The sequence below is a fragment of the Cervus canadensis genome, chromosome 5, assembly GCF_019320065.1.
Source record: "Cervus canadensis isolate Bull #8, Minnesota chromosome 5, ASM1932006v1, whole genome shotgun sequence".
Classification (NCBI taxonomy): domain Eukaryota; kingdom Metazoa; phylum Chordata; class Mammalia; order Artiodactyla; family Cervidae; genus Cervus; species Cervus canadensis.
In genome coordinates, this window is record NC_057390.1 from 48,033,588 (window position 1) to 48,171,896 (window position 138,309).

Sequence of the window (138,309 nt, forward strand, 5' to 3'; positions counted from 1 at the left end):
GTAATCAGTCAGTTCAGTTCAGTTCAGTTGCTCAGTCGTGTCTGACTCTTTGTGACCCCATGGACTGCAGCACGCCAGGCATTCCAGCCACTCATACAGGCAGTGATAATAGTAGTATAGCAGTAATTAGGACTGATCGTACAAATAATGGTGTTTGATACTGGGATATGGCAGGGGTTTCATATTAATGATTGTAGGAATAAAATTGATAGCACCTAAAATTAAGAAATGCCTCCTGGATATAGGTAAAAAGTGATAAGGTCTACTGAAGCTCCAGTGGAAACTACTAAGTTTCCAGCCAAAGGTGGGTAGACAGTTCAGCCTGTACCAGTACCTGCTTCAACTTTTGATGATGTAAGCAGAAATAAGAAAGAGGGTGGAAGTAATCAGAAGCTTAAATGTTATTTACACAGGGAAAGGCTAGATTAGAAGTTCCAGTTATTGGAAGAACTAGCCAGTTTCCAAAAAACCCCGTTATAATAGGCATTACTATAAAGAAAATGATTACAAATGCATATGCTTTTACAATCACATTATAGATCTGGCCATCTTCAAGTGTGGGTCCAGGTTGGCTTAACTCGGCACAGATTAATAAACTTAGGGCTATGTCTACTATTCTGGCTCAAGCTCCAAATAGTAAATAGAAAGTACCTACATCTTCATGATTAGTTGAGAATAATCAGTGGTTAATGAACATAGGTAGAATGACTGAGTAACCATTAGACTGTAAATCTAAAGACAGGGATCTCTTCCCCTTTATACCAAGTCCTATGGATTGCAAATTGAAAGAAGGAGCTTTGAATTTGAATTTCCTGTGGCTGGAGTAAATTGAATCCAGTTGACTAAAGTATTTAGCTGCTAACTAAAAATTTGCGGGAAAATTAGCCCACAGATCTAGAGAGGATTTAGCTTAATTAAAGTGTTTGATTTGCATTCAATTGATGTAAGATATAATCTTGCAATCCTTATTAATCGGAAATTAAGTATATTATTCTTGCTTAGGGCTTTGAAGGCTCTTGGTCTATTTAACCTAAATCCCTATTCCAGTACTGAGAGAACTGGTGTTAGGGGTAGGGTTATTGTAGATACTACAATTGTTGGTAGAAGAATTATTTGTTTTGTGAGATCAAATCATTTTATTTTTATGCTGTTTGTGGAAGGAAACCTGGTTAGTGCTGTGAAGTATGTAAGTCACATATAGAAATACAGGTTGAATAGTGTTGTAAATAAGTGTAGGTAATATAATGTTATTATTCTTTATTATTTCTTGAATGATTATTTACTTAGGTATGAATCCTGAGGGTGCAGGGAGACCTCCTGTTGATAGTAAAGTAATGAGAATGTGAGTTATAATGATGGATATTTTGTTTCATATGTGTGACAATGATAATGTGGTAGTGGTTGAGTTGCATACAAATATTGTGAATATGGGGATTCCTTGGTGGCTTAGATGGTAAAGAAACTGCCTGCAATGTAAGAGACTCAGGTTTGATCCCTGGGTCAGGAAGATCCCCTGGAGAAGGGAATAGCAACCCACTCCAGTATTCTTGCCTGGAGAATTCCTTGGACAGAGGGGCCTGGCAGGCTATAGCCCATCAGGTTGCAAATAGTCCGATATGACTGAGCCACGAACACTTACCCTTCTTCATCATGAATATAGTGAAAGTTAAAATATAAATGACTAGGTTTAGTAGTGTTATGGTGAGATTATGTGATAAGATAGCTGATATTCATCCTATGTGGGCAACTGATGAATAGGCTATGATTTTTCATAGCTGTGTTTGGTTTAGTCCTCCTCAGCCCCCGGTTAGGACAGATGGTTTGGATACAGTTAGTATGAGGCTTAAAAATGATGGTGAGATTTGATATAGTATGGATATGGGTGCAAGTTTTTGTCATGTTGATAAAATCCGGCCCGATGCTAATTGTGTTGTGCTAAGTTGCTTCAGTCGTTTGCGTCTGACTCTGTGTGATCTCCTGGACTGTAGCCCGCCGGACTCCTCTGTCCATGGGGTTCTCCACCAGGCAAGAATACTGGAGTGGGTTGCCATTTCCTTCTCCAGGGGATCTTCCTGACCCAGGGATCAAACCCAGGTCTTTTAAGTCTCCTGCATTGGCAGGCAGGTTCTTTACTGGGAAGCCCCAATGAGGCCTATTGCTGTTATTATTCATGCTATCGGATTAAACATTTTTGTAATAGTTCACTGACTGGAGAATAATAAGTTAATGATAGCAGCTATTATAAGTAATAGTGATTTGATCGATTGTGTTAAAAAAATATTTAGCTTCTATGACTTGTGTGTTAAAAATTTTTTATCACAATAGGAATAGTGGCCAATATATTTCAAAGTCAATTCAGATTAGTATTCAGTGGAAACTAATAATGATTATAGTTTCTGAAATAATGGTTAATAAAATGATAATAGAAATGATGAGGTTTATTAGTATAGGAAGAATATAAACCAACATTTTCGACAGGGGTATGGGCCCAAGAGCGTAATTAGCTGAAGTTACTTATAAGAGGTAGTGTAATGTGGTAGCACCAAGAATTCTGGATTCTTTGTGGTAGGTTCAATTCCTGTAACTCTAGAAATAAGAGGATTTAAACCACTATTATCTACTCTATCAAAGTAACTCCTCAGGAATCAGATATATTTCTTATGTTTGTGAGGGAATACTTGATAATACAATGGGTAATGAAACATGTCATATGCATAAGGCTAGTGTTAGGAGTAGAAAATTTTTTCAGAGTAAATGTATTAGTTGGTCATACCAGAGTTGGGGGTAAGATGCTCAAATTTATAGGAAGGAAAATTGTTGATAATAGTGACTTAACAACAAAATAAATTGTATACAGTGCTGGCATATGTGGGTTGCGGAATGCTCATAAGAATAAGACTGTTGTGAAAATACCTATTATAATAGTATCTGCATATTCTGCAGTAAATAATAAGGCAAATGGGCCTGTTGCGTATTCTACATTAAAGCCTGGTACAAGTTCGGATTCCCCCTCTGTTAGATCAAATGGGGCTCGGCTGGTTTCTGCTGAAGTGGAGATAGGTCATATTATGACTAGGGGTCATGATGGAAAAATTAGTCACAGTTGTTCTTGTGTGATGATGAGGGCATAAAGGGTCAAGGACCCATTTATTAGAAGGACTGACAGAATGATTGCTAGTGTTACTTCATATGAGACTGTCTGTGTTACTGCTCAGAAGGCTCCAGTTGGTGCACATCTGAGTTGGAGGCCTATCCAGATCATACAGTAGAATACACGCCTAAACTTGATGTGGCTGGTGTAAATAGGACTTATAAGTTTATGTTAGTGACAGAGTCAGGTATAGGTAGGTAGGGGATTCAGAGGTCTGGGCTAACTTAAGGCTAGAATTAGTGCTAAAATGAATATAGAGACTGAGGATGTGGCTGGTGATAATGGTTCTTTAATGAACTGCTTGACTGCATTGGCAATGAGTTAAAGTAAACCATGTAGTCCTATTGACATTTGGGCCTTTTCAAAACTGAATATAACCTAAAACTTTCCGTTCGATTAGTGTTAAGAATGCTACAGCTAAAAGGACAGGGACTGTAAGTATTAAAATATTAATTATGAACATTTTGTCAAGGAGAGGATTTGAATCTCTGGTTATAAAGGTTTAAGTTTTACACAGTTACCAGGCTCTGTCACCTTAATTAAACCCTGTTCTTGGGTAAGATTTTATGCTTATTAATTAAGATGAGAGCATTGATTATTTTAAAGGTGCTTGTTTGAAGTTGGCCTTATTTCTCTTGTCCTTTCCTACCTGGAAAAATGTATAATAGAAACCAACCTGTATTATACCAGTCTGAATTCAGATCACGTAGGACTTGAATCATCAAACAAACGAAACTTTAATAGTGGTCACACCATTGGGGTGCCCTTATACAACACAGGGGTCATAAAGCCTGTTGTCAGTATGGACTCTAGAATAGGACTGTGCTGTTACATCTAGGTAACCTGTTCTGCTCATCTATTTTTGAATCAATAAGGGATGATGTGGTTTGACAGGTAGGTCTAGTCTTTAAAATCACTTGGAGGATTTTTTGTTCTCCAAGGTCACCCCAACCAAAATTATTAACCCGTATAGTTTTATTCTGATCTGAATGGTGTTATTTCATCTGATCTGATCGGTGTGAGGTGATACCTCATTGTAGGATTGAATGCACTTCCCTAATATTTAGCATTGTTGACATCTTTTCATGTGATTTTTAAAAATGTGTGCATTAAAGGCACCTATTAAAATTGGTTTTGTGATGGTCTACCCAGTTATGAATTCTTTTTCAATGACCACCCCTGGGAAAGTCCAGGAGATCAGTTGTTTACGTAGAACCCCTTGGACCTTGTGAATGCCCTGTCCCTGTATTGTGAGTACCCTGTCAACACAGCTTTTATAGTTGTAGTTACTAAACATGGCCACAAGGCAGCAGCATTTCTTCATGCCCCACTTTTTTTTTTTTTTTAACCGTTTCCATTCTTCATTGTCATTTTATATTGGAGTGGGGCTTCCCAGGTAGCACTAGTGGTAAAGACCCTGACTGCCAATGCAGGAGACATAAGAGATGTGGGTTCGACCCCTGGGTCGGGAAGATGCTCTGGAGGAGGGCATGGTAACCCACTCCAGTATTCTTGCCTGGAGAATTCCACGGACAGAGGAAACTGGTGGGCTGCAGTCCATGGGGTCGCAAAGAGTCTGAACATGACTGAAGCAACTTACCACAGCGCCCATAGTTTTGTTATCCCTTGATGGCTTAATCTTGTATTTTTGGGTTAATGAATTATAGCTCCATAGGGTCTTCTCATCTTATTTGTTTATTCCCACATTTTCACAAAAAGATAAATTTCACAGATTAAAAGTAGGAGACAGTAAAACCTTTGTGTGGCCATTATATAAATGGCCACAATTTTTAGAGTCCTTATTTAGAGAACAAATGGTTTTGTTACCTTTGCACAGCCAGGATACTGTGGCCATTGAAGATTGTCACTGGGCAGGCAGTGTCTCTAATACTACTTATGCTATTAATAGAGGTCATGTTCTTGACAAATAGGTGGGGTTTGTGATTGCAGAGCTCCTTTTACTCTTTTTAACCTTTCCTTGGGTGCATACCTGTGTTAACAGTATGGTTCATAAATAATTTAATGCTGAAGTAGTAAAAGTGTTAAGTTGCTCATTCACGTCTGATTCTTTGCAACCCTGTGGACGGTAGCCCTGAATCTCCTCTGTCCATGGAAGTCTCCAGGCAAGAATACTGGTGTGGGTTACCATTCCCTTCTCCAGGGGAGCTTCCCGATGCAGGGATCGAACCTGGGTCTGCTGCATTGGCAAGGTGGATTCTTAACCATCTGAGACACCATGGAAGCCCAACGTAATGCTAAGTTACGTTTATTTACTGTTAAATAACAATAGTTGATGATATAAACTTATGCAAGGAGAAATACTTCTTGTTGCTCATTAACATTATTGCTTCTATTATTAAAAAGATTAGTCCAGTAATAGACCGATAGGTTGATTTATTTACTATTGGTATTAAGGAAATATTGTTGAGCTTTACTGCTTTCTTAATTGATGGTTGCTTTTAGGCCAACTGTGGTGGTGTTTATTTTTTACTCTCTAGTGAAGATTGTATCTGTTTCTAAAAGGCTCTGTCTTTTAAGATTAACTCCTAAAAATACATTATGATTTATGGGGATTTTTGGCTTTTTAAAAGTTGAACTAAAATTCATTTCCTGGACAATCAGCTATCAGCAGGCTCGTTAGGCTTGTCACCTCTACCTACAAGCTTCTCACTATTTTGCCACATAGATGAGCTTGTTCTGATAAACTGTAAGTAACTCATCTGGTTTCGGATAATTTAACTTCTCTGTTAAAGTTTTGCTAGTTGAATCATTATGCAGAACGAACAAGGGGTAATCTGTGCTTTTTGTTACTTGTAATTTTTCTTTCATCATTCCTTTGCGGTGCTTTCTCTATAGCACCAAATATTATTCAAATTTCTATCTCCTATACTTTGGATATTTAAGTAAGTGTTTTATCTAATTTGGTTGTGCTAGTATCATGGGGAAAGGAGTGAGATAGATTTGGTGCACGGCATTCACAAATCATGGTGCTTTATTTAAGCTATGCTGTGATTTATCCAAGCACACTTTCTGGTATGTGACCTTGTTATGACTTGTTTCCTCTCACACAGTTAGCACTTACAAATAATTTTAAGTATTTTGTTACATTATTTGAGGGAGATGACAGGCGGTGTGTGTGTGCTTCATGGCCTTACTCAATTAAGCACTCTTATCACTAAATCCTCCTTTAGTTCTTAGAGTTCATAAGAATTTTCCTATAGAGAGCATATTCTTAAAATAGAAAATGTAGCCCATTTCTTTCCATCCCAGAGGTTACACCTTGACCTAATTCTTTTATGGATAATGATTATGCTTACTTTTATTCCTTTCTAGGGTTTGTTGAAGAGGATGTTATATGTGTGTATATATATAGTAATATACACATTATATATTAATGTTTAACATATGCATTATATATTTAATATATTTAAATATATTTAACATATTTATATATGTGTATTGTATTATTAATATATAATTAAATAATGCATAATATATAATATTATATATAAATATAGACTTCCTTGGTGGCTCAGATGGTAAAGAATCTGCCTGCAATGCAGGAGACCCAGTTCAATCCCTAGGTCGGGAAGATCCCCTGGAAAAGAGAAGGGAATGGCAACCCACTCCAGTATTCTTGCCTGGAAATCCCATGGACAGAAGAGCCTACAGTCCATGGGGTCACAAAGAGCGACTAACATCATCACCATCATATATACATAATATACATGTATATATATTATACATATACATAATCTAAAAAGGCACGGAATGCACTCTGCTACCCACATTATGTGGTGAGCATCTGATGCCAACTCAGGGTTGGATTTTTATTGCTTTTAATGAAACTCTTTCATCCTATTTTCAGATTTCTAGTTCCTTTCCCTTTTTGCTGAGAAGCAGATTTTGTGAAACCAAGCCAGGAATTGTGGAAGGGAACACGTGGAGTGTCCATTAGTAAAGCCCAGATGCTGCCAGGAACACCACTGAGCTGTACTCCCGCACGACAACAGACAGACTCCACCTTCCGCCATTGGATCGAGGGAACTAGGGATGAAGAATGTGATGAATTGCCCCTCAGTGACCCTCCTACTAGTCAGCCAGGTGCCTCAGACACGGTTCTGTTCTGGGAATAAAGACTACCCTCACCATTTCCTCCTTACATCTGAATGTCACATCACTGCAACCTCATCTGGCTTCCCAGGTGGCGCTAGTGGTAAAGAATCCACCTGCCAGTGCAGAAGACACAGGAGACATGGGTTCAATCCCTGGGTTGGGAAGATCCCTCAAGGAGGAAATGGCAACACACACCAGTGTTCTTGACTGGGAAATTCCATGGACAGAGGAGCCTGGCAGGCTATAGCCCATGGGATTGCAAAGAGTCAGACACGACTGAATGAGCACAAGCTGTGAGAGTTTGTACTTGTCCAAGAGTTGGTCTATTTCATCCATGTTGTCAAATCTATGTAGAATCTTTTTGATGTTTGTGTATTCCCTGTTTCATTCCTAATCTTGATTATTCATGGCTTCTGTCATTTTGTAAGAAGTCTGAATTTCATATTTTCAAAGCCCTGTAGATAGCATAGTTGTGAAAGTGAAGTGAAAATCTGAGTTGCTCAGTCATGTCCAACTCTTTTCGACCCTATGGACTTGTAGCCCACCAGGGTCCTCTGTCCATGTAATTCTCCAGAGAATCTTCCCAACCCAGGTATCGAACCTGGGTCTCTTACCATCTGAGCTCACTTTCACATTTAAAAAAAATTTTAATTTATACTGTAGTTGACCCCACTCCAGTACTCTTGCCTGGAAAATCCCATGGACAGAGGAGGCTGGTAGGCTGCGGTCCATGGGGTCGCTAAGAGTCGGACACGACTGGGCGACTTCACTTTCATTTTTCACTTTCACACATTGGAGAAGGAAATGGCAATCCACTCCAGTGTTCTTGCCTGGAGAATCCCAGGGACGGGGGAGCCTGGTGGGCTGCCGTCTATGGGGTCGCACAGAGTCCGACACGATTGAAGTGACTTAGCAGCAGCAGCAGTTGATTAACAATATTGTTAGTTTCAGGTCTACAGCAAGGTGATTCTGTTGTACATATATATGTTTCTATTCTTTTTCAAATACTTTTGCCATTTAGTTTATTGCAGATTATTGAGCAAAGTTTCCTGTGCTATGCAGTAGGTCCTTGTTGTCTATTCTAAATATAGCAGTGTGTACATGTCGTTGGAAACCCCCAATCTATCCCTCCTGCCCACCATTTCCTCTTGGTAACTAAGTTTCTGTTTTGTAAATAATTTCATTTGTATCCTTTTTTTAAGTTCCCCATATAAGCAATAGTATATGATATTTGTCTTTAACTGGTTTCACTTAGCATGACAATCTAGGTCCATCCATATTGCTGCAGATGGCATTGTTTCATTCTTTTAATGGCTGAATAGTATTCCCATGTATATTTGTACCACGTCTTCTTTATCCATTCCTCTGTTGATGAATATTTAGGGTGCTTCCATGTCTTGACTATTGTAAACACTGCTGCAATGAACATAGGGTTGCATGTGTCCTTTTGAATCATGTTTTTCTCTGGGTATTTTCCCAGAAGTGGGATTTGCTGGGTGATATGGTAGCTCTATTTTTAATTTTTTAAGGAATCTCCTTACTGTTCTCCATAGTGGTTGCACCTATTTACATTACTAACAACAGTGTGGGAGGGTTCCCTTTTTCCCACATCCTCTCCATATTTATTATTTGTAGACTTTTTCTTTGTTCCAAACTTTAAATTTTTTATTTTATATTGGGGTATAGCTGATTAACAGTGTTGTGATAGCTTCAGGCAAACAGCGAAGGGACTCAGCCATACATAGACATGTATCCATTCTTCTGCAAACTCCCCCCAATCCAGGCTGCCACATAACACTAAGCTGAGTTCCCTGTGCTGTACAGTAGATCCTTGTTGGTTATCCATTTTAAATACAGCAATGTGCACATGTCTATCTCAAACTCCCTATCACTTCCCCCCACCCTTCCCTCATAGCGACCATAAATTCCAAGTCTGTGAGTCTTTCTGTTTCGTAAATAAGTTCATTTGTATCATCTCTTTTTAGATTCCAAATATAAGAGATGTCATATAATATTCCTCCTTCTCTGCTTACTTCACTCAGTAGGACTCTCTCTAGGTCCATCCATGTTGCTGCAAATAGCATTATTTCATTTTTTTAATGGCTGAGTAATAGTCCATTGTATATATGTACCACATCTTTATCCATTCCTCTGTTGATGGACGTTTAGGCTGCTTCCATGTCTTGGCTAATGTAAACAGTGCTGTAATGAACATTAGGGTGTGTGTATCCTTTCGGATCATGTTTTTATCTGGATATATCCCAGGAGTGGAATTGCAGGGTATGTTAGCTCTATTTTTAGTTTTCTACAGCACCGCCATCCTATTCTCCATAGTGGCTGTACCAATTTGCATTCTCATCAACAGTGTAGGAGGGTTCCCTTCTTCTCCAGCATTTGTTTGTGGATTTTTTTGATGATAGCACCTCACACCAGCCAGAATGGCTATCTTATTGCAGTTATATTTGCACTTCTCCAGTAATTAGCGATGTCAAACATCTTTTCTTGTGCTTCATGGCCATCTGTATGTCCTCTTTGGAGAAATGTCTCTTTTAGGTTTTCTGCCCATTTTTGAGTGGGTTGTTTTGATGATGTTAAGCATCATGAGCTGTTTGTAAAGTCTGGAGACTAGTCTTTTTTCAGTCACATCATTTGAAAATATTTTCTCCCAATCTGTAGACTTTTTATTTTCTTTGCTGGGTAAAAGCATTTAAGAAGGTCCCATTTGTTTATTTTTCTAGGAGATGGATCGAAAAAGATGTTGCTGTGATTAATGTCAAGAGTGTTCTGCCTGTATTTTCCTCTAGAAGTTTTATAGTGTTTGGTCTCACATTTAGGTCTTTAATAATTTTGAGCTTATTTTTGTGTATGGAGTTCATATTATTTGCAGACTTTTTCATGACAGCCTTTCTGACTGATGTGAGGTGATACATTATAGTTTTTATTCAGATTTCTCTAATAATTAGCAGTGTTGGGCATCTTTTCATGTGCCCCTTAGCCCTAAGTGTGTCTTCTTGGAAAAATGTCTCCTTAGGTCTTCTGCCTTTTTTGATGGGGCTTCTCTGGTGACACAGACAGTAAAGAATTCACCTACAGTGTGGGAGATCTAGGTTCAATCCCTGGGTTGGGAAGATCCCCTGGAGAAGGAAATGGCAACCCACTCCAGTATTCTGACCTGGAGAATACCATAGGCAGAGGAGGCTGGTGGCTACAGTCCATGGGGTTGCAAAGAGTTGGACATGACTGAGCAACTTTCAAGTCTTTTGCCTAAATTTTTATTTTTTTGAGCCACATAAGCTGTTTGTATATTTTGGAGATTAATCCTTTGTCAGTTACATCATTTGCAAATAGTTTCTGGCATTCTGTTGGATGTCTTTTCGTCTTGTTTATGGTTTCCTTTGCTGTGCGGAGCTTTTGAATTTAATTAGGTTCCATTTATTTAGTTTTGTTCTTATTTCCATTACTCTAGGAGAGGGATCAAAAAAGATACTGTTGCAATTTATGTTAGAGTGTTCTGCCTATGTTTTCCTCTAAGAGTTTCATCAATACCCAGTGTCACATTTAGATCTTTCATTTTATTTTTGAGTATTCTGGTTTCATTTTTTTACATGTAACTGTCCAGCTTTTCCAGCAGCATTTATTGAAGAGACTCTTCATTATATATTCTTGCCTCATTTGTCATAGATTAATTGACTATAGATGCATGGGTTTATTTCTGGGCTTTTTATCCTGTTCCATTGATTTATATTTCTGCTTTTGTGCCAGTACCATACTGTTTTGACTACTTTGTAAGCTTTGTAGTATAGTGTGAAGTCAGAGTGCCTGGTTCCTCCAATTTCATTTTTCTTTCTCAAGATTCTTCTGGCTATTTGGGGTCTTTTGTGTCTCCATACATTGAAAACGACAAAACTGTTACAATTTTTGCTTCAGCCATCAAAGGTAACTCAGAAAACTTGAGAAGAGAAAGAAAACCTATTTCATTTACTCATGTTTTCCCTTTCCATGCTCCTCCTTTCTGATGGCTCAAGGTTCCCTCTTATTGTTTCCTTCTTGTTTAGAGAGCTTTTCTTTAGTCATACTTCTCAGGGAGGTCTGCTAGAGAAAACTTCTCAGTTTTACTTCTGAGAATGTCTCAATTTCTCCTCCCTTTCTGAAGGGTATTTTCACTAGAATTCTGGAAAGACAGGTCTTTCAGTCCACGAGAAATGTGCCACTCGCTTCCAGGCCCCCTGGTTTCTGAGGAACTTGCTGCTGCTCTGTGTTAATACATCACCACTTGGAGGAAACGAGTCGTTTTTCTGGCCCATTTTTAGGTTATTTTCCTGTGGCTCTAGTTTTGAGTCTTACTGTGAGGTCTTGGTGTGGACTCCTTTGGTTTTATCCTATGCTCATCGGCATTTTGAATCTGAGCCTTTCCGTGGCTTTGCCAAAGTCAGGAAATGGTCAGCCCTTTTTCTTGGAAAATTTTTTTCAGCTCCCCCTTTGTGTCTCTTGTTCTTTGAACATATTCCATGGAAACCATGGGGAAGAAAGTTGAAGGAATTAATCTCCCAGAAGAATTCTAGATATTAGCAATAAACAAGGTAAGAGAATTCTGGAGCCTGGGGCTTTGGGGTTCTCCCAAACACACTACACAGCTGAGCACCATGGAGCTCCACGGCTGCGTGCTTTCCTTGGTGACCCCGGGCACCACCAGCGGTTCCCCAAAAATGGTGTATCACTCAGTTCAGGCCAAAATAATGACAACTAAATAGAAGAAGCTAGCCTCAGTCCTCTCCCTCTCACACTGTAACACTCCTACTCTGCACAACAAATACAACAAAACCACAGCTTCCTTGGTGTAAGCCCAGAGATTCTGATTGGAAAAACAGGTCTGATTAAAAGATACATCCCCAGGAGATTCTGAAGGACAGACAAGCCTAGGTCACCCTGGTAAGAATGTAAACGAGCACAGTGCCCCCTGCATCATGCTTTGATCCCTTTGGTGTCCATGCGGGATATGTCACCACCACGCAGCACCAACTGACTCAAAAATGTGTCGCTTTAACTCCCTACATGTTCTTCCATTTGTTATAACAGGAACTTAGAAAAACCTCACACTAAACTTTGAAGGAATTCTTAGTGAAAGTGGAAGTTCTCAGTTCCTACAGCACAGGTCGGTAATGGTACTTCCTTTTCTCCATCTGGTCTGTACTCCCAGAGAAGGATACACAATGATGCTAACCTTGGGTATACACAGCAGATAACAGTATGCATAGTTTCAGCCCACATCCATACATCAAGTAACATATTACACCAACCTGGATGTTTACAGAACTTTCTTTAAAATGAAATTCACCATTATTTTTTGTAGCCATTCAATCTTTAAAATTAAATTCTCTGATATTTTTCTTAACATTCAAAGATACACCATGCAAAGTAGAAAGCCAGTTGTTAAAGTGAGATTAAATTTCTTTTTTTAGCCTTGCAAGAGCAAGGCCTCAAAAAATTGGGTACAAACTCAGAATTGCTCCTCTTAGAAAAATTAGTACAAGGCAGAAGATTCATATGGTCTGAAGAGAAATCAGAGTATGAGTTTCAATATTTTATTAAAATAGCATATTTAACCACTGTTAACCAAGAATATTAATTTTGTCCCACCCACCCCAACCCCATATGCAGCACGACACAGTAGTGATTTCAAATATCCTTGATCGTGATAACCAACAGAAACATTTCAAAGTCAAGTTTGCAACTAAAAACTAGACCTTGGAAAAATTCTGCATTAGAAGAAACATCACAAAACTCTCGAGCAGAATTCTTTTCTCTGCCTGAGAATTAATACAGTATGCCACCCAGCTGACATTACTGCTGGTCTGTTCTTTCTCCTCTATGCATAGAATAACGTCTCGTTTATAAGTACCCACTTCATAAATAAATCGGCATTTTCACCTCATTTAATGTTCCTTTTCAGCTTCACAAAGAAACCAGTAAATAAAACTGTCGACGACAGTCACGACATAGGCTCTCACAGCAAGATAAAAAACTTGAAAATATGCAGAGATGCATCAACGCTATTTTACATAAAAAGATTTTAAAAAGTGCAAGGCAAAATCTGCAGTTTTTTTTAGGGGAGTTTTTAGGCACATCCATTTCTTAAAGCAAGCTTCAGTATGAATTCCAGTTTTTTTCTTCATGACACCTGTTTTAGTTAGTCTTTCTTTAAAAAAAAAAAATACATCCTGTCAAGTGTGAAATAGGGCATCTACGGTCCCAAAAGGCGAGGTTTTCAGTTATGGCGTGTCCGTCCTTTTTTTATCCTTGCCGGTTTTGGTTTGGGGATGTACTGGTTATTTGCCTGGTACTCGAGTTCCTTCCGGAAGTAGTGGATGGCTTTGTTTAACCCTTCCTCCAGCGGGACCTGTTTAAAGAGAGGGTGAGAATGAGGGGGCAGCTTCTGCCTGCATGGTGCGCTTTAACACCAGGGGCCCCCTTCTCCTCCTCTCAGAAGTCTCCATGGAGGAAGATGCTCAGGAAGGCAGCCAGATAAGATTCACACACCTGACTCTTCCTGGGGACACTCACCCTCTGGACCTTCACCCCTGGGGACCTGACACCCTCTGCTCTGTCACTCCCAGGGACTCGAAACCATCTGCACCTTCAACCCCGGGGACTCTTCACCCTCTGCACAGGGACCCGGGACAACGACTGAGCAGCCTCATAATGTGGAGGCCACCAGAGCAAACACGGAGCAGAAATCACAGCAGGTGCCCATGCCGTACAGACACAACGAAGGATAGGAAAGCAGCAGCCCGACGGCAGTCCACCTGGAGAACCTGGAGGACAGTCAGCCCGGGGAACGGGGGACCCTCGCCCAAGGAGGAGGGCAGTCTGTTCAAGGGGCAAGGGACCCACCCCCAGGGAGGGGGGCAACCAACCCGGGGGGGACAGATGAACCCACACGTGGGGTTGAACCTCACAAGTGGGGGCAGTGAGCCTGGGGAGAACCCAGGCTCCAAGGAGAGGACCAGTCAGCCCAGGGAGGACTTACAACCCAAGAGGGGGGCAATCAACTGGGGGGACAGGGGATGGGGAGACCGACCCAGGCCCAGAAAGGAGAGCAGTGAGCCCTGGTAGGACAGTCAGCCTTGGGGAGAAGGGGACCCACACCCCAGGGGGACTCAGTGAACCTGGGGAGATGAGTGGTCCATGCCCCAGGAGCGGGGCAGTCAGCGTGGGAGGACATAGGGACCTTCGCCCGAGGAGGGAGGCAGTCAGCCTGGGGGACCCTTACCCCAGGGGGGCAGTCATTCTGGTTGAGGGGGCCCCATGCCCTGGGGAGCGGGAGTCAGCCTCTGGAACCTGGGGACACCAGGTCCAGGGGATAGCATTCCCGCCTTGGGGAGCCACACTGGGAGGCGAAAGGCCTTTAAGAGGGCGGGGAAGGCCGGGAGGTCTGCAGTTTGCAGGCTTTGGCTTCTCACTCGCCCACCCTGCTTGGCCTGAGTGGGGGCCAGTTTGGATGAGGTCACATAGGTAATGGACACCAAGGTTGGCCCTCCTCACCCATGACACCCTGGCTGAATGGACAGCCAGACCCTGCAGGGCTACTCAGTTCTAAGCCTGCACTGTTGCCCCCTCAGTACGGCATTCCAAGTGAAGCCAGTGAAGGGAGACCCTCAATGGCAGATGCCCCAAGAGTCCAGGTTACAACCGTAACAGAGAAGAAAGGACGCAGGCCTGGAGAGGAGCGTGCCAGAGCTGCCCTACTCAGCAGTGCCCGTGAGGGATAAACACAGGGAAAGGCCTTCTCCAGCAGGTGGTGACAGCCCCGACCCCCTCTTACCACTGGCTCCCATCCCAGCATCAGCTTTGCTTTCTTGATGTCTGGTTTCCTTTTCTGGGGGTCGTCCTGGGCTTCAGAAAGAAACTGAATTTCACTCCCACTGCCTGAATTTAAGAAAAACAAAAACAGAATCAGGAACCTCTGAGGTGTGATTTTTATATGTGAACGTCAAGTCCCACCTGCAGAGGAATTCAGATGTAGACGGTGTGATGTGTCCAAGTGCCCTTGCTCTGGCTCTACAGGCCTGAGCCACCCTGAGGTGGGTGAGTGGGCAGGCCCCACGCTGACCACCACCCTCAGCCAACATGGCTGTGCGCCCACTGCCCACAATCCAGGCGAGCCATCCTCCAGGCATGAACACCCTACCAGAGCCCCTCGCCTACAGTCAGGCCGCCTAACGGGCAGCATGCAGGGGAGTGAATGTGGGCTAGCCCTGGCCAACACCTTACATGGGCCTGGCCACTGACACAAGAGCCACCCTCAGCCTACACAAAGATGTCCAGCCACCCTGGACAGACCACATGCAGAAAGAAGGACAGAAGCCTGGCCGGTCCAGCTTCCTTGTGGGCCCACACCCTGCCGGCCAGTAGAATGAAGCCACCCCAGTGACCGTTGGCCAGGCCTGCAGAGGGAGTCCCCACCCCAGAATCTGGAGTGAATAAACAGCTGCTGTCTGAAGCCACTGGTGTTTGGGGCCGTGCGTCACACAGCCGTCGTCCTGGGATTTAGACAAACTTTTCCACTTCAGCACGAGCATGACCCCGAAGATCTGGTCACACGCAGGCTCTGCTCCGGGACACGTGGGCAGGTCTGTGGGTCTGCATTTCTCACAAGATGGTGATGAAGCTGCTGGTCCAAGGGCCTCACTCGGGGTGCCAGGGCCTGGGGTCCAAGGTGAGCCTCCCCACTGGGGAAGGGTGGACAGACCCCCAGGGGAGACGCCAGGGAAGAATGTAAACAGAGGCTGCTGAGATTTCTGTCTTAGGAAGACTATCCCCTGTACTATCTGACTATTCCGGCTGGTAGCTGACAGCTCGGTGCCAGGACAGACCACCCCAGACACTGTAGCCGGCTAAAGTGGCGGTCTGGATGGGCCAACATCTTGCTCATGCAGTCTAGCCAAACCCATCCCAATCTGGTTGTGTCTGAAACTCTGATTTCTTGATCAACCGTGGGAAGCAGACACTCCCTGAGCCAGGCTCCTGGGAGCCCCAGGACACCTGTGACAAAGGGCACAGCCCGTGGGCGCCAGCAGCCCACGGATAGCTGGAAACACACAAACTGCTCGTGGCTTACGAGCACACCCTCTCTGGAGCCACTCCCAGTGTCCACACCACCTATCCCCGCGGCCAGGGCGGCCAGGACTGCACACGGAACCTAAAGCTGCCCACCAGACTCTGTCAGAGGCACACAGGCCAGCGTTGCCCTCCTGCTCCCTGAAGCTCTGTGCACGTCATGGCCAGCATGTGGCACCAGACAGCCGTCACCTGTGGAGAACTGCTGACCAAGTCACGTCTCAGGCACCGGGGACAAATGGACGTTCCCGCTACACAAAGACCTGCTGTCACCACAGGGACCCAAGTCAGCCCCTTCCCCTTCATCTTTCCATTACTTAAAGCATCTCAAAACAGTGGGGTGCTCCTGACCCAGCTCTGCTTCCCATCCAGTTCAGTCAGCGAGTGTTAACCATGCACTGTCCAGACGAGGTGTTACTAACCGATAGGCCAGCTTCACTCAGGGAGGCCCCTGTTCTACTCACCAACGAGGTTTTTGATGAGCTGAGCAAATTCTAGGATGGTGTGTTCTTCCGGGTTCCCCTGAGGAGGAGAGGGTCTCTGGTTAGCAGTGTCAACACAACAGGACGCCACCACCCACGTCCTCCAGGGTGCTTGCAGGCTCATGAAGTCACCGGACTCCCACCTTCATGAAGGTTCCGCAGGAGGCACAGCACGGCTGGGGGCTACACTATGCCTGTTCCCGCCTTGGCCTTGGTTGGGGGCATCTAACAGGGACACGTCCCCTGGCCCAGGTACAGGATGGTGTCCAGGTGCAAAGGTTCTGTAACCGCAGTGTTGCTGGGCAGGGAAGCCTGGTTCTGCCAGCGAGCTCCCCCAGGACACGCGATACCCCGATGGGGCACCACGCTCACCACCTCAGTAGTGAAGACCCCTGAGCTCAGACACGAAGCCTGACAGAAATGAAATGTATTCAGAGATGTGGGCTCCGGGCAGCCGGCAGGAGAGACAGGAACTGGTTGAAGAGGAGCTGACTTCTGGAGGGTTTGAGGAAAACCATTTTCTCCTTCTCTTCCTCCCCTCACACCTTCTAGCAGCCTCAGCCCCTTCCTTTCCCAGTCCTGCTGATCCCATCGTGAGAGACCACCACGGAGCCTGGCAACTAAATGTCCTAAGTACTCTTTGTTCTCAATCTCCTAGTTTCCTCTGAATCAAGATGACAGAGGCAGGCAGGGTTGTTGTTGTTTAACTGCTAACTCATGTCTGACTCTTTGCGACCCCTGGACTGCACCCCGCCAGGCTCCTCTGTCCACGGGATTCTGCAGGCAAGAATACTGGAATAGGTTGTCATTTCCTTCTCGAGGGGACCTTCCCAAATCAGGGATTGAACCAGCATATCCTGCATTAGCAGGCAGGTTCTTTACCATTGAGCTACCAGGGAAGCCCAAGGTTTTACCATAAATATACGGAAAATTTTCTGCCAGCAAGAACCAAAGACAACAAGCTGCTCTGCAGAGAAGCATGTCCTCCAGCACGAGGGGCGAAAGGCTGGATGAGACAGCAGGCTAAACTACCTCCCAACCCTGCCAGGAGTGGCTGGAGCTACAGGAAGCCAGACACAAAGCTGCCTCGGGCAGCCCTGGGTCATCCGCAGCCCTGGCAAGGCAGGGAAATCGTCCTAATCCTTCACTTTTTATGTCCCTGAAATGTGAGCTTTATAAAGACTAACTGCAGGAGGAGAAGGGGACGACAGAGGAGGAGACGGTTGGATGACATCACCAACTCAATGGACGTGAGTTTGAGCAAACTCTGGGAGACAGTGAACAACAGGGAAGCCTGATGTGCACAGCCCATGGGGTAACAGAGTCGGACATGACTAAGCAACTGGACACCAACAAAACTGCACAAGCCATGATGGGGAAAAGACATACACACAGCCCCACAACCAGCAGAGGCTTTTCGAGCTCTGAGACCTGGCCTCCAGGTGCTCGGAGTCAGGTTAGTGTCTATTATGCGGTTCATCTATCCGTTGCAGACGCCTTACATCTTGGCAGACTCCTGTTTCATTCTGTTCTGTGATTTTTCCTCTAGTGCTGGTTAAGTGGCAAACAGGCGCATGCGCTAAGCTTGCTGACAGCAAGTGAACCACAGCAGGAACCGGACTGCTAAGCAGGCAGTGGGCGGCAGGGATGGACTCACCAGGTTGACGGGGCTGCTGACGTTGCTGTTCATGAGTGCCACAAGGCCATTCACCAGGTCGCTGGAAAAGAGGGGAGGCCGCTCAGGTGCCTGCTGATGCCCACAGGTGTGGTGCATCAGACATGAGCCACCTCCTGGGAGGAGAGATGGGACATCAGAATAAAATCCTACATGTTAGAGGGCGTGGAGGATGTTCAAGTATTCTAGGAGACAGGGTGGTGTCAGGGAGCTGCCTTCTGTGCACAAGTGTAGGCAGACGACTGGACAGGATGGGAGCTGAGAGATGGGGCTGAGTTCCCTACATTGTGTATTTCTGAAATTGTTTAACAATTAAAAAGTAAAAGTAGACACATATCCAAAAGAGATGGTGTTTATGCAAGTTTCTGAGGAAAGATGATATTTAACACAAACCCAGGTAGTTGGCCCAGGACGGAAAAGCAGATGGTTTTTTAAAAAAAATAAGCTCCCCTGCAAAAAAAAAAAAAAACTCCAGTATGTGAGTCCTATACTGACAATTCAGATAAAGCAGACAACTCTGAGCATTAAAATGAGTTCCCTGGCCCTCCAAGCCTCACCTCCCACCGGAGCCCCTAGCTCCCAGAGGGAACAGTTGGGGTGTCTAGATGCTGCCAATGGACCATGAGCAACTGGGTCATGATGGTGATGGTGAGGAGGCAAACTTCTGCTTACCAAGGTTTGGTTCTTATTTATAGAACCATTAAAGGGTGGTTCTGTCAAAAAACAAAACAAAAAACAAAGTGACTTTGTAAAAATGACACCTCAGTGCTACATAAGCACGGGCTAAGGCACTTCCCCCAGCTGTGTTTCTGACGAGGTTGTAGGGGACTCTGCACATGCGGCCCCCTGGAACCTCTCCTTCCTCCTCCTTCACAACCAGCAAGGAGCAGGTTACTGTGCTCACCTCCAAAAAAAGACCTTAGTTTTCCCTCTCCTTTTCATTGAGGGGGGAAAAAAATGAGGGGGGTTTGCTACTTAGCAAACACAATTTTCTAGGATCTTGTTTACAACCAATGGGTGTTTTGGGAACATGCCTTGCTCTCGCAGATCAAGCACAAGTGCAGATAAACACTCGCTGACCCAGGATGTTTCCTCTCTCCTAGAAACGAACACAGGCCCCTCCATCACTATGGCGGCAATGACCACATCCCAACTCCCTCTCTGATGACACATGTCTCTGCCTGTTTGGAAAGACATTGAAAGCTGCCGTTCAGTAGCATCCATGAGTTTTTAATACTGAAATGGGGGGGGGGGGGAATCCCCATACTAAGCTGGAAGGTGATGGAATCATGTAATCATTCAGTGGAGGTGGAGATGGGGCATGCATCTTTTATGCAACAAACCATCCACTTCTAAGGTCAGAGTTGCATAGATCACACCCATTTAACCTGAAGTTCTTTTAAAGTGTCATTTTGACAAAGCTACTTTTTAAGACAACACTGCATTGCCTCTGTGATGGGGTGAGGATGCAATCTGCCTATGAGAGAACCAGGCACAGACAGGACAGGACATCAGTGCACAGGCCACCCTGAGACCCCAACAGTCACCCAGAGACTGCGCCATGCTGCTTCAGGGCAACCATGGATTTTGGAAATGGGTAACTTAGTTCAGCAACGCAAGGTCCCGACATTGTGCATTTTTATTAGTAACAGTGAAGTAGAAGAGTCTCAGTTTCTATAAACTAGCTTATTTAAAACAGCCTGGCCCTGGTGAGCTGACCATCTTGGCCAAGTCTTGAACAAGGTAGAGTGGAGGCCAGGAAAGCTCATTCCTCCAAGTTTGGGGAGGTCAGCGAAGCCTCGTGTGTCAGGGCCCAGTGACCCCAGAAGCAAGACCAGCAGACAGCACAGCCCCATGAAGAGACATTCTGCCCAGAGGGTCCCCAGCAACACTCCAGTGACCGCATCAAGGTCTCTCAGGCTGCACGCTGGTGTCTGGTCAGTGAGGGGCACACGGACTGTGCAGGGCAGGCAGCAAGGCGCATTCTGTCCTGGCTGGGATAGAACGCAACCAGTGCATCACGTGATGCTTAAAAGACTTTTAACCATCAGCAAAAAAAAAAACACCTGAGAGGCTACTTTAAATGATTTCATATCTGATGCCTTTGAAATAAGTGTGTTCTGACTGATGTCTTGTTTACTGCACAGACTCTGGAATATTCCACAAGGTGGTATGGCTGGAGGAGTCTGGGGGCCTTGATGAGGCTGTTAGAGGAGATTCAACGTGACTAAGATGCCAAGATCCCTGAGAAGTGTGAAGACGGGCCAGGGGAGTGGGATGGAGATGTGTCACTAAAGCAGGAGGTACCTGATGCAGACACGCCCCTCCCCCCAGCACAGTCCCCACACTGACACGGACCTTGTCCATCCCCTCATGGCTCTGGGGTCAAGTGCCCTGACCTGGAAACAGGCTGCCAGGTTGTGCTCAAATCCCTTCTTAGAATATTTGGGCAACAAAGTGGGCCAGTGACAAGACGGTCTCAGGCACTTTGCCCTCCTGGTCAACATACGAACAGGTGTGAGAAAAAAAACACTGCTCATTATATACATTTACTCACAACTTTCCTCTGGACTAAATGTGAAAATTCACAAACACTTGCAGGAAAAAAAAAAAAATCTACAGTAGTTACATGTTTAATTTTTTCTTTCTTTTAAGCCAGGCAAAAGTTAGGGTGACTGCCTGGGTCAGGGTGGGGCTGGGGGCCACCTGCCACCACTCCCCCTGACAGCACCCCTGGGGTGGCCACCAGGAGCACCAGGAATGGCGTTTCCTAGTGGACAAGGTACCAAAACAAACAACTAGCGTGTGCCCAGTGATTCAGGACACCACAGAACGATGCAGGATTCACCACCTCCTGGCACGCGGGAGAACAGTGGTAGATGTAACTGCTCACACAATGACTCTTAGAACCTAGACTGCACTGTAAAACTTGTCACCAACCAAACTGGTGACAAGCAGTTTGTCAACCAAACTGGCTGACAAAAAAGTTAGATTTAGGAGGATGACTGAGAAAATGGTAAATATTACCTGCGAGATAATTCAACAAAGTTATTAAAAATGCTTTTAACTGTGTGTAGTTTTGACACCGCATTCCCTGACAATACGACACTCAGCCTTATCTTTCCCTCAATGAGGACGATCTTGTCCACCCAGGAGACCATGTCCATAGGGTCTGATTCCAGCATCTGCAAGTCTGCTGGACGCAGAGGCCAGCACCTCACCGGCCTGACCTGGAGCCCCCGGGTGACCGTCAGGGCCAGTGGGTCTGCCGACCAGACACTAGGTGGCAGCAAGGGACCAGCATGTCTGACCTCGGCTCACAGATCCAAGGCACCCGCGAGGAGCAGAGCGGTCAGTCCCGCCTGAGGCTGACCAACTCAGATGGGAGCTGTGGTGAGCCCGGGGTCTTACCTGACGTACTGGAAGGCCCTTGTCTGCGATCCGGATCCGTACACCTGCGGGGAGACAACAGTGAGGGTGCTGAAACCGCAGACCGGGACCTCAACCTTGATGCCCTCGGGATCCAGAGGCTGCGGCTCCAGGCCCTGCCAGGTCACGTGGGTGAGGTTCCAGCTCACATGAATGACACCTCAGGGCCCCGCTGCAGGAGGGCCTCCACCAGACCTGCAGCTTCCCCCAGAGGCACCTCCTCAGGGCCCCTCCCTCTGGGAGGGAGATGCCCCAGGGCCAAGAGCACGTAGAGAGAGGTCTTCACAGGTAGACCCTGCACCCAAGGCACCAGGGTGTCTGTGGCTGGGGAGAGGGTGACCTGACCCCGTCCTCAGTCACAGCTCCCATGAGCTCCCTCCCTCCCTCCCTCCGAGGGCAGCGGGGACGTGGGATTCAGAGCGAGCTCCCCCGGATGGGACGCCCTTACCCTGAGCCCCCTGGAAGACATCCCTACACCCGCCTGCTGGCCACGCACCGTGAGCGGCTCCCCCTGCAGCGCCTGCAGGATGAAGTTGCTGACCACCCGGCCATCGTTCATGTGCATTCGGGGACCAAAGGTGTTGAAGATCCTGGCCACACGCACCTCCACACCCTCCTGCAACAGAGAGAAGTTGAGCCCCATGCCCACAGCCGCAGGATTCACCATTGCCGTGCCTCGTGGCTCCTCCTTCCAGACGCAGGGGCCTTGCCCTGCACACATGGGATGTGTGTGCTCTGTAATCAAGCCTGGAGTCTGCAGAGTCACCCCAAACTCAGAGGAGCCCCGGATCCCACGGCTAGGAGGCCCTGGTGTGAATACACTGCAGAAACCCAAGAGGCAGTTAATCGGGGCAAGAGGAAGTCATGGGTGTACATTTTTTGCCCCAGTAAATAAGTATCTATTTTCTCAACAAGCATCATGCTACGCATCTCTTTCCCAATCTCTTTCACATAATGTTTTGTGTAAATTGATCACTCAATAGAGATTTAAATGTCAGTGAATGTTTAACAGCTGATTTGAAGGAAAGTAAGACAGCACTTTGTCCTGGGGAAGGACCACATTGTACCTACATCCTCTTCTGTTCTGCTGAAAAACTCATCTATTTAGTGAAAAACCAGACCACCTAGCACCTGATATAGGCGACTGGCTCAATGCCTGAGAAGATACACACATAACACTGATCACAGCAACGGGAGTCCCACGTGGTGAGATCGCAGACCTTCACTCTCTTCTGCACGTGTTTCCAATGTTTCTATTTTCATTACAATAAACATCTATTACTTCTGTAATTGGGGAAAACATACTTTCAAACATGTGATCAGGAAAGTATGTATTTTTTAAACCCCAAAAGCCTTCTGCAACCTATTAATTTCACAGGCTGCTTTGTCAGTGATAACTGTTTCTATCACCTACTCTGAATCAGTGAACTCTTAGAGCAATCCATCATCCATCAGACAACAGACATGTGTCTCCTGGACTGAAAGGCCCCCCACAAGGAGCAGGTGAGGGCTGTGGAGAGCGGGGACCCACACATGCCCCCAAGCCCACAGCGCAGGCCTTGCGGGGGACATTTCCAGACAGCCGGGACGCACTGCTCACCTGGGCAGACATGAGTCCTGGGGCAGGTGTGCTGACAAGAACCCACAGGTTACTCGGCACTGTTGGCCCAGACCCCAGGGTCACAGAAATTGCTGAGCCTGTGTCCACGGGCAACTCTTAGACTGGACACCATGACAGGGATCAGTCTGTACACTGTCCTCAGGGGGATGCCCACTGTCACCCTGACTACCACGTGACTTCTGCACACAGGCAACATCATCTGCTGGGGTTCCCAGTGGGCAGCCCCGGCAGGCAGCACCTGCAGCAGACGCGCTGGGCAGTGAGTGACACCTCCTGAGGGCCACCACCCAAAGGACTCCCAGTGGGTACATTACAGATTTTCGAGAGAGTGTGACTCTCTCAAGACCTATGCGTGGGCCACAGGTCCTGGCATACAGTCAGTGCTCAATAAATGCTGGCTATGCTGCTACTAAATACCCTTAGTTATCATGAGCTCATACCTTAATATGTACACTTATGACATTAAGTTACACTCCTAGTTTTTTTAACAGAAACTGAAAGTTCAACAAAAATGTCCTGTTTGTGTACCATCTTTATTTAGCTCCGTAAAAGCCAAGAAATACGAGCACAAAAGAAGACAGCCTACAGTCTACAAACTTATCACACAATAAAGTGTAGTTATGACCCTCACGTGCTCGAGTTAGTGTTCTTAGGGACCAACATACACGGAGGCTGTTCCTGGGAGACCATTTTAACTTTTGCTGTCAAAATATTCTGGGCTCAAAAATGATACAGGTAGCACTGACATAACTAACCACACTCCCACGTGTAAAACGGACGGCTGGGGGGAAGCCCCCGCGCAGCCCGGGGAGCTTAGCCTGGTGCTCTGTGATGACCTGGAGGGGTGGGGTGGGGCGGTGAGGTGAGAGAGAGGCTCAAGAGGGAGGGGAGATGTGTATACATACGGCCGATTCACGTTACCGTACAGCAGAAACTAACACAACATTGTAAAGCAATTATACTCCAGTTTTAAAAAAGGATGACATAGGTATGTCTTTCCTAAAACTGATTAAAATAAATGAATAATAAAGTAAACTGGCCTAGATAAACTTTGAAAGCGATTAGTTCTGCCAAGAAATATGAAATATGCAGAAAAATGTAAATACCTACATCAGCATAACGTTGTTCTGTGGGTCTTCAACCTTGTAAACGTTAAGTATATAAGGAAAAAAAGTCTCTGGTAATTGCACCCCTCCCCCAAAAAGAAACAAAGTGTTCAGGGCCTCCGAGCCCAGCCCTGAGTTCTTGGCACTGGGTACCCAGGCAGCGCCCACCCCACCTTGCACAAAGCCCATGGCCAACTGAACTCTGACTGGGCCAGGATGATGAACACTCAATCCAAGGCTGCTCCCAGGATGGACACCTGCTAGCCTCTCAGTCTCAGAGATGTCTCTCAGTCCGAGAGAGAGAGGCCTCTGTCACAGAGGCCTGCCCAGAAAACACCTGGCCACAGTCATCTACCTACATGTCCCTCCAGTAAAGAGTATGTCAGTGAGGACCCCAGAACTGATCAAGAACAACAGATGGCCTAGCTGGGGCCCCATCTGGACATCTCATTGGTGTCTGCACAGCCTTCAGGCAGACGGGACAGGGCCTGTGAGCAACAGCTCACAGCCCAGGGCAGACAGCGGGAAGCCAGGTGGGAACCCAGACCCCACCCCTCAGCTGGGAGTGAGCAAATCCATAACACGGAAAGATCCATGGGCAGGCCACAGCACGGGGTGACTAAGGAGGCAGGGACTCAGAGGGTGAATAACAATCCCTGAAGACGCCCATGTGAAAGCAAAAATGAAGTATACCCACTAGATCACAGAAAGAGATGTTAAAAAAAAGAAGTGTCCACCCACCCGGAGGCTTTGAGAAAACAGAAGCACTTATTATTAACTGCTGGTGGGCGGTTAGTCATAAAGCTGATCCAGCCATGCCAGGGTCTTCAAAACCCAAGGCTTCATCCCCAGAAAACATTTTTTAAAAACGAGACATGGGAAAGGCTGTTGACAGCACCGTTAATTTATGACAGTGGGGAACCAGGGAACCCGTCCCTGGACAGGGTCAACCATGGTCAACTGTACTCGATCCAGCACAGTGACCTGTCTACACCGCCAGCCCCCGATACCTGCTTCATGTAGGCATAGCACATGGTCTCAGCGACTCGCTTCCCTTCGTCATAGCAGGCTCGGGGTCCTATGGGATTCACGTGGCCCCAGTAATCCTCGGTCTGTGGGTGGACTTCAGGGTCTGCAGGAGGGAGGGGGGCGGTGGTGGAAGAGGAAGAGCTTTCAGAACCTCCCTTTGTTCAAGTTCACATATTTTACAGACAATGGATAACGATGATGCAAAAGGGAGTTTGGGAAAGACCAGGATCAGCATCTCACCTGGAGAGACACCTATCAGAGGGGATTCGGGATTTCTGCTAAGGGCGGGGTAGGCTGGACACCCACAGAGAGGCCCTGAATGCCTCAGAGGACCAACAGAAAAGGGGGGGCACAGACACCTGCTCCTCAGCTGGCACTGATGGGGTAGAAATGCCAGAGGTTCACGACCCAGTTTCACCCCCTCACAAAGCCACTTTGCTACTACAGCAGTGAGGGTGCAGGGGACACATCATCTCAAACCCGTCCCCCCTTCAGCATCGGGGGGGCCGGCACACCAGATGGGGGTGCCTGCAGGCACCACTGTTGGAGCAGACCTGGGGACCTCTGAGAATCACCCCAACATCACTCACAAGCTGACATCAGAGGCAAGATGCTAAGTGAGGGTAGTAGGGGGTCGTGGAAAAGACATCCAGGGCAGGATAGGGACCATCAGGACACCGAGACAGGAACAAGGACATGGCCTCACTGCTTCTGGGACATATGCTTCTGGGACACATGATACAAAAGGCCTCCTGGTACCGCGTGGGGACTGCCAAGCACCTCTCAACGCCCCTTCCAGGAGCTGGCGGGAGGCAGGGCGCTGCCTGGACTTCAGAGTTGTGGGGGTGCTCTGCCTTGCCAGTGGAGGCAAAGAGCAGAGCCGCGTCATCAGAACTTCAGCTTCTGTGATTTTTTTCACTCGGTTCCCTTATTTATTTTTTTAAAAGGCATCTCTTCCCACATTGCCCTCTCACTCCCCGGCCGTGACAGCAACGCCTGGAGAAAATCACACTGCATTAGCATCCGGCCTCTGCTGCATCCACTAAGTGGTTCTCCAGCACCCTGCGTCTGCAGGCGGGGCTGGGCAGGAGCCCGAGTGGACGGAGCCCTCAGCTCCCTCTGAACGCTCGCTTCCTCAAGGTTTGGGGTGGGCAGGGCAAAGCAGGTGCCAGGGCTTTCTAGCTCCACCTACTTAAGGCTCTCTCAGAACCTACCCTAAAACAGCGGAGGCAACCAGCACACATTTGTTTCCCCACCATCTGTCTCCTGACCCCTGAGCTTCCGGGGTTTGGAGAGTGGAGGGGATGGGGGTGCTGGTTTCACTAAAGAGCAAACCCTCTGGCTAAACCAGCGAAGCCTCCATGATCTGACTCCTGAGGTGCCTCTGGAGCAAAGACACTTCTGTGGATTTTTAAGTGGCCGCTGATCGTTGGCAAGGTGACATAACCCAGTCCTGGTAGGGGGAGGTCCTTCAGCAGGAGAAAAAGGCTCATCCCACCCGGAGGAGGGAACCCCTTGGCTGCTGCCCACTGCAGAGGAACAGCCAGGCGGACCTTCTGGAAACAAGTCTAGACTCACTGGTCCTTCTCCCCCTGCTGTGACAGGAGCCAGCTGTCCAGGGGGCTGGAGTTATACCCACTCACCTCCGTACACCTCTGAGGTGGAGGCCAGGAGTAGACGGGCCCCAACGCGCTTTGCCAGCCCTGCGGAAACATGACAGGACACTGTCAGCTTCAAGGAACAAGGAAAACAAGCGTATAGCCAATTTAAGGAATGTTTTGGTATAAATGGTATCTGGCCATCCGGGCATTATAAGTTATCCACTCTTACTGCATCTATTTTGGAATCTAAATTTAAACTGTAAGAAAAGCACAAATGAACTCCCAGAAACACGGCAGTTAGCTGGACATGTGTGACTGTGAACAGGGCCAAACGCACAGCCTGTGGACTTTATTATAAGGTATGACGTGGGTAATTTTATAAAGATCCCTTTACCTGAACGTGGCAACCAGCACCCCATCAGGTAACTACCCCCACCCTCGCAGGCAGAGGGCAAGGTCCTTCGAACCCTGCCACTCTCTCCCTTGATGGTCAGCCTTCCCTCCTCTGCTCCCCACGTGCCCCGGGACCTCCAACTGTGCCCAAGACCGTCTCCTGTTCAGGTACCTCTGCCCCACTCCCTCTTTCCTTTGAGGTCCAGCTTCCGCAGTATCTTCTCCAAAGTAACTGGCCATGTCTGTGTCCAGCTCTGACCCCTTCTTGCCTTCACCCCTCCCAGCAAAAATGGACTAGAGTATTGTCACCTGCCAAGCTCTGGTCAAGCTCTAAGACAGCAGCCCCTAACCTTTTGGGCACCAGAGGCCGGTTTAATGGAAGACAATTATTCCAAAGACGCGGCAGGGGTAGGGGGATGGTCTGGGGACAGTTCGAGCATATTACATTTATTGTGCACTTTATTTCTATTATTATTACACTGTGATATATAGTAAAATAATTACACACTTTGCCAGATGCAGCTTAGCTGTCACTTGCCACTCACTGGCAGGGTTCAGACATGAGTCTGCAGCTGATTTATTCTGGTCTCTGCAGTCAGACCTCTCTGTCAGTGATACTCTGTAACTGCAGCTGCTCCCCAGCACTAGCATCATCGCCTCAGCTCCACCTGAGATCAACAGGCAGTGGAGTCTTATAAGGGGCTCTCAACCTAGGTTCCTTGCATGTGCAGTTCACAGTGGGGTTTGTGCTCCTATGAGAATCTAATGCTGCCCCTGACCTGATAGGAAGCAGAGCTCAGGCAGAAATGTGAGTGATGGGGAGTGGCTGTAAATACAGCGAAGCTTCACTCGCTGCTCACCTCCTGCTGTGTGGCCTGGTTCCTAACAGGTCATGGACCGGTACCTGGGGCCCCTGCTCTAAGGGCATTTCAGGGCATCAGCTGTGGGAACCTCTCCATCCCCCATGGTCACCAAGTACCCGAGTGTAACCTCATCTGACCTACCCCCTGTCAGTGGACAGGAGGGAGCATCCTGTAACAGGTGGGAGGAAGGTCCTCTTTCTAAATATCGTGAGCATGGTAGCTGTTTCTGCACTGCCTCCAGCTCCACGTGGAGGCGGGGTGGGGGGTTGGAGAGAGCTGGGGGCAGGTGCGTGCAGTGCTAAGAACAGGGCGTCTCCACCACATGCACCTGATGGTCAGGCACCAGTGCCCTCTCTGAGTTAGAGAAAGCGTCCTTCACTTCCCGCAGAGCCTGCTGCCCCGAAGGTTTTCTCTAAGAGACCGCGCTCCCCTCCCCGCTGCCCCTTTCTCAAATTGAAATGCAGGGCTGTTTCCCAAACCCAGTTACAAAATCTGCTTTAAATATTCCATAATTAAATCCACTTTTCACTTGACATTTAAAGAAGTGGTTCCTCTCTTCACTTCACACCTAATCAAAACCCTTGGTCTTTAAACCCATGGGAACGGAAGCGCCTCTGACCTCAACCACCCAAGTGCACGTGGTCCACGCTCTGGATTTGTCTGTGGGCTCAAACATGGCCACCTGGGGCGGTGCTCACGCTCACCTTCCACTTCCAGGGTGAGGCCTGCAGTCAGTCTGGAGCTTAGTTTCCTCAACCCCACGAGGAGGCTCTCCCATCCCCAATGCTGTGGGCCCAGCCCACGCCCCACCTCACATCAGAGACTACAGTGCCCCTTCCAGCCCCAAGGCACGCATGCCACAAGTAGGGGAAGTGCAGGAGGGGCAGGCGGCCACTTGGAAGGCAGGGGATGTCACTGAGGCAATGCAGACTGATTCCCACAGCGATGGACCCCCATGATGAGTTGTGACGGCAAATCCAGTCACCCTGAGAGCATGCATGGGGAAGGGGGCGCTGAAGAACAGAACTGACAGGATCCAACGCCTGGTCCCGACACCCTGATGGCCTGCAGGATGAGGGAATGACTCACCCAGCATGTTTAGTGTTCCGATGGTGTTGGTCTTCAGTGTCTTGATGGGATTGTACATGTAGTTGGGAGGTGAGGCAGGAGAGGCCAGGTGGTAGATCTGGTCCACTGTGAGGGGTGGTGGGAGGCAAAACACACCTGTTACTTTCAGGGAAAACACTGGAAAATGCAGACCTCTCAGAATTGGACTGTGTGAAAACAGTGCTCAGGTATCTTTCACCGAAATTCTACTCATCACCTTTCATTCTCCTTAGAAACTAGTTCACATATATGAGACTGGAAGAACTTTAAACAGAAACAAAGTCTGATCACCTGGAACAAGAGCATGCCAGGGCCCCTCATGTGCCCTGTTCCCCTCTACCTAGAATCGGTCTGATCGCCAAGTGGACTGCTCCCTGAGAAGATCTATCTGGATGAAGTGCTCAGACTGGAAGGCAGACTGAGTTCTCAGACACGGAGAGAAGCATGAATATCAAAATGAGCAATATTTTAAGTTTATAAAAACAAATCTGACACAAAGGGTAGGAAAGTGTGGGAGATGAGAGAGCTTTTGCTCTGTTTCTACTTATCCTGCATACAAACACCAGATCTAGAGGTGGTTTCAAAGCCATGAATAGCAAAAACGTCTGGATCCCACATGACTCCCCTGGCACAGAGGTAATGCTTTAATATCTGTGCCCTCGACCCCAGAAATGAATGAATAAATAAAAATTGAAAACAACATTCATATGGAAACTCTCAAGGGTGTCCAAATAGCCAAGATAACTTTGAAGAAGTGCAAAGTTGAAGGACTCGCATTTTCTGATTTCAAAACACAATACAAAGCTACAGTAACAAAAGGGTGTGTTACTGGTATAAAGACATAGAGACCAAAGGATTGGAGTAGACAGCTCACAAATAAACCCTGTGTGTACACACGATCTCTGACAAGGGTGCTGAGCCACACAGTGGAGAACGGATAGTCTCTTTGACAAATGGTGTTGGGAAAACTGCACATCCACGTGCAAAAGAATGACACTGGACCCTGATCTTACACCACACACAAAAACCAACTCGAAACAGACTAAGAGCCTAAATACAAGACTTAAAGGAATAAAACTCCCAGAAGAAAACACAGGGAAAAAGCTGCATGACACTGAATTTAGGAAAGATTTCTTGAATTTGACACCAAAAGTAAAGGAAACAGAGCAAAAATAGACAAATGAGACTAGGTCGAACATTCTGCCAGGATCAAAAGACACCATCAACAAAGTAAAGACAGCCTACAGAATGGGAGAAAATACTCGCAAATTATATGTGATAAGCTAATATTCAGAATACATAAAGAACTCTTAAAATGAACAACACAAAATCAACCAACTTAAAAGATGCAAACATTGAATATATTGATACATCTTCAAAGATGATACACAAATGGCTAATAAGTGTATGAAGAAACATTCAATGTCACTTAACAGAAACACGCAAATCAAGACCACACTGAGGTATTGCCTCACATGGATCAGGATGTCTACTACCAAACCCCCCCTCCCCACAAGTAACAAAAGCTGTCTTCAAGGATGTGGAGAAACTGGAGCCCTTGTGCACTGCTGGTGGGAATGCAAACCCTGCAGCCACCATGGGAACAGTGGGGCCTTCCCTCAGAATATTAGAAATGGAATCAACATAGGACGACATTTCACTCCTGGGACTAGAGCCAAGGGAATGAAAGAGCAGAGTCGCAGAGAGACACTCGCGCTCGCCCGTGCCCAGCAGCATTGCTTACAGTAACCAGAGGCGAGAGCCACGCAGGGTGCCCGCACAGACGGCCCAAGAGGCGAGAGACACGCAGGGTCCCCGCACAGACGGCCCAAGAGGCGAGAGACACGCAGGGTCCCCGCACAGACGGCCCAAGAGGCGAGAGCCGCGCAGGGTCCCCGCACAGACGGCCCAAGAGGCGACGGCCACGCAGGGTGCCCGCACAGACGGCCCAAGAGGCGAGAGCCGCGCAGGGTCCCCGCACAGACGGCCCAAGAGGCGAGAGACACGCAGGGTCCCCGCACAGACGGCCCAAGAGGCGAGAGACACGCAGGGTGCCCGCACAGACGGCCCAAGAGGCGAGAGACACGCAGGGTCCCCGCACAGACGGCCCAAGAGGTGAGAGCCACGCAGGGTCCCCGCACAGATGACCCAGTGAGCAAAGGACTGCCCCCCCGTCCCTCCTGGGAGGGCAAAGGCACGCTCTGTAACACGAGACCTCACGCTGCCTTAAGCAGTGTCTCCTTCCTATGGGGACACATCCTGCCTGTAACAGTAAGGCCCCAGTGCCCTCACCAGTCACTGACAGTCTCCCAGAAGGAATTACGGGCAGGACAGTGGGGGAAACTTCAGAACAAGCATAAAAAATCAGTCATGAGAGGTGCTAGGAAGATACCATGAAGCATTAATAACCAAGGTGAACTCTCACCACCCAGGAAAAATTGCTCAGAGCCTGCCCACTGCATGGCACACTGCACCCAAACAAGCATGATGTTCAAACCCCTGAGCCGGGGGAGGGCGACCGGCGTGGCAATCCATCCGTGCTGGCTGCCGGCCACCAAGCGACTCTCCCGCCACACTGTCCCATGAACAAGCCGGCACGCCGGAACGGCAGCTGGGAAAACAGGAGTCTTGAGAAATGAGCCCGAAAGAGCTCAGGTTAAAGCATGATTAAAACAGTAAAACCAACTTGAGTTCTCCTTTCTCGCATAATTTCCTTAAATAGGTTCAAAGTGGTGTTCTTGGCAGGCTGTGGGCATGTTATTTTTATGCTGGGAGGAAGACGGGCCCAGGGTGGGGTGGCCACAGCGCACTGGTCCTCCTGTGAATTCTGAAAACTCAGGCAGTCTAACCCCAAATGAATGAATTCTGCACATGTGAGACATAGATACAGAAAGAAAAAAGCACTCAAAACTAACTGCTCTTGAGATAATTCAAAATTACTGCTCAGAATCCATACCAAAAAAAAAATCAGGTGCTATCTCCTACCAAAGGGGAAATCCACAGAGACAGAATATTTACATCTTTCTGCAGTATTTTTCTTTTTACCATGTTTTTTTTAACCAAGTTCCCTGCGTGACCCGTGTCAAACCTCTGCTGTGTCACGGCCACTCATGGCCACGTGGCACACACAGCCTGACCACTGCTCCCCGACACCAGCATCTGTGGTGGAAAACAGGGCTTAAGAAGATACACAACTTTTCAAAGTGTAAAGACCAAATTTCTCTTGGCATGGAAAATTGAGAGTGGGATTGTGCCTTGACTTCGTATCAAATAATACTGACTTAATGCCAAGGGGAGGCTGCCTGCTTGAGGCCTGGCCCAGCCCCGGATCAGCCACCAGCTGGCATGCCCCTCGCCCCCCACAACGATAAAAGGCGGCACCCAACGTGCTGGCTTCCCTGGAGGAATTCCATGGTACACGGAGGGTCTCTGAGCTCCACAGCCTCTGCGTTCAATGCTTACACTTGCACCATCACTGTAAGTGGGAAAATTTCTAAACTACTGAATATAATTCTACAGAAACATTCCAATCTGAGGGGCACTCTTCAAAGGCCCACAGAAACACGGACCCAAAGCTCTCAGCAAATGCCGTTTTCAGTCCCACCTCTTACCGTCACCTGGCAGAGTTGCGGGGTCGGGGGGACGGTCAGGTGTTGACAACTCCCCCCGCCCAGGTCTCCCCTTGGATTCCTCCGCCTGGTACAAGGCACTAACAGAAAGGGCTCAGCACGCAGGGCTAACATCCCACCCGACACACATGTTCAGAGAACTAGCAGTGTCCACCACAAAGATGTGCCAACAGTGCCAGGACACAGCAGTGCACATCGGGGTCGCTACCGTCATCTGCCCGTGGCTCTGGGCCCCTGGATGTCCTCCCAGGGCGCCGTCAGGGCCAGGACCCAGCTCCCCAGCCACCAGGGCCTCTCTGCCTGCTTCCTTCTCTGCAGACACGCTGCCCATGAAGCGAGGGGACAAGCTCTCAGGGAAGCTCTGGGGAGTCACAGGCTACACACATCCCAGGTGATGACAGCAGTGACCTCACATCCGTACTGGGCACTTCCCGAGCCACGTCCACTTCCTGGACGGCCAGGTGCGGCAAACAAGCCCCGCCCCCAGCCGCATGGGGTCCGAAGCTGTGCTATGTCCACGCCATGGGGAGATGCGAACAGCACAGAGTAGGGGGGAGACAAGTCTCTGTAAAAAGACCTGGTGCAGCCGCACAACAGAACACGACTAAGTGCCAAAAAAATGAAAATAATAATAAACAAAATAATAATGAAGTGGCACTGCGTGAATGATACAGAAAGATCACCAGGATACAAAAAGCAAGGGGGAAAAAATTCAGAGCAACACAAAAAATGCTACTTTCTCTACCGTGGGGAAGAATCATGAATACCTGCTTGTTTTAACTGGGTCACAGAAGGAAATTGCAGATGAGTGAATGTTAAGAGCAGTCTCCTGGAGTGAGGTGGCAGGCAGAGGCAAGAGGAAGACTTTTTAAGGAATTTCTTTTTAATTTTTTTTTAAAAAATTGAACCATATAATTTATATTGCCTATTAACCATACATTTAATCTAAAAAGATCACATTTAAAGAAAAAATGATTAGATGTTAATAAAAACAGAGAGAGCATTTTTGGATAAGAGGATTAATTTTCTATTTTCTTTTTTATACTTTTCCAAATGTTCTGTAGCATCTGTGTATTACTTTTATCACTAGGAAAGAATCATCTTTTGAAAGGGGAGAAAAAATTAAGATTCTCTTCTATGTAACTTTTAAAAATTTTGTTTATTTTTAATTATTTCTTGCCTTTTAGTTATTTAATTATTTCTGGTCTTTGTGGATGGTCAGACTTAGCTGCTCTGCAGCATGTGGGAGCTCCCCAGATCAGGGATCAAACCTGTGTCCCCTGCATAGAAGGCCAGACTCTTAACCCCTTGACCATGACATTCTCTCTCTCAGCCCCTGTGACCCTCCCATCTCTGCCGACTCCACTTTACCCATCCGTGTCCTCTGCACATGGATCAGAGGTATTTAAACAGTCATTCTGGTAACTCCATGTCCCTGCTACGTCTGCTCCAGGTCTGATGCTGGCTTTGCCTCTTCAGACTGAGTCTGTACCGTGGACGTGCACCACGCACCAGGAACAGTGGGGATAAACAGGCTAGACACAAGCTGCGCTCGCTGCCCTGCAGCCCTCGGGGTCAGAGCTGACCCCCTGGGACCTTGGTGTGGTCTGATTGTCCCTGGGTTTCCCTAGAGACTCTTCCTTACCTAGGCCTGGGGCCCTGGGATTCCTCTGGTGCACCTGTTGTCCTTGGGGTCTCCACTGAGGGGCGTGGGGAGTGAGGCGGCGGGGAGGGGGTCCCAGGATGGGGTCTCCTCATTGTGAGCCTGGGCTGGCGGCATCCATCCATGTTGGGCAGGCTATGGGGGGAGGTCTCCCCTGAGGAGCCTTCAGGAGAGAACTGGGTTCTCTGGGTGGATTTTTAGGAGGGCTTGTCCCCCTGGCCCCTCGCTGGAAACCTGTCACTGAGAATCCCCCCTCATGGGGCTCCTGGAGGGGAAACTTAACACAAGGGCCCCCAACCCCCAGAGCTGAGGCTGGGACTTACATCCCGTCCACACTGTCCCAGCCCCTGGGCAGCTCCCACTCACTTCCACCCAGTCAGGGTTCTGTGTCCAGCACCATCTTGGGATCCCGGGGGCAGGGCTCTCTGTTCCCTGCAGGAGCAGAAAAGGCTGCCGGCCATCAATCTGCTCATCTCCCAGCTGTGAGGACAGGAGGGGCTACTCCAGGCTCCCAATCGGTCAGACCAGAAACCTGAAGTCCACCCGCCCACGAAGATAGTTCCTTCCTCTTCCAGCTCATCTTCCGAGGGGCTCCCCCTCCCTTTAGGATCACCGCCTACTGTCCTGTCCCTAGGGCCCTCTCCTGGGACAGACATCTGCCTGTGTCCAAGGTGACGTCCCCAGCCACAGCTCAGCGACCACCGTCCCGGCGGCCTGGCGTCCACCCCACAAACTGCACACACCCTCCACTGGGCCTGGCTTTTCAGAAACCTCCCATGTCCTGAATGGGTTGGGGGGTGGGGTAGGGGGAGAATAATTCACTTTACTGCTTCCAGAGCCAGTCTGCAGGGTAGATTCAACATCAAAAACTTAAACGCTGTGGTGGGTAAAATCCAGAATTCTTTTAAGGCCATAGACAATCTGATTAAGTTATTTCAGTGATTACAATTTCTTCCAAAGCAACAACTTTCTTTCCCAATCCTCTAACCCTGACAATGCAGAGGCCTCTGTTGCAACCCCTGTGACAAGAAGGCTTCCTGTTTGACCATTTCATAACTCATCACCACAAGGGGGCCCAGAGGCTACTGCGCCCGCCCAGACTCAAGCCACCCAGTTATAAGCTCCTCCTGCACATGGACCACCCCGTCCTGAGTCCAGACAAAAGCTACTTTCCCACTGGAAATAGGAAATCAGAATAAACCACAGTGGTCACACTTGAAAATAACAAGATGTGTGCTGAGAAGAAGCTGGTAGACCTCTGCTGGGGAGATGAAGATCAAGTGGTACCCCTGGGACCCTGTAAAAACCCACACAGCATGCCAGCCCGGGAGACAAACAGACCAAAACAGTCCCACAGAATGCTTGTCCCACAGAAGAACATTCCTGCCCTGCTGTAAATATCAGATCGATAGCCATGTAACAGGGAATCCAGACCGCTCCCCAATCCAGTCTCCATCACAGAGGCCAGGGTAGTGCCCGAGATGTGGTGAGACTTTCCAAAACCAGACAGGGACTCAACATGACCGAGTCAGCCACCCATCCGGGGGCCCCATCGAGCCCGCCCACCCACCAGGCACCAACCAGCACAGCAGCCCTCGCTCACCTTCGATGTACAGTGGCTCCACCACGTCGTGGTTGATCAGCTCAAAGTTCTCGTGGCCGATCCAGTGCTCCACGTTCCTCTTCCTGCCGGTGAAGAAGTTGTCCACCACGGTCACTTCGTGACCATCCATCATGAGTTTGTCTGTGAGGTGGGAACCCACAAAGCCTGCGCCCCCAGTTACCTGCATGGGGACAGGAGAGGAGAGGACGGTGATCACTCTGTACAAGGGATGTGTACCAGTGTAGCCCCTACTGAACAGGGGAGGGTGTGTGTGCGGGCAGGGGAGAGTGTGTGTGTGGGCAGGGGGGTGTGTGTGGCTAGGTGAGGGTGTGTGCGGGGAGGGGGTTGTGTGTGCGGGCAGGGGAGGGTGTGTGAGACCAAGGGGCTGTATGTGTGGGCAGAGGAGGGTGTGTGAGAGCAAGGGGCTGTATGTGTGGGCAAGGGAGGGGGTGTGAGAGCAAGGGGCTGTATGTGTGGGCAGGGGAGGGGGTGTGAAGGCAGGGAAGGTTGTGTGTGGGCAGGGGTGTGTGTGCGGGCAGGGGAGGGTGTGTGTGGGGGCAGGGGAGAGTGTGTGTGTGGGCAGGGGGGTGTGTGTGGCTAGGTGAGGGTGTGTGCGGGGAGGGGGTTGTGTGTGCGGGCAGGGGAGGGTGTGTGAGAGCAAGAGGCTGTATGTGTGGGCAGGGGAGGGTGTGTGAAGGCAGGCTGTGGAGGTTCGGGTCCTGTGGCGCCAGAGCAGGGAGTTGGACCTGTATAGGTCTAGGCAGCCTGGAAATCCAAACTGCCGCTAGTAAGTTATATGGAAAGTAGCAGTTATGAGTTCAAAGTGCACTCTTCGACGGAGAACCTGACATTACTAAAAGATCCTTGTTTTATATGGGTGGGACGCTTAGCATCACTGCTACTGCTAAGTCGCTTCAGTCGTGTCCGTCTCTGTGCGACCCCATAGACGGCAGCCTACCAGGCTCCTCTGTCCCTGGGATTCTTCAGGCAAGAATACTGGAGTGGGTTGCCATTTCCTTCTCCAATGCATGAAAGTGAAAACTGAAAGTGAAGTTGCTCAGTTGTATCCAACTTTTAGCGACCCCGTGGACTGCAGCCTACCAGGCTCCTCTGTCCATGGGATTTTCCAGGCAAGCGTACTGGAGTGGGGTGCCATTGCCTTCTCCGTTAGCATCACTGATGGGATTCTAATTCTTTTAGAATCACTTTTGTAAAAAGTGACCAGAACATGCGTCTATTTGGTGAACTACCAAAAAGAAGGATGTCATGTTTAAATTGGACTCAGAAACCTCATAAAAAGCTACGCCCTTTCAAGCTGTTCACAAGAACAAAATAAGAAGCAGTAGATAACGTGTGCAGACCAAGGCCCGACGTAAGTAAGTTGCACTGTTTGGTTATGCGCTGTCAGAGACCCAGCCGAACAGAAGTGGGGCAGCTTTGAATGACCACTGGAGGCCAGAGATCACCAGGAATGTGCTTCTAAAACAGACACCCAGCAAATGGGAAAAGGCAATTATGACTGAAAAAAAAATTTAACTGATAAAAAGACTTGATCCAGATAATGTAAGCAGAGGGGGCTAGGTAAAGCGCATTTTGTTTTTGGAGGGTAGGAGCGAAAATAATAAACTGATGGAAAATACATTCTCTACTCATCCTGGTGACCCATCTCACCTTCTCCTCCTTCAAAATTCACATTCCTGTCACCCTCCTGTTCCAAAGTGAAAGAATTAACAGTAGAGAGAACATGCACTTTTTACCTAAGGAGAAAGCATCTTAACCTCTAGGTCTGTGGTTGTAAAACATTTACTCTGCATGAAGTCCTCTGTTCATAGAAAACCTGATGTGTCTCTCCAGTGTTTATCCCAGGTGTGAGCAAAGTTGCCTGGGGAACAGGGGAGAAGGCTGACTGTGGCAGGGAACGACACACCAGCCCAAGAAGAACCACCTGCCCACCACCGGAGGATGTGCTCAGATGAAAATACAAATGTGAGGGTTTAAAACATGCACAACCAAGAAGCCTCTCAGTCTCCCATCAGCTGCACCTGTTCTCTGTCAGGAACCCTGTATTCTACTCCCCTTTGCTTCAGGAAGAGAACCGACATCTGGGGGCTGGGGTTTTGGGCCAGGATCCCTGGATCCCTGAGAAAGACAACATCAGCCTGTCCTCTTGATTCCACAGTCTGTCCACTTGTCTGGGGTGCATTTTACCTTCAGTGCTCCTACATTTTCATCTATACACCTGCACAGTGATTTGTAAGAACAATTTTCTGGAAAAATTACTAACTTCCAATCTGGCTCACCCTTAGAGCTTGACTCAGGTGAGACTTCATTGTGTCTTACCTCTGTTTAATCGCATTTTCCCACAGTTTCTACATTAGTAAAATTACATCTTTTCAGAAGAAATTTAACCCCTCTTAATGTAACTCTATATCGATATGCAAACACTTCCTAAAATAAGATGTCCCATGGCATGCCAACTTTATCTCTGCACCTAAAGTAACCGGGTGAGACCTGGGAGCCAGCAGAAAAGCAGGGTGTTAAGTCACACAGGACAGCCGCCAACATCGCACTAGGCTTAATGGCGAAGAAAAACTGCGTGAAGCACCTTTGTTACTGTTCAGTTGCTAAGTCATGTCCGACTCTTTGCAACCATATGGACTGTAGCCCACCAGACTCCTTTGTGCATGGGATTTCCCAGGTAAGAATACAGTTACAGTTCAGTTGCTCAGTCCCATCTGACTCTTTGAGATCCCATGGATTGCAGCAAGCCAGCAACCCTGTCCATCACCAACTCCAGGAGCCTGCTCAAACTCACATCCATTGGGTCAGGGACGCCATCCAACCATCTCATACTCTGTCGTCCCCTTCTCCTCCTGCCTTCAATCCTTCCCAGCATCAAGGTCTTTTCCAGCGAGTCAGTTCTTCACATCAGGTAGCTAAAGTATTGGAGCTTCAGCTTCAGTCCTTCCAATGAATATTCAGGACTGACTTCCTTTAGGACTGACTGGTGTGACTTCCTTGCTGTCCAAGGGACTCTCAAGAGTCTTCTCCAACACCACAGGTCAAAACAATTCTTTGGTGCTCAGCCTTCTTTATGGTCCAGCTCTCACATACATACACAACTACCGGAAAAGCCATAGCTTTGACTAGACGGACCTTTGTTGGTAATGTCTCTGCTTTTTAATATGCTGTCTAGGTTGGTCATAGCTTTTCTTCCAAGGAGCAAGCGATTTTAATTTCATGGCTTCAGAAGTGTTAAAGAAAACGCCTGCCAAAGCAGGAAATATGGGTTCAATCCCTGGATCAGGAAGATCCCCTAGAGAAGGAAGTACCTTAGCCTTTCTTAAAATAGATTAAAGATTTTTTCTGGAATAATTCCCTTCTATCTCAAGTACTTAGGTTTCTGTAACACAGCTACATGTGTGTGTGCTAGGTTGCTTCAGCCATGTCTGACATTTTGTGACCCCATGGACTGTATGTAGCCTGCCATGCTCCTCTGTCCATGGGATTCTCCAGGCAAGAATACTGTAGTGGGTTGCCATTTTGTTCTCCAGGGGATCTTCCCAACCCAGGGGCTAAGCCCACATCTCTTACATCTCCTGAGCTGGCAGGCAGATTCTTTACCACTAGTGCCACCATGTAACACAGCTGGGTGGTTATAAAATGTTTCATCATCCCCTCAGGCAAGCATTTCAAATGGAAACAGAAAGGGCAGAAGCTTGGCACTCAGATGGCTTCCTCAGGCCTCACAGATGGAACGGATCAGGCCCTGCACAGCTCTGCTTGCCTCTGCGGTCCGTGATCTCAGCCCCACACACTCCTGTGGGAGCCAGCAGGGTCTGGCTCAGGTCAGCACCCAAACTCAGGCCTCACAATTCATCAGCAAAAAGAAAAAAAAGTCTGTTGGAGCAAATCTCTTCTTTGTGCTGAGGCTTCAGCAATTACTCAGAAGGCTTTAAGTTTCAGTAGCCAGCCTTGGGCACCAAATGACTCTGAAATGTGGCTTAACCAATGAGGTGGTGAAGAGTGAAAAACACTAAGCCTATTGACTGTAATTGTACGGAAAATGAAATTAATTCCACAGGGCTTAGCGTTGACAGGAAAACCATCCCCCCTGGCAGTGACAGGAACCCACAAGAGTCTATGCAGGGCTCATATATCAGCACAGAGTGTCAGATTTTCTGATCACTCTGACGGGTGGTAGCAGGAAGATTAGGAAAATCAGCTTTTCACTGATGTGTGTGTGGCTAAGTCACTTCTGTTATGTCCGACTCTTTGCGACCCCATGGACTGTAGCCCGCCAGGCTCCTCTGTCCATGGGATTCTCCAGGCAAGAATACTGGAGTGGGTCGCCATGCCCTCCTCCAAGAGATCTTCCTGACCCAGGGACTGGACCCTCTTGTTGTCTTAGATCGAACATCTCTTATGTCTAACCTGCATTGGCAAGTGAGTTCTTTACCACCAGCTCCACCTGGGAAGCCCTCTTCACTGATGTCTCTCCCAATCTGTGCCTAAAGGCTTGCACGTTTTTGATATGATAGAAAATACCCAGAACACAAGTATACACAGGCTTCAGAGTCTGCTTGCAGTGAGATTTACGGAGCCACTTGAACAGGCAGGGACCTCCTGTAACTTCTAAAAAAAAAAAAGAGGTTGTGTGGGGGAAGCAGTTTAACTGCAAGTCACAAGTGTCAACTCTGGTGTCCGGGACACATGGTCCCTCAACAGAGATGTTGGCTATGAACAGACACCCCTGCATCCTAACCTTTCATACGTCAAGGTCACAGGTCAATCAGGTGCTCCACATACCTGATCAAACTAGACAACCACAACTGGTGAAAACTAATTCCAGAACCCAGTATTTAAGTCTTTGGATTTTGTCCTAAGGTAAATGGCAGATGAAGAAACCATTATCCAAGAAAATCCACTAAAGTTCAGTCTGGACACAGGAGCCCCAGCCGACTCACTGCCTCACCGTCCACCCCCACCCCCACGCCCCCACCCCGCCTCCACCAGTTCAGAGCAGGTGAGAAGGTGAGATTCTCAGGGATGGCCAAAAACAGGGGCTCCCAGTGACAAGATTCGGCATCTCACTGGGGAGGGCAAACCCTGCCTCCAGCATTTCTCATTTCTGGTCCCCTCTGGTCTGGATTGCTGACCCCTGAGCCTGGTGGTCAAGTGCCCCTTTCCCCACCCAGCTCCCACCTGCGCCCTAGAGCAGAAGCTCCTCCCCACGCCCACAAAAGGCTGTGGCTCTGGGGCCCTGGTCACCCCTGCTCAGCCCCTGTGTGGCCTAGGGGCGAGGCAAGAAGATCAGGGGCTACTCCTCCTGCCCCACTCCCCGCCTGCAAGCTGGGTTCACTCCCTCCTCCAGCTCCAGAGGTTTCCCATCAGGTGGCTCAGAGACTGTTCCCTGGGGACAGAAGGAGTCAATAAAAAAAGAGAACAAAGCTGTCCCTTAAGGAGCTGACTTTATTTGGAATAAAGGGGGAAAAGTTTAAGCGTAAGGGGGGACTGGGATGGAGAGCAGCGAGAGGGGCTGGAGCCCCACAAGGACAGCTGGTTCAGCAGGCAGACCCGGGAGAGACCCTGGAGCCCCCAGGCTCAGGACAAACCTCCACAGCTTGGCTCAAAGCGCCAAAGGGGCGAGAATTCAGCTGAGTAGGACCAAGGGACAATTTATTACGTAAGGTCCTGCTGAAAGGACAGACCACAGGCCAATTATAGGAGCCTAACAGTTGCTGCGACCCCGCACAAGGAGAACGGCTCAACAGGGCCATCAGGGAAAGAAACAGTGACAAAGCCTGTGCTGGGACCACCTTCCAGGGTGACCGTGTCCACGCCCGAGGCTGCAGCTCTGATGAGCAGCCACCAGACTCTCACACTCCAGGGGAAACATGGCAGCAACGTAGACCAGCCAGGCCACTGAACAAACACACCAACAAATCAAAATACAACAGGCCTGGTGGGGAGGGGTGACAGGATCCAGAGCTGCCACAGCTCCTACCCAAAGTGGCCAGTTTTCTACCAAAAATGTCGAGATGCACAAAGAAACAGCCATGTGGGACTCATGCACAGGACAGCAACCAGACAACAACCTGCCCGTGGGACCCAGACGTCAGATTCAGTGGTCCCAAGGTAGCCACCACAAGTATACGCAAAGAACTGGAGGAAGCCAGCTGAAGAAGTGGAGAGAGACTAAAGAGAAGAAAGCTGGAAGACAGAAATGGATGGAGATTCTGTCATCAAGTGCAGTAACCGAAGAGGAAAAGGCACCAGAGAGTCAACAATCTGGATCCAGAAGAAGAACAAACATGCAAATGGGAAGCCAGAACCAGAAGTGGTTTATGCAATATGCAGAACAGACAGAACTTGTACGGGAATGTGAGCAGAGCTTGTGACAAACATGAGGTGCCGATGACGACCCCAACATGCAGGTAATGGGAAAATACTAAGGAAAGAATAGCTGAAACTCCCCAAAACTGATGAAACATGGTAACCCACACGTTCAAGAGGTTCCACAAGCTCCAAGCAGGAAAACGTAAACATGGTAGACATGTCACGGGCAGACACGTCACACTAAAAATGATGACGACCAGAGACAAAGGTGAAGTCTGAAAGCAGCTGTGTTGGGCTGAACACTGTCCGGCGAAGTGTACGTCCTGTGAGCCTCAGAACGTGATGTGATTTGGAAACGGGGTCACTGCAGGTGTGACTGGTTAAGGTGAGGTCACTGTGGAGCAGGGTGGACCACGAGTCCAGCATGAGACACAGGGAGAGCAATACTTGGCGGTGGAGGCTGAGACTGGGGTGAAGCCCCACAGAGCAGGGGGCTCGGGGACTCCTAGCCAAAGTACACGGGAGAGGAAGGCCTGGGACAGTCCCCCCCAGAGCCACCAGAGAGGACAGCCCTGCCAACAACGTGGGTGTAGACATCCAGCTTCCAGAACTGGGAGTCTCTGCTGGTGTAAGTTACAGAGTCGGTGGAATTGTTACTGCGGCCACAGGAAACTGAACAGGAGGCAAAGAAAATGACCTCCGAAGTGCAGGGAACCCCGTGACTCACTGCTGACGTTTCCTAACAAATGACAGAGGAAGCAGCAGAGAGAAACTGCAGCCAAGAATTACAAACACCAAAGATGACTTCTAGAGATAAAAAACAAAAATAAGATAAGAAACGAGTGAATTCATTGCTAGCAGACCTGCCATACAAGAAACACTAAATTCTTCAGGCTGAAGGCAAATGATTCTAGAAGGCAGGGGGAGAACAAAGTAATTGAGTAACTAACTATAAAAGGCAATACAATCACATTTTTTTTCTTCTGTTCTGAAATGCTTTCAATTTAAAGACCAAACTACTTAGCACAGCACTGTGGACACACTTAAAGCCAAAGGACTATATACTTACTGATTAAAATAAAAATTTTATGTTATATGTAAGTTTCAGCACTACAAGAAAAAAGAAAAAGCCAGCTGAAAACAATATGTATATAACTGTATTATGTATCCCTATAAAAATGTACTATCCTTAAAAAACTGTGTTATTTATCCTTATAAAATGTAGAAACATATTTGACAACAATAAAACAAAGAAGGTAGGTGAGAGCAAAGTTGTTTGCAGTAAAGAAGTGACACCAAAGTTAATTCAAATCCACAGGAACAAAAAAAGGAAAGTAGACTTGCTGATAAAAAGATTAACATTCTATAAAGAAATGGCAACCCATGCCAGTATTCTTGCCTGGGAAATCCCAGGGACAGAGGAGCCTGGAGGACTCCAGCCCGTGGGATCACAAAGAGTGGGATACAGCTAGCAGCTGAGCAGACACGGCACACACGGTCTAAAGGGGTCACTGTCGACTCGAAGGTACGACACGCTGAACGTGAGAATCTAAAACACAGTGTCACAGAAATAGCAAGGAAGATGGAGCGGCTGTAATGCTACCAGACAAAACAAAGTTCAAACAAAAAATGTTCACAGACAAAGAGGGGGCCTTTTGTAAGGATAAGAGAGTCAATCTGTCAACATTTACACATCTAACAACAGAGATACAAAATATGTAAAGCAAAGCTGAAAGAACTGGAGAGAGAAACAGAGAATTCACCAAGAATAACCGGAAACATCAACATCTCATTCTCAACACTGCACAGAACTGCACAGCAGAAATAAAGGAAATAAACACTCAAAAAGCACAACAAGCCAGCTGGACCTACCAGATACCCCTGGAACACTCCATTCAACAGCAGTATAATACACAGTTCTTCTAACACATTATTGACCAGGGGATCTTTGTAGAAACCACCTGTGTCAGGTAATTTGTTATATAAGTGAATATTGATACATCTCAGATCAATACCATTTGGGTAACAAAAGACATATTAATACATCTCTGGTCAATAAGTTGTTAAGAGAACAGGAAATATTCTCCAGAACAGACCATATTCTAGGCCACTAAACAAGCCTCAAATTTAAAGGGATTCAAATCATACAAAGCATGTTCTCTGAGTAAAAGGGAATGAAGTTAGACCTCAGTGACAAATCTGAGAAATCCACAAGTGTTTAGGCTAATGGATCAAACAGTAAATTATAAGGTAAATTAGAAAATACTTTGACATGAATGACAAAGAAGAAACAGCACCGCCAAAACTTAAGAGTATGCAGCCAAAGCAGTGAATTCCTAGAAAGATAGAAACTACCAAAACTAACTCAAGAAGAAACAGAAAACTGCGTAGATTTATAACAAGAGATTGAATTAAGCCCAAGTGCAGATGGCTTCTCTGGTGAACTTCACCAAACATTTAAAGAAGAATTACATTTGACCCTCAAACAACTGAACAGTCAGGGGTGCCAAACCACCACACACTGGAAAATCCAAGGTAATTTTACAGTGGGCCATCCACATCTGTGGTTCCACATCTGCAGATTCAACTAACCACAGACCGTGTAGTAAGTACTGTTGTTGTTGTTCAGTCACTAAGTCAAGTCCAACTCTGTGACCCCACAGACAGCAGCCTGTAGAAGGAAATGGCAACCCACTCCAGTATTCTTGCTTGGAAAATCCCAAGGACAGAAGAGCCTGGTGGGCTAGTCTTGTATCTGTTGTTTAGTCACTACGTTGTGTCCAACTCTTTTGCAACCCCATGGACTGTAGCCCACCAGGCTCCTCTGTCCATGGGATTTCCCAAGCAAGAATACTGAAGTGGGTTGCCATTTCCTTCTCCAAGGGATCTTCCGACTCAGGAATCAAACCCACATCTCCTGCATTGGCTGACGGATTCTTTACCCCTGAGTCACCTGTAAGTCAAGTACTGTAGTGCATATACACTGAAAAGAAATCCACCAGTGCAGCTCAAACCCATGTTGTTCAAAGGTCAATTTAACATCAAATCTACACAAAGTTTTCCCAAAAAGTAGAAGAGGAAGAAACACTACCTCACTTATCATACAAGGCCATTATACCTCTGACACAAAAACTAGGAAGAGACATCACAAGAAAGGAAAGCTACAGACCAATAGCTCCTATAAACACAGACATAGGAATTATCAAAATACTAGCAAATCAAATCCAGCAAGATATGAAAAAGGATTATACATGGTAATCAGCTGAGATTTATCCTGGGTATGCAAGATGGGTTGCAAAATGAATAAACTAGGAAGAGAAGGGAAATTCCTTAGCCTGATAAAGGCACCTCTAAAAACCCACAGTAACACCATATTCAATGGTGAAAGGCTGAAACCTCTCCCCTGAGATCAGGAACAAGACAAGGAGGTCTGCTCCTCTCACTTCTATTCAGCATCAAGTGTTAGAGATTCCAGCAAGGACAATTCGGCAAGAAAGTGAAATACAATGCATCTATATTTAAAAGGTGGAAGCTAAACCACCCGTATTTACAGGTAACATGACCTACATGAAAATACTAAGGAATCTACTTAAAACTATTAGAACTCATCAGTGAATTCAGCATGGCTGCAAGACATTAAGAAAATACAAAAATCAACTGTGTTTCTATTTACCAAGAGAATTTCTATTTTGGTTTCTTTAGTCACTAAATTGTGTCTGACTCTTTGTAAACCAATGGACTGTAGCCCACCAGGCTCCCCTGTCCATGGGATTTCTGAGACAAGAATACTGGAGTGGGTTGCCATTTCCTTCTCCAGGGGATCTTTGCAATCAACCCAAGGATTGAACCTATGTCTCCTGCATTGGCAGGTGGAGTCTTTAAAACTGAGCCACCTTGGAAGCCCACTGCAACATGAATAAATCTTAAAAACACTAAGTGAAAGCAGTCAGTCACAAAAGGCCAAATTATGCATTATTCCATCTGTAGAAGCACCCAGAGTTGACAAATGTCCACAGGCAGAAAGTAACCCTACGGTTGCCTCGGGGTGGCAGGGCTGGGGGAATGGAGAATGACTGCTCATGGGCTTGGGGTGTCTTTGGGGACAAGATGTTCTGAAGCCAGTAATGGCTGCACAATTGTGGACATGCTAGAACTACTGAAATATACACCTCAGGGTGTATCACATCTCAACACAGCTGGCACTGGCTCAAACACAAAGGTGCCAGTCTTCTGGGACACACTTTCCTACACGATACCCACACTGGGGTTCTTTCACTGGTGAATTTGTGTTCATGTTTAACAAGGCAACCACTAGCCGAGAAAGCCCCCAGCATATTCATCAAGGTGGTCTGTGAACCTGAAAAGGTTTTTTAAGACCACTGTTCTGGGAACCGTTTCACATTTCTTCAAAAAGTTAAACACAGGGTAACCACACAACCCGGTAAGTCCTCTCCCAAGTGTATATATGCCTAGAGGAACAAGAAAGCTATGTCCACAGAGCCTTATAACTTATGTTCACAGTAACCTCAAAGTAAATGCCCATCAAATGATGTCTGGATAACCAAAACGTGACCCAGCCTCACGACAGAATACTATTCAGCCAGAAAAAGGGATGGAGACTGGATGTGTCTATAGCATGGATGAACCCCAGAAACATTACTCAGCTTAGGAAAAAGACCACATGTTGCAACATTTGAAATACACAAAACAGGCAAATCCACAGAGACAGAAAGTCATTCCCATGGTTGCCAGGAGCTCGGGGGACAGGGGGATAGGTTGGGAGGTGATTGCTTATGGGCGTGGGGTTTCTCTGGAATCAGGATGTGAACAAAGCATAAACCACTGAACTGTATACACTGTACCAGCAACTTTTACAGGTTGCAAATTACACTTCCACTTAAAAAGCAAATTACTTGATACCACAAACATGAATCAGATGTGTAAACTTACCAAAATTCTTTTACGGTCCTTTTCTGATAAAAATTTTACTGGCGGGTATTTCTGGGTGAAGCTGTAGAGCATAAAGAGATTATAAAAGAAAAAGTCAAAACATCTGTGTATTTTCTCTACTTGGCCCCAAAACAAATGCGGATGTGAGAACTGCTACTGTCGACTCCCCCTCCTCTCTAAATGAGCGCTGTAGGAACCAAGCCCTCACTGGCTAACTTGAGTTCAAGATGAACCTGCTTCTTGGCTAGGATCAAACAGGTGTGAAAGAGATGTTATCCCTGGGCGGGGAAAATTGAAGGATGACCCAACCACCGGCAGCCAGAGCTAAACACAAACCAGATATCACGGCATTGAGATGCTGGGCCTGGGCCGGGGAGGGAGACCCAGCCCAGCGGACTGTGCCTCTGAGAATAAGAGAGGAAGGTGCTGACCACAACTCTCCCTGCCTATGCACTGACTGGGCAGTTTCACGATTCCAGCCTCCCCTGCCCACAGGCCCCGGGACAAAGTGACTGGAAATCAGCCCTTCCTACCCACCGGGGTCCATCTGATCCTGTCTTGAGTCTCGTCTTAGCTTTCAATGTCTCCCACCCCCATGAAGGCACCACCGGTCCCCCAACCCACACGGATGTCCCAGGACCTGTGCAGCGCAAAGAACACAGAAAGTATCAAATGAGAGTCGATAAACGCAGATTTGAAATATCCCCTTAAAATGACTCGGTCAGAGACAAAAGTGCGTTTAAGAAACGTGGAGAGACCAGCTCTGGAGTCATTATTTTAATTGGAGAGATGCTGGGTGGGGGCCCAGCCTCCATCGCCTCCACCTCCCCAGCACACCCAAGATATGGAACACATCTTCTCTGTGCTGGTGGAACTGGACAGAGCAGGACAGGTCCTCGGACAGACACCGGAGCTGGGAGCTGGGCATGGAGGGGTGGGGGGACCTCTGACAGGGCATGTGATTTCCCCCACAAGCACTTCCAGACTCTCAAGACGTCAGTTCCCTTTGCAGACACCAAACACAGGCAGGCAGGTGGGAGATGCCCAAGGGGTGGATGAGAATTCCACACTCACAGTTAGTTCTGTGACCCCCACTCTCACCCCTGGAGAAAGACCCCCCAGGTACTCCAGGCACATGGGGGCTTCCTGCTCCGTGAAGCCAAGGGCAACCTACAGGCCACCTGAGCTCTGGCTGCCACACAAGTGCCTGATGCAGTGGAGTCGGGGAGGACAGCAAAGCAAAGCCCAGCACTGGCCAGGGTACCCTCACACCTGCCCGGCCCCCTTCTCCGAGGACCACACACCCCTTGCTCCAGTCCCAGTCTGAGCTCCCAGCAGCTTCAGGCACAGCTGACCCGGCTCTGTCCCACCTCCCAGGCCTGCCAGTCTGCGCCTTCTCCAGGTCCTCCTGACGCCTCCCTTCCCTCACCCATTGAGGTTCATCCCCTGCAGCGTTTATAGACAGTGTCACCGGGAGCGGACCAGGGCTGCCCTTGGGACAGAAGGGGCGGGAGGAACAGAGGGTAAGACAGGTGTGGGGGTGGGGTGTCAAATATGGACACTGAAATCAACGTTCATCCAAGTGATGAGCTTAGAACAGTACCTGAGTGAAAACTTAACATGAAATTAGATACGCTATGTGTACATGGGGCTTCCTTGGTGGCTCAGTGGTAAACAGATTTCAAATCCTGCCAGTGCAGGACACACAGAAGATGTGGGTTTGATCCCTGGACTTGGAAGACCCCCTAGAGGAGGAAACAGCAACCCACTCCAGTATTCTTGCCTGAGAATCCCATGGACAGATAAGCCTGGCGGGCTACAGTCCATGGGGTTACGAAGAGTCAGACACAACTGAGCAACAGTAATTTACACCAGGCAGAAACAGCAAACATTTTCCTGCAGGAAATACACTGAAAAGAAAACTGCTTCAAAGAGTGTGTGCTAAGCCTTTGGTTTACCAAACACGAAAACACGACACTGGCTGGGTTTCGTGCCTTGCTTCTCTCTTCCATGTGTAGCGACTGAGTTTCAGACTCCATATGTGTGACTGCTACTAAACTTTGAAAAAATGATCTCACAGCCCTCATTTCTTGCTTTGAGGACCCAGGGCACAGAGCTCCAGAAGCCAAGCAATGGCCCGCCCAGGCCACAGTGACAGAGCTCGGTGACCAAGGTGGCCAGGCCCGGAGCCCCGTGCTGGGTGGGCCGGGCAAGGGCAAGGCATGGGCTTCTTCTAAGCCTGGAGCCCCTTTAAAACTCTGCTCAGGTGCTGGCTCAGCCACGCATCTGTGTATTCAAGCACCTTCTCCTGGGCACCTATTCTAGGCCACGCCCTGTCCTGGGGACACAGTGGCAACACAGCAGACGTGGGAGGCCGCCCACCAGAGCCTACGTTTCTGAGTGACAAGCAGTGAGAAGACAGGAGGAGTTGTGAATTCAGTAATAATGGACCGTCCCTCACCCCCAAATCAATCCTGCTGTCATTATTTACCCCATTTCAGACTTGAACCTTCCTGTTTATTAGCACAGCCTCAGTACTTAAGAATTTTTTTTTTTAAAATCAAAGGTTTTATTTTTTTGGCTGTGCTGCCCAGCATGTGGGATCTTAGTTCTCCAACCAGGGATCAAACCTGTGCCTCCTGTAGCGGAAGCTCAGAGTCTTAACCACCGGACCACCAGGCAAGTTCCTAGAATTTTAATCAGCATTGAAAGTGAAAGTGTTAGTCGCTCCGCCTTTGTTTGACTCTTTACAACCTCACAGACTGTAGCCCACCAGGCTCCTCTGGCCATGGGATTTCCCAGGCAAGAATATTGGAGTGGGTTGCCATTTCCTTCTCCAGGGTACCTTACCGACCCAGGGACTGAACCCAGGTCTTCTGCACTATAGATGGATTCTCTATCATTTGAGCTACCAGGGAAGCCCTAAGTAGCTTTAATACCTGCTATCTATCCAAAGAATATTTAAAGATGGGGAGATGGAATCAAGCACATAATCAAGTTATTAGGGTGTGTGATCAGGAAGACAGAAAGACTGCAGAGTCACAACACTGTGGACCAACTATACTTTAGTAAAATTTAAAAAAGAAATCAAACTTGCCTGCATATGAGAACGACTCGGGGAAATTTGCAAACCCCCAAAGCCCAGCGTGCATGCCCAGTTACATCATAATTTCAGGGAGTAGGGGCCAGGGGGTCAGTACTCTTTTCTTAAAAAAAAAAAAAAAAGGTCCATAGAGTCCACAACCCAGGCTTCTGAGACAGCACTGATCCCTGAGTCTCCCTGTGTAAACTGGCCCTGACCTCTCAAATGTATCCTTTCTTCTCTTGGGCCCAGTGCCCCCACGTAATGAGCTCATGTTCCGTCCGGGGACGTTCTTATATTGCCACGCAGCAGGATGGCTACGTGGACATTCCTAACACAAAGTCGGGAAACATGAAACTAGACAGAGCTCTGCCGGTTTCCACCACAAGGTCACAACCACATCTGACTTTCTAACTCCAACAGTAACCTGGTCAGTCAGATGCCACCTGCCTGGCTCAACTACCTGGGGGACAGAGCCCTTCAGGATGAAATCAGCAGGGAAGCAGCCCCAAGTCACAGGGGACTCTCATGTTTGACAGGAACGAGTCACCAGAAAATTTGTTAGGATGACGGTCATACGTGTGGTACCGAAAGGAGTCATGCAATTCTCATATTTCAAGAGATCCTGTGTGCAAAGCCACTGTCTTAGAAAAGTTACCCAAATGATTCACTTTCTTTTCAAAAAAGTTAATGTGAAAATGATCACTGGTGGCAGATTTTTTTTCTCTTTCCGCCAACCTAAAACTTGTGGTGGGTTTCTTCTTAAACTATTTATTTCAAAGCTTCAATTAAAATTGCTCAAACTATGGCAGTCCTGTCAAAGGCAGAATTTCTGGATCCCACCCACTGAAATGTTATAGGCAGTATAACTTTAGCACAAAATGGTGGCAAGAAAGATTAAACCACAAATAACAGGTACACATACCTCTTTTCCAAATCTCTGATTTTCTCCCTTAGTGGTTCAATGATCTGAAACAAAAATAACCAGGATCAGTTTTGAAGCAGAAACACAGTCCTCCAGCACTTCCACCCACTCTGACATTCCAGGAGGATGGGACATGACACAAAACGGATTTCCAATTACTTCTACGATCCACCTCCAGCTTGAAATGAAGTCAGAGCCCCCAAGTCACAATTCCAGAGCCAAGATGCTGAACCGCATGCTGGGATCTCTGACTCCAGAGACACCTGAACCCTGAGGAAGTTCACCTTCCAGACCACACGGGCATCGTTCAAGGTGGCGCGGGCTCACAAAAGCAGGTGAATCTCCACCTCTGCCTCTCTTCACATGAGACAGAGAACTGCCAGGAGCTGCCTGTGTGCCACCTGCTGTCAGCCCAGCACACACGTCCAGCGCACCCACATGTCAGGGCCAGGGCTGCCCGGAACGACCAGCACACGGCTCCAAATCCCGGTGAGCGACCCCCCCACCAAATCCGTGTTACAACAGTCTGTCCTCACAGACACTGGACTAAAACACAAGCAACTGTTCTAAACAGAAGGTGTGGAGCAGGCCAGACACCCCGGCTCTCGTCGAGTCCCCCCCCTCCACCCGTGTGTCCCCGCTGCCCTGTGAGCTCCCAGGGTCCTGGCATCTGAGTCCAGCCGTGTTCCCATCTACACCAGCTCAGGTGAGCTGAGGCGGACCCCTGTCTCCATCCAGGTAAAGATCCTCACTGCCCTTTCTCTTCGGAAGCCTGGGAAGGCTCCCCTGAAAAGTCACATAAAAGCGTGAACCCATCTTGCCTGCGGGGCAGAATTTAACATGTCGCACCATTATAAACGGGCAAAGCTGACGCAGAGGTGCATCCACAGCCTCACAGACAGCAAATCTCCTCTTAAATAAGGTAGTGGATCGCGGTTGGCATGATGTGGCCACAATAAGGCACCAGCACAGACAAAGGCACTAAGTGGAGAGACAGCAGACAGGTGGGAACAAAACAGAGAGGAGACTCACCTCTTCAATCCTGCTCTCAATTCTCAGCTCCCCGTTTTCCTGGATGGACCTGTTGAGTAGAACACTGCAAGACTGAGATAGACTGAAAGGCTCTGTGACCGCGAGGTCTACTTCTGAACAAATCACCCCAACATGCAGCACCAGTGCAGACCACTGCCTCCTCCCAAGCAATCAGCCCAGCCCCACCCCCTGAGGGGAGGCCAGGGGACCAGACAACTGCGGGGTGGGTCTCCAGGGATCACAACCACCTCCGGGGTGTTTCTGCTAAACTAAGATCGCATCACTTTCCCGTGATGCCCAGTGTGTGATTTTTAAATCAGAGGCAGGAAGTGTGTCTACAGGAGCACAAGTTCCTGCTGGGCTGTCCTGGGATTTAAGGCAAAGTGGAATTTTTCCAACTGAAAAGACTGAGCTCCTTTAATGGGACCTGAGCAGCCCTCCAGCCACACACAGAGGCCTCTGTTGGCAGACACACACCAGCCAAGGGGGAGGAGTCGGTCCCCGCGGCCCCACCCGCCCTGCAAACCCCACTGGGCAAGCCGCGCGGGTGGGGCAGAGCTCCCCTCCCCACAGCCCTGCGGCCCCCGGTGTCACCACAATGTGACCGCTGTTCTCTACCATCACACAAGAAGTACGAGGTGGAGAGGGCTGTTCTTTAAATGTGAAATTGTACTCATGGCACCAAATCTGGTTTTACAGTGAACGCCTATTACTTTGACTGATCTTTTTTAAGAAGCAACAGTTGACACAGGATTCCACTTTTACAAGGGCCCCTCGTTCTCTGTTGAGCAGCACAAACGATGCCCACCCAGAGTGGAAGGTCCTCGGGCCTCCCCTCCCCTGTGACGGAAGGTGGTCTCAGCATCCATTGGTCTGCTCCTGGGGTGGTGGGCAGTCTCGGTTTCCCTAACAGGCTTAGGAAAGGCACCCCAGCACTCGCTCTAACCACCCAGAAATGCCGTTTACATCTCAGGAGCCTGAAAGCCAGGAAGGCGGGTGCAGACAACACCAAAGAGGCACCACTGCTGCCCAGAGACCCCTCTTCTCATCTGGGCTGACCTGGGGCAGCCTGAACACTAGCTGCACCCTCCGGAGCATCCAGGAGAGAGATGCACACGGGTGTGTGAGCAGTGAGGAGCTCAGTTCCACTTTTACACTGTCCTCAAATTGGCCTGTGCCGCCAAGGTATGTGTGTAACCGGTGTGTCATTTCAGCCCAAAAGTAACAGCCAAGTTATTAAAAATCAATTACCTCATGTTAACCAAGTTGCCCCAAACAGCTGTAAGAGAAAGAAAAAGGAAAAGTCAATATTTAAGTTTGCAACATTCAAGGACTCCAACTAGTACAACATTAATTTTTAACCTGTATCTTAAAGCACAGTAAGAACACTATAGCTCACGAAGACAGTAAAATACACACTTTTAAAATAACAAGCCCTACTAAACTTAAGTGGGAAGATGATCCTATATATCTCCTAATTTAGAGTAACATTTTGGGACCTGGAGTGCAATGGTGCACGTGCCTTTTTTTTTAAGGTTCTTTTCGGGGGTGGGGGCAGGGGGTATCTGGACCATTTTTAAAGTCTTTATTGAAATTTGAATGTTATAATACTGCTTCTGCTTTGTTTTTTTGGCCACAAGGCATGTGGGATCCTAGCTCCCTGACCAGGGATCGAACCCACGCTCCCTGCATTGGAAGGCAAAGTCCCAACCACTGGACCACCAGGGAAGTCCCGGGGCAGGCGTTGTGATACCTGTATGTCCAGCCTTTGGGGATGAGCCAGTCACAGAAATCAAAGAACCACGTGAACAAAAGAGATGCCAGGGCTCAGTCCCACTGCTTCCATCAAACGGCAATGAGACCCAGAGAAACTACAGGTGGCCTGACTCTGTGGTCAGCCCTCACTCATCTCCCCTACATCAGCTTCCCCTGCGGGGGTACCTCCTGGGTGACAGACACTTGAATAACTGTGAACCACTTATAATTATTTCACCAAGGGTGACCACTGACACAGGAGACCGTGACACCCACTTGAAGCTCCCGATCAGAGAGTTACTTCACAAAGAAACCTTCACAGAGAATGGTGTGTCCACATCCCAGCGCGGGCCCCACGTGGCCGCTCCTCCAATACTCTCACCTTCAGGGACCAGGTGCCCCTAGGTGCCGCCAGGTGCCGCGAGAGACACAGAGCAAACACACACACCCTGGAGTCCAGGGCTGGCGAGTCTGTGAGCTTGGGGCGGGGGGGGGGGCGGGCGGTGTGTGAGGCTGGTGGCGAGGTGAGGGGTGACCCCAGACACGTTCTCACTGCATCCTCAGGTACACAGCACGGATAACAAATGTTCACTGGATAACTCTCAGGGTCCAAAATCACACCCCCCAGATCACACCCCCCCAGAGGAAATTCCCATTGTTAACAAAGGGGTGTTGAAAGCATAAAAGCACAGCCCTTGTTCAAACACAAGAAACTATGATAGTAAAAGATAAGCAATAAATAACTAAAAAGTGGCAAGTAAGCAAGAAATGGGAGAATTTTAAAATAGAGCTGAACTATTCACTATTTGGGCTTCCCTGGTGGCTCAGATCTGGTAAAAATCCACCTGCAGTGCGGGAGACTTGGGTTTGATCTCTGAGTAAGGAAGATTCCCCTGGAAGAGGGCACGGCAACCCACTCCAGTATATTCTTGCCTGGAATATTCAATGGGCAGAGAAGCCTACAGCCCATGGTGTCACAAAGAGTCAGACATGACTGAGCGACTGAGCACACAGCATATATTCACTATTCACTAAAAATATATATTTTTATACTTTTGGACCATGGGACCTTACTTTTGAGTATTATCCTCAGGAAATAATTATACACACAAGAAAGCTATCTTCACAAATGACTGCCTTATTTATAATTTAAAAAATGGTATAAATCAAAGTATCTTACAATTGGAGAACTATCATATAAAGTACAATATCAGTTCATCTCAGTTCATTCACTCGGTCATGTACAACTCTTGTGACCTCATGACTGCAGCATGCCAGGATTCCCTGTCCACCACCAACTCCCGGAGCTTGCTCAGACTCAAGTCCATTGAGTCAGTGATGCCATCCAACCATCTCATTCTCTGTCGTTCCCCTTCTCCTCCCACCTTCAATCTTTCCCAGCATCAAGGTCTTTTCAAATAACTCAGTTCTTCACATCAGGTGGCCAAAGTATTGGAACTTCAGCTTCAGCATCAGTCCTTCCAAAGAATATCCAGGACTGATTTCATTTAGGACAGTCTGGTTGGATCTCCTTGCAGTCCAAGGGACTCTCAAGCGTCCTCTCCAGCACGACAGTTCAAAAGCATCAATTCTTCGGCACTCAGCTTTCTGTATAGTCCAACTCTCACATTCATACATGACTACTGGAAAAACCACACCTTTGACTAGACAGACCTTTGCTGGCAAAGTAATGTCTCTGCTTTTTAATATGGCATCTAGGTTGGTCTTCCAAGGAGTGTTTTCTAATTTCATGGCTGCAGTCACCATCTGCAGTGATTTTGGAACCCCAAAAAATAAAGTCTGTCACTGTTTCCATTGTTTCCCCATTTATTTGCCATGAAGTGATGGGACCAAATGCCATGATCTTAAGTTTTCTGAATGTGGAGTTTTAAGACAACTTTTTCATTCTTTTCTTTTACTTTAATCAAGAAAGCATCTTCTATGCTTTCTGCCATAAGGGTGTGCCATCTGCATATCGAGGTTATTGATATTTCTCCCAGCAATCTTGATTCCAGCTTGTGCTTTATCCAGTCCAGCATTTCACATGATGTACTCTGCATATAAGTTAAATAAGCACAGTGACAACATACAGCCTTGATGTACTCCTTTTTCTATTTGGAACCAGTCTGTTGTTCCATGTCCAGTTCTAACTGTTGCTTTTTGACCTGTACACAGATTTCTCAGGAGGCAGGTAAGGTGGTCTGGTATTCCCATCTCTTTCAGAATTTTCCATGGTTTGTGGTGATCCACACAGTCAAAGGCTTTGGCATAGTCAATAAAGCAGAAGTACATGCTTTTCTGGAACTCTCTTGCTTTTTTGATGATCCACCAGATGTTGGCAATTTGATCTCTGGTTCCTCTGCCTTTTCTAAATCCAGCTTGAACATCTGGAAGTTCACAGTTCACATACTGTTAAAGCCTGGCTTGGAGGATTTTGAGCATTACTTTGTTAGCGTGTGAGATGAGTGCAATTGTGCGGTAGTTTGAACATCCTTTGGCATTGCCTTTCTTTGGGATTGGGATGCAAGCTGATCTTTTCCAGTCCTGTGGCCACTGCCGAGTTTTCCAAAGTTGCTGGCATATTGAGTGCAGCACTTTCACAGCATCATCTTTTAGGATTTAAAATAATTCAACTGGAATTCCATCACCTCCACTAGCTTTGTTCATAGTGATGCTTCCTAAGGCCCACTTGACTTTGCATTCCAGGATGTCGGGCTCTAGGTGAGTGATGACACCATTGTGGTTATCTGGGTCATGAAGATCTTTTTTGTACAGTTCTTCTGTGTATTCTTGCCACCTCTTCTTAATATCTTCTGCTTCTGTTAGGTCCATACCATTTCTGTCCCTTATTGTGCTCATCTTTGCCCATGAAATGTTCCCTTAGTATTTCAGAATGAAATGAAGAATATGGAATAAAGCAGGGCAAAGGCTAACAGAGTTTTGCCAAGAGAATGCACTGGTCATAGCAAACACCCTATTCCAACAACACAAGACAAGACTCTACACATGGACATCACGAGATGGTCAATACTGAAATCAGACTGATTATATTCTTTGTAGCCAAAGATGGAGAAGCTCTATACTGTCAGCAAAAACAAGACCAGGAGCTGACTGTGGCTCAGATCATGAACTCCTTATTGCCAAATTGAGCCTGAAATCGAAGAAAGTAGGGAAAATCACTAGACCATTCAGGTATGACCTAAATCAAATCCCTTATGATTATACAGTGGAAGTGACTAATAGATTCAAGGCATTAGATCTGATAGACAGAGTGCCTGAACAACTATGGACAGAGGTTCATGACCCTGTACAGGAGGCAGTGATTAAGACCATCACCAAGAAAAAGAAACGCAAAAAGGCGAAATGGTTGTCTGAGGAGACCTTAGAAATAGCTGAGAATATGATATAGCCATTCATTTAATGAAATCATAAAGTCATTAAGTATGACTATAACTATTATCAAAAAGATAAGAGATAACAAGTGTTGGCAAGGATATAGAGAAAAGGGAACCCTAGTTCACTCACCATGGATGGGAATACAAAGTGGTGTACTATGGAAAATAGTATGGAGGTTCCTCAAAAAATTAAATACAGAACTACCATATGACCCAGTAATTCCAATTCTGGGCATTTATCCAAAGGCAATGAAAACACTAATTCAAAAGGATACATGCACCTCCGTGCTCTTAGCAGCACTATCCAACAGCCAGGACATGGAAGCAACCTATGTGTTCAAGAAATAAGGGTGGATAAAGAAGATGTGGTGAATATATGCAATGGAATAGGTTTCAGCTGTGACAAGAAGGAAATCCTGACAACTGCAGTAACATGGATGGATCTTCAGGACACCGTAAGTCAGGGAAAGACAAACGTACGATCTCACTTATGTGCGTGCATACTAAGTCGCACAGTCGTGTGCAACTCTTTGCAACCCCGTGGACTGTGGCCTGCCAGGCTCCTCTGTTCCTGGGATTCTCCAGGCAGTCATATTGGAGAGGGCTGCCATGCCCTCCTTCAGGGGGTCTCACTTACATGCAGAATCTAAAGACAAACAACAAAAACCCAAGCTCACAGATACAGAGAACAGACTACCAGTTGCCAGGGGTGGAGGTGGGTGAAGTGGGTGAAATGGGTGAATGCAGTTAAAATAAATTCTAGGAACTGACACACACACACTACTGTATTCAAAACAGAAAACTACTAAGGACTTAGTGCACAGCGCAGGGAAGTCTACTCAATACTTTGTAACGACCTGTGTGGGAAGAGAAGGTCAGGGCAGACCTGCTCTCACAGCCTCTGGAAGTGGACCCTCCGGTCCCGCTGAGTCCCAGCCATCATCCCAGATAACACCATAAAGAGAACAGACTCTTCACACTCCCACCCCACAGAGCCGTGAGCACGGTGAGCCACTGCCGCTCCGTCCCACCCGGTCCTGAGATTGTCACTTACGCAGCACAACCACCAGAACCAGAGCACGGATGGGAACCTGGCCTTTAATTCCCTGTCGACCCTGGATCTGGGCTACACTCCTCCCAGGGCCCAGCGCCCATGTCGCAGGCCCAAGATGCCCACCTGGGCAGAACACCTGGCTCCAGACTGAAGTTCTGGGGGACCCTGCACCCCAACCCCGCAGGCTGCCTGCCTCGTGTGATCAAAGCATTAAACACACCCAGGACGGTGGTGCCCGGCTCACCCCGTGAGCCCCGACAGCCCCGGCCAGAGAAGCAGACACCCGCCTGCGCTGGATAAACTCCACGGTGGCGCGAAGCACCATCAGTGTAACAAGAGAAGCATCGGAAGAGCTGTTTAAACAGAGCGGAAGGTTCAAATCAAAGATACTCTTCTGCTAAAATTCTCCAAATACAAAATGAGGTTGTCAGAGGAGGGAGCCTCCCCCTCAGCTCCCCTGAAAGAATCAGGCACTCAGGTTCAGACAGCATCCCACACAGAAGAGCGGGGAGCCTTTCTGCTCCTCGACCTGGAGAGAGCTGGCCCCAAACCCCACACCTGTGCCCAGCTGGCCGGGCCTGCGTTCACCCATGTGGTTACACAAGAGGAAGCTGCCCAGGTGAGAAGGTGACCTGGGGAGCCCAGCAGGCTGCCAGCTGGCATCCTTCACAGGCCACATGTGGGGGCACTGTGGGACCCTGTGCCAGCCCTGCACTATCCCCGCCCCCAGGCTGGCCTCCAGGATGAGCCCCAGAACAGGCTCCCCAGTTCTCTGCTCCGTAGCCCCAGCAGTCCCCACTGGCAGCCCCAAGCTCCGGCGATAAAACACCTTTGAGTGACTCACAGACTTTCCTAAGAAAACCACACTAACATTCCCATGGGAAAATTTTTTTTGCCCCAAGATGTTCCCTTTTTTTTAAAAAAACAAAATGCTTAAAAAATGCAAGAAGCCGTGGGCTTTGTAGATGACATTTGTTCCTTTAAAAAGTCTTCACGTGTAAAAATGTCACTAAGTGAGATGGGAAACCCAGAAGGGAAACCTCCTAGAAGCCATTTCTGCTGTCACATGAGACACATGTTTAAAATGCCGAGTGGGTATAGCTGCTCAGAGAAGGAGCTGGGGAACACAAGGAACTTTCTGGGCTCTGGCATTACTGCAATTCCCACAGCTCGCAGTGAGAGAGCTTGAAGGATGGTCCCTTGAGGTCTGCTGAGGAGCCGAGGGCTTCTGTCCATCCAGGTAGGGGACTGCCTCGCTTGCAAAGTACAGGGTGACCAATAAAACCCCCCAACTGGCCAGTTAGCAAAGAAACCCTAAACCCAACAGTCACTTTGAGGAATCCCACTGGACACCTGGACCCGTTTCTTAAGAACCATGTGGGAAAATAGGAAAACTGTGCTAAGGTCTGTTTCCACTCCCAGAACACAGCTGACTCCCGGAGTATGGGTTGTCCACACTACCGACCAGCCCTCCAGCCCTTTGGACACTAACGACCTGCCCTGAGCACAGACCCCATATGCGAGGGGCCCAGGCCCACAGGACACCCCAGTTCAGATGCCTGCTTCCAGGCCCAGGGCCACTTGTGCTTCTGACTAACCAACCACCTCTAAGTCAGGGCACCCACAACCACCTTCTTGGGTTTGATCGTTTGCTAGAAAGGACTCAGAGAAACAGCTTCCTTACAACGACCAGTTCATCGTGAAGGCTACAGCTCAGGAATAGAAGGTCTCGGACGGAACCCGAGCCTCACTTACTGGGAAGCCATCAGATCTCATTGTTGAGGAGTTTCTTTTATTTTCCACAAAGCTCCACCTCCAGCTCCAACCCCTTCCTGGAGGTGGGTGGGTAAGGCTGACAGTGAGCTGCTTCCATCCCAGGCCAACCTAGGGACCACGCTGAGTCACCCCCTAGGCAAAAATTCAGAGTGATCACAGGGGGCTTCTTAAGAACAACAGAAGATGCCCCTACAGCTTGGGAAACCCTGAGGGTTCTGGGAGCTCTGTGCCACGAAAGGACCGAGACCACAGACATTTTTCCTCTGTTCCACCCAAGACGTGAGAAAACAGTTGCAATTCACTTCACAGAGGCCAGCTAACATCCCCAGTAGATGAAGAGTTCTTAAAAAATGAGGGGAAAGGTGACCCAAAGTCCAACAGAAAAGTGGGCAAATGGAACAGTTTTCAGAAAAAGAGGTGTTAACAGCCCTTTAATACTTTGCAAAGATGCTCAACATCACTCGTATGAAGAAAGAGGCCCCTTGAAGCAGGAGGGACCATTTCTGCCTGGTATGCCATCCACAAGCTCTGATGATGTGTGTGGCTGGGGGCGGTGGGGGGAACGACAGCTGTTCTGGGACATGGCTGGGGGACAGCGGGCACAAGCTTGCTCACTGTGGTGGTTATTTCTAACAGCAGGGAATCTGAAATAAGGAAAGTGTCCTGCACAGGAGGTCGTCGGGAGAGCTCAGGGCACATACACATGAGTGACAGACAGAGCAAAGGTGCGCTCATACACTGATGCCAGAGCTTTCCAGGAAATACAATGCAAGTAAAAAAGAGAACAAAATGGTCCAGGTGGTGCGATACCTTCCGGGAATGATGAATAGCATGTGCTTGTACACACGCAGATGAATGCCTGCATTTGCAAAGAGAAACCTAAGATGCAAAAAACGGACTAGTAACAATGGGAAAGAGGGTGGGGGCCAGCAATTGCAGCAAGACACGTCTGCACAGAACTGTTCATTCAGTTTGACTTTTGAACCATGTAACTGGCTTATACATTTTAACAATTGGAAAGAAGAAAGCAAATCCTAAAATAAACGGAACACAAACAAACAAACAAAAAGGAACATGACTTGTATCAGGCACAGAAAAACACATTTCACAGAGCTTTTTCGACACAGTAACGGCACACCCTGAGCGAGACAGAGTCTAAGGACAAAAGGAATGACAGAGAAATTCTGAATTTTCTTGGTACTGGTAACGATGCAGTAATTCTGAAACTGTTTTGCCTGGTGGTACGCATCAAATGAGTTTGGACTGATGTCAGAAACAAGATTTTCACTGTGGGAAGAAGGAACTAGCAAGATGGGAAGGAGGAGGAAGAAGCTTGTCATAACTTAAATTGGGGGTAGCAGCATAAACTCATGGTGGGAAAAAATCTGCACCTGGCTCCATCCACTAAGGGCACCTCAGCCAGTGCAGAGACCCTGAGTTCCAGTCCACACTCTCCAATGAAAGGAAGCATGCACCTTGGAGGAGTGGCTGATTGCAGGTCTGGGCACAGAAAACACAGGTGAGCGCGGAGCATCTGGAGATCAGGGACGTGCTCAAAGATTGGGAGAGCCTTTGAGTCCTCAGTGATTTTAAAAAAAACAAGAGCGGTGTAAATTGATGGTGTCCTCAAAACATGTCCACAACCTAATTCCTAGAACCTGGGGATCTGATTTGGAAAAAGGGTCTTAGCAGGTGTAATGAAGCATCTTGAGACCAAAAGATAACCCTAAATTATCCTGTTGGGCCCTCCATCCCCTGACCAGTGTCCTTATAAGGGACAGGGGAGACAGACAGGCAAAAGGGGAGGAGCCCTGGGGCCAGCACAGAAGAGTGAAGCGCCTGCAGCCTGTGGAGGGTGAGGAAGGAGCCTGCCTGGTACACCTGGACATGGGGCATCTGCCAGCTGCAGCCCTGCCCAGTCCCATCTCTGCAGAGTGTAGGATGGAGGGTCTGCAGCAGGCGAGCCCCTGTCAGCTGGGGAGATGACTAGGGTACCACTCAGCCCCACAGCTCTCCCGTGGGGCCCCTGAGATGTCCAGGCAAGCTGGCACTGCCCCTCGGGGATGCTGAGTGATCCACCAGCAAGGGAGGCAGCTGAGGGTCTGGGGCAGTCAGCGGCCCTCCACTCACCTAGGATCCGCTCAAATGCAGCAGATGGCCCAGGGTCCCTCCCAGGAAAAAGGAACCCCCCAAAGGGAAGAGACCCTCCATGGGAAGAAAAGGGAGCAAAGGACCACCAAGCAGAAAACTCTGAAACAAAAACCACATGCTTTAGTTTTTTAAATTAAGAGAAAAAAAAAAAAAACAAGTCTCGAGCAAAAAATAATAGCAAAAACAAATGTTTTATATCACTGGAAGAGTTCGGTTATAAAGATGACAAAGTTCCCGAAAACTTGAGCAAAAGTCTAAAATGATAGACGTGAAGAAACAAAATGGATGAGACCTGGCAACCCCACACCTGTGGGAGAATGTTTCAGGGAGGGGGAAGGCCAAAGGGCAGTTCAAGTTTTCAGAACTGCAAAGCAAGGACCCTGGTGGCCAGGGCTTGGAGGTGCCTGGCACATGTCACCAGCATCCGTGGACTGGCAGGTGCCCCTGGCTTCGCCCCCGCCACCGCCCACCCCCCCCCCCGCCCCGGCACAGAGGCCTCACTCTGGGAGGGGCTCTGCGCGTGAGCACTGCGGTCCTGAAGGAGGCCAGTGATCCACCACAGGGATACTGTTCACAAGGACACACTCTGGGCACACGGGCCACAAGAGGCCCCCGGAGTGAGGAGTGACCAAGCCCAAGCCAAGCTGTGTGGCGGGAGGATGGCACCGGGGCAGAAGGAGCACCTAGGATCTCCCAGGAGAAATCAAGTCGCAGAGAGAGAGCGGGGTACCGGCTAGAGCCTGGACCCAGGAGGGATGGAAACTTGCCTGAGAGGCTTTGAGGGGCCTTTTCTAGAATTCTGCACCACCCGCCTATCACTTAAATGTGAAGACAGAGAAGGCATGGCCAACACCTGCCAATCCTCTTCCCTGACATCAGGTGAGGGAAGTCAGGGGACAGGTGATCTCCAGGCCAACATAGCCGGACAGCTGAGGCCAGGGGCCTCTCCTCGGGGACATCTTGGGGGAGATGACATGGGTGACAAGCGCTGGAGTCCAGTGAGTTAACAGAGCAGAGTCATCAGCTCCAGGAAGAGTAAGAGGTGACGGACGTACAACCTGGCGCATGTGGATTACATTTAGTCTGTAATGCCAAATGCTGCACTCGGTCCTTCAGTCGTGTCTGACTCTTTGCGAACCCGTGGATGTAGCCCGCCAGGCTCCTCTGTCCACAGGATTCTCCAGGCAAGAATACTGGAGTGGGCTGTCATTTCCTCCTCCAACACGTGTAAACATGAAATGCTGACCTCCTCAAGATCACACAAAGTCTATGTGGGGGTGAGCATGGGTGGGGGAAAGTAAAGAGAATAGTCACCTTCTAAAAGGGAAAGTCACGAGGTATACAACAGCATCTACAAACGAAAAACTAGGAAACAGGATGCTATGGCACAAACACTAAGATCATTAGTTCAGAGAAGAGAAGCGCCTGCCCATGGGCAGGGAAGAGATGCCCAGGGACACCAAGCAACCAGGCAAAGGCAATCTGACTTTTTAAACTGTACTCATGTCAAAAACACTACAAGTAATTCCAGCTGAGTCTCTGCCTATGGATTCCCCTAGCAGGTTGTATGACTCTCAGACAATCAGGCCTCTGAGCTCCTCCAACCAGTGACCAGCGCTGACCTGAGGGCTACAAGGACTGGAACCCCATAGGAGAAAACACGTGCAGGCAAAGAACCCAGGGCAGCACAAGCTGGCTGTGCTCAGGCCCTGGGCCCTGGACTGAAGAGTTACGTGACGGGAGGGAGGAGGATGGGCCCGCACAGGCTCAAGAGACAGAGGAAGATGGGAGAGAGCCTTGAGAGGACATGGGAGAGCCTTTCCAGAAGGGGCTGTGTGTCATCTGGGAGCAGGGACAGTTTTCTCAAACAAGGAGACAAGATTATTATATTAACAAGGAGCGCCAAGACTAGAAATCACCGCTCTTGGACACTGTCAGGAGTCGCCAACTCACTTTTCCTGTAAAGCATCTTGGAGTTACCATCCCATGCCCATTACTGACACTGCCTGCACACCTATCTTAAACCTCACAGCTAAATTCACCCACACAGTGAGCTGGCACAAGGCCCGCCTGCCCCAGCCCATCAGCCAGGGCAGCCTCATCGCTTCATGTTTATGCTCTAACCACACCCCCCCTTCTCTGCATTCCTAGAACACGCCCTGCTCCAGATGCCACAGGGCATTCCACTCTTTGCGACCCCATGGACTAAAGCCTGCCAGGCTCCTCTGTCCATGGGATTCTCCAGGCAAGAATATTGGAGTGGGTTGCCATGGCCTCCTCCAGGAAATCTTCCTGACCCAGGGATGGAAGCCAAGTCTCCAGCACCGGCAGGCGGGTTCTTTACCACTAGTGCCACCTCGGAAGCCCATTAACTCCCACACATGCCTCACTTCTCAGCCTAAGCCTCACTTCCATGGGAAAACATGCTGGTTGCCCCTGTCAGGAGCCCTCATGCATTCTTTTGCTTCCTTCCTACTAGTTTGTAATTTCACCCTCATTTAGGTGAGAGTCTAATTCATGGCCAACTCACCATCTAAGCCAGTGGTTCTCAAGTGGGGGTCCCCAGAACACACCAACAGCATGTGAGGTGAAACTACTAGCTGGGCCACAGCCCAGACCTACTGAATCAGAAGCTTGAGATGGGAGGCAACAGCCTCTGTTTGGAAAGCCCTCCAGGTCATTCCGATGCACATAGCAGGTTGAGAACCACTGCCCAGGCGTTCTGCACACCTTGGGGATCCCTGGGACCCAGCACAGGGACAAAGACAAGGGCTTTGCAGACAAAAGTAAGGACGGAGGGTTTCCTGATCTGCAGAATGGTGAATGACATTCCACGACCTCTGACCTGCAGAAGCCTCAGAATCAACATGCAGCCTGCCGGCAGACCTGAGTTCCAGTCGCAGGTCCCCAGCCCTCCTGGGCTCAAATTCTTGGTCTTTGTAGCTTCTCACCTGTGTGATCATTTGCCTAATTTCTCTTGGTCTTAACAGACTCACCTCTAGAAAGGGAATAATGATAGGAGCTATTTCCTAGGACTGCTGAGACACTTAAATGAGACAAGGAAACAGACTCACCACACATGGGGAAACTGGCAGCAAGTCTGAACCCTGTTACTGTAGTCCTAACAGTAATTACACAACTTGAAGCAGTCTTCCCCCTGGGGTCTCCGCTTCCTGATTCAAGACTGGCATACACTTCAGAAGCCATCTTCCTCCTCGGCAAACTACTTGCATCTAACAGCCCCCAGCTGGGCTGCAGACAGGCCAGGTCTCAATGACTGCGCATCTGCCTAGAGCTCAACTGAAGCCACGTCCGGAGGCCCCCTCAACTTGGGAGTCAGACCTCGGTAACTCAACCGGTGAGCAGGTGTTTCGTCTCAGCGTGGATCAGCCTCGTGGCTAGGATTCAAACGAGCTCACACTTGGTCCAATTTTGGTACTTGGGGAAATATTAATAGCATCAAGGAAAACACGTTCCCATCCAATAGGTTTTTTTTTTTTTTTTAAAGGGACGGTTTCCCCTTCTAAGACAGAGGGTGTACCACCTGCCAGCAAAGTGTCCCCTCCTGCTCTCCGTCCCGAAGCCTCCGGGAGTGATGACAGGGGAACCACACAAAACGGAGCGGCGCCGAGACCCGCCCCCCGCTCCCCGCGGTGCGCCTCGGCTCTGAGTCGACCCGCATCCTCAGAACACAGGCGCGGGGAACCCCTGGCGCGTGCGGACACCTGGGTTCGGGGACCCCCCTCTCTTGGCGCCAGTACCCCTGGAGTGGACAACTGGGCGCGGGGAACCCCTGGGCGCCAGGACCCCCCAGGTGCAGACACCTGGGGGCAAAGACACCCCCACCCGGGCGTACAGACACTTGGGCGCCAGGACCCTGGGGCGTCAGACCCGTGGGCTCCAGGACCCCTGGGTTCGGCCGCGGGCCGGCGGAGTCAGGCGACACTGGGCTCCCAGCAGCCAAACGCTCAGTAATTGTCCTGGGAGCAGACAGCCGCGATGGGGGCTCTGCCAGCAGACAGCCCTCGCAGCCCCGCGTCCCGCCCGGCGGCGCCGCACGCTCGGAAGCCGTGGACCGCAGCCCGGTGTGCGGCGGCGGGGCCGAGGGCCGAGGGTCCGCGGTTCGGCTGGCGGCCGCGCGCGGAGCGGGAGGGAGCAGGCCGCGGGCGGGAATGAATGGCCGAAGCACTCACAGGCCACGTAGGCGAGCAGCGCGATGCCCAGCAGTAGCTTCATCCTCCTGCGGCTGACGGCGGACGCTAGGCGAAGAAGCGGCTGGCTCAGCATCCCGGGCCGCGCGCTGCGGCCGCCCGACTCCGAGCGCGGCGGCGGGGGCGGCCCGGAGGCCCCGCCCCGCCCCGCGCGCGCTTCCTGCCGGCGGGGGCCGCGCGCATGCTCCGCGTTCGCCCCGCCCCACCCCGCAGGCGCAGTGCGGCGGCCCCAGCTGGCGGCGCGTGCGCACGCGCGAGCTAAAGCGTGGAAGCCGCGGCGGGCGGTGAGCCTCAGACCTGGGTACCAGCGCACCAGGCGGCCGCCGGGCTGGTTTGTTCTATATTTAGGCAGGTGTTTGGAGTTCTTTACCCGCTCACTCTGAGAGTTACCTGTTCTCCTGGCTTCTTTAGCTGAAACAGCGGCAACGATTAGTCCCTTACATATCACTGATGTCCAGATTCCGTGCGTTTCCCCCTCTGATCGGCTAGGACGTCATTCTTTTAAAAATAACTCGTTTATTATTATTATTTTTAAAAGTACTGCTAGTGATGTAGAGTGAGGATAGACTAGGAAGGAAAGGACCGCGCTGTCTGCCTGCAGCAAAACGGATGCCTCGTTGCAGGAGAGTGAATGCACTAGCCGTAGCTATGAGCCGAGAGCACACGGATGCACGCGCTGTCCTGGCTCATTTTTCCATAAGCGGGTATTGCATGCCTGCTCCCAGAGAAGAGCTCTGCCCAGGGACGCACAGATGCCGAAGGAGTCCTGAACCCGCGGGGAGCTGGGCCCCTGGCGGGGGAAGACAGGTGTGCGCGGACCTTAGCCAAACCAGGACTGGAGCGACCCGGAGGGAGACCGAAAGTGCGGGGGATGCAGGCTGACATTATAGACCTTGCACGGCGGCCCGCAGCGCCTCTAACCTCTGTGGACGCCGGGTTCTTTTGCTAAACAGTCGAATGCCCTTCTTCAACTTTGTTATAAACCTCCGAGAAAAATAAGCATCACAATTAGCAATAAATCAAAGCAGTAATTGGTTACATCTTTCTAGCTACTCAGCACAAATGCCATGACTCTGTGATTGTAAGACAGACTTCCCAGTTCCAGGCCTCCCCATTAACCTTGAGAACTGTGGAACAAGAGGAAAATCGTTAAGCCCTTTCCCAGAGGATGATACATCTGAAGCGGCCTCCTGTCAGGACGCCCACTGCCCAACACGCTCTCAACCCATTCCAGTATCCAAGAAGGCTGCCAGGTGACACTTCCTTTGGAGACAGACAGAGACCCCCCGGGGTGGGCTTCCAGGTGAGCACACCAGCCAAGGACAAGTTTCTTTTTGTCCGGGAGTCTTTTTTCCTTGGTGACTCCATAATAATGAATCCATCTGCCAAGCAGAAGACCCCAATTCCGTCCCTGAATGGGGAAGATCCCCGGGAGAAGGAAATAGCAACCCACTCCAGTGTTCTTGCCTGGGAAATCCCATGGACAGAGGAGCCTGGCAGGCTCCAGTCCCTGGGGTCAAAAGAGCACAACACAACTTAGTGGCTAAACAACAACAACAGCAACTTTATTTCCTCATCGTTAACATTTTAAGTTTGGGTTAAACCTCTAATTTTTCAAAAGATGTATCTAGAGCATGTAGTTGCCCTGAGCTCCTCTGATCCTATGATTTCATGATTTTTATTTTACTTTTTTATTTACCATGGTCACTTTATTCTTCTAATTTTTTATTTTATATTGGAGTATAGTTGACTTACAATGCTGTTTTGGTTTCAGGTGTACAGCCAAGATTTAGCTCTACATGTATATCTAGGGCTTCCTGGTGGCTCAGTGGGAAAGAATCCGCTTACAATGCAGGAGACATGGGTTCAATCCCTGGGTCAGGAGGATCTCCTGGAGGAGGAAATGGCAACCCATTCCAGTATTCTTGCCTGGAAAATCCCATAGACAGAGAAGCCTGGCAGGGTATAGTCTATGGGGTCGCAAAGAGTCAGACACAACTAAGTGACTAAACCACCACCAGACATATATCTATTCTTTTTCAGATTCTTTTCCCATTTAGGTTATTACAGAGTATTGAATAGAGTTCCCTGTCCTATGCAGTAGGAATTCCATGGTTTTTAGGTAAAAGATGAGCAGCAGAGATATGAGAAAAGATTAACATTTGCCCTAAGGCAAAATCAGATAGAAGCTATAAGTGGATTCCAAGCTTTTTGGGTGTAGGTGGTATTTCACTGATATATATTTATCTGTTCAACCAGGCAAGAAATTGTGAAACACATGTAACCAATGCACAAAAGTCCCTAAATCCAGCTTTCCTACCTGAGCCTCCTTTCCACCACCAGACACTGCTGCCAAGGTCTCCTGCCCCAAGGGGTGAAGTGTATGGGAACACCATCAACAGTTTCATGTAGGTTAGCTGCTGCTGTCGGAGAAGGCAATGGCACCCCACTCCAGTACTCTTGCCTGGAAAATCTCATGGGCGGAGGAGCCTGGTAGGCTGCAGTCCATGGGGTCGCTAAGAGTCAGACAGGACTGAGCGACTTCACTTTCACTTTTCACTTTCATGCATTGGAGAAGGAAATGGCAACTCACTCCAGTGTTCTTGTCTGGAGAATCCCAGGGACGGGGGAGCCTGGTGGGCTGCTGTCTATGGGGTCGCACAGAGTCAGACACGACTGAAGTGACTTAGCAGCAGCAGCAGCCACTGCTGTCCTTATGACCCCTCAGGGGGTTGTGGGTGGCCCTGACCCTGATTTTCAGCTCAACCAAAGCCAGAATTTGGGAGTAAGCAGCAGTAAGTGCTTGCCCAGCAGAGATGAGAAGACCCCAGGGAAGGAGGCGCCACCTTGGGCTCTTCAGGGAAACTGTGGGTTTGGGCAGGTCACTTCCCTGAGCTTCTCTTCCCTCTTCTGACTGCCCACGCCCTCTGCCCCAGTGAGTTCTGTGCTCAGGTCCCCTTCCTGCCTCAGCCTTGCTATCAGCTACTCCTTTTTTCAGTGGATACATCAATGAGAATATTTCAACAGTGACTACTTAGTTACAAGGCAGTGTTCTTGACACTTGGGATGATTAAAAAATGAATCATAACAGGACTCCTGTCCTAGTGTGTTAAAGGCCTAAGAAGAGGGGACTTCCCTGGTGGCTCAGTGGTAAAGTATCTGCCTGCCAAGGTGGGGGCATGCATTTGATTCCTTTTGCAGGAAGATTAAACATGCCTCAGAGCAACTCAGCCCATGAACCACAACTCCTGAGCCTATGTACCTAGAGCTGGTGATGCTCAAAATGAGAAGCCTGCACACTGCAACTAGAGAGTAACCCCCACTCACAGCAACCAGAGAAAGCAAGGAAGGTCCAAAGCAAGGAAGATCCAATGCAGCCAAAAAAAAAAAAACTAAGAAGAGTAGGGCTTCCCTGGTGGCTCAGATGGTAAAGAATCTGTCTGCAATGCAGGAGACCCAGGTTTGATCCCTGAGTCAGGAAGAAACCCTGGAGAAGGAAATGGCTACCCACTCTAGTATTCTTGCCTGGGAAATCCATGAACAGAGGAACCTGGCGGGCTACAGTTCATGGGATCACAAAGTCAGACATGACTGAGCAACTAACACTTTTCAAGAAGAGCAGAAAACCTCCATCTATTCAGTGTCCACCAGGAGCCAGGCAGGGACTGTGATGTGAGACACTCGCATGTGTCACCTCACCCAAGTTCTGTAACAGCCCCAAGAGGCAGGGTTGCTGATGGGACTGTGCTTAATAGACAGAAAACAGGCTCTGAAAGTTGTCAGTGTCCACACAGCTGGGGTGGGAGGGGGGTGGGGGGATGCTTTTGGGGAGGAGAGCAAAGGTGTGCAGAAGCCACCATACTTCATGGTAGAAAGTGGTCAGGACCAGGACAATGCAGATGGATGGCCAAGGCTTTCACAAGAAAGAGACATCACTCCCTGGGAGTACGGTTTGCCCAATTAGTTGGCTGAACAGCTTCCTGGCTCCAAAAGCTGAGTGTTCACAACTCTTCCTGTGGGGTGCCCATTCCCATGTGAATGAGCAATTGCTGCAGATCAGGGCTTTTTCTGTTTTTTGACCAGCACACCTCCCCTTCCAGGTGAGAACAGCAAGAGGGAGGCTGTGCAGAGCCAGGGCTACGTGGGCTGAATTTGAAATCACATGTAAGGTTTTTGCTCACACACATTGGGCAGGGGTGATGGGGAGGGAGAGGACCCAATAGGACATAGTGGAACCTGTATGGCTAGAGGAGCAGGAAAAAAAGGTGCAGATAATGTTGGATAAGAAAGCTTCCAGCAATGTATCCGAGAGTGCAGAAGGGAGGCCTCCAACCCCCGCGCACTTTATCTACTTTTCTTCCTGCTACTTTTCTTACTAAGCCAGTGCCTCCCTGATGGCCCAGTGAGTGGTGAAGAACCCGCCTGCCAATGCAGGAGGTGCAGGTTCCATCCCTGGGTTGGGAAGATCCCCTGGAGTAGGAAATGGCAACCCACTCCAGTCGGTTTTCCACTTACCTGGGAAATCCCATGGACAAAAGGGCCTGGCAGGCTACAGTCCATGGGGTCGCAGAGTCAGACACAACTGAGCAACTAACACTTTTTTTTTTTCCTTTTTATATCCAAAGGGTTGGTTGTTGCAAACAGATGCAAAGGTTAAGGTAAAAGGAACAGATCTGATAGGGAGTCAGGTGTGTTCTTCCTGTTACAATGTGACAGCTTTTCCCTCTGCACCTCCCTGGTCCACCTGGTTTATGTGCCCCAGAGCATCTGAGCAGAGGGTTTTACTGGCAATCAGCCAAGATCAGGTTGAGAAGTAGATCATGCTGCTGGGACTAGTCATTTTTAAAGTGCTTAATTCTAAACGTCTGTAGAACTCGAAGGATCTGCTGAAGGACCTATTGAGCTCTTGTTGCTGAGGAGTGGAGGGGAGAAAAAGATGCTGCCTTTGGGGTCTCCTTAAGGCTCTCCCTCTGCGTCCCTTTGGGAAGCATAAACTGATTTGTGGTAATATGGTCTGGTAATATGGTCTGGTAATATGGTCTCTCCGCTAGAGCCAGGTTTCTGATGAGCAAGTAATAAATTCTGGTTGTTAATGTGCGTGCCAGCTGTAGTGTGAATGCCCAGTGAATACCTACCAACCAACGGACTTGGGGGAAGTGCCAGATACAGGCAAATTACGTTTTCAACTTGTTATTTTCTGAAGTTTGCATTGGCTATTAAAGAAGATGATTTCTCTGGGGTGTGTTGAGTAATTAACTTCCCATCAGCGAAGATAAAAAGCAGTCATCAGACATACATCACAATTCACAAAGTCCGCTTTTGACAATTATTATGTGCAGTTGAGAGGCAGATGCCTTGCCTTTTCAACAGCTACCTTATCTACTGTGAATCTGTTCACTATTAGAAGTCCAATTAATTTTTAAGCACTCTAACTACATGGTTATATAGTGATACCAGATGATTTTGAGTGAAAACTCAAAAGCCTTGCAAAAAAAAAGGTGGGGTTTAATAACCCATCTTTGTTTTTCTCTTTCCCAGGAGAAGAGGCGAAACCTGTTTGAAATGGAAAGGAGATCTCCCTAACTGTTTGGAAAAGATGACCCATTCCCAACTGCTTAATTAGTACCTAAATTGCAAATTAGTATCATATATCACCCTTTACGGGGGAGGACAGCCTGTAAAATATGCTTGGTCAAGTGGGTTTGCGTAATATCTACCTCTCTTCATTCCTTTGGCCAAATACCAATGATGTTCTGAGTGGGCTGCTGAAAATGTACCACGGGAGGTCACTTTGGCTCACCTAGACCTAAGTTTGCTTTCTAAGTTATAAACACATTTTCAAACAGTAAAGCTGTTGGGAAGTTTACTGTGCATAGTGCAACACTTTCAATACTTCCCTCAGGAGTAGGTAAAAAGAAGACTGTGGTTTTTTTTAATGATCCTCTCAGCATTTTAAAACAAGACAGAGCACTTTGATGAGCCATCAGAGATCACACATCTGTAAGCAGACTGCTTAAAGTGGAAGATAAATGGTCCCCACTTGCCCATGATCGTGCAGGAACTGGCATCAGAATGGCCTTCCTGTTGTGTCCTACTTAACCCATCCTGGTCGCCCTGGGGTGATACAGAGAAAGCAGCCTCCTATCCAGGAAAACCTCCACTCACTGGGCAGGCCCACCTGGGAAAAGCACAAAACCTCAACACGAGGAAATGAATCCTGGAAAGTAGGCATCTGAGAACTGGAGGGGGTCATCCTCAAGTAGAGATTAACCTGGAAGGACCAATCCTATAAGGTTTCTTTAGGAGATGAGTTTTGAGTTGGAATTTTTAAAAAAATTACAGGACACAGTCTGACTGAAAGAACAAGGTGGGGGGGGGTGGGTGGAAGAAGAGGCACTTTAACTTTTTTGTTTGGTTGGTTAGTTCTTTTGGCTGAGTGGTGCTGCTTTCAGGATCCCAGTTCCCCAACCAGTGTTTGAACCTGGACCCTCGGCAATGAAAGTGTGCGGTCCTAACCACCGGACCACTAGGAAGTTCCATCGAGGGACTTTAGGGATACAGTGCATCCTATTTACGCACACATGTTAAGTTGCTTCAGTTGTGTCTGACTCTTGGCGACCCCATGGACTATAGCCCGCCAGGCTCCTCTGTCCATGGGATTCTCCAGGCAAGAATACTGGAGTGGGTTGCCATGGCCTCCTCCAGAGAATCTTCCTGACCCAGGGATCGAACCCTCTCGTCTCCAGCATTGACAGGAGGGTTCTATACCACTAGCACCACCTGGTAAGCCCAATACAAAGCTACACAGAGCCGGAATGCAGGCTGGCTTTTATTTGCCTAGGACCTCTGTTAAAGAAAATCTGCAAATAATGTTAGACCTTTAAACCAAATCCTTCAAAACAATTCTGATCAGGAGTCATCCATCAGCTCCCAGGAGGACCCCTTTACTTGTTCTGTCAGCTTCTCTCTCAGTTCTCCTGCGTGGATGTTTGTATCTTGGGGCACGCAGAGGTACCTTGTCTCCTAGTTTTGTTGTAAATGTTTTCTGTGGGTTTCTCATTTTGATGTCTAGTTGTTCTGTGTCTGGGAGCACCACTGATCTTCCCCCACCCTCCCTCCACTTAAGGGATCGGCTCACCACTGCACTGGTACTCCATTTAAGGGAGTAGGTAGGGTTAGGGTTAGTTGTTAACTTGTTACTTGTTTTTGCTCCCTCCTCCTGCTCCAGCACAAGTCCCAATAAAGCCTGAATTTCTCATCTGGCCTCAATTTTTATGGATTAAAGGGTCCAAGAACCCACATTGGTAATACTTGCTTTGTACTGAGAAATGTAAGTCCTCCTACTTTGTTCTTCTTTTAAAAGATTATTTTGACTATTCTGGATCCATTGCAATTTCGTAAGAATTTTAGAATCAGTTTATCAATTTCTACAAAGAAGTTGATTGTTGCTGTTCAGTTGCTTAGTCATGTCTGACCCTTTGTGACCCGGTGGACTGCAGCACGCCAGCCTTCCCTGTCCTTCACTTTCTCCCGGAATTAGCTCTAACTCATGTCCATTGAATCAGTGATGCCATCCAACCAATAGGAATTGATTTAATCTGTAAATCAGTCTGGGGAATATTGCCATCATAACAGTAAATCTTTAGATCCATGATCATGGGATCCTTCCCCAATTATGTAGATGAAATTATTTGTTTTGTGGTTTTGCAGTTTAAGTTTGTACTTCTTTTAAAAAATTTACTCCTAGGTATTCTTTCTGTTATTCTTTTTGATGTTATTGCAGATGAAAGTGTATTTTAAAATTTTATTTTTGGAGGAGCCAAGATGGTGGAGGAATAGGACGGGGAGACCACTTTCTCCCCTACAAATTCATCGAAAGAACAACTGAACGCTGAGCAAACTTCACAAAACAACTTCTGGTCGCTAGCTGAGGACATCAGGAAACCCTCGCACTGGTGGTTCTCGGGGAAGTTGTCGAATCTCGGAGGGCAACCTAACTGGGAGGAAAAATAAATAAAACCCACAGATTACATGCCTAATAGCAACTCCCAGCAGAGAAGTACGCCAGACACCCGCATCCGCCACCAGCAAGTGGGGGCAGAACGGAGAGGAGCGGGCGGCATTGCTTAGGGTAAGGACCGGGCCTGAGTGCCCTGAGGGCAATTGGAGGGAGCTTTTGTAAGATACCAACTTAAACTGTGGGATAGCAAAAGAGAGAGAGAGAAAATTAACCGGCCCAAATACACTGCCGGCCGTTCACAGAACAAAGGGACTGAGCAAGTCCAGAGGAGCTAGCCGGCTGCAGACTGGCCCATCCCCGCCGGAGGCAGGAGGCAGGGGGGAGGGGAAAGGGGCAAACTCGGCCCCAGAGATGATATCCCCTACCACACTGCAAACAGGCCTCCAGTTTCTAACCAAAGACTTCCTGAGATTCTGGATGGTCGACATCCGCCTAGAGGGTCACGGCTAAACACAAGGCGCATGCACCCGACTGGCGCCGGCGGAAACTGAGGCTGGGGCCGCGGAGGGGAGAAGGTGCACCGCCCCTGGGGAGAGTGCGCCTGTCAAGCTCCTGACTGCCTGAGCTGCTCCGGCCGGGGAAGGCACAAAACGCAGGTGCAACCAAGTCCGCACTTTTGTGGAATACCCAAAAACTGGAACTGCACGCAACGCAGGGCCCACTCCATATAGAGCAGCCAGGAACCTGAGCAGTGTAGATGGGGAGAGCACACACCCGTGAGCGGGGCAAACCCAGTGTGGCCGGAACACTGTGAGTGCTCCCCACACACAGCGATATCTGCCTGCAGCGCCCCTCCCTCCCCGCAGCAGGACTGAACTAGTGAACCTGAACAAGAGACCACCTCCGCCCGCCTGTGTCAGGGTGGAAATTAGACACTGAAGAGACCGGCAAACAGAAGCCAAATAAACAAAGGGAACCGCTTCAGAAGTGACCAGTGCAACAGATTAAAATCCCTGTAGGTAACACCGACTACACCGGAAGGGGCCTATAGATATCAAGAAGTGTAAGCTGGAATGAGGAGCTATCTAAAACTGAACCGAACCCACACTGACCACAACAGCTCCAGATAAATTCCTAGATATATTTTTACCTTTATTTTTTAATTAAAAATTTTTTTCTTTTCTTTTTTATTTTTTCTCTTTTATTTTCTTTTAAAATTCCCTATTACTCCCCCATTACTCCCCTATTTTTAAACCGAACTTCATATAGATTTCTAAAATTTTTTGTGTTTTTGTTTTTAGTATTGTATTTTTAAGAGTCTAACCTCTACTCTAGATTTTTAATCTTTGTTTTTCAGTATGTGATATAAATTTTGGACATTTAAGAATCCAATATTCAATTCCCATTTTTATTCAGGAGTGTGTTGATTACTCTCTCCCAATTTTGACTCTCCATTTTCTACCTCAGAACACCTCTATTTCCTCCTTTTCCCTTCTCTTCCCAATCCAATTCTGTAATCTTTGTGGGTGTCTGGGCTACAGAGAACACTTTGGGAACAGACAACTGCGTAGATCTGTCTCTCTCCTCTTGAGTCCCCCTTTTTCTCCTCCTGCTCATCTCTATCTCCCTCTTCCCTCTCCTCTTTTTCATGTAACTCTGTGAACCTCTCTGGGTGTCCCTCATGATGGAGAATCTTTTCACCATTAACCTAGAAGTTTTATTATCAGTGCTGTATAGTTGGAGAAGTCTTGAGACTACTGGAAGAATAAAATTGAAATCCAGAGACAGGAGACTTAAGCCCAAAACCTGAGAACACCAGAAAACTCCTGACTACACGGAACATTAAGTAATAAGAGACCATCCAAAGCCTTCATACCTACACTGAAACCAACCACCACCCAAGAGCCAATAAGTTTCAGAGCAAGGCATATTACGCAAATTCTCCAGCAACGCAGGAACATAGCCCTGAACGTCAATATACAGGCTGCCCAAAGTCACACCTAACACATAGACCCATCTCAAAACTCATTACTGGACACTCCATTGCACTCCAGAGAGAAGAAATCCAGTTCCATGCACCAGAACACTGACGCAAGCTTCCCTAACCAGGAAACCTTGACAAGCCAATCGTCCAACCCCACACACTGGGTGAAACCTCCACAATAAAAAGGAACCACAGACCTCCAGAATACAGAAAGGCCACTCCAGACACAGCAATCTAAACAAGATGAAAAGGCAGAGAAATACCCAACAGGTAGAGGAACATGAAAAATGCCCACCAAGTCAAACAAAAGCAGAGGAGATAGGGAATCTACCTGAAAAAGAATTTAGAATAATGATAATAAAAATGATCCAAAATCTTGAAAACAAAATGTCTCCAGATAAATAGCCTGGAGACAAAGATTGAGAAGATGCAAGAAATGTTAAATAAGGACCTAGAAGAAATAAAAAAGAGTCAATTAAAAATGAATAATGCAATAAATGAAATCAAAAACACTCTAGAGGGAACCAAGAGTAGAATAATGGAGACAGAAGATAGGATAAGTGAGGTAGAAGATAAAATGGTGGAAATAAATGAAGCAGAGAGGAAAAAAGAAAAAAGAATCAAAAGAAATGAGGACAACCTCAGCGACCTCTGGGACAATGTGAAACGCCCCAACATTCGAATCATAGGAGTCCCAGAATAAGAAGACAAAAAGAAAGGCCATGAGAAAATACTCAAGGAGATAATAGCTGAAAACTTCCCTAAAATGGGGAAGGAAATAGCCACCCAAGTCCAAGAAACCCAGAGAGTCCCAAACAGGATAAACCCAAGGCGAAACACCCCAAGACACATATTAATCAAATTAACAAAGATCAAACACAAAGAACAAATATAAAAAGCAGCAAGGGAGAAACAACAAATAACACACAAAGGGATTCCCATAAGGATAACAGCTGATCTATCAATAGAAACCCTCCAGGCCAGAAAGGAATGGCAGGACATACTTAAAGTAATGAAAGAGAATAATCTACAACCTCGATTACTGTACCCAGCAAGGATCTCATTCAGATATGAAGGAGAATTCAAAAGCTTTACAGACAAGCAAAAGCTGAGAGAATTCAGCACCACCAAACCAGCTCTTCAACAAATGCTAAAGGATCTTCTCTAGACAGGAAACACAGAAAGGTTGTATAAACGTGAACCCAAAACAACAAAGTAAATGGCAACGGGACCATACCTATCAATAATTACCTTAAATGTAAATGGGTTGAATGCCCCAACCAAAAGACAAAGACTGGCTGAATGGATACAAAAACAAGACCCCTATATATGCTGTCTACAAGAGACCCACCTCAAAACAAGAGACACATACAGACTAAAAGTGAAGGGCTGGAAAAAAATATTTCACACAAACGGAGACCAAAAGAAAGCAGGAGTCGCAATACTCATATCAGATAAAATAGACTTTCAAATAAAGGCTGTGAAAAGAGACAAAGAAGGACACTACATAATGATCAAAGGATCAATCCAAGAAGAAGATATAACAATTATAAATATATATGCACCCAACATAGGAGCACCGCAATATGTAAGGCAAACACTAGCGAGTATGAAAGAGGAAATTAATAGTAACACAATAATAGTGGGAGACTTTAATACCCCACTCACAACTATGGATAGATCAACTAAACAGAAAATTAACAAGGAAACACAAACTTTAAATGACACAATGGTCCAGCTAGACCTAATTGATATCTATAGGATGTTTCACCCCAAAACAATCAACTTCACCTTTTTCTCAAGTGCACACGGAACCTTCTCCAGAATAGATCACATCCTGGGCCATAAATCTAGTCTTGGTAAATTCAAAAAAATTGAAATCATTCCTGTCATCTTTTCTGACCACAGTGCAGTAAGATTAGATCTCAATTACAGGAAAAAAATTATTAAAAATTCAAACATATGGAGGCTAAACTTTTATTTTTGTATTGTCCTGAAAGTTTTCAAAAGTACTTTTTGTTACTGAACATTTCAAACATATGCAAAAGTTCATCGCCATCAGCTTCATTAATTATCAAGTCACAGCTGATCTGATTTCATTTTTATTCCACCTGCTGTTTCCACCCTCAATTTTAGAACAAATTTCAGACACTAGCATTTCACTTATAAATATTTCAGAAATTGTCTTCAAAAGATAAAGGTCTTAAAAAATCACTGCAATATTATTTTTGCATGCCTGCTAAGTCATGTCTGACTCTTTGTGATCCCATGGACTGTAGCCCGCCAGGCTGCTCTGTCCATGGGATTCTCCAGGCAAGAATCTAGAGTGGGGTGCCATGCCCTCCTCCCAATCCAGGGATTGAACCCGCATCTCCTTTGTCTCCTGCATTGACAGGTGGGTTCTTTACTACTAGAGCCAACGGGGAAGCCCCATTATTGTTATGCTTACCAGATTAACATGAATCTCTTTATATCGTCATAAATCTAACTTATTTCTCTCTGCTTAAGGAAAGTATTGTGTGATTAAATGTGTTGAAAGAAGCTTTAGAGTTTTCATCCACTTCTGAAGATGTCTTAGAATTAACCAACAACCAATCAACCAACGCTACTAACAGTGCTCATGCTTAGTTGCTCAGGCATGTCCAACTCTTTTGTGACTCTGGGGGATTGTAGCCCCCCAGACCCTTCTGTCCATGTGGTTTTTCAGGCAAGAATACTGGAGTGGGTTCCCATTTCCTTCTCCAGAGGATCTTTCCAACCCAGGGACTGAACCAGTGTCTCCTGCATTGCAGTCAGATTCTTTACTGCTGAGCCATCAGGTAAGCCCCCTATTAACAGGAGAAAGAATGAAAGAAGACAGTAATGTGATTGATAACATCTATTTCAGCTTGAAACATTTTGTGACAAATTCCATCAGGTTCACTGCCCAAAATATAAAAGAAAGCATGGCTGTTAATAAATCGGTCTAACCATTTCAAACAAAACTCACATATTTATTGCTGAAGCAGCCTATAATTGTAGAAGCATAAAAGCAAGAAAAATCAATAAAATCAATAAAAACTAATAAAATATGTTCATCTGTTCAAAAAGTAACCACTTTTCCAGCTTGCTCTGGGAAGATCCTAGTGACCCAAGCATTGTAAATGTGCCCCGCCAGTCATAAGATTCCTTATGGACCCAACGTGGCTGATTTCCTGATTTCATTACCGGCTTTTATTCAAATCCATTGAGGGTGGATTAAAGTTAGCAACTAGTCTTAATATGACAGAATGGAAATATCGGTTATCACGATGATCTAACTGAGGAACAGAGATGAGCTTATGAAGGGGGCAAGTCTAGATTTTAATGTGACCTCATGCTTCCGTTAAATTTCACTTCTGAGAAGAGGAAGGGACTTCCCTGGTGACCAGCAATAAAGAATCCACCTGCAATGCGGGAGATGCAGGAGGCGTGGATTCAGTCCTTGGATGGGGAAGATCCCCTGGAGGAGGGCATGGCAATGTACTCTGGTATTCTTGCCTGAAGAATCCCATGGACAGAGCAGCCTGGCAGCCTACAGTCACGGGGTCGCAAAGAGTTTTACACAACTGAAACAACTGAGCATGTGAGGAAACCCGGGGTTGTAATTAAGGATTCTAATAAGGGCAGTTGCTATCGAGTAAGACAGTTTGGGATGCAAATAATCCCAGGTCCATTCATGGAAAGCAGCAGACATCAAATGTCCACTGTCCTGTGAGTCCAGAGAAGGGGCAGGCACGGCACTCCACCCTAACTTTAGGCACCAGGAGCCTTGTCCCCCCTGTGCTGCGCTCAGCCTGGCCGCTTCCCACACTGCTTCACCGTGAAGATGGCTGTCTGGGTGCCACATCCAGGTAGGATGCGATCTGCTGAGAGGTGAGATGCTGTCTTGCCTGGCCCCTCGGATGACCGAGGGAAACCTTTCTGAGAGGAACCCACAACCTCCTTCAAGTCCCTCAAGGCTCCTTGGACCACCTGGAATGATTCCCGAAGAGAGAACACCTCAGATCAGTCAAATTCACCCAAGTCTCAGAGCAAAGCTGGGCTCTGCTATGAGACTTCCCTGGTGGTCCACTGGTTAAAGCTCCTGACTTCCAATGTTCAGTCCTTGGTTGGGGGACTGAGGTCCTACATGCTGCTCTTATGGCCAATAAACAAATAATTAAAAAAAAAAAAAAAAACTGTCTCTGCCATCCTGGGAGGGGGACGTGGCATTACAGGCAGTAAATCTGTCTGCCTCCATGTTCTGCCTCCATGTTCTGGTGCCTACTTCTGTTCTGCCAGAAGTAAGAGATAGCAAAGTGATGCATATGGTAACCTGAGGGTGAGCCCCTGTGCATCTTTCTTGGAGAGAAAATGGCGAACGAGGTGCTTTGCTTTTCTCCATCATAAATCTCTACAAGAGGCATTTATCATCACCTGTGAGCAGCTGTCAGTGGGCTTTTAATGACTCACTTGAATAGATGCCCATCACTTTGCTAGAAGCTATTTCTGTTCAAATGAAAATAAAGAGAGATTAATTAACAGGAACTGTGGTCACATTTTCAGTGGTTGTGTTAAAGGCAATTTCTCCGCAGTGGATGTGCTGTGTGGGGGATTGGATGAACTCCAGGAGTGATCAAGGTGGTAACAGGATTTACAAGGGGCCACACGTTCAGATTCTGACCTTATAGATGTACTTGGTAAAACTGGACAGGTGCCTGGCGGGGTTGTGGGCGGTCACTGACACTGTCACCCACCCATCTGAGGTCGGGATGCTGCCCTAGCTGTGTGACTCTGGGTTACAGTCAGAGAATGAGGGTATGCGTGAGGTTTGGGAGGGGAAGACCCCACTCTAGGAGGGCTGCTGGTAGGACGGGACTGGTCTGTGGGTCTCTCTCCCCGGGTGCCGATGCAGTGGGCACACAGCCCTGTAGGAGCTCCCCCCTGATGGAGGTAGTAGAATTCCGGTTCTCCCCCTGACACCTGCCTCTGACACCTCCACTGATGTTTTCACCTTTGGCTTCTCTGACCTTCACTGGCAGCCTCCTGACATGCTCTTCTCCAGCTCTTCCCAGAGTCAGGAAGCCCAGATGATGCTGTGAACACAGAATGCAGAGAGTGGAGACTGTTTCCTCATCAGACCCAGACAAGTCGGGCCCTCTGACATTTCTCTTTCCAAATCCACCTCTACACACACACACACACACACACACACCCCTACACACATAAGCACATATGTGCATACACATGTAAACATATATACACACACATAAACACATTCACACACAAACACTATACACACATCTATGCATGTATGTATACACACATTAACACACAAACACAAAATATATATACACACAGATCTACACAAATATACATACACACATAAACACACAATATACATATAGGTCTATACAAATATACATATACACTTAAACACACACATAAACACAATATACATACACATCTACATATATATACACAGGTAAACATACATAAACACACCATACACGTACACGTCTATACATCCAGGAAAAGTCTGCTGGCTGATGGGTTGGGATGATATTGAGTCTCTAGATCAATTCGGGAAGAATTTTCATTTGAATGGTACTAAGTCTTCCAGCCCCCGAGCATACTCTGTCTCTTTTTGGAAAGTAGCCTCTGTAGCATTTATGAGTTAAGAGGCAAGTGAGGGCTCTGGCATGTCCACCTTCCTACCCTGTTTTTGTTCAGTGCCGGCAACTCTCAGAACAAATGCTACAACCCAATCCATAATCGTCAGATAGCATAAAGCTATCCTGTCTGGTCTCTGAGTCTCTCCTTGTAGTTCATTGGTTACACCGCAGCCTTCTCTGTTGGTTAATTCCTGATTTCTCCCTGGTGATGGCATATAACTGCTACTTCACTCACTGTAGGCTTCCTTTTAAGGCTCTGGGCTTCAACTCCTGGCCTCCTCTAGCTTTTCTTTGATCCCATTTAAAATATGTTTCCTGCAGTCCCATTGTTTCCTCCCTGGCTATGTTTGATCTACCGTGCATGGTGGTATATTGTTACTGATGCAGCATTGAAATGTTTGTACCAGCAAGGGTCCTGCCGGGTGACTTCCCTTGGAAAATACTGCCTTTGTTGTTTTTGCTATAAATGAGATCTGTCTGCAGCCACTGGACTCAATTCATTGGGGTTGCACTTTTCCAAGCTGAACATTTCAAAGAAAAGGAAATGGTAGATAACTTAATCAAAACTTGTAACAGTCAAATTAATGATAACAGTACTGCTTGTAAACCAGTAAATTGAGTCACTTTGAAAAAACTCTTAATGATTGATTACTCATCTTTCTAAAAACTCCCAACAGTCAAAGATATTATAATGCAAGGGAATTTGTTTACTCTTGAAGTGGAAACCTATAATTTAGTCATCAACAGGTAAAGATTCAGTGTGATAGCATGATTATAACGTGTGTCAATTTGCTTGGCTAATCACTGAGTTTTCCTACAATCAGAATGCATTTTTAAGGGCAAAGCAGTTCATCTTAAAGTTGATTGCTAAGTGTAATCCTTCATGAATTCTTTTTTTTTTTTAATTTTTAAGTTTATTTTTGGCTGTGCTAGGTCTTCACTGCTGGGCAGGCTTTTCTCTAGTTGAGGCGAGAGCGGGCTACTCTAGTTGGTACGCTGGCTTCTCATTGCGGTGGCTTCTCTTCTTCAAAAGCATGGCTCTAGGCTGGGCAAGCTTCTGTAGCTGCAGGGCACAGGCTCGGTTGCTTGGCAGCATGTGGGATCTTCCCGGACCAGGGATCAAACCCCTGTCTCCTGGATTGGCAGGTGATTCTTTACCACTGAGCCACCAGAGAAGCCCTCAGTGAATTCTTAACACCTGTGAAGGGGAACAGACTATGCCACCCCAAATATGCCATTTTGGCATATTGATTATTTTGAATTAAAGTTAGTTAAGAAACAACTGATACACTCTGAACACCTCTTTCCCCCTGAACACAGAAGATAAATCTCCTGGGTGAAGGTATCCTCCCTAAACAGGAGGAAGAAGCCTCCTTACTTCCAAAGACCAGGCTTTAAGGGCTGAGATGGTTGTATGAACAGACCTTGTTACTTTCTCTCTAATTCACCAACCCAGCCCAAACCCTTTTCATCAGGTCAGTTCCTCAAAAATGTGCAGTTTCTTTGTCTGAAAAGTATCAAAGCTGTCTGCTTTGGTCACTTCTTTGAATCCCCTATTTTTATGAGATTCCCTGGAGTAAGAAATGGCAACCCACTCCAGTATTCTTGCCTGGAGAATTCCATGGACAGAAGAGCCTGAAGGACTACAGTCCATGGGGGTCACATAAGAGTCAGACATGGCTGAGTGACTGAGCATGCACGTATGGACAAAATTAAATTTATTTTTTGTTCTGTTAGTCTGTCTTCTGTCAATTTCATTATTAGACCAGCCAACGAACCAAGAAGGGAAGAGGGCAAAGTTTTCCTTCCCTCTACCTGTGATTAGGGGATCATGTGTTTCATCCTTGGGTTTCCCTGGTGGCTCAGACTGTAAAGAATCCGCCTGTAATGCAAGAGCTGCGGGAGATGTGGGTTTGATACCTGGATGGGGGAAGATTCCCTGGAGGAGGGCATGGCAACCTGCTTCAGTATTCTTGCCTGGAGAATTCCATGAACAGAGAAGCCTGGCATGCTACAGTCCATGGGGTCGCAAGGAGTCAGACACGACTGAAGTGACTTAGTACACCTATGCTTCATCCTTAAAGTCTTGGGTAGTGAAGCAAGTGTTTTCATTTGAAAGGTGGTTGGTTTTCCCTGGAAAGGACGTCAGAGCAGCTGCTCCTGGACAGGTGTTTGGTGAGAGGCAGGGGGAGGGTGTGGGGACAGCAGGGGAGGCTGAGGGGGAGGGCAAGTCATGTGGATCTGCTGTTATCTCGAGTTTCTGCTGAGGTGCTGGGTCAGCCCCAGTGGAATGACAGCGTTCTTGGTGACATTTGACAACAGCCAGCTTTTGGGTCGTTTAGTTTTTGACCCTTCAGGGTGGCTGATCAAGGACACTGGTTCTGGAGACATCTTCCTCTGGCAGAGTCAGGAGGGGTCAGCTGGCATCTGTGAGCAGACACCAGAGATGCTGCTGGGTCCTCTACAGAGCTCAGGATATCCCCACTCCCATCCCAACACAACAGAGAATTTCTGGTCCTGATGCTGGGAACTGAGTTGGATGCCGTGCGTTTTGCTTCCTTGGAGGCTGCACGGGCCGCTCAGGTCCACGCTGCCCAGCCTCCCAGAAGCCAGTGATGGCAGCACAGCAGCTGGTGTGTGGAAACGGCGGTTCCCACTGGGCTCTGCTTTGCTCCTCCACGCGGCCCCACCGGGGCATCCTTACTGGGCTGTGTTCCAGTCTCCAGAAAACCAGGTCAGAAAGCTAAATGCTTTAGGCTTGTTTGCTTCTGATGAGTTCTGAAAGGTCAAATATGTATGTAAACATGTATAATTTTATTAAAATATGTAAAATTAATTTGTATATTAAACTTTAAATAAATAAATATATGTAAATGTTATATACAAATATAAGTATATATTTAAGCTGATTTAAAGTCAAGGAAGTATTTCCTTTGGGAGTTTTAAAAAATTTCCTGTCCTGTTTTCCTTCTTTTTCTGTTTAAACAAGTTTCTCAGTGTCTGCCATTGTCCATTGTTTTATAGATAAAAGAAAGCAGGCTGGGACAGTGGGAAGTCTTTTTCGCAGTAGACAAACTCTTCACTGGGATAAGCCTTCAAAGGGAGTAATAGCCATAGAAATGAGCAAACTGGAGGCATAGAGAAACCCCGCCCCCCCCACCCACCCCAGCTCCTCGCTTGTTTGGAGGAAGATGTGAAGAGGGGCAGACCCACCGCCAGGGAGCAGCCCATCAAGGCTGGGCTGTGGGACACAGAGCTAGGTCTCTCATTGACTTTGAACAGGTTGGCTGGCTACTAACCTCTTCTGTCTGCTGCCTTCAAAACCCTGCATCAGAGACGTGAAAATCGATAAGAAGACATTTGCAAAGCACTTTGGGCTCCTCGGAGGAAGTCTAGAGGCAGAAGCTGTACCATTATCTGCATGAGGGTCGGCACAGCCATAAACCGGAGGGATGGACTGAGCCAGGCGCTCTGTGCTGACCTCATCTTTTTCAGAGCTTATTAGCAGCTCATATGGGTCCATATGGAGCACTTGTCATGCAGCTCATATTACCAGCCTGATGCTTTGTCTGGGCCCCTCTTTGTGAGGCTCCAACAGAAAAGACAGGCAAATAAATTTTTTAAAGGCAAGGCATGAGCCTCCAGTAAATGCCAGGCAAATTTTCAGCTTAATACATTTTGCTCAGGGTTCAGGGTTTGTTCAGGGTTTGTTTCGTCTTAGCATAGATGTCACTGGCGGTAAACAGGCATCAGAATACAAAAGGCAGATATAAACCTAGAATGGTACAGTTTGCCTCAGAAATAATTTAACATCTAATCTTATTTGACAATGTATTAGTTATTAGTAATTTATGAAACACTTTCTTTTGTATAGAAGGAATCAAAACAGGCTGTAAGATTCAAAACATACGTTAAACCCAAAAAAGACAAGAAAAGTACACAGAGATAGAATAAAGAGGTGCTGATCACATGGAGGAGTGTTAGAGCGAGGAAGGCATTGATTGTTTGCAATCCAGGGATGGTGCTGGGGGAAGTCTCCTTGAATAAAAATGATTTCTTTGTGGCAAAGAAACATACTTGCAAATGCCTCAAAGGGACACTGGGGCTTTGGTCAGAACAGCAGCAGCAGAGTAACTGCTAACTGGCAGGAGCCCGGCCGGAGGTCAGTCGAGGGCAGATGCTGGTCTAGATGGCTTTTGTGGGGCTGAGGATCACCCAGGTGTCTCAGCTAGCTGCTTCAGGAGTTACGTGAGCCAAGAAAGTCAAGGGAGATCACTGCAAATCACTGTCTTCCTCAAGAAACTGGGGGTATTCAGACAAAACTATTATTTTAAAAGACACATGCACCCCTATGTTCATAGCCAAGACATGGAAGTAACCTAAGTGTCCACTGACAGATGAATGGATAAAGAAGATGTGGCACATATATCCAATGGGATATTACTCAGCCATAAAAGCAATAAAATAATTCCATTTGCTGGAACACAGATGGTCCTAGAGATGATCATACTAGGAAAATGTATGTATATTTGTATTATCATACTAAGAGAAAAGCAAATATATAATATTACTTATATGTGGAATCCAAAAAAAAATGATACAAATGAACTTATCTTCAAAACAGAAACAGATTCACAGACACAGAGAACAGATCTGTGGTTGCCAAGGGAGAGGGGCATGGGGGGATAGAGTGGGAGTTGGGATTAGCAGATCCAAACTATTATATATATTAATAGAATGGTCCCACTGCATAACTCAGGGAACTATTATTATCCTGTGATAAGCCATAATAGGGAAGAATATGAAAAAGAATATATACGTATAGCTGAATCACTTTGCTGTACAACAGAAATTAATACAACATTGTAAATCAACTAAACTTCAGTAAAATTAAAAAAAAAGAAACTGTGGGTATTTATCAAGAAATGGGCATGGACTGATTAGTAATCCATCAACAGAGACTGTGACCATAGGCAGTGTGTGTGTGTAGGGGGGTGAAGTTTCCTTCCAGACTGGAAGTTACTTACTCTCATCATTGGATGCAATTCTCTTATTTCTTTTTTCTTTTTCTGTCAGGAAACCTATTGCATGTCAAATCTCTGATCTTTCATCACTAAATTAAGCATTTCTTACTTTTATAGACAAAGTGACTTGAAAGTTAATATATACTGAACTCACAGTCACCAGTAGTGGACTTCAGGGTCTGAGTTCCAGCCTCAGGGCATCAAGGTTGGTGCATAAATTCTGAGTGTGCCATGTAAACTTGATATTTGAATGACAGCTTGGCTGGAAATACAATGATTAGCTTGGGTGTGTCAGACAATAAAAAGGGGTAGCAGGATTTCATGTTTTACTTTGTATCTAAGAAACTCAATGTAGTTCAAGTCTGAGAAGACTTTATAAGTCACAAGATTTTCAGTCTCATTCTTGAAAACAGGGATGGACAGTCACTATAATGAATTAACGAAATGTTGAATCAGACATTTTTAATCTCTGTTCCATAAAAATCTTTTTTTGGTTGATATAGAGATCAATCAAGAGAACTATCATAAGAAGAGAATTGAAAAATTATGTTGTTATTCGATCCAGAAATTCCAATCCTGCTTTTATACCCTGGAGAAATGTTCACACATGTGCTAACAGAAGTGTATGGAAGAATGTTTATTTCGACACTGTTTATGAGAGCTTAACACGCGGAAATGACCTAAGTGGCCATCAGCAGGAGAATAAATAACTGTGGTTCATTCATATTGTGTGATGCTATACATCAGTGAAAATAACAAACGAAGGACAGAAGCAGCATAGATAAGTCCCAATTATGTGTTGAAGTAAGAAGAAAAGTTACAGAAGAAGACATGAAGTACACCATTCATATCAAAGACTAAAAACATGCAGAAGGATAATCTCCATTGTTGACCGACACACAGGAAAGTGCCGCAGGGTGAGAACATTCTGTTATAAACACCAGATCCCAGGGAGCATGAGTGGGAGCTGCAAGGGGCCGGGGCAGGAGGCGAAGGCAGCACGGATGGTCCAGATCCCACCGTGTTTGTGATGTTTTATTCCATAAACTCAGGGTGCAGGTTTATTCTTTTGGTCCTTTGTGTTTGTATATTGTGTAGAATAGAGATATTTAATATTAACTGAAGAAAGCTGTGTTGTTAAGAAAAATTTAACCTCTGATGATTGAAGTTGACCTCAGTGTTTTTGCTGAATCTGGCAGCTCAACAGTTCACAGGAACTGCTTCACACCCAGTGGTTTTCCACCTCCTCCTCACATTTCCCCAGTGCCTTCCACTCCCTTCCTTGCTCCTCCCCAGCCTGCGGTGATCTGAAGATTTACATGTATATCCTGTCTTGTCTATCTATCTATTTATCTATCATCTCTACATCGATGGATCGATCGATACATCCATCCATCCATCCTTCACCTGTCTAGATATCTGTCTATATTGAATGGTAAAAAATAAAATTCAACTAAGTGTTAGTGATCTTATTGGCTTTATTCAACTATTCATGTGTCAGGCAGCATTCCATCAACAGACAGAGAGGAGCCCCAGGAGCTGGATAGAATGAAGGACTTTATGGGTGAATGGGGGTGGGGAGAAGGAGGTTATGTTGGACAACACGGGCTGGTTATTAAGGTCACTTTTCTGTGATGGACAGAAGGGGTCTGCCAGGCAGGTGACCTCACCAGTGCTGGTCAGACGATGCCTGATGAACCAGCTTCAGATTCTATTTCTGGGAGAGTGGAAATAGTAGTGAAGTCTCAGTTTGATGATGTGGGTCTTAGGTAAGTTACCACATTTATGAGAAATGCTGCTTTCCTTTACTGATTTCAGGTTCTCTTACATCCCTCTAGTTGTTGGCACTGGTTCTAAAATGCTGTACACGCTGAACTTGGGAGAAGCTCCCCGGATGGGGTGGGGGAGGGAAGTATGAGCCCAGGAGAGTCCCCAAGGGGCTGAGCGCCAGTCACACCAGCTGCCCAGCGACTTCTGAGCAGGAGGAGCTGCCAGGCGCCCTGTGAGCTTCTCTGGTTGCCAAGCGAGTCACTGACCGGTCTTTTATGCTGATTTTCTTGGAAGACCTCAAACACTGTGCACTGTTCCAGCCTCACTCATCACCGCTTCCCTTAACTGCTGGGAGCTCTCCATCCATCTGACATCACTCACTGGATGCCTGGAGTGGGATAGAGTGGGACCTGGGGATCTGGGAGAAAAAGAAATCCTGCACATTGCACAAGTGTGCTGTTTTCAGGGTTTGTCCAGAGGGGAGCAACTCACATTAAACCCTGCGGTCTCTTTAAGACATTATTAAAGGCAGTTATCTGGCGGAGTGACTCTGCTGCTATTTTGAGAAGACTGAACAAGATATTGTGCTTTTCCCTGTATCTGAACCTATGATGCCATCGGGGTGATTCAGTGACTCTGCAGTTTAGGACACTTTGCAGACTTTGAAGATGGGGTTAGCAGGTTAGGGTGTGGTTGTTGCTAGATGAAAAGCAAGAAGGGTCAAATGGTAACTTTAATGTAGGGCTTCTCAAACTGCCTTCCCCTAGAGCATATGAGCAAAGGTGATACAGGGATATAATCCATGCTGGGGGAGATGGTCTGGGAACAACTGAGATTTCCCTGAGACCAGACTGAGAACTGGGTCCCGCCCCTGCCTCCACCACCTCACCTCACTTGGTGTGTGCTCTGACAGCTGCCCACAGCTGGAGTGGAGCCAGCTGGGTTACAGGAAACTCAGAGTTTCTAGAATATTTCATCTCAAAAAATCTTGCTCTGAAATTTGATTGGCAGTGACTTAGGGACAGCTGGCATCTTTGCACTATTAATTATTTCCACTAAAGAAATAGGTGTGTGTTTCCATTCATTCAGGCTCTCAGTGTCATTCACTAGAGTTCTGCTATGTCCATTTTAGATGTTTAAGTCTGTTGGTGGGCAGACAATGGAGACGGCCAGACCACCCTTACTCCCTCCCTCGTAGCTCATTTCCTGCAGAGAGTAAGAGGCTGAGAGCCACGTTTTCATGCTCCGGTCACCAGGGTTCTGCAGGAAGCAACCACACTTTAGGTGTGAGTCACACCTCCCAGACCACCATGTGCTACTCAGGACAGCCCTCTGATGAAAAGCAGCAGAAAATAGCAGCATCAATAGCTGAATTCTCCAAAGGTGACCCCCTAACAAGATAACTCTTAGAGTGGGATTCGGGATGCCTATGTTTTGTTTTTTCGCGTGCTGGTGAGTTTAAGTTTTGTCATGTGCATTTAGGGCTGTGATTACTCCCTGGTTTTGGACACACTGAGATCTCTGCATCTGACTCAGTCAGATGGCAGCTCGATGTCCATCTCTGATGAAAATGAGAACATTTTGCCTTTGGCCTTCCTCACGCATGTTGCCCGCTGTGTGCAGATCACCAGAGTCAGGTAAAATGCGACACTCTGAAACGTACCAAATGTTGCTTCATCTTAAATACTGAGCTCCTTTTATTCTAGGGTCTCTATTTCTATTCAGTAATAAAATAATACTAATAACATAAAACTTCCACAGTATGATATTCTGACCCCATTCTTCCAGAAGAATTTTAAACATATCCATTCTGGGTCCCTCGGACTGATTCAATATGAAAGAGTCTCTGTGGGGTATTATTGCCAGATTCAGCCAATAAAATGCAAGACATGTCTTTCCTGGTGGTCCAGTGGTTAGGACTAGGTGTGTTTGCTGCCAGCAGCCCTAGTTCAATCCCTGATTGGGGAATTAAGATCCTGCAAACCTCTCAATGTGGCCAAAAAAAAAAAAAAAAGAAGAATGGAACATACCTACAGTTAAAAAAAGGAAAAGGAAAAGAAAAAGAAAAAACACTGTTTACCTGAAATTTCAATTGAACTGAGCTATCTGTGTTTCATCTGGCAACACTTCTTTGGGGTAACAGGAAGTAAATGTTCAATTCATCAGACCTTTGCCTTCTTACCTTTGGGGGACATCTGGGTATTGGGGAGCCCTAAATTATATCTGTGAGGCCCATAGGACTGTTGCTGGATGGTGAGCAAATTGGAATTTTAATAACACTGGAGAAAAATTTAGCTTCTTAAACAGAAGTGTTTTTGTTGTTGTTGTTTTTGTATCAGGAAAGAAAGAATATTTCCTTATCAAATTTAGTATACTTCACCCTCAATGGAGAAGTCATGCCAAGCAGGAAAGTCCATCTCTATGTTCCAGTTTCTGCAGAATAAACAAGAAGAACTCTGGCTTCCTGCTTCTATGCTGCATAAGCAAGGCTGGGGACCATCAATGTCACTTGAGCTCTAAATTCTGTGACTTTCTGACCATTTGCTGTAAAATGGATATCTGAATTCTTAAGGAGAATGCCTTTAAAATTAGAACAGTACACTTTTAGTTGTAACTAAATGTTTTAACATTTAAATATAAACGTGCTTAACTACATAGACCCATCTGTTGTAGGAAAAAACTCTTTACCAAACATTTTCTTTTCAAGATAACAATGCTCTTCTCTTTTGATATCTGTTTTAGTTTTTTGCTGCAAAACAACCCATCCCAATGCTGAGTGGATTCAAACAATACACAACATGTATTTTGCTCATGAATCTGCAGTTTGAGAAGGGACTGGGGCGGGGTGGCATGTTCTGACTCCTTTCCACTTAGCAGCTGGGCAGTGTGGGGGCTGAGACCCCAGCTGGGGCTGCTGGAGCTCAGGCCCTCTCCCTGTGGCCTAAGGCTCTCAGGGTGAGGGGGTTGGACAGGCAGGAGGAAGCCCTATTGCTTTTCATGACCTAATCTCTGAAATCCTGTGGGGTCATTTTGGCCACCTCTTAATCATCATAAAATGAGCAGTGGCTCAGAGGGTAAAGAATCTCCCTGAAATGCAGGAGACCTAGGTTTGATCCCTGGATCTGGATGATCCCCTGGAGAAGGGAATGGCAACCCACTCCAGTATTCTTGCCTGGAGAATTCCATGGACAGAGGAGCCTGGCGGGCTACAGTCCATGGGGTCGCAAAAGAGTCAGACACCACTGAGTGACTAACACGCTCCTTTTTGGTAACCAAGAATTTGTTTTCTAAGTCCCCACGGATATGTCTAGTCTTCAGAAAGTGATAAACAGTTCATGAACACTTTCATTTGGAATCATGTAACATTTATATTAAATACAGTTTGACTCATTGATTTCTTGCATACCTTACACTTTATGTTATTATACTCTACACTCTACTAAGAGGTTTTTATCATTTTGGCGTCAAGACATTTAAATTCTGGAAGTGTTGCTATTGGGTACATCACACATGTGTCAATGCTGTCTGCTTAGGCAGCCCATTCAGTGATGCTCAAATAGCAAAGTCAGAGGCAGATACTCAAGGTTGTTTAGGGTCCTACCGTTGTGAGATGTCGGCCCACTGCTGCTCTCTGCTGCTCCTTGAGGAAACTGCACCCACTTTTTTTTTTTCTGATGACAAAGATGGCAAATATTGTCCTTTGCCCACCAGTCTTTCGTGTCCTCTTCTGCTAATAAGACCCCAATTTTGTAGTGAGCAGGACATATGGAGGTGTTATTGACATTTGTAGAGGAAAATAGAAGTTATTTCCTTTGCAAAATTTCTCTGAAAATTGCCTGAATGGGGACTGTATCTTAGAAGGCAGCAAATCAACAAAATACATGATTACAACTGCTACTGTTTTTACATTGACCTTTAAAAAATTAATTTTATTATTTATTTATTTTGGCTGCACTGGGTGTTTGTTGCTGTGTGGGCTTTTTTCTGGTTGTGGCGAGCCGGGGCTAGTCTTTAGTTGTGGTGCTCGGGCTTCTCGCTGAAGTGGCTTCTCATGTGGAGCACAGGCTCTAGGGGAGTGTCCATCCGTGAAGTTTATCAATGAGGGGCTCAGATTTTAGCACTTTGACCTCAGGTCTCCTAGGTTTATTTATTCTCCTGCTGTCCCTTCAAGAAAAGAAAATGTGTTTGGGTCTTCAAAACCGTATGGACTGCACACATCTCTTACTTCCCAGCGGTTGTCTAGCCCTGGTAGGAACCACAGTTCCCAGCAAGAAACATGAGTTAACTCAATGCAACCACAATTGATTGTGTCTCTTCCATGATGGGCACCATCGCAGGCCCTGGAGGTAGGAAGATGGATAAATAGGATAGCTTTCCTCAACAAGCTCATAGATGGATGTGAGGGGCGGGTCATAGATATTTGACAATAAAAATATCTTAGCTGCAAAGAAAGAGCTCATGTCAGTGCTGGTCTTGCCAGATTCTCTCAGCATGTCCCCTCTCTTCTGCAGATTCTGCTCTAGATGGAGCTCCGGGTGGTGGGGCAGGATGTGGCACCGGACAGCTCGGGCAGAGACCTGCATCCAGCATCTCCAGGCGAGCCGGGTGCTGAGGGATCCCTATGCACCCCAGTGTCTGTGTCCGGGACCAGGGGGGCCTTGGTCCTCCTCCGGAGGGAGCAGAGAGAAGGCAGGACAACCCCGGGGGGAGGGCGGGCTCTGGTGGGGCAGGCTGAGCTGGAGGGGGGGTGCCCTGGGGTGTCTGCAGGGCTGTGTGAGGTGCTGAGGGGTTGGGTTCAGGCACAGGAAGACCCCAAACCTGGAAAGGAAACTTTCTCCCAAACAGAGATCCCCCAGGGAAAACTGCCAGCAGACTCTCTTTAGAGGGAGGAGGGGTCATGGTGACAAAGGAGGAAGAAGGGCAGCCTGAAGTGGGGGAAGGACGCAGAGTGGGAAAAGCATCGGCCCCTCCGTCTCTGCAAATCACAGAAGCAGGGGAGACTGGATCCCTGTTCCTGCCAAAACACGTAGAGACTCTCTGCTAAGATAACAACAAGGACAGTAATACTACAAGAAACCAAGATGAGTCATGGTTAAACCTCCCCAACGTTGTTGTAAGAAACGGACAGTAGGAGGAAAAAACCATCATTTCAGAGGCCACAAAGTCTCCTCCTCGGCAGCTGTACGTGCAGATGTTTAGGGACAAAGCAACTCTGCGAAGCCAGTGTTTTGTGTCCAGGGAATCCGGGAGAGACAGCGGCCGAGCTGTGGCACTCAGATGGATCCTTTCTGGAGGAGGGGTGAGGCTGGGTGATGGGCACAGGTTTTCACCCTGACTGGTACATTCTGGCCACTCCCCAGCCCTGCTCCTCCCCGCCCCCCAGGTGGGCACAGGCATCATCCTCAACCCTCTTTCCTTGGGTCCATGCTGTTTGTTTGTTTATAGTTGCTCAACCTCCTGCATCGGCAGGCAGGTTCTTTACCACTAGCGCCTTCTGGGAAGCCCCTGTGTCATTTGCAAAGGAGAAAAAAATCATCAGTTGTACATCAGATGCATTGTTGGAAGCTTTCTAATTTTCTTATGGAAAGGATCCATCAGTGGAGAAGCTGAAATGGTGGAGGACTTTTTATTGGCAGCAAATGAGAGACTGGAATAATTGGCTCTGGATTTATGGACATATTATAAATGGTACAACAATAAACATAGTCAAGCAATGAGTTTTGAAGCAGCAGGGCCTGTGAAACCAAAAGAAATAAGATGGATATTTTTAATCTCAAGCTGATTATGTCATAAACTGTGTTTAGAGATGCTCTATGATCGAACTTCAGAAGGCAAACAATCAGAGAAATGACTCTTGTACCTTCAAAGGTGGGTGAGAGACCGACTCAGATTGGACCACACAACAAAAATTCATCCAGTTACACACGCTGTTGGCCAATTTAGACGTTTAAATATTGTCAGCTCGATGGGGACATGAATGTTGGGGCAGATCTGAAATCAGACTAAATCAGGAAAGTGAAATGTCTGCAGAAACCACAAACTAAGTTGTCAATGGTCTTTTTTCTTCATTCTGCACGTCATGTCCAGGGTTTCCTGTCAGCTTGGATGTGTGAAAACTCCCAGGCAGCCAGCAAAATAAAAAAGGCACCCCCTCATGTCCCAGGGGTCACCTCCTGACCAGTGCCCAGGGTCAAAGCCCTTGCTGATGGGCACAGCTGGCCGGGGTGGCTCCCAGAGAACACCTTCCCGTCTTTACCTCTGGGCCCGGTGAACTTGGTGACCCGGGCTCAGAACTGCCCTGGAGGATGTCTGCTGCCCCATGAGCAGAGAGGAACTGTGTGAACAGACCTGACTGGCTGTTCCTGAGACTGAACAGCTGCTCCCCAGGAGCCAGGGGAGGCTGGGCAGTGGGCTGTGTCTCCCGGGGCACTGGCCCCAGGGACCACGTCTACAGGCTGTATCACGGTCTGCTGGCTGCCTCCCACCTGCATGCACAGAGGATGCTGATGATGCCAGAGGCCCCTCAGGTGTGGTCCTCCCCAGCTGTTTTGTCAGCTTCTATTGCAAGCACCTGGGGTTCTCCACTGAGCGGTTTCTTTGCCAGGCCCGGCTTGCGCAGAACATTCCAGAAGCACCCAGGAGACGACACCAGCAGGAGCAGCCTTCAGCCATGCTGATGAGAACTGAGGCTGAAATGTTGGATCCCCAGCCCCTCAGGAGGAAGGAGGCTGTCCCCCTGGGCTGGTAGGAGCGCACCCAGGAGTCCATTGACGGGCCTGGTCTTGAGCACACATTCTATGGACTCCTTCAAATGGGCTTCATTTTCAGACCTGTTTATAGATTTTCACATAAAAATTCACAAGTCAGAAAATTTCTTTTGTCCAGTCATATATTCATTTACCTTTCTCTGTCTGACTTACTTCACTCAGTATGGTGATCTCTAGGTCCATCCGTGTAGCTGCAAATGGCATTATCTCATCCTTACTCTGCTGAGCATACAGGTTATATTTAAACATAAATACTTGTAATCCTAGTTCCTGATTCCCCCAAATAAGCAGCTTTTCCAGGACCCCCCACCCCTCTGCCGCTGCTCATCTGAGGCTGATGTTGTCCTTTCAGCTCTCCCATCACCTCAGGGACTTCCCGCCCCTTCTCTCTGCTGTTCACCTTGTGGATTCTGACCCTCTGGGTGTTGTCACTTAAACCTGAGGAGCAAGGCTGGCAGAAACTCACTGCCCTGCTCCAGGGCCACGATGGGGGAGGGAGGAAAGAATGGAACAGAACCGAGATTTTCAAGGCCAATGCTCACCCCTCCCGAGTTGGCTGCTGAACTCATGCTTTCCGGCTTCTGTCAACACTTCACTCCAGGGAGGGAACGTTTTGGATCTTTGTCTAATTTCCTTGGTGAGTGGCCTGGAGGTTGCCTTCATCACCAGGGCTCTTTAGATCTCTGCACTGATTTATGTCAACAAAGCTGCTGGGTCTTTTCTATTTTGTTTTGCATCCTTCCCCCCCCACCCCACCCCCCCCCCCCTCAGATGTTCTCTGTTCTGCAACTTTTAACAAAGTTTGCTTATTTATTTGTCTGTGCTGGTCTTGCTTGCTGCTTGGGCTTCTCTCTGGTTGCCATGAAAGGGGGCTGCACTCTAGCTGTGGTGTGCGGATTTCTCATTGCAGTGACTTTTCTTGTGAAGCAGGGGCTTTAGAGCACATGAGCTGCAGTAACTGTGGCACATGGGCTTATTTGCTCTGAGGCATGTGGGATCTTTCTGGACGGGGACGGAACTGGTGTCCCCTGCAATGCAGGCTGGATTCTTAACCACTGGACCACCAGGGAAGCCCAGTTTCAACTGCAGCTTCAACCTCAGTCCTGGGTCCCGTGACAGAGGTCCTGGCCTTTTCAGATGCTTCACCGTGGCCACCTTCAGGTCGACCTGCTCGGGGCACCCGGTCCTGTCTGTTGCGTGTCTGCCGGCTGTGGGCTGTGGACTCCTGCAGCGTCTCTTCACCCCCTACCCCCTGCCCCACCTGTTCTATCAAGTGGAACCACCCGTTCACAATCCTCCCCGCCAGCAGAAGCCGGGCCTTCTGTTCCTTCCACTTCCCTAACGAGATGAGAGACTCAAGTGACATATTTGCTGGCAAGACAGGCTGGCAGGGTTTCTTTTTAGCCGTTCCTGCCTGTCAATCTGCCCCACTCCCAACTCACATCTGTGCACTCATCTTATCCAACTCTCCTTTCCCACATTTTACATGAAGCGTGTGTGAAAGACAGAGACAAAGACAGAGAGACACAGAGAGAGCAAGTTCCCTCACCACCTCATTTCAGAAGCATAGCATCCGCGCTTCATTCAGCATAAGGCTGGGCTGCTTGTTCATCTCTTATGTTTCCACTCCCTGACTCCTGGCCTGCTTGGCCCTCTCTCTCATCACTGCTTTCCTTCCCTTTTCATCTCGAAGTGTGTTTTTTAGGCCGTCCCTCTGGGTGAACAGGAAGAGCGGAGGGTCTAGCACTGCAGGTGCGGCCCCTGGTCCTCTGTTTCTCCTGCCCAGAACAGCTGGAAGGAGACCTTATGGGCCTTAGCCCGGGTGGTCCCAAGGGGCCTGTGGACACCACACAGGCTGTGCGGTCCTGGGACCCAGCTGGGCCAGCCACAGTGGAGCAGCTTTGGCGTCACCCCACGAAAGGTTGGGGTACCCACTGAACTGAAAATGTTAGCCACTCAGTCATGTCCCACTCTCTGTGACCCCAGGGACTGTAGCCCGCCAGGCTCCTCAGTCCATGGGACGCTCCAGGCAGGAATACTGGAGTGGGTTGCCATTTCCTCCTCCAAGGGAACTTCCTAACCCAGGGATTGAACCCGGTCTCCGTCATTGCAGGCGGATTCTTTACTAATGGAGCCACCAACGAAGCCCAGGGATGCCCGTTGGGTTGGTGCAAACCCCCTAATCAAACAGACCACAGCTCCCTCTCTGGACTTGAAAGTGCGTTGTGACCTGGGTTTGCAGGTATTGAGCGAATGGGCCAGCTGTGTGCAATGAGGAGACCCCCTCTCACCCAGGCCCGCTGCACCCACGCCTACGAGGAGGGCGCGGAACTCATTCGCACCCGCGCAGCTGCTGCGTCGGCTCCGTGGCCCGGACAGAGAAAGACGCGGGTGGTGTTGCCACCTGGCGTCCACATGAGGTAAGACAGCCAAATCCAACCACCGAGATCTGAGAGTTGGCTTCCCTTCTTGCTCATCACTTACCTTGTAATCTGCACTGGCCTGGCAGGAACTGCAGGAGAAGATCAAAGGATCTCAGAGTACCTCTGTCCTCAGCCCTCTGGTTGATATTTATTCACACCTCTGCCCTGCGTGTGACCTTCCCCTTCCATAAATCTTCTAAATGCAAATAGGGAATAAATATTCTTGTCTTATGTCGATTAAACTGTGACCTTTGGAGACCCATCAAATCAATGACTATAAAGGGATGAATTTCTCTGTGAAATAGAATTTAAGAAGGATAATTGCTGGGTCATTGGTTATGTGCATTTAAAATGCCGGCTTTTTTCTTCCCCCCCGAAACTAATGCCTGTGATGGCAATGTTTATTTTGGCTGACCCAAAATTAGTTATTTCACTAGCACTTCACAGGTTATTATATTCAATAGTAACACCTGACACACCAGATTCTTTACCATTTGAGCCACCAGGGATGGCTCAATTGAGGCTCAGGTGACTCAGATGGGGTTAAATGTTTCTACTTTGCAATCTAATTTTCTAATTTTCTCTTCACAGGTATCTCCTAGAATATCACATGCATGCTTTAAAGCGTCAAGCACCTCTGAAGCATCTCTGAAGTTTCCTCTTTTCTGTAGCTAAAGGTTTTTAAGTCTAGTAAATTAAACTTCAGGAAATAAAGTGAACGCTAAGTTAATAAGCTGGCACTTTGTCCACAGAAATGGCTGGAGGCTTTTTTGGTTCCAACATACTTGCTTTATTTCCTGATTTGTCATGCAATTTGGCCAGGTTTAGGAGCAGATGGAATTTAAACTGAGGATGAAAGAGGAAGGACATGATGCTCTCATATAAAACAAGAGCATTTACTTGTCATTCCACTGTTAAATATTGATTGTTTTAGATTTTTAATTTACCTTTTAGTGTTTGAGTCAATTAAATATACTGGAGGATGTCATTTAATATAGCTCATGAGCCACTGCCTTTAAGGGAGTTATTGGTAGCTGAGAGAGGGGGGCATTGTGAGGGGGACAGAGTAGAGGCTTCTGGGCATATGCATGCATGCATATGTGTGCACATGTGCATGTGTGCATGCAGTGTGTATATGTGTGCACTAGGTGCACATACATGTAACAGAATGTGTATGTGTGTATTCGTGCATTCATGTATGTGATGCCCATATGCATGTAACATGAGTGCATATGTGTACATATATGTAATGTAAACATGTGTTTGTGACATATGTGTATAACGCATGCTTGTATGAATATGTGTATATATGTGATGCTCGTGTGTGATGGACATTTAAACTGTTTCAGGTTTTTACTGTTACGCTGTTGTCCTGAACTCGCCATCATCTGCCTCTTTGTACCCGTGTCGGAGGACTGTTAGAAGTGGGATCCTGGGATGTACGGTTGTGAGCCTGAATGGAGGTGAATATGTTTATTTCATTTATGGGCAGTTTGGCTTCCTCTTCTGTGTCACCTCTTCTTTTGGCCCATTATTTTCTGAAGATTTCTACTATTTTTCCGTATTAACATCTGGGAATTTCTTATGTTTTCTGTACCCAAATCTTTTCTCAGGAATGTGCATTACAAAATAGTTTTTCAATCTGTGCCTTACCCTTCAGTCTGTTTTGGTGTCTTTCTTTGAACAGATGTTTTTAATTTCAATGTCCTTAGACTTATAAATATCTTCCTTTATGGTTTATTCTTTTTGGCTTTGTTGTTTGAGACAAGTCATTTCACTTTGATTTCCTCTCTATTTCAAGTATCATGGCTGGTAGCAGAGCGAGTGGACCAGAACATGAATTTATTACTCCATCTAGACCCTCTAAATAACTTTTAAAGAGACTTATGAGGGTCCAAAAGGACATAGGGTAGTGGCTAAGGTCAAGTGAAGGTCATCCCTGTGCTATGCTCAGATACTCAGTCGTGTCTGACTCTGTAATCCCATGGACTATAGCCTGCCAGATTCCTCCGTTCATGGGATTTCCCAGGCAACAATACTGGAGTGGGTTGCCATTTCCTTCTCCAGCGGCTCTTCCTGACCCAGGGATCGAATCTTTATCTCCTACGTTTCTTGCATTTATGGAGACAGATTCTTTACCAGTAGCACCCCCAGTCATCCCAGTTTGCTATAAAATACAAGAAGCAGAAACTTACTCAAAAGCAGTGGAAAGGCTCTCAGAGAAGTAGGAGGTGGTTAATTTAAAGCCGGTGGATGTGTCTGATTAAAGAGGGTGAATTGCAGCAGAGACAGTTATTACATATACCCACACATGATCGTCCTGTAGAGGACGAGGCCCTGGAGACTGGCTGATGGGGTGGATGGCCAGGGGGGTCACTGCTCGCGGCGGGAAGACGGACAGCATCCTCGCTGTCAGCTCAGGGGACGAAGCCGGGGTGCGTGAGGTGCTGCTCTGCTCCTGTGTGAGGGGTCGGGGGATGCCGCTGCCCTGCCTCAGCGCCGCTTTCTCTGCAAGACGGAAGGATGGACGCATCACTGCTGAGTGTGAGAGGCACGGGAGCAGGAGAAGGTGAGTCATTCTCCTTTTAGAGAAGGCGGAGCAGCCATGTACGCTGAGGCGGGTGGGAGCAGAAGCCGCTGGGAGGAAGCCAGTAGGGTGGTCGGTAGGTCTCCTCTCGGATCCCATCCCCTGCATGGCTGCCTGCGGGCTTGGTACCAGCTGCCTCCCAGCCCCTACCTAGGAGGAAGCTGAACCTGAAATCCCAGCAGCTGCCAGGCCTGCAGATGCTGCTGTCTTGGGGCCCCTTCGGGGGGCAGGGGTGCCCTTGGGCTATCACCTGGTGGGGGGCCACTTGGAGCCCAAGCCACCTGGTTACCCTGCAGAGAGCCGGCGTCACCTGTTGGGCCTTGCCCCATGGAATAAATACTGTACTTGGTCATCTGGTTACTGTTCAGACGGGACTTGGTCACCTTTCCAGTTTTAAAAGGAAAAATTAAAAGACTATTTTTAAGAGTGGTTTTAAGTTTATGGAAAATCGGGCAGAAAGTAGAACTGTTTCCCACAGGTACGGTGCACAGTCCCTCAGGGACTCCGGTTAACACCTGGCACAGGTGCGGTGCGTTTGTTAAAGTGGATGGCCCAGCGCTGACACGTTATTAACAGAAGGCTGTAGTTTCCATCGGGGTTCACTCTTTGTGTTGCACATTCTATAGATTTGTGACAAGTGCATGATGTCATGGATTGACCATTATAGTATCATACAGCCCCCGCCCCATTGGAATGATCCCTGAGTTTTATTTAATTTATTAAAAAATCTGTGGTTTCAGTCTCATTTAGTTCAAAATGTATTTGAATTTCTGTTGAAATTCTTCTGTTACTTAGGAGTGTGTTGTTTAATTTCCAAATATTGGGGATTTTCATTCTGTTATCGACTTATAGTTTCATTATGGTCCGAGAGCACACTTTGTATGATATATATTCTTTTAAATCTGTTAAGGTAGGTTTTATGGCCCAGAATGTGGTATGTATTGGTGAATGTCCCCTGTGAACTTGAGAAGAATGTTTATGATGCTGTTGTTGGATGAGGTATTTTATAAACGTCAGTTTGGCCCATTTATGTATGGTGCCATGCAGATCCTTCCTCATTTTCTGTCTGCTAGCGGGGAGTTAAATTCTCTGGCCTGTAACAGTGGATTCACCTGTTTCTTCTTGCAGTTCTAGCTTCATGGATTTGGGCACTTTCTTTTGGATACACACATATTAAATATTGTCAAAGGCTTCCCTAGTAGCTCAGATGGTAAAGAATCTGCCTGCAATGCAGGAGACCTGGGTTTGATCCCTGGGTCAGAAAGATCTCCTGGAGAAGGGAATGGCAACCTACTCCAGTATTCTTGCCTGGAAAATTCCATGGATAGAGGAACCTGATGGGCTACAGTCCAAGGGATGGTAAAGAGTCAGACACAAACAAAGGCACCATGATTGGCTTCAAACAAAACCTTGTGCACGTCAGGACCCAGAGACCCCACAGAGACTGAGGCAGATCTGTGTTTGAGTCTCCTGTGGAGGTATGGATCAGCAGTGGCCTGACATAGAGGCAGGGGCTCTGGGTGCAGCTACCTGGGTCACACAGCCTGTGGCATAAGCCCTCTTGGATGAGGTTGTTATTAACCCCACCATAGAGTCACTGAGCAGACGGCACAAACTGCAGAATAATTATACCAACGAAATTCTCGCACTGTTAAGAAAATTCTAGGACCCACAACAGATTTCCCAACTTGGGGATCTGGCAAAGGGACTAAAAACTCCCAGAGAATTTGACTTTGGAGGCCAGTGGGATTTGATTACAGAACTTATAGAACTTACACAGGACTGGGGAAACAGACACTTGGAGGGCACAGAAAAACCTTGTGTGCACCAGGTCCCAGGAGAAAGGAGCAGTGATCCCACAAGAGACTGACTCAGACTTGCCTGTGAGTGTCCAGGAGTCTCTGGCAGAGGTGTGGGTTGGCGGCGGCCTGCTGCAGGGTTGGGGGCACTGAGCGTGGCAGTGCATCGGTGGGACCTTTTGAAGGAGGTCACCATTATCTTCATTACCTCCACCATAGTTTGGCCTCAGGTCAAACAACAGGGAGGGAACAGAGCCCTGCCCATCACAGAAAATTGGATTAAAGATTTACTGAGCATGGCTCCACCCATCAGAACAAGATCCAGTTTTCCCCACAGTCAGTCTTTCCCATCAGGAAGCTTCCACAAGCCTCTTATCCTTATCGGTCACTGGGTGGACAGAATGAAAACCACAATCACAGAAGACTAATCAAACTGATCACATGGATCACAGCCTTGTCTACTCAATGAAACTATGAGCCATGCCATGTACGGCCAGCCAAGACGGACGGGTCATGGTGGAGGGTTCTGACAAAATGTGGTCCACTGGAGAAGCGAATGGCAAACCACTTCAGTATTCTTGCCTTGAGGACCCTGTGAACAGTATGAAAAGGCAAAAAGATAGAATACTGAAAGATGATCTCTCCAGGCCAGTAGGTGCCCAACATACTACTGCAGAAGAGTGGAGAAATAAATCCAAAAAGAATGAAGGGACGGAGCCAAAGCGAAAACAACACCCAGTTATGGATGTGACTAGTGATGGAAGTAAAGTCCAATGCTATAGAGAGCAATATTGCATAGGAACCTGGAATGTTATGTCCATAAATCAAGGTAAATTAGAAGTGGTCAAACAGGAGATGGCAAGAGTGAACATGGACATTTTAGGAATCAGTGAACTAAAATGGATTGGAATGGGCAAATTTAATTCAGATGACCATTATGTCTACTACTGTGGGCAAGAATCCCTTAGTAGAAATGGAGTAGCCCTCATAGTCAACAAGAGTCTAAAATGTAGTACTTGGGTGCAGTCTCAAAAATAACAGAATGATCTCTGCTTGTGTCCAAGGCAAACCATTCAATATCATAGTTATCCAAGTCTATGCCCCAACCACTAATGCTGAAGAAGCTGAAGTTGAACAGTTCTCTGAAAACCTACAAGACCTTTTAGAACTAACACCCAAAAAAGATGTCCTTTTCATTATAGGGGACCACAATGCAAAAGTAGGAAGGCAAGAGTTACCTGGAGTAACAGGCAAATTCAGCCTTGGAGTACGGAATGAAGCAGGGCAAAGGCTAAGAGTTTTGCCAAAAGAACACATTGGCCATAGCAAACACCTTCTTCTGACAGCACAAGAGAAGACTCTACACATGGACATCACCAGATTGATTAAATATAATCAGACTGATTATATTCTTTGCAGCCAAAGATGGAGAAGCTCTACACAGTCAGCAAAAACAAGACTGGGAGCTGACTGTGGCTCAGATCATGAACTCCTTATTGCCGAATTCAGACTTAAATTGAAGAAAGTAGGGAAAACCATTAGATCATTCAGGTATGACCTAAATCAAATCCCTTACAATTATACAGTAGAAGCGACAAATAGACCAAAGGATTAGATCTGATAGACAGAGTGCCTGAAGAACTATAGATGGAGGTTTGTACATTGTACAGGAGGCAGTGATCAAAACCATCCCCGCCAAAAGAAATGTAGAATGGCAAAATGGTTGTCTGAGGAGGCCTTACAAATAGCTGAGAAAAGAAGAGAAGCTAAAGGCAAAGGAGAAAATGAAAGATATACCCATTTGAATGCAGAGTTCCGAAGAATAGCAAGGAGAGATGAGAAAGTCTTCCTCAGTGATCAGTGCAAAGAAATAGAGGAAAACAATAGAATGGGAAAGACTAGAGATCTCTTCAAGAAAATTAGAGATACCAAGGGAACATTTCATGCAAAGATGGGCTCAATAAAGGACAGAAATGGTATGGACCTAACAGAAGCAGAAGATATTAAGAAGAGGTGGCAAGATTACACAGAAGAACTATACAAAAAAGATCTTCATGACCCAGATAACCATGATGGTATGATCACTCACCCAGAGCCAGACATCCTGGAAGGTGAAGTCAAGTGGGCCTTCGGAAGCATCACTCTGAACAAAGCTAGTGGAGGTGAAAGAATTCCAGTTGAGCTATTTCAAATCCTAAAAGATAATGCTGTGAAAGTATTCCACTCAATATGCCAGCAAATTTGGAAAACTCAGTAGTGGCCACAGGACTGGAAAAGGTCAGTTTTCATTCCAATCTCAAAGAAGGGCAATGCCAAAGAATGTTCAAACTACTGCACAATTGCACTCATCTCACACACTAGCAAAGTAATGCTCAAAATTCCCCAGGACAGGCTTCAACAGTATGTGAACTATGAACTTGCAGATGTTTGAGCTGGATTTAGAAAAGGCAGAGGAACCAGAGATCAAACCAACATCCCTTGGATCATAGAAAAAGCAAGAAAATTCCAGAAAAACATGTACTTCTGCTTTATTGACCATGCCAAAGCCTTTGACTGTGTGGATCACAACAAACTGGAAAATTCTGAAAGAGATGGGAATACCAGACCACCTCAACTGCCTCCTGAGAAATCTGTATGCAGGTCAGGAAGCAACAGTTAGAACTGGACATGGAACAACAGACTGGTTCCAAATTGGGAAAGGAGTACATCAAGGCTGTGTATTGTCACCCTGCTTATTTAACTTATATGCAGAGTACATCATGTGAAATGCTGGGCTGGATGAAGCACAAGCTGGAATCAAGATTGCTGGGAGAAATATCAGTAACCTTAGATATGCAGATGACACCACCCTTATGGCAGAAAGTGAATAGGAACTAAAGATCTTGATGAAAGTGAAAGAAGAGAGTGAAAAAGCTGGCTTAAAACTCAACATTCAAAAAACAAAGATCATGGCATCCGGTCCCATCACCTCATGGCAAATAGATAGATGGGGAAACAATGGAAACAGAGACAGACTTTATTTTCTTGGACTCCAGAATCACTGCAGATGGTGACTGCATCCATGAAATTAAAAGACGCTTGCTCCTTGGAAGAAAAGCTATGACCAACATAGACAGCATATTAAAAAGCAAAGATATTACTTTGCCAACAAAGGTCGTCTAATCAAAGCTATCGTTTTCCCAGTAGTCATGTATGGATGTGAGAGTTGGACTATAAAGAAAGCTGAGCACCAAAGAATTGATGCTTTTGAACTTTGGTGTTGGAGAAGATTCTTGAGGGTCCCTTGTACTGCAAGGAGATCAAGCCAGTCAATCCTAAAGGAAATCTGTCCTGAATATTCTGTGAAAGGACAGATGGTGAAGCTGAAGCTCCAATACTTTGGCCACCTGAGGTGAACTGACTCATTGGAAAAGACTGTGACACTGGGAAAGATTAAAGGCAGGAGGAGGAGAGTAAGACAGAGGATGAGGTGATTGGATGGCATCACCGACTCAATGGACATGAGTTTGAGCAAGCTCTGTGAGTTGGTGATGGACAGGGAGGCCTGGTGTGCTGCAGTCCGTAGGGTCACAAAGAGTTAGACACGACTGAGCGATTGAACTGAACTGAAATACTGTCATGTCTTCTGGAAGAATTGACCCCTTTTGCCATTGTAATCCCTCTGTCTAAGCTAATAATTTTCTTTCTTTGCTTTGAGGTCCACTCTGTCTTAAACTGAATTACCCACTCCTCTTTCAAAGTGTTATTGTAGCTAGTTTTTCTCTGTTCCTTTCCTTTTTTTTGGGCAGGGGGGTGGGGTTATAAATTGTTTTATTTGGGAAAAGTGCCTCTTACAAAAGGGTAGCTGCAAAATACAAAGACCTCTGTAGCAATTACTGCTTTTTTTTCTTAACATGAGTGAGCAAAGAATGAGTGATATCTGAGGCATCAGAGCAGTAGATGAACACAGCCAGGGCACCTCCAAGTTATTTTCGGGAAAGAGAGCAACAAAACGCAAAGCTAAAATTTCTGACTGAGGGATTCTTCTAACAATTTAACATTAGCTTATCATGTGGATTAGCACCCTCTGTTTCCCCTTTTAGTGGAAAAGCCTGACTACTATACTGCCAACCAACTACAGGAAACACCTTAGAACATAGATTTGAATCACACTGTCTAGCAGAAAAGCTTGGGGATGGAATGAGGCAAATATCCACAAAAAAGGAACACAAAAACCTGACAAGAAACCCTCAAATAAGGACAAAGGTTTGTCAAAAAGTGCCTGGACTGGGAAGTCTTGGAGATCATACAACATTAAACACAACTGTGGACCCAAGCCCTAGGTTGTATTAATACATGGGATAACCAGATAGTTTTGCACTTCTATGGCTAAGCCCATTTCTCTGTTTATACAGACAGAGTTAGCTCTGCTCTATTAACAGCTACCAATAAACTGCTTTGTCTTTTAAGATCTATTTGCCCCATGAGGCAGAAACCACTAAATGGAGATTTTTCGCTAAGGCTACAAGCACTGTGCCTATGCAGGAATGGGAAGCTTGTCACGCAGTCACACTCTCACATCCCAAGTCCATCAGCCTTGGGAGTCAGTTTCCAACTCTGCATTATTTTCTTCCACTCCTATCTTTTATATGTGTTCTTTTACAATTTTTCTATCACTCTAGACATGGTAAAAATCTCAAATACATTCACACCTGGTTCTGGTTACCCAGTAGTATTACTTGTGTGCAATGAAACAAGAGACCAAAATCACAGGATGAGTGCACGGTGGTGGGGGTGGGGGTGGGGGACGGAAGACAGGACAGGGACCAGGTAGAAAATACAGATGTGCAGGTTTCATCAGAAACCAAGTACCCACCTCCCAAGTTTAGAGCAGAAGGCGGCTCTTTGCTACAGTTCAGATCCTTCACCCATCACCCCGATTCCTGGACCCCCAAAGCAGGGGGGTCCTCAACAAGTCCTCTAGAGTCCTATAAATCTAGAAACACTCTCCTCGAACTGTGTGGATCTGGTGGAAAACATGATGGGACAAACCTACACTAACTGTCTAGACCCTTGAATTCATGTTACAAAAAAACTAACTTTCAGATTTATTTTTGTAACTTTTTTAAACAGAGAAAACAATATACTCCTTGGGGAAAGGTGAGGAGTTGAGAAGACAGGCCCTGGGTAAAAATGACTACTGCAGCACCTGGAGTTGAGAGGCCTGCCTAGGAGAGCGGCCCCGGGCACGGCCACCACCCTGGAGGCCCACTGCCATCTGAGGCTCGGCAGACGGGTTCATGCACCCCGCTGAGCTGCTACAGATCCAAGTCATAAAAATCTTCCATCTCAATGTGAAACAAGTCCCGCTCCTCTTCAGAATCTGTCAGGTCGTCGTCCCCACCTGCAGCTAAAAGCATGAGTAACATCTTGCCTAGCTCAAAGGTGACAACCTCCTCTTCGTTGTCAAAAGGGTTGCAGTTCTCTCATTCCTCGATGAGCTCCCAGAAGTGGTTCCTTTGTTGGGCCCGGTATCTGCTTGCTGTTCCCACTTTCTGTCTCTGTGACTCCTCTCTACTGCCATCAGGGTAACAAGCTTGTAAAGACAGTTCCCTCCAAATGGGCAGCCCCCATGGCCTTCATCAAAATACCTGCCCGCCTTGTGGCTCATTGCCTCCGTGTATTTCTGAGTGAGTTTCTGCTTCTCTTCTTTCTCCTCCACCCAGTACTCACTTGAAATGACAAAGTTAGATGTGATCCAGCATTCTGGGCAGGAATTTATGATCTTGCTCTCAAATTGCTTAGCACTCCTCCACTTGCAAATACACTTGAGACAGTAGGTGTGGCTGTGGTTGGAGAGGATCCCAATGCAGCGCTCGCTGGGGTTGGCTTTCTTGTAGGCTACCTCCATGCAGATGCCACACACCATGTCCTTGCTGCGCTGCACCACGAATAAGAGCTCCATATCCTTCTCATTGCAGGCCTCGATGCAGGGTTTTATATGCTGTGACCTCTGGGCAGCATCCACGGAACGGAGGACCTGCAGCTCACACATATCACACACATCTCCGTGCAGATATGCACAGTTCTCCCCATAGTGGCAATCCCCCACTGCGGCATAGGGTGAGAACTGCTTCTTGGTCTCCACTGCACTTTGCTCCTTCTCCAAGTCTTCTTTGGTCACTGAGCCCTGCAGGGGGGCTTCAGTGGAGGAAGGGGCAGTCCGGCCGCAGTAGGGCTGCCCTGGAACAAACTCGATGGTGTTCACTCAGTCTTCTGAAGCAGCTCCAACAGTTGCAAAATTTGAATTTCTTGACTCAGCCTTGCCCATATTCAATTCAACAGTTGGTCCAACAGATGAGAGACTCCAGGAAGCAGCAAGGGATGACTTTGCAGTTAGATCTGCTTCTTCCTGTTTCAGTGGCTTGCTGTGTTCATATCTGGAGTGGTCTCTGTAAAGACAGTACCCTCCCTGAAAATGAGGGCACAGTATACCATACGGACTGTTAGAGAGGGCGTGTGGGTAGTGACAGTTATCTCCTTCCTTACAAACCCCATGCATGAAATACCATCTGGGTTTTTGGTTTCTTTGTCGTGCCTTTTGTCTTTCAGTCTTCACAGTGATATCCCTCCTTGCCAACCCATCTCTACATCTGCAGGTGACCTGCTTAGTCCAGCCGTAGTCACTGCCTATTCCTTTAATCCAGCTGCATTTTCATACTCAGTATTGCAGTTTTAGAATTTAACTGTATACTCACCTTTACCAGTGGGTTTTCCATTTTCATGTTTTCATGTTAGTAATTAGCGTCCGTTCACTGTAGCTTGAAGAGCTCTTTCAACGCTTCTTGTGAAGCAGGACCAGGGGTGATGAACTCCCTCAGCTTTTATTTGTCTGGGAAAGTCTTTCCTTCTCCTTTTTTTCTGAAGTACACATTTTCTGGGTAAAGTATTCTTGGTTGGACCTGATTCCCTTTCTGCATTCTGAGTATGTTATTTTGCCGTCTCCAGATTGCGGAGTTTCAGCTGAGAAATCTAATTGGAGCCTTATCACATTTCCCTTACATATGAGGAATTTTTCTTTTGCTGCTTCTAAAATTCTTTCTTTGATTTTTATTAATGCTCTCTTCCCCCTACCATGCATGTTCAGTCATATCTGACTCTTTGTAACTCCATGAACTACAGCCCACAAGGCTCCTCTGTCCATGGGATTTCCCAGACGAGAATACTAGAGTGGGTTGCCATTACCTTCTCCAAGGGATCTTCCCAACCCAGGGATTGAACCTGAGTCTCCTGCATTGGCAGGTGGATTCTTTACCTCTGAGCCATCTGGGAATCCAGTGCTATCTTGGAATAGATTGTTTTGGGGAACTATGAATTTCATGAACTTGGATGTCCAAATCTCTCCACAGCTTTGGAAAGTTCTCAAGAATTAATATGTTAAATAAACTTCCTCTCTTCTCTTTCTGGGACTTCAGTAACTGTAGATTGTTTCTTTTAATTGTCTCCCATGGTTCAGGTATACTTTCTTCCCACTCTGTCCATTCTTTTACTTCCTTTGTTTTCTTCTGAATGGATAACTTCCAGTGACCTGTTTTTGACTTCTCAAGGTCTTTTTCTTCTACTCGATCAAGTCTGCTGTTGCTCCCTATGGCAATTTTCACTTTATTCCCTGTAGTTTCCAAGCTCCAGAATTTCTGTTTACTTTTTTTTTTTGGTAATTTCTATCTTTCAGTTAAGTTTCTCATTTTGTATGTGTATCAATTCCTTGATTTTGGACTGTCTTTCTGTGTTTTTTTGTAGCACACTGAGCTTTCTTAAAACAACTATTTTGAATTATTTATCTGGCAAATCACAGATCTCCGTTTCCTTAGGACTGTGTTTCTTTGATGGCGTCAAGTTTCCTTGTTTCCCCATGCTCCCTGAAGTCTTGCATTGCTGTCTTTGCATTTGAAGAGTCACCTCCTCCAGTCTTTACTCCCTGGCTTCAGAAGACTAGCACCTTCCATCAGTTTCACTCAGGATTCTGAGATTTCTCAGTCTTTTCTATGGATATCCTTGCTTCACACTTCTTGTTTCCTTTTGGAGGGAATTCTTAGAATTGTATTCTTTGGGCTTTCCAGGTGACACAGTGGTAAAGAACCTGCCTGCCAGTGCAGGAGACCTGGGTTCAATCTCTGGGTGGGGAAGATCCCTTGGAGAAGGAAATGGCAACCCAATCCAGGATTCTTGGCTGGGAAATCCCATGGACAGAGGAACCTGGTGGGCTACAGTCCATGGAGTTGCAAAGAGTCAGACATAACTGAACGATTTAGCACACATGTATCTTTAGATCTTGCAAAACTGAACTTTGTGCTTCCCCTCTGTTGGTGCCAACTGCTCAGGTATGTGTGTTTTCTCCCAACCTTGCAGAGACTGACTGGCTTTCTACATGAGCTCACCAGCCATCTGCAGAGGCTCATGCTTTCCTCCCCTGGAGGCACGCCCAGGGAACCAGCCGCAGGATGTGGCACGTGGAGGTGCTTGTGGACCAGTGGGGGTGGGGGGAGGTTGCAGGCAGGGTGTCCCTCGTGGCTCATGGACTCTTCCTTTTGGAGATGATGAGGTGAAGAGAAGGGTCAGCTCCCCTCTGGTGTTCTCTGAGAGCTCTGGCTGCTGTCATCCGAACCGCTCCTCACCCTCATCATGCCGCACACTGCGGTGTTCTGCAAGGGACGTGGACGAAACGGGTCTCTCTGGCCGCGCTGTGCACTAACCTGGAAGAAAGGCATTCACTCATCTCCTCTCCCTTTTCTCCTGAGAAAGATCGTGGACCTCAGTCCTGGCCCTGAACTGTGATCCTTGGGGAGGGGTGACTTGGTAAAGTGGTACAGTTCCTCTTACTAGTGTGCCCAAGGCACTCAATGTTTGTGCCAATCGCATGCTGGAACCCTTCTGCTGGACTCCCACAAAGGTTCTCTCGCTGGTGGGTAATTATTAAAATTGGTGTTCAAGACTTTTATATTTAAAATGGATAACCAACAAAGACCTACTGTATAGTGCATGGAATTCTGCTCAATGTTATGTGGCAGTCTGGAGGGGAGGGGAGTTTGGGGGAGAGTGGATACATACACATGTATGGCTAGTCCTCTTGAAACTATCACAGCATTGTTAATCGGCTATACCCCAATACAAAATAAAAAGTGTTTTTGTTTTTTTTTTTTCCAGTTGGTATTCTTTGGGGAGAAGATTTTTAGAAAATACCCATTCTACCATTTTGATGATGTCTGTCTCCCATACCTGCTCAGTCATTTCTAATATTCCCCTTAGGATAAAGAACTCTGAGATGAGCCCTATTGTGTCTAGAGCCTTTCCCTGCATCCAGGATTATTTCTCTAGATTATTTCTTCAAACAGAAATGACTCACTGCAGAGGAAGAGCAGTTCTAAGTGTACCGAGACATCCTGCCAAACCATCCTCCTGAAAGGTTCTGCCAATTTTCAGTTCTGCCACCATGAGACAATCCTGTTTCTTTAATTTCCCTCCTTATCACTGAGAATTACCTGAAAACATCTGCTAATTTTATGGGTAATTTCCTGTGTTTTCTGATTTCAAGTTCGCTCATAGTGTCCCACTTGTCCTCAAATACAAGAGGGACATGGATCTATACAGCACGGAGAAAAAGTACTTCTCACTTTGCTTTTGTTCAGTGATTGTTAACATAAAAAATTCAAAACACACATTGTGTTCCTTTCCCTGTGATGTATATAATTATTTGTACGTGTGAGTGCGTGCTAAGTCACTTCAGTCGTGTCCGACTCTGTGTGACCCCATGGACTGTAGCCTGCCAGGCTCCTCTGTCCACAGGATTCTCCAGGCGAGAATACTGGAGTGAGTTGCTGTCCTCCAGGGGATCTTCTGAGCCAGGGATCAAACACAAGTCTCTTATGTCTCTTGCATTGGCAGCAAGGTTCTTTACCACTAGCGCCACTTGGGAAGCCCAAAATTATTTGCATACCCATTTTCAAATCAAAATCACTAGCTGGTTATCTCAAAAATGAACCACTGTTCAATCAGACATCATTAGTATTCATACCAGAATGACCATGATCTTCATCATGAAACATCGAGATGCCCAACCTGCAGGAAGAGTTGAAACAGAGACAATAACTCTAGCACAGCAGTTTCAAAGTCCCATAAAAGCACCCATTTCTCTTCCTGCGCACCTGCTTTTACTGGTGCTTTCAAATTGAAAGGCGTTTATAGCGAGCCCCTGAGCAGTGTGCGCCAGATGTATGAGACAGTCATTGCCTCAGCCTCTGGCTTGCCTATAAGAATTGTAGGTGACAAATGCCATTTACCGTCTGCCATGGAGGGAATAAGGGCAGCTCCTGTCTTTTGTGCGTCTCCGAGTTGTTCCGTTGCTCCCATACTTTGGCACTGATATCTACACAAACACGACAAGATACATGATCTGGGGAGACAGGCTCCAATAAGGATGAGCATATGTTAATGGTTTTAGCCCAAATAGTGTTTTTTGTCTTCTGTCTTGGAAATGGTCTCTGTTCAGCCTTGCCACCAGTCTCTGGGGGTAGACGGTGCCTTGGAGGAGACAGAGTTGAGCCCAGGAGAGCCTGCTGGTTTGTAGTTGGACTTAAACCCAGGATTCTCTTTAAACCCAGGGTTTGGGGAACATATGTAAATCCATGGCTGATTCATGTCAATGTATGGCAAAAACCACTACAATATTGTAAAGTAATTAGCCTCCAACTAATAAAAATAAATTAAAAAAAATAATAAATAAACCCACGGTTCCCCTCCTGTGACCCCAGGAAGTCTGTTTCATTTCTCGTCTGAGATCCAGGGGCAGCACCTTATTTCTGCTGCTCTTTCCTTGATGGCTGGGGTGGTGCTGTGCCTTCAGTATTTACACCTCCATCCAAAGGACCCCTTTTACCCACTCGGTGGCACAGTCCAAGGATGGGGATGAAGTGGGTGTGGAGCTTTTCATCTCGTGGGGCTGCATATATTTGACTGGTAAAAATGATGTGATTTTGCAATTCATCTTAAAAAAAACACCACTATATGATGATTTTTTAAAAAATTCTTAATTTTTGCAGCACTGCATAGTAGGTGGGAACTTAGCTCCCCGGCCAGGGATCAAACCTGCACCCTGTGCATTAGAAGCACAGAGTCTTAACCACTGGACTGCCAGCAAAGTGCCTGCAATTCATCTTTGTATGAGAGCGCAACCTTAGTCAGCGTCAGTTGGAAAGCTAGTCGGGCAGGCATCTCTGTTGCCAGGCTTCAGATCTGGTTTCATTCGGCTCTGCTTTTAGGTGTGTAGCATCTCCGAGCACATGGCCAGCTGTGCTCACTGTGGCCCAAGAGGCTCTGGCTGGCACCGTGGGCACCTGGACCTTATTGTGGGCAGATGGAGATGGCCTCTTTAAGAAAGAAAACAACAGAAATCAGTGATAGGAAAAGCCCAGACTGTGTCATAACAGAGGCTGGTCCTGGCTCCCCGTTAACTTGCTTTTTGCTCTGAGCAGCCTTCTTAAATGCACTCAAGATTCTCTCAAGGTCTGTCTTCTTATCTGAACAACAGGGATAAGAAGCCTGATATATTGTAAAGTTTTTCTGTATCAAATGAGATAATAAGTGGGAAATGTGTGTGTACTCAGTTGTGTCCAACTCTTTGCAACCCCACGGACTATAGCCTGCCAGGCTCCTCTGTCCATGGGATATCCCAGGCAAGAATAGTGGAGTGGGTTGCCATTTCCTTCTCCAAGGCAACTTCCTGACCCAAGTATCGAACCTGCATCTCTTGCGTCTCCTGCATTGGCAGGCAGATTCTTTACCGTTGAGCCACATGGGAAGCCCAATTAGTGGAATATGCTTAGTAAAATCAAATCTGTGTGCAAGCTGGTGTGTGGGTATCTGCTTCCCTAAATCTTATATCCTTTTGCCTCTGCCCTGAGACTCCTCACTCCCCTTCCCCAGGTGCACTATGGAGTTCCTTCAGAAATGTTAGGCAACAAGTTCTAAATCTTGACCACATAAAAATAAAAATTTACAAGGCTGGGAAGAGAAAACAAAAAGAATTATAAGGTGCTAATGGCATCATGTTTCATAACAGGGAGTAATTTCATACTCTCTAGAATGGAAATGTCAGGGAGTTTGTAATTTCCTCGGTTCTGTCTCGTGGAAACAAAAATTTGAAATGATGGACCAGCATTACAGCCCTTGGACAGACCAGCGTTACAGCTTTCAGATGGACCAGTGTTACAGCTCTGTGTTACAGATCAGTTTTATTTAGAAAGTAAAGGAAAATATATTCTCGAGGCGTGAGGGCATGCTGACCCCAAAAGATGCGAAGAGAAGAGAGGCTCCGGGCCCAATTTTGGCTCCTCTTTTTATGTTTTTTTCTCCTCCCCCTGGGCCTACCCTATGTAAATTGGGCTAGCCAGGAGTGCTGTTTGTTTTTCCTGAGGTCCTCACTCCAGTCCTCGGACCTTCGTTTGTTCAATTTTCGCGGGCTTTTCCCTTCCTTGCCTTTTAGCCATCGCCATTCTGGACTCCTTTTCTAACTAACTAACAGAAACATAACTGAGAAACTACCAAAAAAAAAAAAGAATGAAAAGAAATGTTAGCTGAAGGTGATTCTCTCTGGAAGACCTCTTAGAGGAGTGACCTCCCCAGGGTAAACACTGCAGGTGTGCAATACAATATTCTTCTTCCTGTAGTGTGAGTGTCTGAATCGTGGTAACTCACACCCTTAACTGCTTGCATCTCTGACACAGGAGGAGAGAATTACCTTTGCACTAGTCTCCCCTTCTGGGAGGAAATTGTTGTTTTGTGGTTGGCTAGAATTTGTGGTTGGCTAGAATTAGGCAGCAAACTAGGAACGGAGAAGGCAATGGCACCCCACTCCAGTACTCTTGTCTAGAAAATCCCATGGACGGAGGAGCCTGGTGGGCTGCCGTCTGTGTGGTCGCACAGAGTTGGACATGACTGAAGTGACTTAGCAGCAGCAGAATTAGGCAGAAGAAAAGAAGACATTAGTGGCCTGCATGGCAAGCCATAAAATGGGATTTAGCCCCTCAGTCTATTGTGAAATTGGGAGACCAATAAAACAGGGAGCAGAGATGGTAATGGCATGACTGGCGGATGTAATAGCCTGAGAGCAGAAATTGTGAGAGTGTCTCCTAATTCAGGACTCAGACTGTACCTGGAATCATGTTCTCTTTAGGCCTACCTGGTTCAAGGACTTCCCTGGTGGCTCAGATGGTAAAGAATCTGCCCACAATGTGGGATACCTGGGTTGAAAAAGATTTCATTGGAGAAGGGAATGCCTACCTATTCCAGTATTCTTGCCTGGGAAATCTCATGGACAGAAGAAGGAGCCTGGTGGGCTACAGTCCATAGGGCCACAGAAGAGTTGGGCATCACTGAGCAACTAACGCATACGCATGGTTCAAAGTCAAGTTTTCAAGCTAGGTTTGAAGCTGAATCCAGTTTCTGTACCCCAATACAGATTTAATTCTTGAAGACAGAGTTTTGGGTGAAGTCGAAAAGAATAACTTTATTGCTTTGCCAGGCAAAGGGGGCCACAGCTGGCTAAAGCCCTGCAAAACTGTGTCTTGCCCTGGATGGGTAGTGAGGAGTGTTATAGTCAAGGTTCAGAGCGGGTGGTCAGCTCTGGACATTCTTCTAATTGGCGGGTGGTGAGGTAAGTGAGAGTCAGCATCATCAACCTTCTGATTCCAACAGGTCTGCGTTCTCCATGCCTGTGGGCAGTGGACAGTTAACTTCTCCCACTGGGTGGGGGTTTCAGTGTCTGCAGAGCAACTCTCAGGTACTGTGGGTGTCCCTTGAAGGGGAACCAGGACCTGCCCCAAGGCTGCTCTATAGTTTCCTGACTGCTCCTCCCCTGTCTCTGCATCCCTTCCCTTCTCTGATTAGCAACTGTTTGAACCAGCTCTTTGAAAATCAGGGAAGGTCCTGGAGGCTGAATGCAGCCTATTTCCTGTAATCAAGAAAGCAGGGCGGGTGGGGGGGGGGGGGGCTGGTGGGGGGGAAGGGAACTGAGAAAGACTTTTGTGTCCACAGGGTCCTACACAGCTCAAGGTTTTAAAATAAACAAAGCAAGAATGGCCCTGGAGTGGACACAAGTTCATTCCTTCCAGCTGTCCTCTCAATGGAGCTTGAACTTCCTTTTAAAGAATTTTAAAATTTTGATCTAATTTTAAGCTTGCAGGAAAGGGTTTCTGTATATCCTTTAACCCCACTCCCCTTAACGTGAACATCTTGCCTACTGTTAAAACAATTATGAAAACTAAGACATCAGTGTTAGCATAATACAATTAACAAAATAAAGACTTGATTCAAATCTCATCCATTTTGACTCAGTAACTGATCTTGGCAAAAAAAGGACGAAAGCTGAGTGGATGTACACCCCTGAGACAGGGTCAGTGGCCCAAGCCCACCAAGGCTGAAGGTGTGGGTTTGCCTGCTGAAAAAGACCCTGATGTTGGAAAAGACTGAGGGCAGGAGGAGAAGTGGGCGGAGAAGGGGTCAACAGAAGATGAGATGGTTGGATGGTATCACCAACTCAATGGACTTGAGTTTGAGCAAACTCCGGGAGATAGTGACGGACAGAGGGGACTGGCATGCTGCAGTCCATGGAGTCGCAAAGAGTTGGACACGACTAAGCGACTGACAGCAACAAAGTCTTGCTGGAACTGAGTGTCCTCATCCATAGAAGTATAAATGGGCGAGCTGTCCTCCAAGGCTCTCCTAAGCTCCACAATGTTACTGTTTCATATTCTACTCTGTGAACATAGGCAGCTTGGACTATTTTTGGAGGGAGCGTGGGCAGGAAGTCTATTTGGGAGGCAATAAGTACATTTTGAAATTTGCAAACCTATCAGCAAAAATGCCATTTGTCGCCTGCAAAGACTTACTGGTTGATTCAGTATGGCCTACACCTTGATGCTGTAAGTGGCATTACCGTTTGCTGATTTCCTCCTATTTATTTATGTGTATGTGTATTTATTAGATTCTCCCAGTGAAGATAGGATTTAAGGTTGAATTTCTGCCAGCCTTCAACTTCCTGGTCTTGTCATAATTTTTATCCGGAGCACTAGGTGGCGATGTTGTATTTTAAATTTTTTTTTTTTTTTTTTTTAAGAGGCAATCAGTGATGGGTGAGGTACTAGTTAGGAATAATAATTAAGTTTTCAATTTTAGCTCATTTTGGAATCATATTTCCTTATCATTTGAAATGCAACAAGAACTCTTAATTCTTAGGAGTTGGTGTTTGTTGTTCTTCAAGACAACAATCCCAATATGGAAGTAAATGAAATTAAAATCTATCCAAAGGTGAAACAGGAATTTGAATTTTCCCTTAAAAGGGAATTGAGAATTTATGCTGACAGTATTTTGTGAATCAACAGAGAGGTTCTTATTCTCATGGAAGTGTGTGCCAAACCTAGGATTAGCCGTTTCTTTGTCTGTTTTGTAGTATATCTGTTTTCAGTGGAAAAAAAATATAAAGGCAATTCTAAGAAGCAAAGATGATTTTGGGTCATGATAGCCTTACGATTTGGGAGGAAGAAGGACATAAATCAATCTGAGAGATAGCTCTTTGCAAAGAGAACAATTACCCAGGGCACTGCTTACTAGAAAGATGGTGAGTGCCAGAAAGAAAGAGAATTACATGAGACCAAGAGTATGATGAGATGGCAGAGGATGAGATAGTTGAATGGCATCACTGACTCAATGGACATGAGTTTGAACAAATTCTGGGAGATGGTGGAGGACAGAGGAGCCTGGCAGGCTGTGGTCCATGGGGTTGCAGAGAGTCGGACATGACCGAGCAACTGAATACCAACAACAAAGAGTATGATGAGTATACACGGATACAGGCTCTCAAAACTGTTAATTTAGAGAAGTCATTGGTGAGCCCATGATCTGAGACTGGTTTTCTATAAGCTCTGTTGTGTTGACACTGGGCAGATGGAAGGAGGGTGGATGAGGTGGTGCTAATCTTTTTTGCTCTGTCATTTAAGTCCTCAGTTACTGTTAAGCACACAGCAGCCAGAGTTGTGGAAGGACATTGCCTTCAGTCAGTTCAGTCCCTCAGTCTTGTCTGACTCTTTGTGACCCCATGGACTGGAGAATTTTGAACTTTACATGACATGAGTGCAGTTGTGCAGTAGTTAAAACAGTAGAGTTTGGGAGGATGTTTATGGTGCACCATGCTGGCTTCAAAGCTAGGGCCAGCAAGGAGATCTAACCAGTCCATCCTAAAGGAAATCAGTCCTAAACATTCATTGGAAGGACTAATGCTGAAGCTGAAACTCCAATACTTTGGCCACCTGATCTGAAGAACCGACTCATTTGAAAAGACCTTGATGCTGGGAAAGATTGAAGGCAGGAGGAGAAGGGGATGACAGAGGATGAGATGGTTTGATGGCATCACCGACTCAATGGACATGAGTTTGAGTAAACTCCGGGAGTTGGTGATGGACAGGGAGGTCTGGCATGCTGCAGTCCATGGGGTCGCAAAGAGCTGGACACAACTGAGCTACTGAACTGAAACTGAACTGAACCAGGCCTTCAGTGTTTAGATTTATCTAAACACTAAAAGGGAGTTCCCATCTCTTAGGTTTGCTGTGAGAACTCAGTAAATGAGAATTAAAAAAAAGTAAAGTACAGCACTTGGGACGTAGTAATGACTATTGTTGTTCTGCTTTTTTCCTAAAGGTTGATCAAAAATGACGATAAGTTCACCTAACTTGAGTGACTGGGTAAGTGAGGTTTAGATGTCAAAAGCCAACTCAGATCCTAAAAATGATCACAACAGTGTTTTAATGAATGTTTATATGTTTCCCTATTTCTTATTGCAAATTCAAAAGTTGTTTTACATTCAAAATGAGTCCTTGTCCTTTAAAAACCCAAGTAAATCTCTCCTCCACAAATAAAGAGCAAAACAAACCAATGAAAACCTCCAGTGTGTGAAGTGCCAATGTGTGACTTTATAAGCGACTTAATCCTATAATAAGGGTTTCTAAAACTGCTCTTAGATGTTCAGACATTCTCAAGAGAAAGAATATGAGTATAAATGTGAAAATTTGGTTTTTATTTGATTTCCCAGACTTATTTAATTTTTAGATGTAAGTCTGCTGCTGCTGCTAAGTCACTTCAGTCGTGTCCGACTCTGTGTGACCCCTTAGACGGCAGCCCACCAGGCTCCGCTGTCCCCTGGGATTCTCCAGGCAAGAGTACTGGAGTGGGTTGCCCTTGCCTTCTCTGAGATGTAAGTCTAGGTGAGCATAAATCATTTCCATTTACTTTGATTGAGTAAAGCACAGGCTCTAGAGTGCACGGGCTTCAGTACCTGTGGCAGGTGGGCCTCGGTGGTTGAAGCTCCTGGGCTATGGAGCACAGGCTCCGTAGTTGTGGCACATGGGCTTACCTGCCCCCCTCCCTCCCTTTGCCCCATCCTCTGGCATGTGGGATCTCCCCATACTAGGGATTGAACTGGTGTCCCTGCATTGCAAGGTAGATCCTTAACCACTGGACTACCGGAGAAGGCCCCTCTTTGCTCTTTTTAGCAGTGTGTCCACAAGATATGAAAGCTCATAGCTTTTAAAGGCTTTTTAAAGGCTATTTTAGAAGGCTTCAATAATCTTTCTAAGAAAATTGCACGATGAAGCAGTGTGTGCTACTAATGTTACATGATTGCTCTAACATAATGTGAGCTGTCACTCTGATGAGCCTGTTAGAAATAATTGGTGTTTTACTGCATATCAAACCAGAGAGACGTGTTTTTTAAAAGCAGCATTTTCAGTAGAGGATGTGTTACATTGCAGGCCCTGGAGACAGGCTGGTGGGTGAAAAGAGGCAGTTGCTGACTTCATGGAACCAGTAGTCTCAGGGCAAAGTCGCCCATGACTCTGATAATAACCTCAGTCAGCGTGGAGTTGCAGCGGACTCCGTGCTGTGATGAAGGAGAGCCTGGTCTCCGGAAGCAGAAGGTGGAGAGGGGTTGGGTAGCAGGTCAAGAAGGGCCAGTGTGTGCTGTATTCAAAGTGGGTCACCAACAAGGACCTACTGTATAGCGCAGAGAACTCTACTCACTGTTATGTGCCAGCCTGGATGGGAGGGGGCTTTGAAGGAGAATGGATCCGTGTGTATGGATGTATGTACGGATGTGTATGTATTTGCTGTCCACTTGAAACTGCCACAACAGTGTTAATGGGCTATACCTCAGTACAAAACAAAAAGTTAAAAAAAAAAAAAAAAGAAGGGCCAGTGTGGCTGGGGGGATGGGGTGTGGCTAGAAGGTAGAGTTGGGGAGTGGACTTGGGGGCAAGTCCTGCTAGGACTGGAGTTGCTTAGTTGCTAAGTTGTGTCCGACTCTTTGTGACCCCACAGACTGTTAGCCCACCAGGCTCCTTGGTCCATGGGATTTCCCAGACAAGAATACTGGAGTGGGTTGCCATTTCCTCCTCCAGGGGATCTTCCCAACCCAGGGATCGAAACCCGTGTCTCCTGCAGTGGCAGACTGTTTACCACTGAGTCACCAGGGAAGCTCTAGGACTGGAGACCTTTATCATAAAGTAGTGAGAAGAATTACTTTAATTGGAAGTATGTCATGATTGGTTTTTCTTTTCTCTTTTTTTTAAAATCACTCTAGCTGCAGGATGGAGACTGGATTGGGGAAAATCATTTTTTTGTTCTTATTTCCATTATTTAAGAGATCTTTTTATATTTATATTTAAGAGATCTTTTAAATAATGGAAATAAGAATAATAAAATGTCATTCCCCAAACAGCCCTTGGTCACAAGAAACAGAGACCCTGCCTATAATATCCTGGGTGTAAGACTGGATTCATAACAGGTTGAGTGTTTGGAACCCCACATGAAAATTCTAAAAGCAGTGTCCTGAAGGTGGAGCAAAGTCTGAGTTGGGTCAAGTGATGTAAAACCAAAAATTCAGGGTTTTGATGAAAAGCAGAAACCAGATTGGGCACTAAGGCAAGAAATTCAATGACGGAGGACACGTAAGCCGCAGAAGGGGAGAGCCTGGAGGGTCCGAGAGGCGAGCATGTTCCCTGTGGCTGTCCCTGGACACAGCGGGGCAGGTTCCCTTCCTCAGACGACCTCTCTTTCAGGAAGGGTGGGAATCAGAGGCTCCTTGAGTTTGAGTAATAAGCCCTCTTACTTGGGTCTTGTAAATTTCCAGTATGGAATATGAATTTCCCAAACCACCATCTCAGCATCTTCCCCACTGTGCCCATGCAGGATTGGCTGTGGTGTCACCAGGCTTCCAGCATCTTTGTCTGAGAATCTCCAGATTTCCCCCTGGGACAGGATGCCGGGGTGTGTGTGGGAATAGGGGGTCCCAGCGGGTTGGGAGAGGAAGCAGTTGGGGAGACAGATCGGGTGCCCATGGAAGCAACAGTGGACTGCAGAGACCAGAGAATGGGTGACCTCACCGCCCCAGGGCTGTCTGTTTCAAAGTTAAATAAACCATGCTAGACTGGGTTTCCCCACACTATTGTTCAAACTCACCTGCTTCCAGTGATGGGGACTTTCTTCTTCTGTACTGTTCTGCCTCTCTGGTCAGCCAGGCCTTGCCCTCTGCATATTTTGAGGGGGACACTTAATGTCCTGGGCCATCAGCATGGGGCTGTCCTCCCAAGCAGGTCTCCCCACATACAGGAGGTATCGTGCCCACCGCAGGGGAGGTGTTCGAGGCACAAACCATGCAATTCTGTGACATACAGGTCACAGCGACTCAGCTGGGGGGCTTCTGACAGCACTTGGGGAAACTGGGCAACATGTCTGGTGACCTGCTGGTTGACCCACAGGGCATGTTGCCCCCTGGGCCTCCCTCCTCTGTGATGGGCTGGACCCACAAGTCTGCATCTGAGTGGGGAGTGCGTACAGCTGGGGGTGATCATTGTGGGTTCCTTCTGCTCCCTGAGAGGTGGGGGTTCTGTGTCCTTTCAGTGCTGCACCCCTATTCCTGCTCCCCACTACCGCAGGATCTGTCCTCCCATTTCAGTGCCTGACAGCTTCCTCCATTGACCCCACCCCTCCCTTCCCCCAACCCGCCACTGCAGCGCACACCTGTCTTCCTGGGAAAGGAGCTCTCATCTCTCTCTCTGCCACGTTTCACTTTATGGCTCATGGTCTCTGCTCCCGGCAGGCTTTTCCCCTTTGAACCTTTTCAGTCATTTTGATCATCATGCCCTTTTTCCTATGATCAAGGTTCACATCTGGAAGTTAAAAATAGTCAGGACCCATGGAAAAGAAAAAATACAGAAATTAATCCTCCAGGAGGTTACCTCTGGATAGGTTATCACTAGATGCCTGGCTCTCTTGCCCTCCTGGTGAGTTCTCGAGGGGTTGGCCCTTTTTTCTTTTTTAATTTATTTACTTTTAATTGAAGGATAATTGCTTTAGGATATTGTGTTGGTTTCTGCCATACATCAACATGAATCAGTCACAGGTATATCCATGTCCCGTCCATCCTGAACCCCCCTCCCACTTCCCCCCTCATTTCACTCCTCTAGGTTGTCACAGAGCCCGAGTTTGAGTCCTCTGAGTCTCACAGAAAATTCCCACTGGCTACATACATACGATGGTGTACACGTTTCTATGCTATTCTCTCAGTTCGTCCCGCCTTCTCCTTATCTTCTGCTCTGCGTTTGCCCAGCTCCTGACACTGTGTCCGGCCCAAGATACCAAGTAAACATTCATGAGATAAATAAACAGACCTTTCCAATTTTGTGGGCATTGTTTTATATCAATTAGGATCGTGTTCAGCTACAGGGAGCTGAAATCATTACCACAGAGGCTTCACCAGATGAGGAGGCAACCCTGGAAGGAGCAGCACATGGGAGTCACCGGGCAGCCTGGTGTTTCACTGCTCGGCTCTTTGCGTGAGGCTTTTGCAGTCATGGTTGCACGATGGTTGTGCCACCTGCAGGCAGGATAAAGAGAAGGTCCGGGGTAAAGTCAGACGAGTCTGGACCTCCTCATTGGGAAATAAGTCACTTTCTCAGAAGCTTCACTAATGTCTCAGTAACCAGCTATACCATGTGGTGTCCTTTTTTTTCAGGGAGCAGAAATCGAGTTATTTTATTTAGTCCCAGCACATTGTCCCCTGGGTTCCTTTGGCTTTTGCTGCAGTTGTAAAGGGTATCTTGGTGGTGACATATGGTATTACATTTAGTACCTAGGTTTTCAATTTATATAAAAAATAATGTCTTTATGTTATTTACTAACAAAGAAGAGTTTTATAAGCACAATTCCTAGCATGGTAGTTTTGAGAAGCATTTTGGAGAAGACCTTAAATTTCCTTTCCTTAAAATAGGAGCCTGGAAAGAGTTCCAATGAGAGTACTAAAGGCTGCAGCTTAACCCAGACACTCATTTCTCTCAGTCTTCACAGAGGCTGGATGTCCAGAATCAAGCATTGGCAGGTTTGGCTTTTCTTGAGGCCTCTCTCCTGGGCTGTGGATGGTCACCTTCTGTGTCCTCACATGGCCTTTCCTCTGCACACACAGTCCAGGTATGTCTCAGAAGTGCATCCAAATTCTCTTTTCTTCTAAGGACACCTATTTCAGGTTGGATTAGGGTCCACCCTAACGCCTCACTTTAACTTGGTCACCTCTTTAAAGGCTCTGTGTCCATGCTGAGGCCCTGGGGACAGGATGGCAACATGTGAATTTTTAAAAATAATTTTACTTATCTGTGGCTACACTGAAGTGTTCGCTGCAGCATGGGGTGTCTCTAGCCGGGGCCTGGGGGCTGCTCTCTGTCTGTGGTGTACGGGCTTCTCATGGCAGTGGCTTCTCTTGTTGCACGCACCCACCCTCCTCCCCACCCGCCCCTCTGTCTCATCGAAGCCCTGTTGGCTGCCTGGTTTGTATCCTTCTCTTTTTCCTCGAGGAGCTGCTGCTCATTTACTAATACCTACTCAACTCTGTGTGTGTTAGTCACTTAGTCATGTCCGACTCTTTGCGACCCCATAGACTGTAGCCAGCCAGTCTCCTCTGTCCATGTGAGTTTCCAGGCAAGAATACCAGAGTGGGTTGCCATTCTCTTCTCCAGAGGATTTTCCTGACCTAGGGATCGAACTGCGGTATCCTGCATTGCAGGCAGATTCTTTCCCATCTGAGCTACCAGGGAAGCCCTGACTATAGGTACATTTTAAAATTAATGTCTGTTTTACAAAAATAAGATCTCAGATGAATTGCCTGCATATTCGAACCCACATTTTCCTCATCCTCATTCCTGATCCCCCACTTCTGTGTGAGCCTTCTGTTTCACAGGTGCTCAGAGTGTGTCTGCTTGCTTCTTTAAGCTCAAGTTCTGCACCAGCTGAGATGCTGTGTTGCATCAGTGTCCCCTCTGTGGGTATTCTGTCTTTGTCCAGCAGTGCCTTGGCTCCACTTGTCTATGGAAGCTAGGGGTGGGCACTCTTGGTGGACAGATGAGGGTGCTCACGGCACAACCCCCGCCCCCCCTGCCCCGTGGGGCTTCCTCAGCACTCTCTCCTCACACGGCGAACTCATCCAAAAGTCAGTGAGTCAGAGGACATGTCTATGCATTATTATTCCTGTTGATGCCCCATCTGGGTCACTGTTCACATTGACTCTGACCTTGGTTTGGAAATTCACAAAGTGCTTCCCTGGCCTTTTGACCCTTGTTGCTGTTTCTCACAAAGCTAGAGATTTGTTCTTTGCTCCTCTCTGGAGACACAGACTTGTGACTTTTCCTCCTGCAGAGCCCACCAGGCCCCTCTCCTCCCAACTGCTGGCCACCCCCATGCCCTGGTCTCCAGTCAGAGAGTGAATACCACTCAGCTGCACCTGCTGGGAGTCAAGGTGGCTTCTATTAAAATCATGTTCCAGTCCTTAAATGAAACATCATTTTGGGGAGGCTTGGGCAATGGAGTGTAACGTTGGTGTGTCATTCTGATTAGAAAACTTTCCACTGGTGGAAATGTTCCTCCTGTAGACCTCAACCCCACAGAGTGATATGGTGCTGGCTGTCATGTTCAGTTCAGTTCAGTTCAGTTGCTCAGTCATGTCCAACTCTTTTCAACCCCATGGACTGCAGCATGCCAGGCTTCCCTGTCCATCACCAACTCCTAGAGCCTGCTCAAACTCATGTCCATCGAGTTGGTGATGCCATCCAACCATCTTATCCTCCATTGTCCCCTTCTCCTGCCTCAGAGTCTTTTCAAATGAGTCAGTTCTTCGCATTGGGTGGCCAAAGTATTGGAGCTTCAGCTTCAGCATCAGTCCTTCCAATGAATATTTAGGACTGATTTCCTTTAGGATTGACTGGTTTGATCTTGCAGTCCAAGGGACTCTCAAGAGTCTTCTCTAGCACACTGTTCAAAACCATCAATTTTTCAGTGCTCAGCTTTCATGTTATGAAATCTTAACCCAAAAGGGCAAAGCAGATATTTCTGGTTGTTCAGACTTTGTTGTTGTTGTTGAGTCTCTTAGTCATGTCTGACTCTTTGTGACCCCATGGACTGCAGTATGCCAGGCCTCCCTGTCCTTCACTGTCTCCTGGAGTTTGCTCAAACTTATGTCCACTGAGTTGATAACACTATCCAACCATCTTGTCCAAACTTAATAACACACTAAATGAGTTGCAACCATGTATATAGAGAAAATAAGAGTGAATGGAAATGCATTATGCTATTATAAGAGTTTCATGGAAACTTAAGATTTTATCTAAAATTCATATGAAAAGTGGACTTATAATGAAACTGTGTAGAGGGAAGAGTTGCCGAATGACCGAAAAAATAGATGAGCCATCAGAAAGCTTTCCACGGTGGCACCATCTCCAGCGGTGGCTTGGTCATTAGCTGACTTGCACCTGTGTGCGCAGGCAGTGTGTCCCAGGCACGGCTCAGACTTGGTCTCACGGGCTATGGCACTGCGCCGGGCGGTGCTGAAGGCTGAGATCCAGAGAATAGCTCTTTCTGTAGCCAGGTGTCCTGTCCTGTTGAGCAGGGAGTCTGAGCCTGCAGGTGAGGGTGGGATGGGGTGCTTAACTGGGGACACCCTGGGACTGGGATGGAGGTGGTGACAGCTGTCTGGATCCAGTGATATCTGGAGTGCTGAACGGCTCCCAGCATGATTTCTGCTACAGGAAGGATGCCAAGAAAACTGTCACCAGGATTCAGAGCTCTCCAGGGGGCCTGTCAGGCAGATTGATGATCCCTGGGCTTGGTCCTGCTGTCACTATTTCCAGGAAAGTGCAGGAAAAGCAATCTTTTGTTGCTTAAAAAGGTGGCCTCGGCTACTGGAATGTTTCCATATCACAGACCTTCAGCAGCTAAATATTGTCCTGCTGTGTGCATGCTGGTGCTCATGGATGCAAACAACCTGACCTTATTTTAGCAACTGAAATGCAGGTTAAATCCCCTCTGACAGAACTTGGTTTTCCTGCTGCGTGGGTGCCTGGGAAATTTAATTGAATCTCGTCAATGCTTGCATTCTGTTAAAGGGAGAGATGCGTTTTCAGTGGGAAGGCAGAGAGTCCCATGTGGTTGGGAACTGGGAGACAGCCTGTCGGCATGAAATGAACCCCACACCAGGAGTTCAGCAATCTAGTCCTCACTCTGTCTTGTTAGTTATTCCTGCAAATCTCTGCGGGTCATTTAAACTCTCAAATATTTTACGTCAAGATTTGATCAACAGGAAAAGGACTAGATTGACCAGCTGATTTAGAGAGACCCCAGCACATTGGAATTGACCCTTCAAGGGTGAAATGAGAGAAGAGTTATTACCTTTGTCATCAGATGCATAGTCACAAAATGTATTAAATACAAAAGCATTTGAAAAATCATGTGATAAGCAGAAGAATTCAGTAATGTCCAGCACTGATGTTATAACTAGGGGAGAAATTAGATACTTCAAAACTCCCTTATTAATTAGTGCATGTCACAATCATTGCCCCAATCGTTTATTCATTTATAAGATATTTTTAAGTTCATACTCTGGGAGGCGCTAGGGAAGTACAGGAATTAGGACATGGTCCTCTTCCCCAAAGGTGTCATGGGAGGTGGGTCTTGGAGAAAGAATGTGAAGTACAGGGTAAAGCAACTCATTGACATGCAGGGAACCAGGGGCTGCGACGGGGTGTATCCCCGGAGGACCCCTGGCTGTGCAAGATAGTGATCTTGGTGACTATTTTCCACCCATATCCTGAAAATGCAAGATGGGGAGGTTGCAAGATGTTAATATCTGCTCCTAACTTGCTGGCTTTTCAGAAGCTAAACTCTGTCTTAATACATGGCAGATGTTCATGTGGATGTAACATAGTCACTGTTTTGGGGGAAATGATGGAGAGGAGCATGAGTTTTGCAGTAGATGTGAGTCCAGATTCTGACTCCTCCTGAATCTGCAACCTTCATCTAATGATGTCACTGTGTTTCTATCCCCTTGTTTATAAAAACAAAGCATATCTCCATGGCTGCTGAGATAAAGAAACAGAATGATGTGAAAGTATCTCATTTTCAGGCCATCTGTGAGTGTTCTCATTGTGTTTGCTTCTGTCTGCAACTGTTTCTTTCATTTGCTGAGCTCTCCCATCAACCCTGAATATTCAATGGAAGGACTGGTGCTGAAGTTGAAGCTCCAATACTTTGGCCACTTGATGCGAAGAACCAACTCACTGGAAAAGACCCTGATGCTGGGAAAGATTGAAGGCAGGAGGAGAAGGAGCCCATAGAGGATGAAATAGTTAGATGGAATCACTGACTCAATGGAAATGAGTTTGAGCAAACTCCGGGAGATAGTGGAGGACATGGAAGCCTGCTGTGCTGCAGTCCATGGGGTCTCAAAGAGTTGGACACGACTGAGTGAACAATAACAGCAACCCATCACACAAGTGAGAAGAGGCCCCCTCTGGTCTCTGGTACAGTGGAGCCCCCTTGTTGTCTGAGATGCAGTTTGTCCTGTTGAGAAGTTCCCACTTCTACAGCAGTGGGGCAACCGCCTATTGTAAGTCTCCCTGGGCAGTGTGGGGACAGCTGCTTCTCTCTGCTCCTCCCTCTCCTACCACACCTCCTTCCTCTCTGAACTTGGTCACTATCTCCCCAGGAGGCCCAGCAGGTGCCAGGCAGCATATCTTCTGCTTCATGGGCTCTGCTTCTGTGACACCTGGGCAGCCAGTGCAATGCCTGTCTTATCCTCTGCCCTCTTTCTCTGCATTGGCTTACCTTGTTTTGTTTTGTTTTTCTTTTTGTGGTTGTTGTTTAATTGCTAAGTTTTATCTGACTCTTTTTCACCCCATGCACTGTAGCCCACCAGGCTCCTCTGTCCACAGGATTCTCTAGGCAAGAACACTGGAGTGGGTTGCCATTTCCTTGTCCAGGGGATCTTCCCGATACAGGGATCAAACCTGCATCTCTTTTGTCTCCTGCATTGGCAGGCAGGTTCTTTACCAGTGAGCCACCTGGGAAGCCCCACACCTCATTTTTACTCACAGAAAAGTGGCATCTCCTCTTTGGAAGGCCTCCTTTTGGGGGGCTTTGTTGCATGGTAGACTTGGCTCAAGGGATTTATAACTCTTTACATTAGCACATCATTTTTCTTCCCAGTGCTACTTGCAACAGAGTTGCCAGGCCAATCAGTGTCCCTGAAGTCCACACTAGTTTAGTCCCTGATGCTCCTGTCACTGTTTACTTCAGCTTTCTTTTATGGCCCCAATCATTGCTCTCAAATAAGGTTTGACCTCTTTCGGGAAGGCTCCTTAACTCCCATGTGAACTGGTGAAAACACAGACGCCTGGGACAGCTTTGCTTAACTGCACTCATGGACGTGACTTTACTTGGTGTCAAGTTGGGAAAGGCAGAGATGCTTTGAGATTTAAAACAAAATAGAATAGTCTTTTGAAAAAGTGCTTTTGACTTTCCGTCAAGTTGATGGGTTGAACAGAGCAAATCTTCTTCTATTCCAAACACAAAGAATTTCTGGGTGAAATATGTTTAAATATGTTCAAAGGCTCAAGAATCAAAGGTGGAAACCCTGGCGGTGAGCTGAGCCCTGGATAACAGCCCTAGATTCAGGACTTTTAATACTGTGTGGGGTTGGAAAACGGAATCTGCAGGGTTCACACTAAGCTGAGAGCAGAACCTGAGCCCCCAGGGGAAACCAGGACCTGGGAGATGGCTGCTTGACCCTGAGTAGGGACTGTCTGCCCACCGGCAGACTGCCCTTCTCTCTGACCACCCTTGGTCAACATGGCTGTAAACAGAATCATCTCTGAGCAGGTTGTCAGGCCTCTGGAATACCTAGTGATGGAATTCAGAGATACCCTCCCCCAGAGATTCAGCACTAGACCCACAATAGGGCTTGGGCAAAAGCCATCAATAAACTGCTACCCAGCGAAGTCTCCAAGACTCAGAGGAAGCACACTCATGGAGAACCTGTGATGTGAAGTGGGGTCGAACAGAAGACTGACAGTATTTGATAGAGTTTGTTTCATGAAAATTGGTCTGTAACCCCTGTCCACTGGCTCCAAATTAGAGAATGCATGTCCAAGGGAGAAGCCATAGTAGGAGGATATGAGTGCAACTTAAATAAGTATATTTAAAAACAAAGAGATAAAGGAGAAATTAGTGAGTGTCATGTAAGAATAAAAGAGGTTATGAAATTAAACAAGTAGATATGAAAAGTAACCTACCATACAGTAATTTTATGGGGATGTGAACTTGTGTAGCCACTATGGGGAACAGTGTGAAGGTTCCTTAAAAACTGAAAATAGAGTTGCCATATGATCCAGCAATCCCACTCCTGGGCACATATCCAGAGAAAGCTCTAATTTGAAAGGATACATACACTCCTGTATTCATAGCAGCACTATTTACAACAGCCAAGATAGGAAAGCAACCTGTGTCCATTGACAGATGAATGGATTAAGAAGATACACAATAGAATACTACTCAGTCATAAAAAGAATGAAATAATGCCATTTGCAGCAACATGGATGGATGTAGAGATTATCATACTAAGTGAAGCAAGTCAAAGATAAATACTATACAATATCACTTATATGTGGAATCTATGAACTTATCTACAAAACAGAAATAGACTCATAGACGTAGAGAACAAGCTTGTGATTACCAAAGGGGAAGGGGGAGGGATAAATTATGAACTTGGGATTAACAGATATAAATTCCCAGGTGGTGCTAGTGATAAAGAATACACCTGCCAATACAGGAGATACAGGAGACCCAGGTTCGATCCCTGGGTTGGGAAGATCCCCTGGAGAAGGAAATGGCAACCCTCTCCAGTATTCTTGCCTGGGAAATCCCATGGACAGACGGGCCTGGTGGGCTACAGTCCACGGTGTTGCAGAGAATCAGACATGACTGAGCATGTATGAATAAGTAAGTAAATAAGTAAAATAGATAACCAACAAGGCCCTACTGCATAGCACAAGTAACTGTATTCAATACCTTGTAATAATCTTTAATAGAAAAGAATCTGAACAAGAAAAAATATATATGCATATATATTTGAATCATTTTGGTGTAAACCTGAAATATTGCATATCAACTATACTTCAATTAAAACTTAAAAAAAAAGTCAGATGGGTTAAATGATACATTAAACAAAACTATAGGAAGAGTCAGTGAAATGGAACACAAATTAAATCTTTCAGAAATCAGCACAAATAAATAAAGAGATAAAAATGGAAAAGGTAGGAGATAAGAAAGACAACATGAGAGGGTCCGGTATAGGCTAACTGGAGTTGTATGAAGTTGTGGAGAGGATGGTATGGACGAGATGTCTCCAGAAGTGAAGGAATCATAGGTTGAAAAGTTAGAATAGAATAAATATATTTTTACATAGATGGAAGGTTGTGATGGAATTGCAATGTGTAAAGAGAAAATCTACCCCCCCACCACCAGAAAGATACCAGACTACCAATAAAAGAATAGCAGTATAATTACTGCAGCATTTTCATCAGGAATAAAAGAAGACAGAGGACAACAGAGCAAAGTCTTTACAGTCCAAGAAAAATATTGTGAACTTAGAACTTTCGCCTAGATGCATGAGTTTTTAAGAATGAAGGCAAATAAAAGACATTTCGGTATACAAAGACTGGATGTGAAGGTTGTAAATGTCACTAAAGACTCTTGCAACAAGATACATTAAGTGTACATAATAGTGTACTCAAGCAAGAATCATGAATTAATAAGGAAGGAGTGGATTCAAGAAGTAAGGTGAGAGAAAAGATATGCAGGACATGGTAGTGTATTTAAATAGATATTCATTGCGAAATAAAATAATAGTGATGACAACAGAGTGAAACAATTTGAACGCATGTGAGTTCACAAATCATGTAGAAACAAGTAACAGAATCTGAGTCATATGAATTGATGATCAGGAGGGTGGAAAGTTTGGAGGGAAATTATTACTAATTTTTGTCCTGTTTGGGAAGACAAGAGAGATTATCTGTCTATCAATCGATCTATCTATTATTTTCTCTTATCTTTATTATTTTCTTCCTTCTGCTGACTTTGAGCTTTGTTTATTCTTTTTCTAATTCTTTTAGGTGGTAGGTTTCATTGTTTGAGATTTTTCTTGTTTTGTAAGGAAAGTCTGTATCAACTTCTGTCTTAGAATTGCATTTGTCACATTCTGTCCATTTTGGAAAGTTGTGTTTCCATTCTCATTTATCTTGTATTTTCTGATTTCCTCTTTGATTTCATTACTTATCCACTTTGTTTGTTAGTAGCATGTTGTATATTTTCCACATGTTCATTCTTTTCCTGTTTTTCTTTCCATGGTTGACTTCTAGCTTTATACTTTTGTAGTGAAAACAAAAGAAGATAATTTCTATCTTCTTAAATTTATTGAGGGTTATTTCATGGTCTAGTATGTGATCAATCCTGGAGGGCATTCTGTCTGTGCTTGGAAAGAATGTGCTTTTGCTGTTTTTGGATTTAATGTTCTGTAGACATATATTATCCAACTGTTCTATTGTGTCATTTAAGGCCACTATTGCCTTACTGACTTTCTATTTGGATGATCTGTGATTTCAGTGGGGTATTAAAGTCCCCTAATGTTATTGTCTTATTGTCAAGTTCTCTATTTATGTCTGTTAGTATTTGCTTTATGTATTTAGGTGTTCCTCTATGTGGTGTATATGTGTTAATGAGTAATGAGTGTAATATCCTTGTATTATATTGATCTCTTTCTCCTTATGTAATGCTCTTCTTTGTCTTTCTTTATGGCCTTTGTTTTAAAGCCCATTTTGTCTGAAATGAGTATTGTTACTCCTGCTTTCTTATTGTTTCCATTTGCATGAAATATCTTTTTCCATCCTCTCACTTTCAGTCTTTGTGCCTCTTTAGCTCCAAAGTCAGCCTTTGGTAGGCAGCATTAATAACTATTAATGCATTATTATTAATAATTATCACATGTTTTTATAATGTACAGAATGCAATCGTATACCTGTATAGTGTATCCATTTTCTTGAGGACCTTTTATATGAGTTGGGAGGAATATATCTTCATTGTGTACATAAAGAATTTGGAGCTACAGATACAATAATGTAATATAAACCCGTTCCTTGGCTGGTACATTTTGAACATGGTTTGTAAATTTCCTGTTTAAGATTTAGCATGTATTTTTCCACAACAAAAATGTTAGAAAAGCTGTTGGGTTCCCAAGCTAACTCAAAGGCACTAATTAAATTGTTAAGTTTTAGGGACTAAAGACTCTTTAAACCAGACTAGAATGGACTATAGAATTGAAAGTACTAATAAACTGAAATACCGTTCACAACAGTGTTTTAAATTACTGCGGGTACCAGAAATTCATTTCTACTGACACATCTTCCTTCTTATTGGTCCCTGATGAAACTCAGAGAAAATCCTTTGGGGGTGGATTTTCTTACTTTGAAAGGAAATAGCAAGATATTCTCAGTGTGGCAGAGGGCTGGAACTCTGGCCGCAGGGCTAAGAAAGAAGTACATCTCACTGTCCACGTGGTAATTTCTCATAACAGGAGTGACCAAGTGGAATAAAGCTGTTGTGAGAATGGTGAAATAGGAAACACCAAAAGAATTAAAAAGCAGTGAAGTGGCTTAAAATATGAAGTATGAACAGTAAAAGATATGGAGGGAGTATCTGGAAGCAACCACTCATTTCCTTATGTGGTGGTAGAAATTGAAACAGAAAAGCTGCTGTAACACAGAGTAATAAGAGCTCGGCTGGTAAAGAATCTGCTTGCAGTGCAGGAGACCCCAGTTGGATTCCTGGGCTGGGAAGATCCACTGGAGCAGGTTGTGTGCCCCAGAGTTTCCTAGTCTGTTCAATAGAATATCACAATCGCATCACCATTTCTACTTTAGAATGCACAACTTGTAGAGTCATTAAATCTTATTAAATCAGTTTAAGACTCTCGGGAGTTGTAATTGTCAGTTTTTATGCACTGTGTAAAGTCTTATTAAACCATAGGCTTCTATAATTGTATTTGAGATGCTTTCTTCCAGAGCACACACAAATAATTACCAATACCAAGGTGCTCAGAGACTCCACTTCTTCTATGTTTAGGTCTTATAGGACCAAACATATGGCTGATTTAACCCTCCAGCGAAGTAATGAAGTGAATTAATTTCTGGGTGATTAGCAACTTTTTATGGTGACTATACTGGCTTAATAATACAAGAAGCCATATGTCTATGAGTTTTTGCATGGTTATAGATTAAGAAAACAGGGGAAAGCAAATGCTTTGTTATGAGACCAGAATGTTGAGTTTATATTATCTTCATTCTACTCCAAGAAAGAGACTGGCATTTGAATAACTCAGCTAATCAGCTTAGGTAATAAATGTTGTGAGTATTTATCTTGCATCTCATTCTTCCCAAACAGAAGTAAACAGCAACACTGCACCATATTATAATTGTCCACAAGAGCCTGAGAATCTGATAAAAATGAAAATGAATTACTGAATTGAATAACAACATAATTTTCTATTTTCTGCTGACAGGTGGGGAAGACTGTGAGGTAAATTTTCTCTCAAGTTTCTAGAATTGTAAATGTTTTATTGACTCTTGACAAAGCCTGTTGTTACAGACCTTCTTTCCTTCTGCTGTGCTGGCTACTTGTTTATTTACTGCCATGTTTTGCTGTGTGTATATTTCTTGTTTAATCTCATGAGCAGATGGGGAGTTGATTATAATTTAGTAATCTCTAAGATCTTGAAATGGCAACCCACTCCAGTATCCTTGCCTGGAAAATCTCATGGACAGAAGAGCCTGGTGGGCTGCAGTCCATAGGGTTGCAAAGAGTCAGGCACGACTGGGTGACTAACACTTATACTTAAGATCTTGAAACAGAATGGAGTCGCTGGCATTATATCTTTTCTTGCTTCTTTTTTCTTTTTTTTTTTTTAATTGAGGTATAATTGATGTATAATGTTATGTAGGTTTAAAGTACAATGCACTGGTTTCATTCAATTATATACTGCAATATGATTGTCCTCTTAGTGTGCGCTGACACCTCTGTGGGATCATGTAACTGTTAATTCTTTGTTGTGGTGAGAACAGTTAATATCTAGACTTTTAGCAACTCTGAATCTATAATACAGTGTTGTTGCCTGTAGTCACTATGCTGTGTGTTAGCTCTTGGGGGCTTATTTTCAAGAAACTTGCAACTAATAGATAATCAAGTCCCATTTGTTTATCAAATACTACCTCTAGTTTTTATATATATATATATATTCTTTCTCTTAAACATTCTTATTTTGACATTTTTTGTGAGATAGACACTTGAAAGGAAATAGTAATTTAGTCAATGCTAAATACAGAATCTGCCTTCTGTTAACCTAAGAATTTTCTTAGAATCTCTTCTGTATTTGAGTTCCTTTCTTATTTAATGGGGCTCTAATTGTGCTTAAGCTTTAGAGGAAGCACATTCTTCTGGTATGGATGGAAGAGTGTGTGTTTGTATCAGGGCTGTGTCTCTAACTGGGGCATTGAACTGTGTGTGTCCTGTCACACCCATGATGAAAGATTTATTTTTTATCTGTTAAATTGCCACCACATTTCTTTGTGACATATTGAATGTTTTATATATATTTTGGGTAAAATTTAAACTGTGGCCTGGGTTAGAATTAGACATACATTTTGGTGGTGGTAGGAACGCATACAATCAGGTCAAGAAATATCTCCAGCCACCCACCTCACACCATGGGCTTTTTACTAGTCCCCATACCCAGTGACCCCTCTAGAGTTACCACTATCCTGAATTTCAAGGCTGTCTTTCCTTGCTTTTGCTTTTTTGAAAAAAAAATTATGTATTTATTCCTTTTATTTTTGGCTGTGCAGGGTCTTCGTTGTTGCATGAGCTTTCTGTAATAGCTGCAGGCAGGGGCTACTCTTTATTGTGGTGTGCGGGCTTCTCACTGTGGTGACTTCTCTTGTTGTGGAGCACGGGCTCTGGGGCACATGAGCTTCAGAAGTTGTGGCTTTCAGGCTGTTGAACACAGGCTCAGTATTGTGGCTCACGAGTTTAGCTGCTCCACAGCATGTGGGGATCTTCCTGGCCGAGGGATCAAACCCGAGTCTCCCGCATCGACAGGCGGATTCTTTACCACTGAGCCATCAGGGAAGTCCTTGCTTTTGCTTTTAACTGGATGAGCTATATATAAACCTTAAACAGTTTATTCTGGAATTTTCTATAAGCAGACTCATGCTAGATGTATCTTGTGTATCTTGCTCCTTTTAATCGAAGTTTTATTTGCAAGTTTCATCTATTATTGCATACTTGTATTGCATGTAGCTGTGGCTCATGACTTGTACTATTAGATAGAGTCCCATTCTGTGCCTTTACTGTGACTCAGTAGTCCTTTTGTGGGTGGGCATGGCCTTGTTTCCAGCTTTTGGCCTTTGTGAGCCTTGTGGCTGTGGATATTCTTGCTCAGCACTGGCCCTGGCTCCTCTCAGCTTGAAGAGTTGACTCGTGCATGCATGCTCAGTCAGTTGTGTCCAACTCTTTGTGACCCCATGGGCTGTAGCCTGCCAGGCTCCTCTATCCATGGGATTTCTCAGGCAAGAATATTGGAGTGGGTTGCCATTTCCTTCTCCAGGGAATTTTTCTGACCCAGGGATAGAACTCACATCTCTTATGTCTCCTGAACTGTGGACGAGCTCTTTACCATTTGAGCCACAAGGGGAAGCCCTTGGCTCCAGTGACAACCATGATTTTGATCAATTACCTTTGATTTCCCTCAGTTTTACCTCCAGTGTCTGCATCTCTAAAATAATATCTCACTACATTTTTTTTTTTTCTGTTTTATTCTTTTTTTTTTTTTTTTTTTTTTTTTTTTTTTTTTTTTTTTTTTTATTTTTTTAATTAGTTGGAGGCTAATTAACTTCCTGGACAATTTCAGTGGGTTTTGTCAATAACATTGGAATAATGAATCAGCCAATAGATTTACAGCTTAATTCCCCATCCCGATCCCCCCTCGGCCACCTCCCTCTTCACATCCGACTTCCTCTGGGTCTTCCCAGTTGCAACCAGCCCGAGCACTTGTCTCATGCAATCCCACCTGGGCTTGGTGACTGGTTTCACCATAGATTAGTATACATGCTGTTCTTTCGAAACATCCCACCCTTCACATTCTCCCCACAGAAGTTCAAAAGTCTGTTCTGTATTTCTGTGTCTCTCTTTTTCTGTTTTGCATATAGGGTTATCATTAACCATCTTTCTAAATTCCATATATATGTGTTAGTATGCTGTAATGTTCTTTATCTTTCTGGCTTACTTCACTCTGTATAAGGGGCTCCAGTTTCATCCATCTCATTAGGACTGGTTCAAATGAATTCTCTTTAATGGCTGAGTAATATTCCATGGTGTATATGTACCACAGCTTCCTTATCCATTCATCTGCTGATGGGCATCTAGGTTGCTTCCATGTCCTGGCTATATAAACAGTGCTGCAATGAACATTGGGGTGCACGTGTCTCTTTCAGATCTGGTTTCCTCAGTGTGTATGCCCAGGAGTGGGATTGCTGGGTCATATGGCCGTTCTATTTCCAGTTTT

General features: G+C 46.5%; 2 protein-coding genes, 1 non-coding gene and 1 pseudogene across 4 annotated transcripts in view; all 4 read right to left on the bottom strand.

Annotated features, from left to right (window-relative positions):
* Positions 1 to 12,724: 12,724 nt before the first annotated feature.
* Positions 12,725 to 12,836, bottom strand: LOC122442824. The gene has a single exon (XR_006269798.1). It is a non-coding gene; the product is annotated as a U5 spliceosomal RNA (small nuclear RNA).
* UXS1 (UDP-glucuronate decarboxylase 1) lies at positions 12,836 to 67,407 on the bottom strand. Of its 2 annotated transcripts, none has more exons than XM_043468819.1 (15): positions 67,238 to 67,407; positions 54,165 to 54,192; positions 52,914 to 52,977; positions 51,882 to 51,925; positions 47,875 to 47,935; positions 36,586 to 36,766; positions 29,673 to 29,777; positions 27,370 to 27,429; positions 25,708 to 25,829; positions 22,467 to 22,586; positions 21,953 to 21,996; positions 18,524 to 18,584; positions 16,849 to 16,906; positions 15,090 to 15,193; positions 12,836 to 13,664 (listed from the first exon to the last, which is right to left on the bottom strand). In XM_043468819.1, the coding sequence occupies exons 1-15, from the start codon at positions 67,329 to 67,331 to the stop codon at positions 13,533 to 13,535; spliced, it is 1,278 nt and encodes a 425-aa protein (XP_043324754.1). In that variant the 5' UTR covers positions 67,332 to 67,407; the 3' UTR covers positions 12,836 to 13,532. The 2 variants fall into 2 exon arrangements, with proteins under 2 accessions (XP_043324754.1, XP_043324755.1); XM_043468820.1 differs by having other exon boundaries at positions 52,914 to 52,962; positions 67,238 to 67,406.
* Positions 67,408 to 108,541: 41,134 nt separating this feature from the next.
* On the bottom strand, positions 108,542 to 109,785 carry LOC122441267 (annotated as a pseudogene).
* Positions 109,786 to 124,091: 14,306 nt separating this feature from the next.
* ST6GAL2 (ST6 beta-galactoside alpha-2,6-sialyltransferase 2) overlaps positions 124,092 to 138,309 on the bottom strand; it is a 104,351-nt gene continuing 90,133 nt past the window's right edge. The window contains exon 6 of the mRNA XM_043468826.1: positions 124,092 to 124,200. Within this exon, the coding sequence (XP_043324761.1) occupies positions 124,175 to 124,200 (26 nt within the window). The 3' untranslated portion in view covers positions 124,092 to 124,174. The remainder of the gene's footprint in view (positions 124,201 to 138,309) is intronic.

What these genes read in the sequence shown, in the direction of transcription:
- UXS1 (XM_043468819.1), bottom strand. Translation starts at nt 67,331, where the DNA reads ATGCTGAGCCAGCCGCTTCTTCGCCTAGCGTCCGCCGTCAGCCGCAGG. An exon ending in ATCAGAGATTTGGAAAAGAG is followed by an intron (nt 47,936 to 51,881) that starts GTATGTGTACCT and finishes TATGCTCTACAG; the next exon opens with CTTCACCCAGAAATACCCGC. An exon ending in CGGAACACTAAACATGCTGG is followed by an intron (nt 27,430 to 29,672) that starts GTGAGTCATTCC and finishes ATGTTTCCGCAG; the next exon opens with GGCTGGCAAAGCGCGTTGGG.